Source organism: Myodes glareolus, chromosome 2, assembly GCF_982192425.1.
Source record: "Myodes glareolus chromosome 2, mMyoGla1.1, whole genome shotgun sequence".
NCBI lineage: Eukaryota > Metazoa > Chordata > Mammalia > Rodentia > Cricetidae > Myodes > Myodes glareolus.
In genome coordinates this window covers 107,365,915-107,510,093 of record NC_142027.1, presented here as the reverse complement: position 1 = coordinate 107,510,093, position 144,179 = coordinate 107,365,915, and the positions used below count along the sequence as shown (strand labels likewise).

The window sequence follows — 144,179 nt, the reverse complement described above, 5'->3', positions numbered from 1 at the left end:
ACCGGCCTTGGCCCACAACCATACTGATGAATATTTTGCATGTCACCATAGAACCCTCATCTGGAGATGGATGGAGATGGAGGCTGAGAACCACGTTGGAACACTGGACCTAGCTCCCTAGGTCCAAATAAGAGGCAGAAGGAAAGAGAACGTGAGCAAAGAAGGCAAGGGCAGAGGAAACCTTCATCCGACGTTGGATGGCGATACAGATGGAGACCCATATTGGAACACCGAACTGAGCACTCCACGGTCCAAATGAGGAACAGAAAGATGAAGAAAATAAAAAAAGTAATCAGGACTGCTAGGGATGCGATCACCCACTGATACAAGGGAACTGATATAATGAGAGTTCACCAAGGTTTGTTGGACTGGGACTGAACGAGGTCGTGATCCAACGAGATTCTCTGAATGTGGCTGGCCCGGAGCCTTTTTGAAAAGCCATTGACAATGACACTGGGACTTGCTTCCTCTGCATATACTGGATTTTGGCGCTCCAGTCTGTTTATACTCTCACCTTTCCTGGACCTGGAGGGAGGGGGGAGGAACTTGAACTTCCCACAGGGCAGGAAACCCTGACTGCTCTAGGGGATGGAGAGGGAGGAGGAGAGGGAGTGGGGGGAGTGAAATGGAAACTTTTATAATTTAATAAAAAAAAAGAAATACCCTGGGGAAAAAAAAAAAGAACAGAGAAGTTGACCTATGGAATCGAATAGAAGACCCGGATACTAACCCACAAACCTATGAACACCTAATTTTTGACAAGGGAGCTAAAGGTATACAATGGAAGAAGGAAAGCATCTTAAACAAATGGTGCTGGCATAACTGGATGTCAACCTGTAGAAGAATGAAAGTAGATCCATATCTATCACCATGCACAAAACTCAGGTCCAAATGGATTAAAGACATCAACATTAATCTGTCCACTTTGAACCTGATAGAAGAGAAAGTGGGAAGTAGTCTACAAGATATAGGCACAGGAGACCACTTCCTAAGTAAGACCCCAGTAGCACAGACAATAAGAGAAACAATGAATAAATGGGACCTGCTGAAACTGAGAAGCTTCTGTAAAGCAAAGGACACTGTCAGTAAGACAAAAAGGCTGACTTCTGACTGAAAGAAGATCTTCACCAACCCCTCATCAGACAAAGGTCTGATCTCCAAAATGTACAAAGAACTCAAGAAACTAGACACTAAAACTCTAATTAACCCAATTAAAAAATGGAGTACTGATCTGAACAGAGAATTCACAACAGATGAACTTTGAATGGCCAGAAGACACTTAAGGTCATGCTCAACCTCCTTAGCAATCAGGGAAATGCAAATCAAAACCACTTTGAGATACCATCTTACACCTGTCAGAATAGCTAAAGTCAAAAACACCAATGATAGCCTATGCTGGAGAGGATGTGGAATGAGGGGAACACTCATCCATTGTTGCTGGGAATGCAAACTAGTGCAGCCACTGTGGAAATCAGTGTGGTGGTTTCTCAGGAAACTGGGAGTCAACCTCCCTCAGGACCCAACAATTCCACTCTTGGGAATATACCCAAGAGATGCCCTATCATACTACAAAAGTATTTCTTCAACTATATTCATAGCTGCACTATTTGTAATAGTCAGAACCTGGAAACAACCTAGGTGCCCCTCAACAGAAGAATGGTTAAAGAAGGTGTGGAATATATATATATATAGATATATACATTAGAGTTTTACTCAGCGGTAAAGAACAATGACATCTTGAATTTTGCATGCAAATGGATAGAAATAGAAAACGCTTTACTGAGTGAGGCAACCCAGACCCGAAAAAAAGAATATGGTATGTACTCACTCATAAGTGGATTCTAGCCATAGTTAAAGGTCTTTGAGTCTATAATTTGTGATCCTAGAGAAACTAAATAAGAAGGTGAACCTGAAGAAAATTTATATAGTTATCCTCCTGGATAATAGAACTAGGCAAGATTGCCAAGCAAACTCGGGTGCATGGGGGGTGAGGGGGTAGAAGTAAGGGAAGATGGTTAGGGAGAGGGGAGAGGGTGAAAATTGGGGATGGCTTGGGGGAATGGGAGGGGGGAGGGAAGAAGGATGGTTATGGGAGCAGGGAAGTTTATATCGCAACTAAGGGAGCCATTCTAGGGTTTGCAAGAGACTTGATTCTGGAGGGGTTCCCAGTAAAAATTAAATAAAAAAAACAAATAAATAAAAACAAAAATAAAAAAAAGAAAAAGAAGACGCTTTACTGAGTCAGGTAAGCCAGACCCAAAAAGAGGAATAAGGTATGTATTCACTCATAAGTGGATTCTAGCCATAATTAAAGGTCTTTGAGCCTATTATTCGTGATCCTAGAGAATCTAAATAAGAAGGTGACTCTGAAGAAAATTCAGGTAGTTTTCCTTCTGGAGATTGGAAATAGACAAGAGTCCCAGGTAACCACGGGTGCATGGAGGGGGTGGGAAGGTAGTTGGAAGGGGAGAGGGTTAGAGAGAAGGGAGCAGGGGAGGAATGGGGAATGCTCAGGGGACTGGGAGGGGGGAGGGAGGAAGGATAGATATGGGTTCAGGGAAGAATATATCTCAACTATGGAAGTCAGTTTAGGGTTTACTAGAGACTTGATTGTAAATGGGATCCCAGGTCCAAGGAGAGATCACCAGATTGTTCTCTGGACAGAGGAGAGGGTGCCTGAACTGGCCTTGGCCCATAACCATACTGGTGAATATTTTGCTTATCATCACAGATCCTTCATCTGGCAATGGATGGAGATAGAGATGGGGACCCACGTTGGAACACTGGACTTAACTCCCTAGGTCCAAACGAGAAGCAGAAGGAAGGAGAACGTGAGCAGGGAGGGCAAGATCAGAGGGAACCTTCATCCAGCGATGGATGGCAATGCAGACGGAGACCCACATTGGAGCACCGGACTGAGCCCCCCAAGGTCCAAAGGAGGAGCAGAAGGAGGAAGAACATGAAAAAGGAAATCAGGACCGCAAGGGGAGCGATCACCCACTGATACAAGGGGACTGATCTAATGAGAGTTCACCAAGGCCAGTTAGACTAGGACTGAACAAGCACGTGATCCAACCAGATTCTCTGAATGTGGCCGGATTCTCTGAATGTGGCTGGCCCGGAGTCTTTCTGAAAAGCCATTGACAATGACTCTGGGACTTGTTTCCTCTGCATATACTGGATTTTTGGGGATCCAGTCTGTTTGGATACTCACCTTCCTGGACCTGGAGGGAGCAGGGAGGAACTTGAACTACCCAGAGGGCAGGAAACCCTGACTGCTCTTAGGGATGGAGAGGAAAGAGGAGAGGGAGTGGGGGGAGTGGGAGGGTGTTGGGAGGAGGGGCGAAAATGGAAACTTTCATATTTTAATGAAAAAAAAGAAAAAAAAGAAAATGCTTTACTGAGTGAGGTAAGCCAGACCTAAAAAGAGGAATATGGTATGTACTCACTCATAAGTGGATTCTAGCCTTAATTTAAGGTCTTTGAGCCTACAATTCGTGATCCTAGAGAAGCTAAATAAGAAGGTGAACCTGAAGAAAATCATATAGTTATCCTCCTGGGTATAGGAAGTAGTCAAGATTGCAAGGCAAACTTGGCTGCACGGGAGGTGGGGGAGTAAGGGGAGATGGTTAGAGAGAAGGGAGTGGGGGAGGATTGGGGATGGCGTGGGGGAATGAGATGGGGGGAAGAAGGATGGATATGGGAACAGGCAAGTATATATCTCAACTAAGGGAGCCATTTTAGGGTTGGAAAGAGACTTGTTTCTGGAGGGGTTCTCAGGCCCAAGGAGAGGTCCCCAGATTCTTCCCTGGGCAGCAGGGGAGAGGGTGCCTGAACTGGCCTTGGCCCATAACTATACTGATGAATATTTTGCATATCACCATAGAACCTTCATCTGGCGATGGATGGAGATAGAGACAGACACATATTGGAACACTGGACTTAACTCCCTAGATCCAAATGAGAAGCAGAAGAAGGAAAAATGTGAGCAAGCTGAGCAGGACCAGAGGGAACCAACATCCGACGATGGATGGCGATATAGACGGAGACCCACATTGGAGCACCGGACTGAGCCCCCAAGGTCCAAATGAGGAGCAGAAGGAGGAAGAACATGAAAAAGGAAATCAGGACCGTGAGGGGTGCATTCACCCACTGATACAAGGGGACCGATCAAATGAGAGCTCACCAAGGCCAGCTGGACTGGGACTCAACGAGCATGTGATCAAACAGGATTCTCTGAATGTGGCTGACATGGGGGCTGACTGAGGAGCCATTGACAATGGCACTGGGTCTTGTTTCGTCTGCATGTACTGGCTGTTTGGGATCCTAGTCTGTTTGGATGCTCACCTTCCTAGGCCTGGAGGGAGAGGGGAGGAACTTGAACTTCCCACAGGGCAGGAAACCCTGACTGCTCTTTGGACTAGAGAGGGAGGAGGAGAGGGAGTAGGGGTGGGAGGAGAGGGAGTGGGGGAAATGGAAGGGTATGGGGAGGAGGGGAGGAAGTGGAAATTTTTATAAACAAACAAATAAAAAAAGAAATCTGGAACATGGAGAATGGTAACAGATCTAAGAACTGTCAAAAAGGTAATTCAACCTATGGGCCCTCTACAATCTGGAATTACTTTGCCTTCCCTATCAGCAAGGAACTGCCCATACCTCGTTCACTAACAAAAATCATGGTGTCTACACAGGGTGAGCAGGATAAGAGAAAAAAAGACTGTCAAACCTTACCAAGACAAGGTAAGATGTTTTTGAAAATTTTCATGCCTCTGAAAATGGTCTCTCGGTTACTCTAAGCCTTAATGAAAGTTTGTTGATTCAATGTTGCAAATGAGACTTTGGGTGATTGCACAGGTAGCCAGTTGTCTCTGTCATTTATTGGACATTTTAGAAGTTGTTTCATTGCACTTACTGTTTACTCAAGTAATATTGTTTCCCTTCTCAGGTCTTTGATGGAATTGAAGACTAGATAGTTGTAGCTATTTTCCACTTATGACTTGGCGAAGTTATTTCTTAACCACTGAGCCATCTCTCCAGCCATTGGTCAAGCTATTTCTAACCTAAGACTTAGACTCCTTAGGACAGAATTAAAGCATTTAAATTATGTGTCTTGATTGATAATGCTTATGCTGGTTGTAATTCTAATTTTTAAACTTGATATTTGTTCTTATTGTATATAGTTTGTGTTACGCTTAGAACTCCCTTATTTAGACAAAAGGGGGAGGTGCTGTGGGAATTACTTCAGCCAATAAGCTTTAAGAAACCAACCTACCTAGGTGTGGTCTCTTATACTATAAATGCAGCTGTAAATTTTGCACGCTCACTCTCTCCCAGTACTGGATTCGGTTCCTGTTCCCCATTCATGCATAGGACTGTGATCTGTAAGTCTACCTCTAAATATATAACCCTTTATTATATTCACAATTCTGAGCTAGTGTTGGATTACTTCACAGCATCCATCTTCACTTATCTGTCTTACTTACGGTTTCTATTGCTGTGACAAAGCGTCATGACCAAATGCAACTTGGGGAGGAAAGGATATATTCACCTCTCAGCTTGCAGTCAGTACAACATCCAGAAAACTCGGAAGAATACAAGGCAGAAATCTGGAGGCAGGAAATGAAACAGAGGCCTTGAAGAAATAATACTCATTTTCTTGCTCCTCATGGTTTGCTCAACCTGATTTCTTATACAACTCAGGACTACCTTATCTGCAGTAGCAACTCTCACAGTAAACTGGGCCCTCATACATAATTCATTAAGAAAATGCGCTACAGACTTGCCTTTAGGCCAATCCTTCACAGCAGTTTTCCCCAATGTCCCTAGCTTTTGTCAAATTGACATTAGGAGATAAGTCACTGAGTAAGTGCTTGCTGTACAAGGATAAAAACATGAATCTTTTCCCCAGCACCCATGTAAAAAGAGATTGGAAGATCCTTGGGTTTGCTATTTATCCAGTGTAGCCAATTGGTGAAAGACCCTTCCTCAAAACTAAGGTGGAGAGCAATAGCCAAAGACACTTCGTGTTGTCCTGCAACCTACATGCATTAGGAAAGGTATGAGCACCCACACAAACATGCAGACAATACACTCACATCATCTCAAAGGTAGTGTTAGCAGACTTATTGTCCATGAACCCCTTTGTCTGTTCTTCTCATCATAGCTTCATTGGTCAAATCTCCTCTCTTTGTCCTTCACCTCTCTCTATTCATCTCTTTTATTAGCATATACAGATGGGTGGTTCAGCCTATGCTGTTGGTATTCTCAGAGCCTCGACTTTTGCACTAACACTGCTATCAAATCGATAGCAAGACTCTACTTATTTCTATGTCTAATGCTTTCTTCACTGTTATCTATAATTGTACTTTGACTCATTAGGGACACAGAAAAGAGCAAGTACATGTGGCTGGCCGGAGTCTTTCTGAAAAGCCATTGACAATGGCACTGGGACTTGTTTCCTCTGCATATACTGGATTTGCGGATCCAGTCCGTCTGGACACTCACCTTCCTGGACCTGGAGGGAGGCGGGAGGAACTTGAACTTCCCACTGGGCAGGAAACCCTGACTGCTCTTAGGGATGGAGAGGGAGGAGGAGAGGGAGTCGGGGGAGTGGGAGGGTGGTGGGAGGAGGGGCTGAAATGGAAACTTTTATAATTTAATAAAATTACAAAAAAAAATACTGACAAATCTGTGTGCTTCAAACATCTTTATGATTAATTTTACTTAAATGTGATGTAAGCATCACCTCATCTCAGACTGAAACCAGAATAACTACCAGCTGCAGCTTACATCTGTCCTCTGTCTGATCATGAGTCATCTGTGTAGTCTAAGTACTCATATAAAGCTGTTAAGACATGCAGTAAAGGGTTCAATAAATGTGTATAAGAATAACAGCACTGGGGTAATCTGGATGTATTTCCAGACATAGTCAGTCTTTAATCCACAGCTAAAGCTGTCATTTAAAATAGAATACAGTTCAGAAAAAGCATACCTCTCTTTATGGCCCTTTGAAGACCAAGATTTTGCACTGGATTGTCCATAGTGCTAGCTGTATTTTAGTCTTAAGAAATGATTAGGCTGTCCTAACCTGTTAGACTATAGACCCTAGGTGGGTAGGACCCAGACAAAGATCATATTGCCCTATTGCAAGATCCTCTTAAACAAATTAAGTTTTCAGAGGAAATTGTGTTAGCCCCAAAAGAGTTTTGTATTTTATGTGTATGTTTGTATATCAGGTGTGTGTGTGTGTGTGTGTGTGTGTGTGTGTGTGTGTGTGTGCATCAATTGTCTTACTGAATCACTCTCCACCTCACTTTTTGACACAGGGCTTCTCACTGAATTGGGGATTGATGATTTGGCTACACTGACTAGTCAACAAGCCCCACCAGCAAGTCCCAGGGATCCTCCTGTCTCTGTCTTCCCATCACTGGGGTCATATAAGACTTTATGACTTGGATTCTGGAAGTTCCAAGTTCCAGGTCCTCAGAGTTATGTGAATAAGACGTTTCGTTTGTCTTGGTTTGTCATTCTTTAAAAGTATAAAGGATCCTGTACACTGACCCCTTCATCACCAACACCACCCCACCACCCACTCCCCTCCCAACCAATCCCCATGGCATCAGAGATCCCTGAGACATAGACAAATGAAGCAGAAGAAAAATATAACAGATCTTAAAATTTGGGCAAACTCATTAAGTAAACAGCAGTTAGAACACAGTGACCTCTCCTTGTTTTCAAGTACTCTGTGTACTTTGGTTGGGATTTCCACACAGCACTCTTTACATTGGCTTGACTTGACTTTGGTTTGTCGCTGAGGAGATGAGACCAAGTGTTAGTTCTAGAAGTAACAGTGCAGGATCTGCTGGGGAAGAAATCAGAGACAAGATCTTCACAAACCCCTCATCAGACAAAGGTCTGATATCAAAAATATACAAAGAACTCAAGAAACTAGACACTAAAACTCTAATTAGCCCAATTAAATATGGGGTACTGAACTGAACAGAGAATTCACAACAGATGAACATCGAATGGCCAAAAGACACTTAAGGTCATGCTCAACCTCCTTAGCGATCAGGGAAATGCAAATCAAAACCACTTTGAGATACCATCTTACACCTGTCAGAATAGCTAAAGTCAAAAACACCAATGATAGCCTATGCTGGAGAGGATGTGGAATGAGGGAAACACTCATCCATTGGTGGGAATGCAAACTTGTGCAGCCACTGTGGAAATCAGTGTGGCGGTTTCTCAGGAAACTGGGAGTCAACCTCCCTCAGGACCCAGCAATTCCACTCTTGGGAATATACCCAAGAGATGCCCTAACATACTACAAAAGCATTTGTTCAACTATGTTCATAGCAACACTATTTGTAATAGCCAGAACCTGGAAACAACCTAGATGCCCCTCAATAGAAGAATGGTTAAAGAAGGTGTGGAACATATATACATTAGAGTTTTACTCAGCAGTAAAAAACAATGACATCTTGAATTTTGCATGCAAATGGATGGAAATAGAAAACGCTTTACTGAGTGAGGTAAGCCAGACCCAAAAAGAGGAATATGGTATGTATTCACTCATAAGTGGATTCTAACCATAATTAAAGGTCTTTGAGCCTATTATTCGTGATCCTAGAGAAGCTAAATAAGAAGGTGAACCTGATGAAAATCATGTAGCTATCCTCCTGGAGATTGGAAATAGACAAGAGTCCCAGGTAACCACGGGTGCATGGGGGGGGTTGTTGGAAGGGGAGAGGGTTGGAGAGAAGGGAGTAGGGGAGGAATGGGGAAAGCTCGGTGGACTGGGATGGGGGTGAGAGAGGAAGGATGAATATGGTATCAGGGAAGAATATATTTCAACTAAGGGAGTCATTTTAGGGTTTACAGGAGACTTGATTATATATGGGATCCCAGGTCCAAGGAGAGATCCCCAGATTGTTCTCTGAACAGAGGAGAGGGTGCCTGAAACGGCCTTTACTGATGAACATCCATACTGATGTTCATATCCATACTGATGAATATTTTGCTTATCACCATAGAACCTTCATCTGGCGATGGATGGAGATTGAGACAGAGACCCACATTGGAACACTGGCCTTAACTCCCTAGGTCCAAACGAGAAGCAGAAGGAAAGAGAACGTGAGCAAAGAAGGCAAGACCAGAGGGAACCTTCATCCGGCGATGGATGGCGATACAGACGGAGACCCACATTGGAGCACCGGACTGAGCCCCCAAGGTCCAAATGAGGAGCAGAAGGAGGAAGAACATGAAAAAGGAAATCAGGACTGCAAGGGATGCGATCACCCACTGATACAAGGGGACGGATCTAATGAGAGTTTACCAAGGCCAGTTGGACTGGGATTGAACAAGGACACGATCCAACCAGATTCTCTGAATGTGGCCGGATTCTCTGAATGTGGCTGGCCCGGATCTTTCTGAAAAGCCATTGACAATGACACTGGGACTTGTTTCCTCTGCATATACTGGATTTTTGGGGATCCAGTCTGTTTGGATACTCACCTTCCTGGCGTTGGAGGGAGGGGGGAGGAACTTGAACTTCCCACAGGGCCGGAAACCCTGACTGCTCTTAGGGATGGAGAGGGAGGAGGAGAAGGAGTGGGGGGAGTGGGAGGGTGTTCGGAGGAGGGGCGGAAACAGAAACTTTTATAATTTTATAAAATTACTTTCTCATAAAAAAAAGAGTCTGAATCTCAACAAAATTTGTTGTTACAGTCTTGAATCTCATGTTTCCTACAGTAACCCTCATGAGGGAATGTAATATTCTGACTGTTAGCCTACCACAAATCCATATTTTTAAATATATGTTTTATTTATATTTTGAGAATTCCATGTATGTGGAAAATAGAAATGTGGTACATATACACTATGTAATACTGTTCAGCTATAAAGAAAAATGAAATTTGCAAGTAAGTGGGTGCAACCAGAAAATACTAAGTTGAGTGAGATAGCCCAGACCCAGAGTAACAGACAGCACATGTTCTCACTCACCTGCAGTTCATAGAAACATGCCCATGCAGGCAAGACTGAAGGGAGTCAGTGATTGTCGTTACATGCTGATTCATTTACATATATATATATACATTTGTAGCAACAATGACTAAAGAAGGTGGGGCCTTGAATTTGGATGGAGGGAGAGAGAAGAAATTATGCATTTCTATTTTAGGATAGATAGACAGACAGATAGATGACAGATGAAAAGGAATAAAATAGCAATAACAAACCCACTCCAGTCAAAACTCCATCTGGAAGAGTCCTTCCTCAGAAATCTCATCAAACAGAACTGCTCAAGTCCCTGAACAACTTTTATTATGCCCAGTGCAAAATTCTACTTTTCTCTCTACATCCAAAAAGCATTATCAATTTTTATGCCTTCAAAGAGCTTTATAGATTTTTGTGCATGTTTTTATGGTGAGATTATAAGTTTGGATATTATTTTTAGCTGGATCCATGTTTCCCAGTGGAGTATTTTGGAAGAGCTGATGGTCTAAAACTTTGGTTGAAGTTGGTCATCTGATTGTTCTTTTCCTGTGAACCTTTGGTGATCACTTCATAACCCTGAGTTATTAATACAAGTAGGTTTAACTAGACCTCAATCACCTTTTCAACATATTCAGGCTGATCTGTGTAGCATGAGGGACCTGTTTGTTGGGGTTTCTGTCTTCCCAGTTCCCAAGCCTGGGAAGCCCCAAAGAAAATCACACAGACATCTCCATAAATTATAAATTGATTGTCCCATTAGCTCAGGCTTTATATTAGCTCTTATAACTTATATTAACCTATTATTCTCATCTATGTTAGCCACATGGCTCAGTATCTTTTTTTGGCCAGGCAGGTCACATCTTGCTTCTTCCGTGATCTGGGCAGGAATGTGGAAGGAGCTTTCTTCTTCCCAGAATACTCCTGTTCTCATTGCCCCACCTCTACTTCCTGTTTGGTTGTCCCGCCTATACTTCCTGCCTGGCTACTGACAAATCAGCATTTATTTAAAACATAATTGACAGAATACAGACAATTCTCCTGCACCAGGTCTGCATAGAGCTAATGACTACACCAACCAATATCCATTTATGTTCCTTAGGATGCATCCAATGAGAGAATACCCTGGAAGAAAAAGCTAGACAAGTTATGACTTTAATTGAAAGAATGTAGGTGTGTTTGTGTTTGTGTGTACGTGTGTGTGTGTGTGTGTGTGTGTGCTCACAAATGTTTGTATACATTATTGAGGCAGGGTCTCTCATTTGTACCTAGAACTTACCAACTCTGGTACTTATACTAGTCAGCTTACTCTGGAATACACCTTTCTCTATATCTCACATGCAGGGGGATTACAAGCAGGCCACCACATCTGCCTGGTTTGTGTGCAGTGGATCTGAATGCAGCCCTCACACTTACTCTACAAACACTTTACATTGAGCCATCTTCCCAGTTCACAAATTAGCCAAATTCCTAAGTAAAGGACATCCTTGTGTCTGAAAAGACCTCATGTCCAAGATCAATGCACATGGAATGACAAAAGAAAACAGTAGCCTGAAAGAACAGGTGGACCACAGACACTTTAACCAGTAATCTATGACAGGTCACCACAGACAACACGTGGTACACCCAGGACTCCAAAATAAAGTGCAATAAAAATGAGTCCAGCTCTAGTCTTGGGGAAAGGACTGTCAAAGAAAATATCCTCCTGCTTTATAATAGATGTGTGATTACATCATGAGCACAGAGCAAGTTTAGAAATTCCTCCCATAACTTTTACAGTTGGAGTCCTGACTTTGAAGGGTGTATTTTCTTTCATCAGATCCTTTAAGTTTCTTAGCTTCCCCCTCTTCTTTCCCTCATCACCTTCACAGTTACCACTGGGTAAATGGTTTTTCACAACCATATACTCCCCACTATGATTTTCCATTCAATCTTGCCACACACCCACAGAAATGAAGTCAATCACCAGAGACAAAATCTTTTTTAACATATTTTTTGGTTTGAGGAAATTAATACATACATACAATAAAATTTGATCATATATTACCCCCGATTCTCTCGTCCAGATTCTTCGTAATTCCCCAACATGTCTTCAAGCCAATTTCATGTCTTATTTTTGTAATGCCCACTAACTCCATTTAGTACTGTACACAATTGAATGCATGTGGAGCCATCTTGTGGAGCATGGAATCCTAACAGTGAGCACATCTTCAAAAGAAGTACCCTTGAAAACATCACTACCAGCGTTCCTTGGTATGGAAGGAGGCCTGAAGGTTATCTACCATATTTATGCCAAAATTTTGAGTGACTTAATCTTCAGCAGGTAACCATAGCTGAGAGCTCATGACATTGGCATCCGTGTCATGTCCATAAAACAGCATTTCTCAGCTCGCTTTCCCATCATTGGTTCCAACATTCTTTCAACCTCCCTTTCCACAGAATCAAGGAAATATTTTAATATAAATGTCCCATTTAGGCTGTTCAAATTTTGATAATTGTAATGATGTGTGAACATTTGATTTTCACATTTCTTATTATATTTTTGAAGATGAATGGTAACCAGGACTACACAGTGAGACCCCATCTCAATATGTACACATTTAGACAAAAATTACTACCTCCATTCAATATTTCAAAACAAAAATTTCCAGGAAAATGGAAGGAACTAGAAATTAACACATTAAGTGAAACAATCTGACTCAGAAAGATAAATCTTCCCTGCTCTCATTCAGAAGAATCTACACTTATATAAAGAATATGAAAGTAGAAGGAGACAATGAGAAAAGGTAGGGATCTAAGATAAAGGGGTGTGGGGGAACAAGGGAAGAGAAAGGAGAAAAATATAGAGAAATAGATGATAGATAGATAGATAGATAGATAGATAGATAGATAGATAGATAGATACATACATACATACATACATACATACATACATACATACATACATACTGCATGTTTTCACTCATGGGAACTGTCTATGTACCTGCCATCCATCTATAATCTATCATCTATCATGTATCTATCTGTGTATACATGAACATGTACACATGTATGACACAAAAACAGAAGAGTGACAGTGGAGGGAGAGTAGGAGGACCAGTGAGAGGGATGAAGGAGGAAAGACCGTGTTGGAAGGACAAGTACAAGCAAACTACTTTGATTTGTACATGTGAAAAAAATTATTTTACTGATATCACCATTTTCCCCAGGTTTTAGACTGGCAAAAAAAAATCTTTCCAGTTCCCAGCTTCCAAGTTAGGTATGCTGAGGCAGGAACTATGGTGTGAGTTCAAGATTTGCCTGGGATATGTAATGAGACAATACTGAAACAATTTCAACCCTTAAACCTTTTATTTGCACATTCCACAAGGCTAGTGTGCATTAAATTAGAGTTTGCCTTCATGCAGCTTCATGTCCAGCAAAGGGTGGCTGCAGGTCAGTGAGGCAGGATTGGATATTTGGGTACCACTGAATATTGGATAACATCCGTTGATGGTGCAGTATTTCAAGATATGAAAACAAAAGTTGGCAATGATTTGAAAATGTGAAGAAATAAATGTGTGCCCACTGAACAAGAATTAGGATAAAATGGGGCTTGGGGGAAGGCTCAATGGCCCAAGCATGAGGACTTGAGTCTGAATCCCTGCACCTAGATAAAAATCTGGGTACTGTGATGTGTGACTGAAACCTTGGCACTGTAAGGAGCAGAGAAAGGAGGATGGCTGAGTCTTGCTCACTTCAGGTTTGGTGAGAGACCGACCCTGTCTCAAGGGAATGAAACAGAGACTAATAACACAGGGCACTCTGGCCTCCCCACATTTGGGCACGCACACCAGAGAGACAAAGACAGGCAGAGGCAGAGAGAATATTAAGGTGGCACAACAGGAATAGAGGGTAGCTCTTTGAGTAATCATGTCAGCTGAAGGGTCACGTGGCTTTCTGAAGAATCAAGCAAGCAGTTATCTAGCCAGGAGTGTGAGTCCAGAAGCAGTTGGAATGAGAGCTCAGTTTCCCCTCTGGAAACTTCTGTAGTCCTACGGCATGTGAGTAGCTTTGTACACCTGCATGCGCTGCTAGGCTTGAAGCAAGCTTACTCTGAAAAGTGAGTCAAATACGACATTCTGGATTTCCTCTGACTTCAGATCACCTTCTGACATTTAAAATTTCCTTTCTGCTTACATCACCAAGTGTGTTTTCTTCAACTGATGATGAACTCCCAGAATTTCAAAGATGGGAAGTCCCATATAGTAATCAACGGGGTTTCACAAGCCCTCTCCTGGGGCAACTTTAAGGAAGGGGAAATAATTCTGGGAATTAGAAAGTTTCCCAGGAATCAGTATGGCAGCTTCTCAGACAATGGGGAATCAACCTCCCTCAGAACCCAGCAATACCACTCTTGGGCATATACCCAAAGGAAGCTCAATCATACTACAAGGACATTTGTTCATCTATATTCACAGCAGCATTATTTGTAATAGCCATAACCTGGAAACAACCTAGATGCCCCTCAACCAAAGAATGGATAAAGAAAATGTGGTACGTTTACACAATACAGTACTACTTAGTGGCGGGGGGGAACAATGACATCTGGAAATTTGCATTCAAATGGATGGAACTAGGAAAAAAATACATCCTGAGTGAGCTACACCAGACCCAGAAAGATGAACATGGTATGTACTCACTCATAGATGGATACTAGATGTAAAGAATAGATAATGAGTCAATAGTACATGATCCCAGAGAAGCTAAGAAACAAGGTGAACCCTAAGAAGAACATACATAGATCCACCTCAAAAAGGAAAATAGATAAAATCTTCTGACAAAATTGGGAGCATGGAGGTGGGAGGAGAAGGGAGTGTGGAAAGGGAGAGGAGGAGAAAAGTGAGGAGGAGAACTTGAGGAAACAGGATAGATGTGATGGAGGAAGGTCAAAGATGAGAGTAAGGAAAGAGATGGATTTTTTTTTAATTATTAGATTTTTTTAAAAAATACCAATCCAAATTCACACTCCCTCCCCTCTTCCCACAAGCCCTCCAGCCTCACCCCTATCTAATCCTAAAAGAAGGTAAGGCACATTGCTTTGTGGAAGGTCCAAGGCCCTCCCTACTACATCTAGGCTGAGCAAGATATACATCCATAGAAAATAGAATCCCAAAAACCCAGTACATGCAGTAGAGATAAATCCCGGTGCCACAGCCAGTGGCCCCTCAGTCTGCCCCAGCCACACAACTGTCAACCACATTCAGAGTGACTATTTTAGTCCTATGCTTTCTCCTTCCCAGTCCATCTGGAGTTGGTGAGCTCCCATTAGTTCAGGAAAACTGTTTCAGTAGATGAACCCTTCATGGTCTTGACCTCTTTGCTCATATTCTCATTCCTTCCTCAGGAGCTCATTCCAGTACTCCAGTGTGGGTCTCTGCCTCTGTTTCCATCTCTTCTTGGATGAAGGTCCTATGGTGATATTTAAGATAATCATCAGTCTGACTACAGGGCAAGGCCACTTCAGGCACACTCACCTCTATTGCTTAGGGTCTTAGCTGGGATCATACTTGTAGATTCCTGGGAATTTTTCTAGAGCCAGGTTTCTGATAACCTTATAATGTCTCTCTCAATCAAGATATCTCTTTCCTTGCTCTCATATCTGTCTTTCCCCCATCTTGACTATCCCATTCCCTCAAGTTCTCCTCAACCCTCCCCTTCTTTCTTCCTCTTCCTTTCTACCCTTCCTTCTCCCCTACCCTCATGCCCCCATTTTTGTCAGGCAATCTTGTCTGTTTCCATTTTGGACTTGAGTTTGGTGCATGGTGATAGATATGGATCTATTTTCGTTCTTCTACATGTTGACATCCAGTTATGCCAATACCATTTGCCAGTACTTTACTGAGTATTTTTGCATCCTTATTCATGAGTTAGATTGGTCTGTAATTCTGTTTCTTGTGTTGAGTCACTGTATGGTTTTGGTATCAGGGTAACTATAGCCTCATAAAAAGAGTCTGGTAATGACCCTTTTGTTTCTATTATGTGGGACACTTTGAGGAGTATAGGTATTAGCTCTTCTTGGAAGTTCTGGTAGAATTCTGCCCTAAAACCATCTGGCCCTGGGCTTTTTTTTCTGGGAGGTTTTTCAAGACAGTTTCTATTTCCTTACAGTTTATAAGTCTATTTAAATTGCTCACCTGGTCTTGATTTAATTTTGGTATATGGTTTCTATCTAAAAAAAATGTCATTTTCTTTTACATTTTCCACTTTTGTGGAGTACATGTTTTTGTAGTATGACCTAATGATTCTCTGTATTTCTTCAGTGTCTTTTGTTATCCCTTCCCCTTTACATTTTTTATTTTGTTAATTTGGATGTTCTCTCTCTCTCTCTGCTTTTTTGTTCTAGAGCTTTCAGATGTGCTGTAAAGTCACTAATGTGAGCTTTCTCTGTTTTCTTTATGTGGGCACTTAATGCTATGAACTTTCCTCTTAGCATTGCTTTCATAGTGTCCTATAGGTTTGGATATGTTTTGCCTTCATTTTCATTGAATTCAAGAAAGATTTTAATTTCTTTATTTCTCCTTCACCCAGGGGTGGTTCAATAGTTCACTGTTCAAGTTCCATAAGTTTGTAGGCTTACTGAGAGTAGTATTGTTAAATTCTAACTTTAACCCCTGATGATCAAATAAGACACAGGGGGTTACTCTAATTTTTTGTATCTATGGAGGTTTGCTTTGTTACCAAGTATGTGATCAATTTTTGAGAAGGTTCCATGAGGTGCTGAGAGGGTGTATTCTTTTGTGTTTGAGTGGCATGTTCTATAGAAGTTTGTTAAGTCCATTTGATTCATGACATCTGTCAGTTCTCTTATTTCTCTGTTAAGTTTATGTCTGCTTGACCTGTCCATTAGTGAGAGAACAGTGTTGTAATCTCCTACTATTAGTTTGTGAGGTTTGATGTGTGATTTAAGTTTTAGTAATGCTTCTTTTACATATATGGCTGTTCTTGTATTAGGGGCATAGATGTTCAGGATTGAGACTACATCTCGATGAATTTTTCCTGTTATGAGTATAAAGTGCCCTTCTCCATCTCTTCTGATTGATTTTAGTTTGAAATTTAGCACTAGAAAGGAATATAAGCTGGGATGAGACAAGCACTCTTTCTTTTCCAGTCTGAGGATTTCTTAGAGGTAAAAGTTCTCTAGTGGCTTGGCTGCTTTGCTTTTCTGATCTTCAGGTTGAGCCCCAATATCTATCCTTGAGGTTTTATTATTCATGGTACACAAAGAGATTGTAGTGATTGGGGGGGGGATTAACAACAAATATCCCAAAGGCAACAGAATTCCACTTATAAAAAGAACTAGCTGGACTCTTCTTTGCCCTATATGGGAAACACCAATAACTGAAGCTCCTCCTAAATTCTATACTGATGCAAATAAATCAGGAAAGGCAGGTTACAAACCTGGTCTACAAGAGCTGATTCCAGGACAGGCTCCAAATCTACAAAGAAACCCTGTCTTGAAAAACCAAAAAGAAAAAGAATGCCCAACATTTTGTACAATAAAGATATGGTGTAGAAACTAAAGATAAAACTGTTTTCCAACTAAGAAGAAAATAAAACTAGTTAGGTATTTTGCCTTTAGCTAAACCTCTCTGCCAACACAAATAATTCCAATCAAACCAAATTAGACCAAATAAAAGATGCCCATGTTTAATAAAATGCTTCTGGGTGGCCCCAGGAAAGCATGGAGAGGGGAAGAGAGAAAAGGGGAGACCACATGAAACCTGGAGACCACATGTTCATTCTCTGGATGGCAGTTTAAATAGCCTATGGGAGTGGTCTCAACCTTCCCTGAGGAGGAGTCACCATTTGGTGGGTTTTCTTGGAGGTGGAGTTTGGAATAAGGCAACTCCCAGGGAAGGGAGCTTATGCCAGGAGCTGAGGAGAAGCCCCCTCAGCCAAACACAAGTTATGTGTGGCAACACTATAGACTACAATATGGAAAACTTGTGGTGAAGGAACAATTCTCTATCTCAACTGCTGGTTATACATAGGTGTATAACTAAATGCATGGAGTTACGTACTTGTGTGCACACACACTATGAAATAAGGACATGTAAAATTAGTATTGAATGAAATATATGGGTTGTACAATTTTTTGTCAAAGAAACATACTAAGTTTACAGTTATGTAAAACATTGAGACAAACAAGATGAAGAACACATGGACCACTGTGGTGAGTCCACAACTATTATAGTAAGTGTACAGCTGACAGATCAGTTTGGACCAATTCACGGGAGTATGAACACTCCACATGGAGAAACCTATTTTCCAGAGTTGCAGGAACACCTGTCTTTTTACATAACTCACTGTCAATTCTGCAGAAGTCTTGTGAAATCATGATATTTCTCCCTATTATTATAGATAATATTCCAGTAGTATATAAACCTGACTTTTCCTGTAGGGCAACCGGATACCTTCATCTCACAGTGAAGCCCTGGTGTGAAAGCATTCATTCAGTAAAACCTTTGTTCTCATAGCCAAAATCTACATGCCCCCACAACTTTCTTTATTGACAGCAGCACTCACTGATAAGAAAGGAGTTCCAAAGACTGAGGGGCCACTGGCAGAGGCACTGGGATTTAACCCTACTGCATGCACTAGCTTTTTGGGAACCTATTCTCTTTGGATGATACCTTGCTCAGCCTAGACATAGTAGGAAGGGCCTTGGACCTTCCCCAAAGCAATGTGCCTTACCCTCTCTAAGGAGTGGATGGGGGTGGGTGGGAGGGTATATAGATGGAATGGGAGGAGGGGAGGGAGTGGTAACTTGGTTTGGTATGTATAATAACAAAGATAGTTTGTTTTCTTTATAAATAAATAAATAAATAAGTGGGAAAGAAAGAAAGAAAGAAAGAAAGAAAGAAAGAAAGAAAGAAAGAAAGAAAGAAAGAAAGAAAGAAAGCCATATGTCTGCTCTAACAGCAGACTCAGGAAGGTGTAAACTGGGCTTCTGCTTCAACTTAACAAATTACTAATATTCTGTATTTACCCTTTACCTTGGTTTCATTTAACATAATCTCATAGCCCAAGAAATTAACTGTTTATACAGGGAAAAGGCATGAGATGTTAAAACTAGCTTCAGAGAAAAAAACCTTCCACTTGGGTATCCTGCTGGAGTCAAAGCAAAGTCCCAAAAAGAGATTTCTTTTAACTCAACCAACTACAGGAACCTTGCCTTCCTCCTAGGCCCTTAATATAGCAACCAACCCTGTGTTCCCAGCCACCAGGGAGCTTCACAGGCACACCCCCTCTGAGACATAAAGCAGATCCTTGTCAGACCCACTGGGTTTTTGTTTGTTTTTCTATGAAAATGCATGCTTGATACTATTGTTACTGCCTAGGAATACTGCCTTGCTAAATTGTCTGTTTGCTATATAAACTAAAAGCTTTGTAACTTGAGGGGCCAGGCTTGTTTGTGTTTCTGTCCCACCCAGTACCCCACAGCTGTTTAGCCCCAAAAGAAAATCACACAGAAATCTCTATAAATTGTAAGCTGATTGGCCCATTAGCTCTAGCCTCTCACTGGCTAACTCTCACATCTTGATTAACCCATTTTTCTGATCTATGTTAGCTATGTGGCTCAGTACCTTTTTTAGCTGGCAGATCACATCCTGCTGCTGCGGTGATTTGGGCAGGAGTGGGATGAATCAGCTTCCTCCTTCCCAGAATACTCCTGCTCTCCTTGTATCATTTCCATTTCTTGTCTGGTTTTCCCACCTACACCTCCTGCCTGGCCAATCAGCGTTTATTTAAAATATGATTGACAGAATACAGACAATTCTCCTGCACCACTTCCCCCTCTTTAAAAAAAAAAAAAGAAAAGAAAAGAAAAGAAAATATCCATAGTCCATTTTTGGGGAATGTGGGCATAGTATTTCAGGCTACTTCCTGCTGGTTGGGGGCACTGATAATCTTATGGGGACCTAAAGAAAATTTAGAATTATGATCAAGTCCTAACTGAAGTATCCTGTGAGTCTTGATCATCTCAGGCAGCAGTCTTGAACCTGTTCTAGATGAAGAACTCAGACATCTGGGCCATCTATTCCTGCTGGAGATTTCTCATGTGGTCTCCCTTGGTCAAATTGGATTTTTATTAACTCAGAATAAATCCAGAGCCTCTCGTTTCCTGTGGAAACAAGAGCAAAATCTCTTCTCCAAAGTAACATATCTTTTGACTTCAATTTTGAAGCCAAGGTATTTTCAAAATACCTATCTTGGATTAATTCTGTAGCATTTATAAGCAAATATCTTTTAACAGCTATTGCTCCTTCCTCAGCATGTACAATGTCTGTTACTTTAAGAGAACAATGTGAAGTTTTCTGCATTACAAAAAAAAAACCCTCAAAAATTTTTTTTATTCTCCAGGATGTAAAAATGAAAATGTTAACAAATTCCATTTACCAAATTAGTGTTCATGTTCTCTTTACACTTGGTTCTCAAATGCTAAAATCCAGCCATGGCCTTGTTCTATGATGGATGTTTATTGTACATCTGTTCACACCAGGCCCTTTGCTCATCACAAAATGAAAGCAGATAATAATCGTACTCTTCAAATATTTTCTGAATAAAAAGCATGCCCTTAATTTATTGAATTTTTCATAATACATTCTTGGCATAATAGTCAGATCATTACAAAATACCTCTCGGAATAATTTGTCTACAACAAAGTGTTTTGGTTTATTAATTGATATCACTGTGATAAACACAGACATTGTTCCTGTGGCACTGCAGAAAGGGTATCCTCAGGAATTTGTCTTCTCTTAGATGTGTGTTGTTTGATTTCATCTTGATATTAAAATATAATTATAACTACCTTCCCTTTCCCTCCTCTAAAGCCAAAAACTACTCTTCGTTCTCTTTAGATTCATGAATTGCTTTGTTGTTGTTAATCATTGTTATTAATGAATAGATAGACAGATATACTGGGAGAGACACAGACTGATACAAGATAGAAAGATACATAATGGTACTTAGAACCTGCTTCTATTTTGTCCCTGAACCACATCTAAGCAGGCATTATAATCTAATTCATAAAGTTGCTGAATAAAGTGATACTGGATAATATGATTTTTCTTATGAAGTACTTATTGTCCTTGTTAGGTTGCAAGGAGTACACAGGACAAAAAGTAAGCAGCCTGTGTCTGCTTCATTTGTAACAATTTTAGCTCGTTTGTTTGGAACAAGATGTTACTACGTTTTCCAGGAAAGTTTTAAAATTTTTCTACTCTCTGCCTCAGAATTCCATGTTCTGGAAATACAGGCATGAGCCAAAACACCTGGCTGATTTTGGTTTTTGTATTATTGACACAATTTTAAGTCTAGTCAACAGGAAAATAGGTATAGAGAAAAAGCACAGACTGCAATCATATTGATTAAATAGCATGCATTAATTTGTTAAGATCTTTTCTTGATATTAAGGTTTGTAACAGCTTCATGCCACAGATCTCCAGAGAAATCCTAAAAACCTTTCATCCGTGGTGACACGTTAGCAGCCATTTTTAGCTACATTTACCCAAACACCCTCAGTTCTCAAGTGTGCATCAGCTGCTGATTGCCCTGCAGGACAAGTTACTGTTACTGTGTGTTGCGTGAGGAGTGGGCTGCATCCCTCTGCCCAGCTAGCTTAACACCCAAAATGACCACACAAAAGTTGTATTAATTAAATTACTGCCTGGCCCATTATATTTAGCCTCTTCTGGGCTAACTCTCACATCTTGATCTAATCCATTTCTATTAATCTGTTTCACCATGAGGTCGTGGCTTACCGGGAAAGATCCTAACCAGCGTCTGTCTCAGACTAGAGTTTCATGACATCTACCACACTGCCCTTCTTCCCAGCATCTGTTCTGTCTACTTCGCCTACCTGATTTCTGCCCTATCAAAAGGCCAAGGCAGTTTCTTTATTCACCAAGGAAAGCAGCACAAATACTGAAGAACCTCCTACACCAACTGTGTTTATTCTACAGATACCTGTGCCCTAAACATTGAGTGCTGCTGTAATATTTGACCCAAATGTAACACTGCAAACGGAAGGAAAGGCAAGAGTTCATAGGGAAAGCAAGGATGGAGGAGAAATTGATGAATGAGGGTTTCACTCAATTCGTAAAAACGGAAATCTATATTTTAGTATAGCGTCTTGGAGAGTTGTTTGTAGAAGGAGCAAAAATGTACAAACCAAATATTGTAAACTGGGTTGCAGAAAGGATATTAGACAACACAAATATTGAGAATCACTGCCTTCAAACCTAACAATATTAAATCAAATGTGTGTTTCCCGTGTGCCCTTGGGTAGAAGTGGTTGCCTGCAACATGGTCCAACTCTACTACAGGACACACCCTTATTGAAAACAGAATCTCAACATTGTGGCAGTTATCAATGGCCTACACAGCCTCAGTTAGGCCTGGGACTTTCTGTCTGCCTCCATCAGTGACTGGGAAGGGCCCATCAATGGATATAATGTAACAGCTGTTCAGAGTTCATAGCTTCAACTGCTGTATTGTGTATAGAAAATGTGTTGTTGACTTCGTACCAAATATGTTATGCCTTTGACCATCATTCTGCCCTCTTTTTATGATGATACTTGAGGCTTGATATGAGAGAAAATAAAATAGACACCATATTTAGGAATCTGCCTGCCAAGAACCAAGCTACTTCGAGAGGAAGATGGGCAACAAAAGGCCTCCTTAGCCATTGAGGCAAGAACTGCTCTTGCCTGGCCTGCTTCACTGGACATACAGGACCCACAGAGAAATGACTGCTGAACTTGCCTAAAGGTGAGATGATCCTGTGGGCTTCCTGCTTCATGAAAGAGTGTGCAAAGCATTCTGCAGGATACAGGAAAAAAGTGACTGAACTGTCTTTGAAATTTCCAGCTTCACGGAAAAGTCTGCTGGATACTATGGGCCTGTAGGCTGAAGATGGATGCCCCAACAGTACAGAAGAACTTTGGGTAAATGACCAGGTAGCAAGATGTCTCTGTCAATTTAGAGTTTTGGAAATTGTTTATAATGCACTTCCTGTTTACTTAGGTAATATATCCTTCTGGAGTCTTTGATGGAGTTGAAAAATTTATAATTATAGTTTTCCTTAGTTATGATAAAAGATAAAGCAGGAAAAGGGGCAGGACAGTGAGCATGTGTGGGTCCCAGGCCTGACAGTCATACTTTACTGGGCCATGTCAGCACCTTACCCTCTTTGGGTGCCTTCCAGATTCTTCCTGTGCTTTCCAGCAGGGATAAAGCATTAGATCTCTATTCACTTGCTTGGGAAGGCAAGTTGTATTTCAAAGTGTTCCCACAGCCAAAGAGAACAGATGCACCAGATAGGATGTATAGGTGCAAGGACCTGAGATCCCTCTGTTATACTCTGGCTACCACCATCTGCTTATTCACCAACCCAGACATGACCACAAGAGCAGGGGAGCCCTTCACACCTGACCAATGGCTCCATCTTCCTGTCAGACTTCTACTCTGTGTCCCAAGGCAGTCAGATGGCTACAGTCCTGCAACCCAAACAATCTCCAAATAGGAGGTTTGCAGTCCTGGCCTGACATAAAGGGGAGCTAGACCTGGGCCTGGGGAGGATAGATAAGGAATTGTCTGCCCTGTTCTCTGAGTGCTTCCCTGAGGCTGTGATTGTCAGGTAGATGGAGACCAAAGTCACACTTATTCCTTTTTTTGTAGAATGGAGGCATGCTGAAGAGGTGGGAAGGAGTCAGACAGAAGGACCCTCGCCTGCTTGGACCAGTATGTGATCCAGCAGTGTGATCCCAATGGTAGAGCCAACTAAGGTCTCTGGAAGTTGAATTGGTCGGCAGACCCTGGGAGGAAACGCATAGACAGGCTGATCCATTTAGAGCCAAGCCAGCCTGTGGTTCTTCACCCCTCCCCCACCCCACCACCCTCCACCGGAAGCACTAGACACACCTCTAACGTCCAATTCCTGATTGGATTCCTGGTCACAGAGTCCTCGTCAGTGACTGTTGATCACATATGGCCTTCAGCATCTGAAAGACACGGAGCAGAGCCACATCAGATTCAGCAAATCCACCATAATCCTGGGGAAACAAAGGCCATACTCAGAGAAACCTGAGAGCCTCAAGGCAGACCAGCTCCATGAGCTGGGCCAGCTGGGCCACCGAGCTGAAATCCCATACAGAGACTCGGGAGTTTTCAGAACAGCAGATGGGGGCCAGAGGGGTCCTGAAGCAGGCTTATCTGGCAGGAGTGTGAGCTCAAACCCTGACCCTCGCCTTCTCACTTGAACACATCGGGGTCGAAGACAGCACCAGCAGCCAGTGCAGCCTTGCACAGCTCCTTTGTTCCCAGCACCTTCTTCCACCAAAGGGCCAGCTTCTGCAGTGTCACTGACTCCAGTCCTGTGGCTGTCCAGACAGAGTCCAACCTCACAGACTGCAACAGTTCCTGCCGCCTGAAAAAAAAAGGTGAGGGATGGGCCCAAGCTGCACAGCGCCTCCTACCGTCCACCTGCTTCCATGCAGGGTCCTTGCGGGTCCCACACAGGCAGTTCCACCATAAGAGTGGGTTCCAGAAGGTTGTTTGAGAGTTGATTGATTGGCTGGTACTGAGCTGCTTAGAGTGCTCAGGACAGTGTGATAGGCGTGGAGATAGTGTGGTGAAAGCGGCACTCAGAGAACCATGCCTGGCATTCTGGGTTCTTAGTAAATGCCTGTTGGGTGAGGGGATTCATGATTGCATGTAATTATCTCCTCTGCCGAGGGTCCCTAAACAACTTTTGCTTTTATGCGCAGACACATCCCTTGGCCCTGGAATGCATAAATTTAGGCCTAAAGGGGAGCTGACCTCATCATTACACGCACGTGCCATTGTGGCCAACTGCTCTTGGTTCCTATGCTCAGTGGGGTTTTGTATTGCACATGTGCATTTCCCTGGTGGTAGAGAGATTTTTCCCACTCGGCAGGGGGTGTGGCATGATGACACAGTTTGATGTTGTAATTTCCAGGTAATGTGGCTGGCTGGATAGTGGCACCTGTTTGTGCAGATGGGTGGACACACACAATGATCAGAGATGAACTCAGCGAGTCACTGAGTTTGTGCTTGTACAAGTATGATTTGGTGTACATGGGTTTGAGTGTAGGGTATGTGCTTGAAAGTAAAATGGAGTGGTGTGTGCCTTTAATCATTTGACATAGAATGAATTCAGATATGTAACATTGCCATGTATATACACAATCACACAGTCATACCTTTACACATTCTTCATACATCATTGCACATACTTACACACTCTGTGCTAGTTGGTTTTTGTCAGCTTACTGCAAACCTAGATGTTAACTGAGAAAAAGAAATCTCAATGGAGGAGCTGTTTCTGTCAGTTTGGACTGTGGGCACATCTGTGAGGCATTTTCTTAGTTACTGTCAGGGAAGGAGGGACCAACCCACTGTGCACAGTGCTGTTCTAAGCACATGGGCTTGGTCTATGTAAGAAAGGTAGCTGAGCACACCAGGAGAAGCGAGCCAGAGGAAGCAAGCCAGTGATCTCCTTTACTCCACGGTTTCTGCTTCTAGGTCCTGCTTTGTGTTCCTCCCTTGGCTTCCCTCACTGGCAAATTAACCTGTGAGCTAAAACAAACATTTCCTTCCCAAGTTGCTTTGGTTATGATGTCTATCACAGCAACAAATTGTGAATTGGTCATGATACTACTCTTATACACTACAAAACACACACTCAATATACATACTGCCACTGACACTCATGTGAACTCAGCCACTCTTGCATACTCTTCTCTCAAGCATAGCACACATTCATACTTCATTCTGGGCTCACAAACACACATTCTTGCACGGGGTCACAAACTCCTTACATTTGGCACAGCTACTGCACTGACATTTTCACTCAGAATACTTATACACTTGTCCATTGTACACTGTCACTTCCATGCAGTATTTCACTAACACACACACAGGCACATGTGCGCACACACACACACACACACACACCACTCTATTATACCTCCAAGCACATACTCAGAGAAAGACAATTCTATACTCAAATCCTTGTACATCAAATCATATTCCCCTCAGGCCTCAGAGAACTGTGCAGGAGAGGAGGCGGAAAGAGTGTAAGAGCCACAGAGGATGGAGGACACTGGGAAACAACAGAGTCTTCTGTACACAGCAGAACCAGTGCACATAGGAACCCATAGAGACTGTGGTATCAAGCAAAGGGCCTGCACAGGTCAGGGCCAGATGGGGTCCCAGGGCTGTGTGTGAGTGACTTCATCTACATGTGCTTCTTTTATTTTTTCTTCTCCTTGTGTGTTTTGTCCTGTTTTGGTTTGTTGGTTTTTACTGTATCTTATTTTGTTTTACTGTATTATTATTTTAAATGCCTGTTTGTAGTGTTATGAGAGAAACACAGATGGATTTGGGTGGATGAGAGGACACATGGGACTTCTCCCCATCTTCCTGTACAGAATGGCAATGATTCCATCCAGAGTTCTTGTCTCAGACTGAGTCTTTAAATCTCATCAGCACTGAAATCTCACAGAATTTTGGCCAAATTGCTGTGAGGCAGAGTTTCTGGCTGGACCCAAAGTGAGTTTGAGCCACTGTTTGTGCTGCCTTCCTTGGCAAGGTCACTACTACGTTTAGATTCACAAAATTTCTGAGGGGAACAATCAACAGCAAAGGGCAGCAAAACCCCAAAACTCTGTGCTGTAAGGATTCTAATTTATTCTCTTTTACTTTTCAGAAGTTTATTGATATTATCAAATATATAATAAGATATTTTCAACCAGTGACCTATAAATTTTTTGAAGTGAGTCTGTGGTCTTATAATTTTCTTTGTGAGGACTGATCTAAAAATACCATGATTATAGACAGTACCTTTCTCGTTTTCTAGGTTAGACCTACTGTTGGCATAAGTAACATTATGAACTCCTACCAGAAAGGCTACAGAGATCCACAAATTTCCCACTGAGCTATTCCTATATTCTAGGGAAAAAATGGAAACAGAGATGGATAAGAAAAATTTATATTTTTTCAGAACATAAATATTAAAAACTTTTAGATTCTTTCTATTAACATAGCAAATCCACTATATATGTCTATGTCTATGTATGTGTTGTGTGTTTATGTATAATTTTAAAGAAAACTTGGTTTTAGAAATGATATATGAACTGAGATGTGTGAACTTTTAAGAGAGCCAGTTAAGTAGTAGTGAGCTACACCCACTTGTCAGATTTTATCTGTAGCATAAGAAAAGATAAATTCTCAAAATCTATCTCATTCCACTAACATCAGCTTAAGAAACAAAGCCATGATTTCTCCCTTTAGAAATCCCTTCTGTGCTTGCTCTGTCTGCATTCCTCATTCCAGGATATGAAAAGATAGGAGGAATTCTGTACAGGCCAGGAAATTAACACCCAAGCCTCACAGACAAGCAACTAATTGGACATTCTTCATTGGTATACTGTAGCACGATTAATAAAAACCCAGTGACAGATATTGGGGAAAGGAGTTCAACCTGAAGGTCAGCAAAGTGAAACAGACAGCCATTGTCTCTTACCCCTGTCTTAGTCCAAAATGGCAATCAGAATGAGACTGTGTGAAAGCTGTCCCCTCCCATCTTACGTTCCTCTCTAAAGCTGGGATTAAAGGTGTGCACCACTACCACCTGGTTTCTATGGCAAACTAGTGTGGCTACTGGGATTAAAGGTGTGTGTCACTACTTCCTCATCTGTAAGACTGACCAGGGTGGCTGTTTTACTCTCTGATCTTCAGGTAAGCTTTATTTATTAAAATACAAATGATTTACAGTGTACAGTCTGTATTTAGGTCTTGGGCATTTTTTCAGTGATCATTAATGTCCCCAATATCTTTATAGTGCTCGCCTAAGAAGTATTTGACAGAACGAGAGATTCCAAAATTTAAGAACAGGGAAATCCAGCTGTAATAATAATGGACCTAAGGGATCTCACAAAGTTACTATGTTTGATCTCATCTCAATGTCATCAATACACCTAGGAATCCAGGGCATCTGGGACACCCCAGACACCTCATGGTCTAGGACCATCACAACCCAAGAAGCTGTCCACCTATGGAAGAGAATGTCTGCCAACTAGCAGTAGCTCCTCTGGCCCATATGAACAAAATTCACATTCAGCTAATGATTATCCTTTCTATACATCACCTGCAATAGGAAGGAAAAAGATGAAGAGGAAAAGGAGAATTTATCCACCATGTGGCAGGCTTTATAAAGATGATTTCAAGAATGTGTTCTGTGAGGCTCAGAGTCTGCTGTACTCTTTGGAGGCTGGTGAGAATAATGTAGCTGGACGAGGGGCACTGGGTAGATTTAGAATCAATGCTCTAAGTAAACGATCCCCTAGAACACTCTGGATGGTGTTAAATAGTGTAGTTGGTTGCTTTTTCAGTCTTTACTCTTTGGGAATCCACCACTCAGCTTCCAAAAGAATACACACGGAAGCTTATGATTACTTATAATTCCCCTCAGGCTTAGCTTGAATTATTTCTAGCCATCTTTTCTTAACCTACCAATCAGGTGTTTTAGATAGGCAAAGTAACACAGCTTCACAGAGTTAAACACATACAATATTAAAGAATGCAGCACATCTTTGTATCATTAAACAAATGTTCCACAGCATAAACAAATGTAGCATACCTTAAATTAATATTTGACAACAAAATAGAGTAATGAGTCTTTAAATGTAATGATGGTAAGAAATAATAAATCAGCAGAAATGGAAGACTAAGACTAGAATCCATGTTCCATTAAGGAAAAAGTCACTAGAATCATTGTCTTAAATATCTCTCCTCCTTTAAATGCTTGTGTTGAAATATAACCCAATAGAGACTTCATCTGAAATCAGAGTCATTTACATGGAAAAATCTTGAATGGTTAGATAGGTGATCTTACAAAAATATCATTGGAGCTCCTGCTCTTGTTTCCTGTGTCAACAGTGAGAAGATACCACTTGTGAGCCAGTGTGGGCCCCCAACAGACTCTGGATCCTCTCAAATTCCCATTTGGTACTTAGCAGGCTCTATAATTATAAAATTTAGAACCTTCCCTTTGTAAGCTTAGAATCTTAGGGTGATGATGTAGGAGAGTCTTATGTATTTCTGTTGCTTTCATTTGCTAATTAATAAAGAAACTGCTTGGCCTGATAGGTCAAAACATAGGTGGGTGGAGTAGACAGAACAGAATGCTGGGAAGAAGGAAAGTGAGGCAGTCGCCATGACTCTCCTCTCCGAGACAGCCACAGGTTAGAGTTCCCCCAGTAAGCCACCACCTCGTGGTGCTACACAGATTATTAGAAATGGGTTAGATCAATATGTAAGAGTTAGCCAATAAGAGACTACAGATAATGGGCCAAGCAGTGTTTAATACACGGAATACAGTTTCCATGTAATTATTTCAGGGGTAAGCTAGCCAGGATCCGGGCTGGAACACAGCCCGCCATTCCTTATTACCACAGGGTGAACTTGAAGGGAATAGGCAGGAACCAGAGATCTCTGCGGGACCATGTGTGAGTTTGGGACCTCAGAAGGAGTAGGCCTGAGTCAGGACCTCTTTGGGTCCAGGTATTGGTATGGGACATTGAAGGGATTGGCAGCAAACTGGAACCTCTGCAGGTCCAAGCATGAGTTTGGGACTTTTGAGGGAGTAAGCCTGAGCTACATCCTCTGTGGTTCTGGGTGCACCCGAGCCTGGGAACTCCAAGGCAACAGGCCAGAGCGAGAAACCTTTGAAGGACCAATTCCAAGCCAGGGACTTCTGCAGTAGGGGATCCAGACCAGGATTTACAGAAACAGGGCAAAGCCAGCAACCTAGGCCAAAGTAGGCCCGAGACAGCAAACTCCAAGAAAGCAGAGCAAAGCACAGGAGTGCTGAGCTATCTCCAGGAACACGGAGTAACCAACGGGGTAACTAGAACTGTGGCACTGACTGTACTATGAGGAACAACCAACTGAGCTATGAATTCACTGGCACCTAGAAGATTATTCAACAGAATCACAGACAGCCCCCAAACACATTTCTTAGAGGAAAAGATGAATAGAATAGGTAAGAACGCACACAACACCACAAAGAATAACACAACACCAGGAAATCCTAAAGTTCTTACAACAGCAAGACCTCAACAACCAAATATGGATGAATCAGAAGAAAATGACCTAAAAGATAACTTCAAGAGAATATTAGAAACTCTTAAAGAGGAAATCAGAAATTCCCTTAAAGAAATGGAGGAAAAGACAAACAAACAATTGGAAGACATCAGCAATTCACTTAAAGTAAACCAAGAAAAAGAAATCAAACATATGAAAGAAATTATTCAGGACTTGAAAACTGAAATAGAGACAATAAATAAAGCATAAGCCAAGGAAATCATAGAAACAGAAATTATGCAAAAAACAATCAGGAACCACAAATGCAAGCATGAACAGCAGAATGCAAGAGATGGAAGAGAGCATCTCAAGCGATGAAGATACAATAAAGGAAATAGACTCATCAGTTAAAGAAAACATTAAATCTAACAAAAGTTTAACCCAAAATATCCAGGAAATATGGTCATGAAAAGGCCAAATCTAAGAATAATAGGTATAGAAGAAGGAGAAGTTCAACTCAAAAGCACAGAAAATATATTTAACAAAATCATAGAAGAACATTTTCCCAACCTAAAGAAAGATATGCCTATGAAAATACAAGAAGCTTACAGAACACCAAATAGACTGGATCCAAAAAAATGTCCTCTCACCACATAATAATCAAAACAGTAAACATACAGAGTAAAGAAAGAATATTAAGAGCTGCGAAGAAAAAGGCCAAGTAACATATAAAGGTAGACCTATCAGAATTACATTTGACTTCTCATTGGAGACAATGAAAGCCAGAAGGTCATGGTCAAGTATTACGAAAACATTAAGAGACCATGGATGCCAGCTTAGACTAATATACCCAGCAAAACTTATAATCACCATAGAAGGAAAAAACAAGATATTCTGTGAAAAAACTAGACTTCATCAATATCTAGCCACAAACCCAACCCTACACAAAATAATAGAAGGAAAACTCCAACCAAAGGAAGTTGGCTACACCAACAAAAACATAGACAATTGATGGTCTCATAACAAAAAAAAATTCCAAAGAAGGGAATTCCAAAGAAGAAAGCACACAAATTAACATCACCAACAATGAAAACTAAATGAACAGGAGATAACAATCACTGGTCATTAATATTCCTTAATATAAAAGACTAAACTCAACTATAAAAAAGGCACAAGGGAACAGATTGGATAAGAAAAAAGAATCCATCCTTCTTCTGCATACAAGAAACACACCTCAAAGACAGACATCGTCTCAGAGTAAAGGATTGAGAAAAACATATACCAATCAAATGGACCTAAGAAACAAGCGGGTGTAGCTATCCTAACATCTAACAAAATAGACATCAAGCTAAAATCAGTCAAAAGAGATATATTAGTCACAGGAGAAATCCATCAAGAGGAAATCTCAATACTGAACTGAATCTATGCCCCCAAATACAAGGGCACCCTCATATGGAAAAGAAACACTTCTAAAGCTTAAATCATACATTAAACCCCACACACTATAGTGGGATACTTCAACACTGTCCTCTCACCACTGGACAGGTCAGTCAGACAAAAAATGAACAGAAAAATAAGGGAACTAATAGATGTTGTGACTCAAATGGACTTGAGATATCTATAGAATATTCCATCCAAGTAGAAAACAATATACCTTCTTCTTAGCACCTCTTGGAAGCTTCTCAAAAATTGACCACATACTCGGTAACCAAACAAACCTCAACAAATACAAAATAATTGGAATAACACAATGTACCTTATCATATCACCATGCTTTCAAATTAGAAGTCAACAGCCTACAAACCACAATCCCAGAGAACTTAGACAACAATGAGGACACTAAGAGAGACATACATGGATATATCTACATGAGAAGTAGAAAAAACCAAGATCTCCTGAGTAAATTGGGAGTAAATTGGGACCTTGGGTGAGGGTAGGAGGGAAAAAGAGAGGCAGGGAGGGGAGCAGAGAAAAATGTAGAGCTCATTAAAAATCAATAAAAAAAATAGTGGGAGAAGTGAGAGCATTAGCCAAGTGTCAAGACCATGATGGGCATACCCACTGAAACAGCTTTCCTGAGCTAATGTGAGCTCACCAACTCTGGCTGGACAGGGAAGGAACCAGCATAGGATCAAACTAGGCCCTCAGAATGTGGGTGACAGTCATATGACTGGGACAGCATGGGGGGCCACTAACAGTGACACCAGGATTTAGCCCTACTGCTTGTACTGGCTTTTTGGAACCTATTCTCTTTGGACAGAGAGATACCTTGCTCAGCCTAGATATAGTAGGGAGAACATTGGTTCTTCCTCAAAATAATGTCCCTCACACTCTCTGAGGAGTAGATAGTTGTGAAATGGTGAGGGAGAAGGAGGGTATGAGAGGAAGGGGGTGTAGGAACTGATTTTGATATGTAAAATGAAAAAAGATAGCTTTTGTTATTTATTAAATAAAATAAAAAGAATATAATGTCTTCTTGATTAACTATTTTCTTGATTGGAATGTTGTGTTCTTCTTTATCTCCTTTGATTTGTCCTAGTTTGAAATAAATTTTGTCACCAATGAGGATAGCAATGCCTGACTGCTTCCAGGTCCTATTTGCTTGGAACATTTTTCATTCTTTCACTTTCATAAGATTCCCATCCTTTAGATCAGTGTTTCTTGTAGACAACAGAATGATATATTTTGTTTCTTAATCCATTCAACTAACCTATATCTTTAGATTGGGAATTCTAGGCCCCTAATATTTAAAGCTGTTGTTGAAAAGTGTGAACTGATTTCAGGCATTTTGTTTTTGTTTGTGTGCCTAGGCAGTTTGTGTTTCAGCAATTATAGCTTTGTTTTCTTTCCACAGTCTCTTGGCTATATTTATTCCTCTTTTCATTTCAAAGTATTGCTTCCAGCATTCTCTGCTGGGCTGGCTTGTTTCGTATGAATTAATGTAGCATTCTGTATCACAGAAGTGTCTTCTCTTGCCCTCAACTATGGCAGGTAGTTTTGCTGAATATAGTAGTCTAGGTTGGCATTGTGTTTTAGAGTTTGAAGTTCACTGCCTCAGGTTCATCTGGCTTCCAAAGTTTTATTTGAGAAACCAGTTGTTTTTCTGATGTGGTTTTTCTCGTGGCTAGTGTTTTTTCTCCTGCAATTTTCTTTTTTATGTTGTGTATATTTAGTCTTATAAATATGAAACAGCTCAGGGAATTTTTTTCATCTTGTCTATATGGTATTCTGTGTATTAGAGTGTCTTTCCTTAATTTGGGGGAAGCTTTCTTCCATGATTTTCTTGAAGATCTGGTCTATGCCATTGACCTGAACTCCTCTCTCAGAAATGTTTATAATTTAAGTATTTCATATTTTGATAATGTCCAAAAATTTCCTGCATACTCCTTTCTAGTATTTTAATTTTTTCATATTTTCTTGTGTGACCCAATTCCTCTACCTTGTAACATGATACTCTATTCTTTACATGTAAGGTGTTTCCTGGAGTTCTATTACTGGGATATTGAGTTTTCAATTCCATCTTCATTTCAGCCTAAACTCTCTTCACTGTTTGGTTTTCAAATCCTGGATTGCCTTTTTTTTCCCCATTCAGACTCATATCTGTTTTCTTGGACATCATTTGGTCTTTTATTCTCTTTATGTTAATTCTCTTTATATGTGTCTTTTTAAAAATTATTAAATAATTTGACTTAGTGTATAATAGTACTTTTAAAGTTCTGTATCCTGGAGTTTTAATTAAGTAATTCTCACTGGAGAACATTTCTGAAGAACTGATAGATTTGGGGTCAGAGACATTTAGTTTCGACCTTTTATCTTGTTTCTGTTTTGTGAAGAGATTCAGTTATGTGTACTTTTTGTTGTTTGTCTAATGTGGACACAGCAAGCTGGGGCAAGAGCAGGGCTCTGCAAACTGTCCTGGGGTGTGGGGTATGGTACTCTGATTCTTTCTAAAGATTGTGGTGAGGGCAGGATTATGACCGTGAACTCAACCAGCTGGGCTAGACTTCAGGCCAGGGTCAGCATGGAGGAAGGGTATGACATGGGGCATGATGTGATAAGATCTGTAGGAGAACAATGAAAATACATATTTCATTTCTAACGGATATTAAATCATCTTTCTAATATCATGGGCAAGGTATTAATGGTAGTTACAAAGGACTCTTTTATTTATGGTAAGAATTAATTAAGTTCATGGTATTTAGTCAGTTGATGAAAATTAGCTAGAGGTAAATTTAATTTAGAATATGCACTCAGTGATACAAAATCCAATTAAACTGCCTGTGCATTGTTTTTATATTTATGTAATTAATTTGTGTTAATTTTGGATCTGAGTACCCATTCATAGTATGTGGTTACTTTATCTATATGTGTACGGTTCTATTTATCTTTATATATACCATTTAGGGAGACAGATAAAGAGAAAAGAAGCCACCACAAAGAGTTTATACATAATTTAATATGAATTAATAATAACTTATATACATATAAACACAATACTTCATTTGGGCTTTATGTGTATATACATATGAGCACATTTTGAAATAGTTCTTCCATTATTCTTATTTTGAAACTTTATTTACCATAAAGCTTAATGAGAAGTAATTTTTGTACCTCTCTTGTACAAGCTTGAACTTACACTTTCTGCTGCTCGCAATGGTGCAGACACACTTTTCCCTGTCTGCTCTTTTCAGTTTGTGAAAACAGTATGTTATGTTGTTAGGATTTCTTTTTTCTGTCAGATCCTTTCTCATTTTAAGGATATCACGAAGATGCAAGTTCACAGTTAGTGTTTTTATATGACGCATTAGCAGTCACTCACATCATCACTTCACATCCTGCAAGGGCTGAGTGCCTTCTTTCTTCTCATCACATAGGACTGACAAAGTTCAAGTGTGTTTTGCTATCTTTGAGTGTGATCAGTGCTGCTTGCCTTGCTGTTGAACTTGGTTTTCCCAGTGTGCTGGAAATCATAAGCCTGATTTAATTCATGTGCTCAGAGCATTTTTCTATGCATGCTTAATTTGTCCAACAGCACTTTGTCCTCTATGGAGGCTCCCAAGGCACAGAATAGGTGCAGAGGCTCCCAGGAATGTCCCAAAGCCATTGAGATCACTGGGTGTCTGACACAGTGTCATCATTTTGTTGGAGGCAGACTCTTTAGCTGTAATTTGCTCCTGTGGATGAGACTGGAGTTATACAGAGTACTCAGACAGATGTGACTGGGAAAATGAGTTCCCACAGGGAAGAGGTGACAGCCCAGCTAATCCTTCTATGTTGTTTTTTACTAACTAGGTAAGTTGAGTTTTCCCATTGGTAGCACCTTCTTCTACATTCCCAGGCCAGGGCTGTTTGATGAAGAGCAGGACTTGACTATCAGTGCAGTGGGAGTGGAGTGGATGGTGCACCCTCTATATAACCCTATCGAGGACCTCCCTTCACTTCATTCACAAAAAATTCTCAGACTGCCTAGTGCTTATTTCTCTACTTCCTTTGCAGTAAGTGCTTAAAGCTGAAGGCCTGGGGGAGATGCTGGGAGCAGTAGGATGCCTTCTCTTGAAACAGCAGAGCTGTATCTGTCCAGGACATGGTCTGTGTGCTCACTGAATCATAAGTAAGTACGATCCACAAATATAACAATTTCACAAAAGGTGCATTTATAGTTTTGGTAAGGACTTTTGTTTTTTATAACTTTCTTGAAAAATTAGATTGGATTTTTATTTTGACCTTTTAAAGATACCTTCACAGTTTATTGTAGCACAAATAATAAAAACCCAGAGACATATATTGGTTTCAATCTGAAAGTCAGCAAAGGAAAACTGTCAGCCACTGGCTGTTACCTCTACCTCAGTCCAAAATTAGGATTGCCATTTCGGACTGAGGTAGGGATAAGTGTCAGTGGCTGACTGGATTGCTTTCCTGACCTTCATGTTGAACCCCAGTATTTGTCTCTGTGTTTTTATTTTTCAGGCTAGTTTGTCTTTTTGTATGTAGGTATTTGCAGTTCTTCTAGTTGAATACACCTCTTCTGAAAGAATGCTGTGTGCTGTAGTCATATTCTGAAAGTCAGGAGATACTTAAAATCATTTTAATAAAATTTTCTTGTGCATATTAATTGATTATATTATGTAATCCTTTCATATTTTAAATCTATTTTATTGCACTATTGTAAAAGGAAGGTGTTCTATTGCTGTACAATAATTAGATGTTGACCTGTGGCCATACAAATCTTTTTATTTTACTACATAATGATAATCAAGGTAACTTTTGATAACTATTAAAAATATGTCTAAATAAGATAATTTGTTATTCAATTTTGTGAAGTTTATATATATTTTTTAAAACTCTAGTTATTTTATCCATCAAATGGAACTTACAATACCGATCAGAATATTAACTTGGGTAAGGATTGTAGAAATGTGGTAAATATAATTTGCAACTTTTAGACAAGATTACATACATTAGAGAAAATGTGATGATATATAAATATCTAGAACTTGATTTTTTTCACCCCAAATATCAAGTTAGGTCCATTTACTAAACATGTATTCACTGAATCATAATTTAAATTCCAGTTTAGTTTCTGAGTTATTATGAGATTGACAATTTCTGAACTTAGTAGTAGTTTTCTAACATTTGTGTGTCTTTAAAATGGAAGGCAGAGAAGTTGATCTCATTTTGTAAAAGTGAAACAAAATGCTGTCTCAGGATTGTCCATTTGATCAGGAATTTGATAATCATGATACTCATTTAAGTTTTAAATATTGCAGATTGTCTTTGCCTTAAATTGTTAATGTGGAAAGTCTGTATTTTGTGCACTTAGAAGGATAATGCATGAAGCCAGGCTGCCCTTGGCAGGGAGCCTGCAATGTGAAGGCTTTAGTGCTCCTTTCCCTCAAGTCAAGCATCTGACACAGACCCTGGAGTCTCCTGTTGTCTCCATGGGGATGTACAGGATGTGTGTCCTCGTTTGTGAGAGCACAGTGTCATGCCCTATTGGTTTCCTGGTGTTCTGAGATTGAAAGGCTTTGAGAGGGGCTTTTTAGAGAGACTCCTACTTCACACCACGGCTGCATTCAGGATCCTGTGCCGGGTTTCTGTGTTCTGTCTCTACCCTGGTGCTTCTGCCACTACTTGTTTTCTCAGAACTAGAGTTGAGAGCGGCCACTCACAAACATTGTTTTCAGCAGTTCTGTGCCTTTTAGACTTGCCTACAGGCTCATTCTATGGAATCATTTTCTCAATTAAGATTTCTTTTTCCAGAATGATGTTGACATAAAATCTTGCTGATATAGAGAGTTTTGTTAGTCTATTTATTAGTGATACTTTTCCCTAATGTACTTTTCCCTAAATGTGTGTGTGTGTGTGTGTGTGTGTGTGTGTATAAAATCTGTATATGATGGGGCATATGTGTGCACATATTTATATATATACACCTTATTTTTAAATTAAATTTACAGAAATTTTTGGGAAATCCAGAATTAGGAAGGCCCACTTGATCTGCCTTACCCATCTCCTAAGAGTCGTGGAGTTTCATTCTGAGATCAGCAATCTATGCTTGTTTCTTTCAACAGTGAATGCCAATTGGTGTGTCATATTTTGATCTACCTAGCATATTAAAAGATACTTAATTTTCTTTTCTTTATGACCAACCTATAGGTGACTTCTTTGAAACTGCATCTAACATATTGCTCACAGGTCATGGCCATATTAATCTAAATATCAAGATGCTTCAATGCTTAGAGCAGAACACAAAGTGAACTTTAAAATCCAGATAATCAGCACACATAAATATGCCTTTAGATGAACAAGCATATTGTTTAAACTGATTCGTTATTAGATCCTGCAGGTGTAGATAAATTTCTAAGAGGAACTATAAGATGATTGCATGGTAGCTGCTGCCTCCGTTTTATAGTAACCATTGTTTTTTCTTGCTCATTTTCAGCAACAACACAATGTGAACATTATAGAGGATGGCATTTGAGGATCCAGCAGTTCAAGCCTTTTCAACACCATTTACAGAAAGGTGCATGTCTGAAAGAGGTGAGTGAAGATTTTGGAATGACAAAGAAACATTATATTTGTTCTTTATGTAGGTATAATTATTTTATCCCAAGGTAGTGGAAACTTGTAAAGTAGTATCTGAATGTGGCTATGTATAATATTTATCATCAGTTTTCCATTTTTTGCTCTAAAACATAATTAGAATAATTGGAAAAAATAATTTGCCTTGGATCCTAGCAATATAACACAATACTGTGCCTGCCATGTTCACAGTGACATTGTCCAAGGCATTTAGACATTTGAAAGACACTGCTAAAACATGAGGGGCATCATCTTTATTTACTGAGGCCTGAGGTATTTTAAAGGTAATAGAAGGGATTGCAGTATTAAGTGGAACCTCAGAAAAGGCTTCTAGGAAATCACTTTGATGTGTACTCATGACAGTCATAAATTGCACATATGAGGATGAGTTTTGGATCTCAGCATAACACTTGATACTCTGAATCTGATGGAAGAGAAAGTAGGTAATATAGCTGTTCTTTTGATGATGCAATTGTCTTTGAGTTATTTCTTCTCCTGCAAGGAACCCCTTACCTGTATGCTTGTAAGTAAACATAATGAAATTCATTGGTTCACCATGTTGGATTTTGGAGTAATTAACCACTTTATGATTGGATTTAAGGCCCAATCTACAAAATAAAGTTGTTGCATAACATTATTGCTAGGGCAACAGGAACAATTGCTTATCACTCTAGACAGTAAACCAATGACAGATAGCACCAAATCATGGGTGACAACTCACAAAATCTGGGAATCTCATGGGTAGAAAAGTGTTCTTTCCAGGCTGTTTGGATAGCCCCATCCTCTTTAAGGGAGGTCACCTTTTCTGATTGTGTGTCTCAGCAGTCATTACTGCTTCTACATGCTTGGGGAGGGAAGGGCCTGGAGAGTTTGGCCAGTTTTAGAAAGTTCCTGAGGCTATTTTGAGTTATTTATTTCCTGAACTTGAGTTTGCAAGCAAGAAGGAATGCTTCAGCTCCCCTTAGAATATTCTGGTGTTTCTCCTCTCTGTAAAAATTCTGTCTTTTTTTTGTTATTTATTAAGAATTTCCACCTCCTCCCCGCCTCCCTTTTTCCTCCCCCTTCCTCTTTAGTCCTAAGAGCATTCAGGGTTCCCTGCCCCGTGGGAAGTCCAAGGTCCTCCCCACCTCCATCCAGGTCTATAAAAGTGAGCATCCAAACAAACCAGGCTCCCACAAAGTCAGCCCATGCAGTAGAATCAAAACATAGTGCCATTGTTCTTGGCTTCTCAGTCAGCCTTCATTGCCAGCCACATTCACAGTGTCAAGTTTGAACACATGCTCCATCACTCCCAGTCCAGCTGGCCTTGGTGAGCTCCCATTAGATCAGTCCCACCGTCTCAGTGGGTGGATGCACCCCTCTCATTCCTGACTTCCTTGCTCATGTTCTCCCTCCTTCTTCTCCACATTAGGACCTTGGGAGCTCAGTCCAGTGCTCCATTGTGGGTCTCTGTCTCTATCTCCATCCATCGCCAGAAGAAGGTTCTATAGTGATATGCAAGATATTCATCAGTGTAGCTATGGGACAAGGCCAGTTCAGACACCCTCTCCTCTGCTGCCCAAAGAACAATCTGGGGACCTCTCCTTGGATCTGGGAACCTCTCTAGAGTCAAGTCTCTTGCAAACCCTAAAATGGCTCCCTTAATTAAGATGTTTACTTCCCTGCTCCCAAATTCACCCTTGTTCTATCCCACCCATCCCAGTTCTCCAAGCTCTTCTGAATCCTCCCCTTCTCCCTTCTCTCTACCCATCTCCCCTTACATCCACCCCCATACCCCTGTGCACCCAAGTTTTGCCTGGCAATCTTGTCTACTTCCAATATCCAGGAGGATAACTCTATGATTTTCGTCAGGTTCACCTTCTTATTTAGCTTCTCTAGGATCACGAATTATAGGCTCAATGTCCTTTAATTATGGCTAGAATCCACTTATGAGTGAGTACATACCATATTCCTCTTTTTGGGTCTGGCTTACCTCACTCAGTAAAGTGTTTTCTATTTCCATCCATTTGCATGCAAAATTCAAGATGTCATTGTTTTTTACCGCTGAGTAAAACTCCAATGTGTATATGTTCCACACCTTCTTTAACCATTCTTCTATTGAGGGGCACCTAGGTTATTTCAAGGTTCTGGCTATTACAAATAGTGTTGCTATGAACATAGTTGAACAAATGCTTTTGTAGTATGATAGGGCATCTCTTGGGTATATTCCCAAGAGTGGAATTGCTGGTTCCTGAGGAACCGCCAGACTGATTTCCACAGTGGCTGCACAAGTTTGCATTCTCACCAACAATGGATTAGTGTTCCCCTTACTCCACATCCTCTCCAGCATAGGCTATCATTGGTGTTTTTGATTTTAGCTATTCTGACAGAAGTAAGATGGTATCTCAAAGTTGTTTTGATTTGCATTTCCCTGATTGCTAAGGAGGTTGAGCATGACCTTAAGTGTCTTTTGGCCATTCAAATTCTTGTGTTTGAGAATTCTCTGTTCAGTTCAGTACCCCATTTTTAATGGGGTTAATTAGAGTTTTAGTGTCTAGTTTCTTGAGTTCTTTGTATATTTTTGAGATCAGACCTTTGTCTGATTTGGGGTTGGTGAAGATCTTCTCACAAACAGTAGGTTGCCTTTTTGTCTTAATGACAGTGTCCTTTGCTTTACAGAAGCTTTACAGAAGTTCCCAAAAGAGCCAGAGCCATTTGAGCCACCAGCACAAACTATGAAGCAGTTTTTTAAAGAAGCTATACAATTTTTCTGCTAAGGCTGAGTCTGGAATCCTTCTCTCAAAGGAGTCATGCCTCTGTTCACTGCCAGCAGAGAGAGCCAATCTGAAAAAAAAAATGTGGCTACCAATAAGCCAACTTCTGTTTTGTGGGTGTAGTTGCCCTTTTTAAAGCTTTCTTTAATGTCAATGTACATTGCTGAACTGAGTGCCATTTTGTAAGTGGAGTTTGCACTTTTGTTTCCCAATCATCCTAACCCAAATAATCGAACAAAAACCATATTAATTACAACATTGTTTTGCCAATGGCTTAGATGTATTCTTAGCTAGCTCTTACATCTTAAATTAACCCAATTTTTTAAATCTCTGTATACTACAAGGCTGTGACCTACCAGTGATGTTCCAGCATCTTTCTCCTTTAGCAGCTACCTGGCATCTCTTTGATTCTTCCTTCTCTCTCTCTCTCTCTCTCTCTCTCTATATATATATATATATATATATATATATATATATATATATATTCAGTTTAATTTTCCCACTTATCTCTGTTCTGTCTGCCATAAGTTAAGCAGTTTCTTTGTCAACCAATGGAAATAAAACATATTACAGCATATGTAGGGGATTCTCACATCATCTTGTGACATTGTGTCTTTTTTACCTTCCTTTCTCTCCCCACATTTATTTCTTTCTAGATACAGAATGTTCACCTCTGACATGAAGATAAATAAGATATACACTCATGTCATCATTAAGAACATTTCTTATTTTCAAATTTGCATTGGAATCTTAGCCAGCACCTTCCTTCTTTTGTTGCATGTCTTCATGGTCCTCCAAGACTGCAGAATTAAGCCCACGGAGTTGATCACGTGTCACTTGGCCCTTGTTCATATTGTGATGCTGCTCACTGCGTTAGATTTTTTGTCTCTAGACATGTTTGAGTCACTGAATTTACAGAATGACTTCAAATGCAAGGCATTGTTTTACCTGAACAGGGTGATGAGAGGCCTCTCCATCTGTATCACCTGCTTCCTGAGTGTGCTACAGGCCACCATCATCAGCCCAAGCTCTGACTGGGTGGTTAAAACCAAACACACACTTACAAATTACATCAAGTATATTTTCTTGTTTTTCTGGTTCCTAAATTTGTCTTTCAGTAGTAATGTCATCTTGTTCACTGTAGCTTATTCCAACACAAGCCAAACAAATCTACTTGTGGTCAGTGAATACTGCTCGATATCTCCAACTTCTCCCATCATGAGGGAACTGTTTTTCATTTTGACATTTTCCAGGGATGTCTTCTTTGTGGGGCTCATGCTGTTCTCTAGTGCATACATGGTGTTTCTGTTGTTCTGGCATCATAGGCGATCACTGCATCTCCACAGAAGCAGCTTCTCTGTAAGACACTCGCCAGAGCAAAGAGCCACCTGGACCATCCTGGCTCTGGTGAGTGTCTTTGTGGTCACATACTGGATGAACCTCATCATTTCATTTTGTTCAACATTGCTCTGGAGTTATGACCCCATCCTTCTGAGTCTTCAGAAACTTTTACTCAATGCCTATGCTACTGTGTGTCCAGTGATACAAATGACTTTCCAGAAGAGAATACACAATATTGTGAGATTTGTGTACTGGAATTATAGTCACTTTATCACAAGATAATGTTGGCTTTTTTTCCTTGAAAACAAATTATCAAACAATCAGTTAACTAACCAAGAAACACAAAATTCTTTTTTTCTGGTTTAAATAAATGTATGGAAGTCATTTTAATAGACATAACTTTTAAGATGATACCATCAACTACTACATAACTTTTTTAGTTTCATGCTCAGCATAATCAATTTTTCTTTTTTCTTGTTTTTTTATTTTAAATGTTTATTCATGTCACATACCAACCACAGTCCCCCTCCCTCCCTTCCTCCCAATACCCTCACCCACCCCTTTTCACTCCACAGAATGAGTAAGACCTTTCATAGGGAGTCAACAATGCCTGGCACATCAAGTTGAGTCAGGACAAAAACCTTCACTTTTGTATCAAGGCTGAGCAAGGTATCCCACCAAAGAGAATTAGCTCCAGAGAGCCAGCTCACACACCAGGGACAGATTCCTGTTCCATTGCCAGGGGTCTCTCAAACAAACAAAGACAGACAGCTGTTGCCCACAGGAAGAAAGCCTAGTTTCATCCTATACAGGTTTCCCAGCTGTCAGTCTAGAGTCTGTGAGCTCTCATGAGCTCAGGTCAGCAGTCTCTATGATCTTTACCCCACCTTGTTCATATAATCCCTCCTCCCTCTCTTTGACTGGAATGCCAGTACTTGGCTGTGGATCTCTGCATTTGCTTCCATCAGTTACTCGATGGGGGGTCCTATGATGACAGTTAGGGTATTCACCAATCTGATTACAGGGGAAGGCCAGTTCACCCTCTCCACTCTTGCTACGAGTCTTAGCTGGGGTCATCCTTTTGGATTCCCCAGAATTTCACTAGCACCAGATTTCTTCCTATCTCTAGCTCCATAATGGCTCACTCTATCTAAGTATCTTTCATTGTTTTCTCAATTCATTCATTCCCCAATTCAACTACCTCCTTACCTCATGTTCTCATCTCCCATCACCTACCTTCTATGGCCTCCACCTCCAGTTTACCCAGGAGATCTCATCTATTTCCCCTTCCCAGGGTGATCCATGCATCCCTCTTAGGGTCCTGCCTGTGACCTAGCTTCTCTGGCGCAGTGGACTGCTGTCTGTTTATTGGTTGCTTTACATCTAGCAGAATCCACTTATGAGTGAGTTCATATTGTGTTTGTATTTCTGGGTCTGGGTTACCTCACACAGGATGATTTCTTTCTAGTTCCATCCATTTGCCTGCAAATTTCAAGATGTCATTGTTTTTTTTCCTTCATCTGAATAACACTCCATTGTGTAAATGTACCACATTTTCTTTATCCATTGTTTGGTTGAGGGGCATCTAGATTGTTTCCAGGTTCTGGCTATTATGAATAAATAATATTGCTGTGAATATAGTTGACAAAATGTCCATGTAGCATAATTGATCATCCTTTGGGTATATGCCCAAGAGTGGTAATGCTGGGTCCTTAATTAGGCTGATTCTCAATTTTCTGAGAAACTACCATAATGATAAGTCCTGGACCCACTTCCCGGGGCCCCCAACAGGTCAAGCCATATAAGTGTCACCCGCTTTCAGAGGGCCTAGTTTCATCCCTTGAAGGCTCCCCAACTGTCAATCCAGTGTCCGTGATCTCCCACTAGCTTGGGTCAACTGTCTCTGTGGTTTTCCCAATCATGATCTTGATCCCCCCTTGCTCACATGATCCCTCTTCCCTCTCTTCAGCTAAGCTCCAGGAGCTCAGCACAGTGCTTGGCTCTGGATCAATGCATCTGCTTCCATCAGTTACTAGATATAGGTCCTACGATGACAATTAGGGTAGTCACTAATCTGATTATAGGGAAATGCCAGTTCAGACACCCTCTCCAGTGTTGGTAGAAGTCTTAGCTGGTGTCATCCTTGTAGATTCTAGGGAATTTTCCTAGCACCTGGTTTCTCCCTAACCCCATAATGTCTCCTTCTATCAAGATATCTCTTTCATTGCTCTCCCTCTCTATCCTTTCCCCAACTTGGCCATCTGGAGCCCTCATGTTTCCATCCCCCATCACTTCCCTTCTACTCCCTTCCTCAGTTTACCCTGAAGATCTTAACTATTTCCCTTCATGTATGTCCCTCTTAAGGTCCCCCTCTTTACCTAGCTGTGCTGGGGTTGTGGATTGTAAACTGACTATCCTGCACTTTACATCTTTATTCACTTATGAGTACATATTGTGTTTGTCTTTCTGGATCTGGGTTACCTCACTTAGGATTGTTTCTTCTAGTTCCATCCATTTGATGCAAATTTCAAAATGTAATTTCAAGATGTAATTCAAGAGTAATACTTACTTATGTAAAGGTACCACATTTTCTTTATTCATTCTTTGGTTGAGAGACATTTGGGTTGTTTTTAGGTTCTGGTTATTATGAACAATGTTGCACCTGGTTCCATCAGTTACTGGATGAAGGCTCTTTGATAACCGTTGGGGTATTCACCAATCAGATTACAGGAGAAGGCCAGCTGAGGCTCCCTCTCCACTCTTGCTAGGAGTCTTAGCTGGGGTCATCCTTGTGGATTCTTGGGAATTTCTCTATCAGCATGTTTCTCCTTAAACACACAATGTCTCTCTATATCACGATATCTCTTTCATTGCTCTCCCACTCTGTCCCTCCCCCAACTCAACCATCCCATTCCCTCGTGTTCTCATGCCCCATCCTCTCTCCTTTACCACCCCCTTGCCTCCAGGAGATCTCATCTATTTCATTTTCCCAGGGTGATCCATGCATCCCTCGTAGGGTTCTCCTTGTCACCTAGCTTCTCTGGAGCTTTGGATTGTGGTCTGGTTCTCCTATACTTTACATCTAGCATCCCCCTTTGAGTGAGTAATACTGTGTTTGTCTTTCTGAACCTGGGTTACCTCAGTCAGGTTTTTTTCTACTTCCATTCATTTGCCATCCTGTGATTGACAGCATCAGATGCAGAAATCCACGACCAAACACCAGGCTGAGCTCTAGGAAGCCAGTCCAGAGAGGGAGGATGGAATATATGAGAAAGGAGTCAGGGTCATAAAGAGAACATCTACAGAGACAGCTGAACTGAGAATTTTGGAACACATGAGCTCTAGACACAGCAGTGGAGCCTCCAAGAGACCAAACTAGGCCCCTGCATGTGGGAGACAGTTGTGTAGTGTGGTCTATCTGAGGAGTCCCTGAATGCAGGAGCAGGATCTATCCCTGGAGAATGAGCTAGTTTGTCGCAGCCCATTCTCTATGGTGGGATGCCATGCTCAACCTTAATGCGGGGGAGGGGTGTCTTGGTACTCCCTCGACTTAATGGGCAATGCTTTGTTGACTCCCCCTGGGATCCCTTACCCTTTGGAAGAGTCCATATGGGCTGGGTTTGGGGGAGTTGAGGGGGCCAGGAGAATGTGTGGGAAGGAGAAATGTGGTTGGAATATAAAATGAAATTTTAAAAAATAAAAATGATAAAAACCACAAATATTGCTGCTATGAACATAGTTGAGCTAATGTCTTTGTTGTATGACTGTGTTTCCTTTGGCTATATGCCCAGGAGTGGTAATGCTGGGTCTTGCAGTAGATTGATTCTCAGTTTTCTGAGAAACTACAATGGTTTCCAAAGTGGTTGTACAAACTTGCACTCCCACAAGAAATGAAGGAGTGTCCCTCTTACTACACATCCTCTCCAATGTAAGCTGCCATCGGTGTTTTGGATCTTAGCCATTCTGACAGGTGTAAAATGGTATTTCAGAGTCGTTTAGGTTTGCATTTCCCTGATGACAGAGGAGGCTGAACATTTCCTTAAATGTCTTTTTACCATTTGAGATTCTTCTGTTGAGAATTCTCTGTTTAGAATCTGTACCCCATTTTTAAACTGGATAATTTGGTATTTTGATGTCTAGTTTCTTGAGTTCTTTATACATTTTGGAGATCATCCCTCTGTTGGGTGTAGGGTTGGTCAAGATCTTTTCCCATCCTGTAGTCTGCATTTTATCTTACTTACTATATCCTTTTCCTTATAGAAGCTTCTCAGTTCCAGGAGGTCCTATTTATTGATTGTTGCTCTCAGTATCTGTGCTACTGGTGTTTTATCTAGGAAGTGATATCCTGTGCCCATGTGTTCAAGGCTACTTCCCGATTTCTCTTCATTTAAGTTCCATGTAACTAGATTTATGCTGAGGTCTTTGAGTCATGTGGACTTGAGTACTGTGCATGGCAATAGATAAGGTTCTATTTGCATTCTTCTACTTGTTGACATCCAGTTATGCCAGCACCATTTGTTGAAGATGCATCCTTTTTCCATTGTACAATTTTGTCTTCTTTGTCACAAATCAGATTTTCATAGGTATGTGCATTAATATCATGGTTTTTGCATGATCTGTCCCTGGCACATGAGCTTGTTCATTGGAGCCTATTTCCTATGATGGGTGCCATTGTCAGCCTTAATGCAAGGGGGAAGCAAATGGTCCTGCCCCATCTGAATGTACCAGACTTTGTTGACTCCTCATGGGATTCCTTACTCGTTGGGAGTAGAGAATGGGGAGTGGGCTGGAGGAGATGGGGGGGCAGGAAGAGGGTTGGGGAAGAGAATGTAAGAGTCTGTATTTTTTAATGGATACCCACAACCGATTTAGGCTGTGTGTTTTTTTGAACTTGAGCCCACGAGAATGGACGATTGTCCTGAGGGTTGAAAAAAGACATGACATACACACATAAAGAGACCGGGCTCATCTGCCAAGGAGCAAGTGGCAAATGGCAACTTTATTAAACTCAAATCGGGTATTTATACCAGTGGGCTACCGGGATCAAAAAGGGCAAAGCCTCCTCCCATCCAGGAACAGGGAGGAGGGGATCACAGGCCCTAGTAAAGGAAAACTCCTCTCACTCAGAGGGGGCTGGGGAAACTGGCCTCTGTGGGAGTTTTTCCCCAGGCAGGTGTTAGAGGGTTTAAGGCAATGTCAGACAGGTTAGATGGGCCTTGGCGCCTGAGCTTCTTTGAGGCAGGTTGAGAAATTACCATTTTAAAGTAAAATAGATCCCTCAGGCTAATGTACCAGGCTGTAGCAGAACCAAGGACGGAACTAGCAGGAAGCTTAGCTGGTTAGTGTAAACATTATTTGCATCCTGTGTTTTGGCCTCAAGGATCAGGAAGGACAGGTTCCCACAAGTCCCCCTTTTATATAAAATATGATGACTAGCAGCTGTCTTAGGTGGCATGGCATTAGACATGACTCCTTACCCGTCTCTGGAGAGTGTGCTCAGGTCCAACACAACCCCTGTCTTAGGTTGGAGAAAGTCTGCCAGAGACCTTACCCGTCATAGACTTATTAGTCATACATTGAGTCCAGCCAGATTATGCTGAAAGATATTTTGAGGCGAATGTCAAAAGGACTTGACCTGAGTAGTCCTGACTCTGGCTTTATGAGATCATGAATGTCATGCTCCAGCATATATAAGCATTTTTAAAGGAGATTGTGCTTTGGCACAATCCTGAAAACTCTGCTCAGAATAGAGCCCCTTTAAGTAAGGTCTCAATAGCACTGGTGTAAGGTCCCTGGGAAGCTAACTAGAATAAATGACAGCCAATTAGTAAATTTTGTATTTTAGGGACCATGAAAAACAGTAAAAATCCTATTCTGTGACCAGCAAAGGTCAAAAAATCATGTCCAATCTGTTAAAATTTATCTCAGTATCCAAATTTTTAATTTGAACAGCTATGGCATTTTGTAACCTGTCTTGAAGATACCCATAGTGCTCAGCAGAAATAGCTGACAAGATAAGAAAAACTGATAGTAAGCAATAACTGACAAATCAAGGGGAAATCCAGCAGTACAGCAATTGTATAGCAATAACAATATAGTAATGTACAGCATTAACAGTACAGCAATAACTGATAGAACAAGGGTAGGAGCTGGATTATTTTTTAGGAACCTGTCAGCTCCGCAGCAATCAGGTCAGACAGCTCCATAGCAGAGGCTTTGTCCTCAGGCCTCTGGACAGATGAATCCATGGTCCACACCAGACGTTTAGGAACGAGGTGCTTTGCATCCTGTGAAAACACACAAAAACCGCTTCTCTTCCCCAAATTAAAACCCAGTCCGGACCATGTATATCAGTACATGACCTGGACCTTGTCAGACGCTAGCTGAGGCAAATCCTGTCTGCGTGCGCCATTGAAATTGGCTCCCCTTGTCAGTCTCTGGGAGCAATGTGCTTAGCTGTTTAGGATCTAAACTATAACCAAGCAGATCTTGGACATACAGAGATCTGTAGGTCTCTGTCTCCAAGGAGTAAATTTTATTGGCCTGTGCCATTGTAACCGGCCTAAATATTGGCCTGAATTAGCCAACCTCAAAACATTATTTTTTATTGGCCTGTACCATCATAGCAGGTTTTGAACTGGGCTGAATTGTCAGCTCCAAAACATCTTTTAGAATCAGCTCGGCCTGGAACTTTTTTAGGGGCAGAAAATTATTATCTGATCTAGTACATGAACACTTACACAACTGGACAGAATTATAAAAATTGTTACCTTTATGGGGGCACATTGCCTCCCACCAACATTAGAGAAATAATTAATAGGATCGACATATCTGGCTATAGATATGGAAATCTTTGTCAGTCATCAATCTATATAAAAATACAAGGACTCTATAAATTAGTTCTCCAAAGAGCAATTAATAAAATTAAAATACATGTAATAAACCTAAACTGAAAACTCTCAATAGACAAACTTAAAAATGACTGAAAGACATTTGAAAAATCCTCAATTGTAACATCTTTAATCATAGGAGAAGTGTGAATCAAAATAACTCTTGACTCTACCTTATCCCTTTAACATGATTAAACATTGCTCATAACTTGTACTTAAGAGAAACTCCTCCACCATTGGTGGAAATGCAAACTAGCACAGTTTGAATTTACAGAAAATTAGGCAACAAACCATCCTAAGATTTAACTAACCTTTTTGGGTCTGTAAAACCTTTGAATCTATCAGTCTCCACTTAAAATTGCTGAAGCTGCTCTGCACAGCGGGGGGCGGGACACAGACCCGCTCCCTCCGGCTGCAAACTGTCACCTGAGATTTGGCGGACGGATTTTAACTATCCTTTGTACCATCAAGGCCTGGCTATAGTTGCTTTTTGTGTGTTGTCTCTGTAGTCCAGGCAAGCCCTCCAAGCCAGCCCAGGTGCCCACCAATAAGCTGTGAGCCCCGCGGAAAGGCCGGGCGCCGTGCCCTGTGTGCCCTGCGCCTATCTCCCGTAGCTCCCGCCCGGGAGGTGCCGGAGATCGCCAGGCGCCTAGCACTCTCTTTTTTTTATCTGTTTGTTTGGCGCCGCCACAACCAGCATAGCGCCCTGTCCTAGGTCCCTGCGGCCCGCCGCTCACTGGCTGCCTTGGGCGAGGGAGCCGTGCAACTGTCTTTTGCGTCACCTTTTTGTGTCTGGTCAGCGCGGCTGTGCCTCCCGACGAGTTTGTACCCGCGACTGAGTGTACTGGCACACCGCTGTGTTTACCCTCCTCGGCCTGTCTGTAATGGCCCCGATGCTCATAGGCAGGGCCTGGCGGCTGCCTGTGCTTTTCCCTGCGCTCCCTGGGCCGTCTCTCTGTTCCAACCAGCAGCCTGTTTTTTTGTTCCTAAGTGCACCTTGCAGAACCTCAGCCACAGCGAGTGACCCAGTGCGGTCCTGTTGCCTTGGGAACGGATTCCCGCTGACAGTTAACTGCCCCAGCCTGTGCTCTAGGGCAAAAATTAAAGTTCCCTGCATGAGAGAGCCATGGACTGAGTATTAAATTTTAAGCGATCTCTAGTGTAGTGTCATCTTATCCTGGTGCCTAGTCTCTTTAAGAAATTTAGCAGCTGATTTGCCCACTGGCCTTCAGCTCTGGATCAGACCTTTCAGCACCCATATTTCTAAAAATCAAACTGTTTAACCTATTTACCCCCTTATCATCTGTGCACAACTGCACATTACAAAACTGCAAAATCTGGCCAGATTCCGGATCGTGGAATCCCTCACCTCTATTTGGTTTTCTCGTGAGGATCCCTCACCTCTATTTGGGTTTCTCGTGGTGGATCCACTGACAGCAGGACGCGACTCTTTAATTTTTCTTTAAAGCCAAGCCCACCCAGGGACGCCATCTGTAAGAGTCTGTATTTTTCTTTCTTTTTTTTTATTTTTTAGTAAATTTTATTGAATTATAAACGTTTCCATTTCCACCCCCCCTCCCAACACCCTCCCACTCCCCCCACTCTCCCCCTCCTTCCCCTCCGTCCCCCAGGGCAGTCAGGGTTTCCTGCCCTGTGGGAAGCTCCAGCTCCCTCCCCCGATACCCACACCCGATTTAGGCTGCGCGTTTTTTCGAACTTGAGCCCACGAGAATGGACGATTGTCCTGAGGGTTGAAAAAAGACATGATACACACACATAAAGAGACCGGGCTCATCTGCCAAGGAGCAAGTGGCAAATGGCAACTTTATTAAACTCAAATCGGGTATTTATACCAGTGGGCTACCGGGATCAAAAAGGGCAAAGCCTCCTCCCATCCAGGAACAGGGAGGAGGGGATCACACGCCCCAGTAAAGGAAAACTCCTCTCACTCAGAGGGGGCTGGGGAAACTGGCCTCTGTGGGAGTTTTTCCCCAGGCAGGTGTTAGAGGGTTTAAGGCAATGTCAGACAGGTTAGATGGGCCTTGGCGCCTGAGCTTCTTTGAGGCAGGTTGAGAAATTACCATTTTAAAGTAAAATAGATCCCTCAGGCTAATGTACCAGGCTGTAGCAGAACCAAGGATGGAACTAGCAGGAAGCTTAGCTGGTTAGCGTAAACATTATTTGCATCCTGTGTTTTGGCCTCAAGGATCAGGAAGGACAGGTTCCCACAAGAGAACTGTGATTGGAATGTAAAATAAAGAGAAAAGAAAAAAATGAAAAGAAAATGTGAAAGAATAAAAATAATATCAGGGTCTTTGATTCTAATTTTTTATTGATTTCTTGTTGGTTGAGCACTCTATTTTTCTCTCCTCCTCTCCCTGCCTCTCAACCCCTTTTCAACCTTCACCAAGGTCCCCATGCTCCCATTTTACTCAGGAGATCTTGTATTTTTCTACTTCTCATGTAGATTAGATCTATGCATGTCTCTCTTAAGGTCCTCATTGCTGTCTAGGTTCTCTAGGATTGTGACTTGTGGGATGGTTTTCTTTGCTTTATGTTTAAGGAGCACTTATGAGTGAGTACATATGATAATTGTCTTTCTAGGTCTGGGTTACCTCACTCAAAATGTTTTCTAGCTCCATCCATTTTCCTGCAAAATTCAAGATGTAATTATTTTTTTCTGTTGTGTAGTACTCCATTGTGTAAATGTACCACATTTTCCTTATCCATTCTTCAGTTAAAGGGCATTTAGGTTGTTTCCAGGTTCTGGCTATGACAAACAATGCTCCTATGAACAGAGTTGAGTTCATGTCCTTGTGGCACAACTGAGCATCCTTTGGATATATATACAAAAGTGGTATTACTGGGTATTGAGGAAGGTTGTTTCCTAATTTTTGAGAAATCGCCATACTGACATCCAAAGGGGTTGTAGCAGCTTGCATTCCCACCAGCAATGCAGGAGTGTTCCCTTTACCCCACAACCTCTGCAGCATAAGTTGTCATCAGTGTTTTTGATCTTGGCCATTCTTACAGGTGTAGGATGGAGTCTCAGAGTTGTTTTGATTTGCATTTCTCTGATGACTAAGGATGTTGAACGTTTCCTTAAGTGTCTTTCAGCCACTTTAGATTCCTCTGTTGAGAGTTCTCTGTTTAGGTCTGTATTCCCTTTTTGAATTGGATTGTGTGTTCTTTTGATGACAAATTTCTTGAGTTCTTTGTATATTTTGGAGATCAGACCTCTGATGTGGGGTTAGTGAAGATTTTTCCCCATTCTGTTTTGTCTTGTTGACCATGTCCTTTGTTTTACAGAAGCTTTTCAGTTTCAGGAGGTCCCATTTATTAATTGTTTCTCTCAGTGTCTGTGCTGCTGGGGTCATATTTAGGAAGTGGTTCTCTGTGCCAATGCGTTCAAGTTTACTTCCCATTTTCTCTTCTATAAGGTTCAGTGTGGCTGGCTTTATTTTGAGGTCTTTGATCCATTTAGACTTGAGTTTTATGTGTGGTGATAGATATGGGTCTACTTTCATTCTTCTACATGTTGATATCCAGTTATGCCAGCATCATTTGTTAAATATGCTTTTTTCCCTTTTTATATTTTTTGCTTCTTTGTCAAAAATCAGATGTTCAAAGGTGTGTGGATTAATACCCAGGTCTTTGATTTGGTTCCATTGGTCCTCCTGTCGGTTTTTATGCCACTACCAGACTGTTTTCATTGCTGCAGCTTTGTAGTAGAGTTTGAAGTTAGGAAGTGTGATTCCTCCAGAAATTCTGTAATTCCTTCAGCTTGTGTTTTCTTTATTGTCTCTATTTCAGTTTTCAAATCTTTAATAGTTTCTTTAATAGTCTGATTTCTTTTTCTTGGTTTTCTTTAAAGGATTTGCTGATATCTTCCAATTTTTTCTTTGTCTTTTCTTCTGGTTCTTTGAGGGAATTTCTCATCTCCTCTTTAAGAGTTTCAAACATTCTCCTGAAGTTATTCTTTTAACTCATTTTCTTCTGCTTCATTTTTGGTTGTTCAAGTCTTGCTGTTGTAGGATCTTTAGGTTTTACTGGTGTCGGGCTGCTCTTTGTGGTGTTGCATGCATTTTTACTTATTTACTAATCTTTTTTCTCTAATAGGTGGAGTTGGGGCTGTCTGTGATTCTGTTGATTAATCTTCTGGGTGCCAGTGAATCCAGATGGTTGTTCCTCATGGTACAGTCACTGCCACAGTTCTAGTCACACCGTTGGTCACTCTGTGTTCCTGGAGGTCACTCGACGCTCCTGAGCTTTGCTCTACTCCTTTGAAGTTTGTTTCTCAGGGCTTCTCTAGCCTAGGTTGTTGGCTGTTTCTGTAAATGTCCCTGGTCTGGATCCATTCCTGAAGAGGTCCCTAGATTAGGGTTGTTCCTGTAAAGGACTCTGGTTCCAGTCTGATCTCTTGGGAGTTTCCATGCTTGGGTGCACCCAGACCCAAAGAGTACCTGGCTTACGCTTATTCCCTCAGAAGCCTCAGACTCACGATTAGACTGGCAGAGGTTTCTGGTTCCTGCCTATTCCCTTTGACATCCCAGACCAATGCCCAGACCCACAGAGGTCCTGGCTCAGGCCTAGTTCCTTGGAGGTCCCACACTCATACTTGGATCAGCAGGGGTCCTGGGTAAGGTATACTCCCTTGAAGGTCCCAGATTCATGCCCAGACCTGCAGAGGTCTCTGGCCCTGGTCCACTCATTCAGTAGTTGCTACCCTATACTTGCTCTAGTGGAGTTCGCTGTCCCAGGTGTACTCCAGCCCAGGTTGCTGGCTCAGTCCTGCTCTCCACAAACTGATTCTAAATTATCTGTATCACCAGGTCAGGCTTGGCTTTTCCAACAGCTCCAACTCCCAAGAGTTTCTATTCAGTGATTTGGAGCTGGCCTCTCTCTGCTCCTCCATGCTTCGGCTCCCACCATCACCTTTGGGCCCATGTGGATCCTTCAGGTCCTGAAATTCTGAGGGAGCAGGCCCACACCTAGCCACCAAGGCTTTCCTCAGTCACCTCAGCTGACACCAATTCTTTCTTTTATGAGTTACCTTGGTCTTATCACAGCAATAGAAAAGTAACTAAAGCCAAAGTTGGTACCAGAGAGTGGGAGTATTAATAGCTGCTGACAGACCTAAGCTTGTAATCTTAGTTTGGTTTGGCCTGGTTGTTTGTTTTTTTCCTTTTTTATGTGGAAGACTTTGGGACTTTTGAAAATTGCTGTATGTAGTGCTTAATAAGCCAAACTAGGATAGAGAACAAAGATGGTAGTTTCAAGAACTAAATACACATCCACTGCTGTTGGATTCTAAATGGGTTTGGTCACTTGGAAATTACTGAGGAGAATCCTCACAAAACAAAAAAAAATATCTACCAGATGACCCAGCTATACTACTCCATGACATGTACCTAAAAAACTCAACCATCCACTCTGCAAATGCTTTCTCAGGCATGCTCATTGCTGCCCTATTCATAGAGCTAGAAAATGACAACAACCAAGGGTCCTACAACTGACAAATGGATAAAAAATGTGATACATGTGCTCTATGGAATACTACTCAGCTATAAAGAAAACTGATATCATACACTTTGCAGGTAAATGGATGGAACTAGAAAAGATCCTATTGAGTGTGGTAACCCAGACACAGAAAGAAATACATTGCATGTTTTCTCTTATTGGAGGCTCCTAGGTTCAAATTTTCACATGAGAGTACATATTCTGTTAAATAAAATAGAGCTAATTACCAGGATCGGGTAGTTGTCTCCTTCACAAGAATGTGGTTGAGGAATCAAAGAGAGGGTAATGTCAGGGTAAGAGTGACCATAAAGGATACAGTGAAAGGATTGCTGATTAGAGAGGGAAATAAATACAGAGAGGAGGGCAAAGGAAAATAGAATATTAGCTATCTGATAGCAGAAATGTGAAACATGGGGATTCTTAGAGAAGGGGAGGAGAGGAGATGGAGGGAGGTTGGTTAATCAATTATAAGAATGTTCCAAAATCCACAAAGAATCATACTATTAACTATTTACCTAAACACACACACACACACACAAATATAAATGTTAGTCAATATATATAGAAATAGTGTTAATGAGATTTTATCATATGCAAAGGCAGTGCTCCCCTAAGAACCAAAGGTCACCTAACTAAGGTGCCAGTGCCAGATATGAGAAGCCCTCTTTTGAGTTGTTGGTCAGAGTTCTCAAGAGACTCTTAAAACATACAGCCTAGTGATGTTATCCTTTGTTCCCACCCAGAATGGTAATTCCCTATTGGTGAAGACACCAAACACTTCAGAAAAAGATCCCTGAGACCTGTTAACTGAACTGACTTGAACATTCTCTTTCTGCAGTCTAACTTCCATGGTCCCAGACGAAGTCATGCAAGATTCAAAGGAAGGCGACAGCCTACACAATCTCAACCCAGCTTGATACCTATGAATCCACAACAAAAACCAGCAGGGTATGATAACCCCAAATATGCACTATTGACAAACATACCTTAGTGCTAGCCACCAGCTCTCCAATTGTTTTTAAGACCCATACATCAAAAGGAATACCATACCTTGTAGAGGAAAACTACCTAACTACTCAATCCTAGAGAAATTATGGTTATTATAGGAGAATGTACAGCCACTAAACGAAAATAATCTGTAACAACAATCTATAAACATGTCTTTATACTCACTGATAAGTGTAGTCATCACCCTTCATAAATGAACTTCCTTTTGCAACAGATGGAGACCACTACACAAAACCACAATCAATCAAATGACAGGGTTGTGTCGTCCACACTCCCACACCCCAGTGAAAATTGAGTAAGAGGAGGTGGAAAGATTGTAAGGGCCAGAGAATCAGGGAATTTGCTGTGAGATTGTACCTTCGTGTAAAACCAGAAGCATTTCCCAAAGTGTCTCGCCAACATGTATGGACTAGCTAAAACACAAGGACTCAAACCTAAATCAAAACACCTCAACCAAAGAATGTTGAGTGTAGGAGAAACAGTCTTCCTCATGAGGAACATACACTTATTATTGGCTACCCAAAAACATGCATACAAGAAAGATTATGTATATAGTCTGACCAGGTTGTGTTTATGTACATAGGAATATATATGTATATAAATGAATGTTTGTAAGAGTGAGAAAAGAGGCCACAGTTTGAAAGAGAACCAGGCAGAATACATGGGAGGGACTGAGGTGAATAAAGGGTAAGGGCATATGATGTAAGTATAATCTCGAGAAATAATTTTTTAAAAAATCACAAGGTTAAAAAGTTCTGATATCTATGAACCAGTAAACCCTAATAAAGGGGGTAAAATTCTAGATATATCTGGGTCAGAGAAATTAAACCACAAATAGATCCAAAATGTAAACAGACCTTTAGAAAAAATTTGAGAACTAATTAACTGATGACATAAGCCTTCCTTTAAATTCCATTTTATAGAAAATAGCACATATCTGCTTCCTTCCCAAGCAGCTTAGAGGTGTTGTAATTGAGAAATTTTATTTATTTTAATTGTGAAAAATATGGTGTCTCCCTTTATAAGTAGACTGGTAGCATGGACGTTATCTGAGGTAATAGAGTTGGTTGCTAATTCCTGGATTCTTAATATGGTTAAGTTCTAAAACTTTAGATTGCAAAATTACTTACCCAGAAAAAAAATAAATACTATAACTTGAAGGATAAGAAAACTTACTACACCCTTTAAAACTTCTGCAGAGCAGCAGCGTGGAGCTCATGGGGACCAGCAGGGCTGTAGCTTGAATGACTGATCTCTACCTCTAAGGAGCTTGACCACCACAGAACATATTCTGTCCCTGAGAAGCTCACCACAAAACAACTCTGTGTCCAATCAGAAATCAAACAAGAAAGCACTCTCATCTGCAGGATTCAGGAAGTGACCACCACTCCTCTGGCATGCCATGGCAACAGTGGACACAGAGGAAGGGATACAGGTTACTGATACCAGGCTGTCTGTCCCACTGGAGCCCTCTACAAGGAACCAGAGACAAGGACGGCAGCAGGGTGCTGCAGCAGGACTTGTGCTTTATTGTGGGCGATGTGAGGAACATGGGTGGCCAGCAGAAGCTGGGCTTTGTTCTTGGTCCCAACCATACAGCCCTAAACCTTCCTACATAAATAGGGACAGACTCTGCACAGGTGGTCCCTCCAGCCCCAGAACAGGAACCTAATCTGTAAAGGACCTCATGCCCAGCCTGGCACTGAATCCATCCCAGTGGTGCTGGTCACGGACATCTCCATGCTGACCAGGCAGCTTCCATGCAGGCTGATGAGGCTTCTGTCATCCTAGCACTCGTCCCCGTCCTCCTGCTCTGAGGAGTCCATGAGGCCGCTCAGCTTGTTCCCAGGTTGCCCTCTCTGGAGGAAGTCTGCTTTGGCAGCTGCCCTGTCCAGGTACACTTTGTACATGGGGTTCCCATGTAGGGAAGCAGGTAGTACTCACTGAACACAGTCAGCTTGTCTACAGCCAGCAGCAGAAACCAGATGAAATTGAGCAGGGATTGAAAGAATGTGGCTCATCCTCGATGTACAGGACCTTCTGTGTGTACCTTGTAAATACCACCTGTGCACCTTTCTTGTTTTTCAAACAGAAAAACAGTTGTACACAGCCTGGGCCATGAATTCACCCACCCACTTCAGAAGTCATGTGTAGTGGAGTACCTGTCTGTCATGTTGGTACAGTCCTTGCCCTCAATGGAGGGCAGGAAGTAATACTGAGACTTACAGTAGTATTGCAGACCCCACAGCTTGAGGGGCTGGTGGAACCTAGGATGGCCCAGTTTCCCAGATCCTCCACTGGACCACTTCAGAGCTCTGGCCACCAACACTACTTGCTCATGGGAATTTAGATCCATCAAACTGAACACTGTAGCTGGCTCTACAGTTCTCTAACAGTTCATCAGCTATATACACTGTTACCTTCTCCGGGGACTCGAGGACTGTCAGTCTGCACTGCTCTGCTGGCCATGACCGAAGAAGAGAAATACTCCTGAGTACTTGAGATCTCAGGATTCTCAATGCTTGTTTCTGGACATTTATCTGAAGAAGAGCATCCGGTACATCTCGTGTGCCTCATGGTAGTCGCCCTTCTGGATGCTTGCATGCAGTTTGCCCTCCATGTGGTGCAGGCATCTTTCTAGGTGATCAACACCAATACCATGGGCCTCTGCACTGTTCAGAACTGGTGCTGCGGCAGGCGATGTTGGTGGAGCCTCCTTGCTCCCTTCCTGTGGCTGCTACATGCACTCTACCAGAACTGATTTGCTTTTTTTTTTTTTTCATTCAGAAGCTACTATTGATGGCTACTTCTCCATCTGCCTGTTTCACTGTGGGAAACACTATTTTCCCAGATGAAACACCAGTGCTGAGCCTCATTCTTCATCTATAGTTCAGAGATATGCAAATTTGCAACATTTTTTGAGGCTTCTCTGGATCCAATATAATATATTGGATTATATATATATAATATATATAGAATATAATGGAGATTCTAGGCCCCAGTGACTTGTTTGAGTATCTGCAGCAGCACAGGTAAACCCTGGGAGGGCTCCCCTGCATCTGCTGGTACCAGTAAATGTTGTTGTCGCCAATGCCGATGCCACTCCTCAGGGTGCAGGTGAGTCTGGCTGTTGGTCCAAGAGACACAGAGAATGAGGGTGTTTCTGTCAATATAGCCCGAGAAAAGGAACCTGCCAAAGCAGAAACCACAGTGAACAGTGGAGTTGAGGTACAGCATTTTGGGAATTTGAACCAGAAGGGACTGACTCAGTTTAGAAGTTCTCCCCACTCTTAGGTTTGTCCGTACCTGTACATTGAGATGGAAAAATGAAGATGAGGGGAGTCCAAGCCACGGCACGCACAGCACACCTTCTTCTTAGACCAGGGTCTTCTGTCTGGGCTGTCTCTTTATCTCATCATCTGGACCTCACAGAAGAAGAGGTGCTAGTCAAGCAAATGAGTTCTCATTAACTCCTCCTAGTGGCTGATTCAGTGTGGGCTCCTGAAAGAGCAAGCCAGGTGAAGTGAATTACTTTCTCCCATGGAATATAAAGTATATGGTAACCATAAACACCCAGGCCTGTGTGCAAAGACCTCTTACAGATCCGCAGGAGAGTGAGCTGCTTCTGATTCCTCACAAATTGGAGGACTCAGCCAGACACTGGGCCCCATGTCTGTTAGGGTTACCGCATGTGGGCACCTGTCCTGCAGAAACTCCAGAGAGAGACTCAGCACACTCCTGTGAGTCCCAGAGCAGCCGTCACTTCCACAGTTGTTCACTATACCAGTGCTGCTGTGGGTTTCAGACTTACATTTCAGACTCATGAAAGGAAAACTACAGGGAACATGGCCATGTGTCCTAGTGGAGCCATCGCTGATGCATTTCCTGATGAATGTGAACAGGGACAATACACGGGCAGTCAACACAGGAGAGCTTGGGACCCACCCAGGAGCTGAGGATGAAAAACCCTGAACAGAGACAAATGAGTCTGACATTATGGACAATTCTGTGTAGGGAACACCGTTGCCTTTAATGGATCAAGGATGAGTAGATCTGTCTTTATTTTAGAGGAGGAGGCACTTGTTCAGGATGCCGTGTGTGAAAGGGGGTTCATGTAGTAAAGCAGGCCTTGATAAAAGTCACAGGAGACAACACAGCATAGCCTAGAATGCAGATCAAATACCAACACAGGGACTGCAGCTGGCAGGCAGAGTGCAGAACCAGGCAATATGCCAAGACGTCATGTGTGGCTTTCAGGCAAACGTGTCAATGTGTTCAAGAGATATGTAACCAAAATTCTGCCTATTGTTTTTTCTGACATTAGACACCCTACTCTGATAGATGTTATGATCTGAACTTGCTCAGAAGGAGCCTTGAAGAATGCATTTGCCTGAGGCTGATACAGTCCAACAGCTGAGAACCAGGGAAAGGCTGAAATGGGACAGATTGGAGGTGAAGCAGTGATGCAGTAAACAGGAGTTGTGAAAGGAGGTGATGGTGCAGGGTACAAGATGGGTCGTGGACCGTGACTTAGGAAATGAAGCAGGTCTGAGGGCCTGCTTAGGGGTTAGTTATATATTAACCACATGAGACATGATAATGAGGAAACAGAAATCTATTCAGGCATAGAGCTTTCCAGAATCATTTTCTGTTAGTAAAATGCACCAAGAACAGGTGATATTTCTATATTTAAGAGAACAATGCCAACTCCATAGGATTCCCTTTAAATAATAGGTTCAAGGAGAAGTACTTGGATTAGTAAACCAATTATAGCCTTAATGCCTGTTTTATTTGCATTTTATGATCATTTAGAATCATTGAATGTGAACGAATGAAAGATAATGTAAGCAGAAGTGTGTCCAAAGGCAGCAGTGTAGACAAAAACTGTTGCAGGTGTGGAGACGGATCAAGGCCCAGGAGGCTGAGTATCCTGCACTGCTTCTTTTGTCTCTGTCATCTTGAGAAACTCACCTGTGCCAGACTCGAATGTAATATCCAGGTCCACCATCAGGCCACAACTCAAAGGTAGGCGTGGTGCCTATATTACCTGATGCATAGTTAGGTTTATAGAAAGAGCTGGAGTCTGTTAGAAATGGTCTTGAGAACACAAAGAAAGAAACCACCACTCCCACTAAAACATCTTAGCAATGCAACTTCTAATCAGGAGAGTAGATGCTCACAGAAGTGGCAGAGCAAGCATACCTGGACAGTAAGCTGTACTTTTTATCCCTTTTAACACTATTATCCATGACCAGAGGAAGGAAAATGGTTGTTTGCAAGATCTGAGGTCTAACTTCACAGTGTATGCACATTTGGCTAGTTTGGGAAAGAATTGTGAACAGTGAAGAAGGCAAGGGGGAGAGGAATGCATTCTTGATATATAGATATTAAGGGTTTTTTTTTTGATCAAGGAAAGGAAATTGGTTCCATCTGTCTGGAAGAACATGTCTAACACTTGAAGAGAAGTGGGCATTTAGAATGGGACATCCAGGAATGGAGGAAGAAAGTCTAAAAGGCACAGGGGTATTCAGGGTTGAAGGAAAGACAGGATTTGTTTTATAGTATTTGACAAGAAAAATGATCATTTAATATTTTGTAGAATGAATAGCGGGCCGCTTCCGGCTGCCTGCCTGGCTAGCTTTACCCGAAATAATTACATGGAAACTGTATTCTTTTAAACATTGCCTGGCCCATTATCTGTAACCTCTTATTGGCTAACTCTTACATATTGATCTAACCCATTTCTAATAATCTGTATAGCACCACGAGGTGGTGGCTTACCAGGAGGATTCTAACCTGCAGCTGTCTCAGAGAGGAGAGTCATGGTGACTGCCTGCCTCTGCTTTCTTTCTCCCACAATTCTGTTCTGTCTACTCCACCCACTTAAGGGCTGGTCTATCAAAAAGGCCAAGGCAGTCTCTTTATTAACCAATGAAAGTAACAATAGACAGATAACCCTCCTCCATCATTATTTCTTACAGGACTGGTTATTATTGGCTCATAGGGGTATCTAAGGAGATCTGATGATAGATATCTGACTTTTTCCATCATTGTACACTAGAGACTATGGAACTAATTTTCATGATCAGGGTGCAGGCAATGTTAGCCAAGAAGCAGAGGGCGGGATGGACTGGGAAAGGATCCTTGCAGTAATAGAGACTAACAGATGGTAGATGAGATGCTGTGGGAAAGTGTAGTAATGATCTGTGTTTATGACACAGATATGGCCAGGGTGACAGCAGAGCTCTTAGGCCTGTCACTGCCCTGCAGTGAGAAAGAAGCAGTTCAAGACCAAAGATCTCCTCAGGGAGACTAGGTTGTCTCAGGCCTCCTTTCCCACCCCTGCAGAGAAGTGGCTCTTCCTTTGTGTATGTTTCCGCTGAGGCTGCCAAGACTCTTGTAAGCCCTGCTGCTGAAGCTCAGCTTCCATGGTAGCCTGAGGAGGAGCTAGGTAAGCTTTCAGTTTGGGGGAGTCCTAGCAGTAATCACTAGCTATGGCTGACTCCTTTCACCCTGGGCTCTGACAGGACAGAAGGAAAGCACTGCTGAGTCTCCTCAGTGAGCACAGGGTGAGCTCTAACAGGGTCATCAGTCAGCACAGCACACAGCCCTCAGAATCCAGCTGGATTCTACTAGATCATATCCTTTGATCTTCCTTAAAGATTGCCACATCCAGAAGAAATCTTTAACACTCTTACAAAAATAAAAGGAAATAATACATTGTTAACTCTCCCACAGAGAATGGCATCAGATTATTTTGTTGGTATGTGATTTACCACAAAGATATATATTTGGGGTTCCTCACAGCATTCGTTATTAAGGGAATAGATTCCAGTAACTATCAAATGATTTTACTGCACTACAGGCTCCACTTTTTGCCTATACAGTAGTCTGCCTCGTACATGATCAGACACTGATTTATGAGATTCCTGCACTCACTTCCAGTGTCTGCATGTTTCACTAGTCGATGTATAAATTTCAAATCCATCATTCTTCTCCTACACCACTGTGCCCAATTCCTACCACTTTGTCTCAGCCAGCAACACCAGAGACACTATGTCCCTGGACACACTTGTCGTGCTGAGCAGGAAATCAGGTGGGTGAACTTCAATCTCCTTCCCATCATCCAATCCCAGTTCCCCAGTCTTATTCTCAGCTTTGGAGCAGGCCAACTGTTCTGGACTCTCTTTTTTTCTGTTTCCATTCCTGGGAAAGTAAACAAATCCTCTTTCTCAGCCTTCTCTTCATCCCATCCCTTTGTCTTCGTCACCTTCACTGGAGACCGTTTGTCATTGCAGCACTTCTGGCCATGCTGACCATGGAAGAAAATGGGCAATCTTCCCTCTCCTTTCTGTCCTCCATTTTCAAACACCCAGTCACATTCCTAACCCTGTACCAGACCACGTGCTGGATAGGGACGTGATTTCACCCTCTTTCTCCAGCTCCCTGGTACTTTAGAGATCAAGATGGCTGACCAAACTATTCTCCCTCCTTGTGTATCTTCTGAGACACTTGCCAAGAATAGGATCTAGCTCATCCTATTCTTTCCTTCAAGCTCCCAATACTTAGAAACACTGCCCACCTGGAACCACCAGTGGCCACACCTGGGAGAGACTCAGAGCACTCCCTTTAGGTAACCCACAACCACTACACCCCCTCCAAAAATCCTGTGAGGGCAACAGAAACTAAGGAAGGAAAAACCTACCCAACAGACAGGCAAGACCAGATATCAACTACTGGAAGTGAAATTCTTCTAAGCCCAGATGTCTGGATGATCAGCATGAGGACAGAATCAAAACAGCCTCAACAGTGTGTCTCCACTAGAGCTCACCAATAGAACTTCAGTAGTTCCTGAGCAAGGCAATACAGCTGACGTACAGAATAAGGACTTCAAAATAGCTATTATGAAAGTGGTCAAGGACCTTAGGAGGACATGAATGAATGTGTTAATGAAATATTTGGAACACAAACAATGGATTTGAATGAAGAAAACAGGTCAAGGGTACACGTGTAAAAAAAGACAAGTGGAACCAAGGGAGAACTGGAAACAGAAGTGTAAGAGCCTGGAACAAGAATCCCAGAGGTAAGACTTACTGACAGAATATAAGAGAGGGAAGAAAAATCTCAGACATTGAAGTCAAGATAAAAGGAAATGGATTTCCCAGTCAATGAAAATGTTAAATTTAATAAAATTTCAAACACAAGGCACCAGAAAAATTGGGAGATTATGTAAAGGCCAAATTCATGACTTAGGGGATAAGAAGGAGAAGAAAGCAAGGTCAAAGACACAGGAACCATTTCCAATAAAATCATAGAAGAAAACTTCCCTAACCTAAAGATTGAACTTCCCATCAAGGTAAAAGAAGCATACAGAACTCCAAATGGACTTGATCATTGAACAAGTCATACTTGGCACAATATAATCAAAACAATAAAACAAAGAATGTTCAAAGATATAATAAAAAACATCAAGTAACATATAATGGCAGGAATTATTAGAATAAAATGATGACTGACTATACTAATACTGACTATCATTATGACTAGGGTGAGCAAGGCACCATATAGGACTCGGTCAAGATTCCATTTACATGATGTAGCCAATGAAGTGGATTCTGGACAATTGATAAGCTGTCACAAAGAACCAGACACCCATTGACCAGGACAGGACCATCATCCTCAGCAGAGAAGAGTGCTCAATTGGGATGGTTGGTGTACATCAAGACCACGATACAGAAACTCGTCATCTACCACAAGGAGATGCACATTGAACACAAATTCACTACACCTGACTGATCTCAAGATTAGACCACTGAAAACCTTGTCAGCTGGCTTGCCCATGGTGACCCAGAAAGATGCTCCCTATATGTATGGTGGGCAGGAGAAGACTGCAGGCAGCTCGCTCATCAAGGCTGCACACAATACCACTGGCCATCATCTGCAGCTCCTTGGCAATCAGGTTTCCTTCTAAACTAAAACCTGATGATGGTCCTGGGCTCAAAGATGTTCCAAGTTTGTTGACTTTTTCTGGGCAGTGATGTTCCCCAGTCCTATTAAGCACCGTTTACCCATTTTCAGTACAAACATCTATCTTGCTGTTTACTCAAAGTCAAGGAATCCCCCATGGGGACATCAAATTTATCTGTCTGAATAATCATTAGATGGAACAAAAGCACCTTGGAGCATGAAAGATGAAGACTGTGAACATAAGCAGTTGTTACCAGATCAATCCAAGACTCAGTCAAGCAGAAAGAGGAAGAGGCTCCTGAAAACATGTGATTTCTCTTCTCTGCAGTCACACCCTGTCTGAGCACCTCAGGATGAGTGCAGATTTCTCAGACAGCACTCATCTGCTGCAGCTGGGAGCAAGCTGGAACCCATGAGGAAGATAGGGTCTTCTTCTCGGGGTACCCAAGCATTACTCGCTCCTAATCTCCTCTTCAGAGGAATTTTGTTCCTCTCCTTCTTGCTTGTGGACCCTGTCACCATCCACACATTCATCCCTTACTTTTCTGCTGCCAGAATGGAATTTCCTCTGGAGAAATCATCTCCTCCCCACCCAGATGCAAGCCCTTTCTTCTGCCCTCTCTCACTGCTTTTATCCCTTGACAAGTCCCACTTGCCCCACTCTTCCTTCCCCCCTCCTCTTCCTGTGCCTCCTTACCACCTAAGAGGAAAGTGTGCAAGCATTTCTTTACATGTGCTCATTGATTCTGTTGATGGAAACGAGGGGAGAAGGAGATGGGGACCCAGAGTCATCTGGGACACTTAACTTTTCTCATGTGGACTTGGAGCGGGATGGATGCCTCGTCATCGCCCATGATGATGTGACTGGCTTCTCTGTCCAGCTTCTTCTTCTGGGGACAAATGAAGTTCACCCTTGCACCCAGGAGGAGAGGAGGGGTACAGAGCTCATGCCCTGGTGGCTGGAGCTGTCTAACAGGTAGAGGTTTGGGGCACACCTCGTTTCATGTTCTGGCCTGGCTTGCTCCAGAAGCTGTTATGCCCCAGCCAGGCTGAACACAGACCCGGGGTTTAGGAACCCCAAATCAGGGCCGCATCTACAGCCCATGAAAGGAGAGAAACAAAGGACTGTTTTAGTGACATTGACATAGAAAGACAGCAAAAAGCTGATCTGAGAAACCAGAGCTCTCCACAGACTTCTTCCTTCCTAATTGTTGTCCCTTTAAAAGCCCTCCTAACTCCTGTCTCCCAGCATCCCCAAGCCCTGCCAGTAACCTCTGCTGTCTGCTTCTGTCTCAACTACACTATCTCTTTGTGAATAGAATTCAGTGTGAAAGCTCCTTTTGGGATTCCAAACATCTTAATGTTTGGGTCCAGTAAATGACTGAAGCCTGCCCATGGCAAAGTGCCTTCAAAAAGACAGCTCAAATCATATGTGGATTAACTGGCCTCACCCGGTCCATATCCCTAAAACTGCATTTTCTATTCTTTGTTATTCATTACCTGGATGTTGTATCTTTAGTCCTTGGCATGCAGAGGCAGCAGAAAAACCTTTGAAAAAGGTTTCTGTTGTCCTCCATCTTAGCCTCCTCCTGTGTTTCCTCAGATGCTTTATTTGCAGCATTTTCTGCTTCCTTGTGTGTCTTTAGTGATTTCATATCAGCACCCTGTGAGGCAGAATTCACAGGTGAGTTAAGATCTGATATATAAATCAGGGGAGTTGTACTGAGAGAAGGCCTTGCTAGTTTTTTCATTTACCTCCTGCCCGTTCTTTACTTCGGTTTCTGTCATGAATGTTGGCAGAGCCAGCTCACTCCATCTCCTCTGCAAAGGAAACCTAGGGAGCATGAGATGGTATGCACGCCTCCTGGAGTAGCAGACCTATGGACGATGTTTGCTTTTCCTCCTGTAGATATGATTTTTTTGGTACAGTAAGTAGTTTTGTGCCAAGGTGTCATGATATCAGTTTGGCACAGTTGTTTCCAAGTTCTCCTCAGCCAGAATGTGAATGAGGGAATAGGTTGTATTTACTAAAGTGGAAATGGAGTATTCTGATGTCAACTCCCTGGATGGTAGGAAACTGTAATCATTGAGATTGATCCAGGAGAGTTCATATGTATGTCCTCCACCTTTTCTGGTGGGGAATGGTTCTGCCACAGGATGCTAGAAAGAAAAAAAAAGCAAAATAAGTACTAGGAGACAAAGTAATGACTATCAGTTTGTATGTCAAGAAATCAAAAGTCTCACAAGCATGCTAATGCTTTGGTGGTCAAAGATGCAAAAACAAACAAAGCACAACATTCCAACCACAAAGCTGTTATGAGAAAGTGTAAGAAAGAACAGAGCTAGAAATAACTTTGCAGTTGAAACAAAGAGCTGGTCCTTTGAAAGAATGAACAAATATGACAACCCTTGATATGAACACCCCAAAGGAAGTCACACACTATTGAAATGTGAGCGAGAAAAGAGATGAGTAAGATCCATGGGAACTCTAGGACCTGCGAAATAAACCTTGTACTCCAAAGTGTTACAATCATCAAAGAAAGAGATTGCTAAATTCACAAAATTGACACAAACAGAGATATAACAGATTACCAAATATACACCACCAGCTGCCTTCCCACTGCTCCACCAGGATATGATGATGAATTCAGGATCTTATAAAATGTGCCAAGATCTATATGAATACAAGATTGAAAGATAATATACCTATAAGGACAGCCCAGGATCAAAGATTTCATGAAGGATCATACCTGCTGTCTTTAAATACAATGGAGATCAATGATCCTCAAGTTGCTTCACCAGAGAAAATAAAGATCGTTCTAAACATTCTAAGATGACAGTAGTACCCTGAAGCCAAAACAGTGAATTCACACACACACACACCACACACACACACACATACACACTTGAACATTTATGTTGCATACACACACGCTGACACTCACATACACTAATACACACACTCACTAAATGCATAATATAATGTTCTTTATGCCAATTATCTGAAATGAGATTCCCTGTTCAACACTGTTTAAGAACACATAAGAGATATCTCATGTTCTTCCACGAAGAATGATATGCTGTAGTTTTCTGACATACACATGGACACAGCCTCAGATGTACTGTGCAAGTTCCAGAGATATCCTTAGCCTAACTAGAGCCGTGGATGTGTTTGTGCATTCTTAAAAGGTGAGTGCAGTAAGCACATGCCAGGGTTTTTTGCAATATAACACAGCAGATGAAAATGATCCTTGCTCACTATATGTATGGATACAAGTCTCAAGGCATATTTTCTACTATTCATGGTTAAGGTTTGAAATAAAACAACAAACCCCAAAAGAAATAGTACCACATGGCCAAATAAAATTATAGAAAAGGGATCAAATTTATTAAAAAAAATCAAATGGGCACAAGCACAAATCAATGTCTCAGACACCAGCAGTGACTCTGTAAATTAAAAGATTGTGCAAAACATGAACTTCATGGCAATAGGGAAGAAAACTCCCAATGTCAAGGTCCATAAGACTGGGAAATTCCAAATGTATCAGAACCAATGCTAGATCCAAATGTTTTCCATCCAACATGACTTTCTCTGCACCTTCAGAATAAAGTCCAGTCCACTAAACGTCATTTAGGAAAAATTTCCTACCATTTCTCACAAAGAATAAGTGATGTCACTTCCAAGGTTGAACCAGTAACAGCAAGGAGTAACCCAAGGTAGTTTCTCTATCTAATAACAGGGACTGCATTATTTTTATCACGGCAGTGAATATTTCCGTATCAGAAAGCAGCTTAAGGGACAACAGGACTCCCTTGTCTCATGCCCTCTGAGAACAGGGGAGGCATGGCAGATGGAGGAACTGGGGAAGTTGGCCTGGGGAAGATGAGGCTGAAGCAGCTGGTTCCATGGCTTTGGCAGGCCCTTGCTGCATCCAGTCACCTAATTCCTCCTGCTGCTCTCCAGTGCTTTAAGGTTTTCTGTCTTCCCAAACCAATCAGCACTCCATACTAGAGACCAAGCATTCAGGCACATATGAAGTGTTAGGCATTTCACATCAAACCTTGAGGACGTTTTCCCCCAGTCTTGGGTAAGCATCATAGTCAGAAGAAGGTAGAATCAGAAACTCTGCATTGACCTAGACTAGTGACTTGTGTCTGGACTACTTGAGGTCAAAACATCTTCAGTGGCCTTTTCATTGTGCCTAAAAGTTCTCTAAGAATTCTCTAGGATAGACATCATCACTTCTACACACCTGATATTCGTTTTTTTTTCTTAAAATCATATGGATAGATCTAAAAGGTGGTAGGCCTCATTGAACATGGCAGTGTGGTGGGTTGTCCCTAATTGAGATGGCATGGTTTTGTTTTCTGGTGGATGGGACATGATAATTCAGGAAGGTCATCAAGAGAATAGGTGACATTTGGGGCTCAAAAAAGCTTGGAGGATGGAATCAAACTGGAGGTGTTCACAGTGCACACAATTTTGAAGCTTACTTTCTGCGAATATCTCCTATTAGCAAAGACTTAAAATTAGAAAAGGATATTGTAAACATGTCAAAGAATCATGCTCATCTAAGAGGAGAATTAGGCTGGTTAAAAACAAGTAAATAATTTGAAAGCACAAATTAATTCAAACACCATTCAAAAGACATAGATATAAACCAACAATCCAGGAAAGAAACACAAACTCTTAGGTCAAATCAAGCCAACATGTCTGTTTCCAAGTGATCAATGATAACCATGTGAAGGTGACCCAAATTCTGAGTACAAATTCCCTGAAAGCAAAAGGCAACACATTCTCTGCAGTGTGAGGATGAGACTCAGACTGGCCAGTGCCTTCAATGGGCGGGGTCTGCAAGAGTGCACAGTGTGTCCAGTGAAGTCATTGCAAGGATGCAATTATGTTACTCAGGACCAAAAGAATTTTTCCTCCTTGTGTCTCCCAGAACTGCATTCATTTAATCCTGAAGTGACCCAATCCCTGAGAAGAAGCAATAGGTTCCGTAAGTCCTACATTCATACTCTAGCTCACAATGCACAGGAAAGGCATGAATGGAGACTTGGGAAGGTGGATCTCAAGCATGCTTGCATGGCTTTCTGGGTTCCACTGCCTGTGTTGACCCAGTTTCTCCTTCTATGTTCTACTACATGTTCTACTACGTGGGTGTTTCACAACCTCCCCAGATAGCACCCCCTGTAGTGACCAGGAATTCAGAGATAATGAGATGGTATTAGACTTCTATCATTATAACTTTTAGGAGACCATTTTGACTATAAAACAAGCAGCAGTAACAACAAGAATGCACTCTGAGCTCTCTGATGACCTGAGTGAGAGAAGTGTAATTCAGTGGAGAGTGAACACATGGGCTTCTTCAATATTGCTCTCACCTAGACCCTCAAATTCTTTAGTGTCTCTGACTGCTGCAGACCTCCTAGTTTCTATACTCATGATACTCAGTCCCTTTTTATTGAACTCCCAATTATGGGAATCATAAGGAGGGTAGCCTGTCCTGGACACTGCGATGCCATTAGAAAATGTGTTGTCCCTCAAGATTCCGTGCCATATTTTGTCTCATGAGTAGCATGGTGGTATGTGATGAGTTTGAAAATGAAAAGGGAATTGATCAGACCAGAAAAATTCTGTGGGAAGAAACAAAGCTGGTGAGCTATCGAATGCTTTAATTTTTCAGCTAATATGTACTGACAACAGCTTTAAGGTTTAGAAATAAACCAATGTACAAAATGGCAAAGATAAATATATAGATAGGAGAAAATGCTTGATAAAAAAAGTTGAAGCAAATGTAGAAGTAAAAAAATGAAGATATGAAAAAGAAAAGAGAAAAATCTGCTCTGTGGTACCAGAGCTCTCCACAAGATTCTTCTTTCTAAACTGTTGTCCCTTGCACAAAGTCCTAGCATTACAGCCGAGGACAACTCCCTGTTCCGTCTACTTTTGTCTCCACTTTCCCAGTGTCTTCATGAGCAGGAATCAGTGTGAAAAAATCTTCTAGGTTGCCAGATACCTTAATGTTCGTATCCAAAAATGGCTGAAGCCTGCCTGTGGCAAAGTGCCTTGCAAAGAACATATCAAATACAAATGCTAATTTGGTGATCCAAGTGCATCATATCCTTGAAATCTCATTTCCCGGTCCTTGTTATCCCTTACCTGGATGTTGTATATTCCCTGTAGGGAGGCTGCAAGAAAGCCTTTCAAACAGCTTCTTGATCTTCCCCCTCACACCTTTGGAGCTCCTTCTAGTGTGCTTGTTGGCAGCTATGGGTACTTTCTGGAGCTGCTCATCTGGAGATTCAGATGCTACCTCCTTCCTCATAATGTCCTCAACTATTTCATACTGGTTTTCATGCTAGGAAAGGGATGGAATGGACACAGCATAAAGGATATCCCATGTGTTCAGACTGGTAATGTAAGAACTGGTGGAGTTGTTGTGTCTGTTGTCAGGAACATCTCCCTCAAGATCTTTTTCTTCAGAGGTTTATCCACGATCTCTAACACAACTAAATTTGTGTTAGTGAAAGTGATGTCCTCCACCCTAACCTCCTCCTGTGTCCCCTCAGATGTTTTATTTGCAGCATTTTCTGCTTCCTTGTGTGTCTTTAATGATTTCATATCAGCACCCTGTGGGGCAGAATTCGCAGGTCAGTAAAGATCTGAGGTATAAATGAGGGGAGCTAGACTTAGAGAAGCCCTTGCCAGTTTTTTTCATTTACCTCCTGCCCGTTCTTTACTTCAGTTTCTGTCATGAATATTGGCAGAGCCAGCTCACTCCATCTCCTCTGCAAAGGAAACCGAGGGAGGGTGAGATGATATTCACGCCTCCTTGAGTAGCAGACCTGAGGATGATGTTTTCTTTTCCTCCTGTAGATATAATTTTTTGGTACAGTAAGTCGTTTTGTTCCAAGGTGTCATGAAATCAGTTTGGCACAGTTGTTTCCAAGTTCTCCTCAGCCAGAATGTGAGTGAGGGAACAGGTTGTATTTACTAAAGTGGAAATGGAGTACTCTGATGCTAGTTCTCTGGATGCTTGTAAACTGTCATCATTGAGATTGATACAGGAGAGTTCATCTGCCATGTCCTCCTTATTTTCTGGTGGGGAATAGCTCTGCCACAAGATGCTAGAAAGAAAAAAAAGCAAAATCAACACTAGGAGACAAAGTAATGACTATCAGTTTGTATGTCAAGAAATCGAAAGTCTCATATGCATGCTAATGATGCATCTTGGTGGTCAAAACTGCAAAAACAAACAAAGCACAACATTCCAAACACAAAACTGTTATGAGAAAGTGTAAAAAAGAACAGAGCTAGAGATAACTTGGCAGCTGAAACAAAGTGCAGGTTTTTTGAAAAAAACGAACAAATCTGACAACCCTAGACATGAACCCCCAAAGGAAGACACATATTATTGAAATGTGAGACAGGAAAGAGATGAGTAAGATCCATGGGAACTCTAGGACCTGTGAGAAAACCTTGTACTCCAAAGTTTTGCAATCCTCAAAGAAAGAGATTGCTACATCACAAACAGGACCCAATCAGAGAGATAAGAGGTTACCAAACATGCACCACAAGCTGCTTTCCCACTGCTGCACCTCGGTATAATGATAAATTGAGAAACTTATGAAATGTGCTAAGATCCATATGAATACAAGATTGAATGAGAATAATTCCCTCCCTATAAGGAAACCCTAAGGCCAAAGTTTGGATAAAGGAATATACCTGCCTACTTTAAACACAATGGAAAATATGATTTTCAAGCTGCTTCACCAGACAACAAAAAATCATTCTAAACATTCTAAGATGGCAGTAGTACCCTGAAGCCAAAACAATGAATGCACACACACACACACACACACACACACACACTGACAGAGACATACATACACAACAAACTAATACACACACTCACAAAATGTATACTATAATATTCTTGATACCCATCATCTAAAATGAGATTCCCTGTTCAACACTGTTTAAGAACACATAAGAGATATGTCATGTCCACAGGGCTTCTGCAAGTAGTACTAGGGATTAGTCCACACAAAAACTGATCATCAGTTTACAGACAAGTTTAGAGGGAAGTGTTCATGCCTCTCCAGGAAGAATGAAATGTTGAAATTTCTAAAATATACATGGACACAGTGTCTCAAGCATTGGGAAAATTCCAGAAATACCTTGAGCCTAACTAGAGCCGTGGGTGTGTTTATGGATTCCTAAGAAGTGAGCACATGACAGGGGCTTTTGCAATATAACACAGCAGATGAAAATGATCCTTGCTCACTATATGTATGGATACATGTCTCAAGACATAGTTTCTACTTTTCATAGTTAAGGTTTAAAATAACACAACAAACCCCAAAAGAAATTATAGTACCACATGGCCAAACTAAACTATAGAAAATGGATCAAATTTAGAAAAAAGTCAAATGGGCACAAGCACAAATCAATGTCTCAGACACCAGCAGTGACTCTGTGAATCCAACGATTACACAGAACATGAATCTCATGGCAACAGAAAGGAAAGCTCCCAGTGTCAAGGTCCGTGAGACTGGGAAATCCCAAATGTTTCAGAACCAATGCTAGATCCAAATGCTCTCCATCCAACATGACTTTCTCTGCAGCTTCAGAATAAAGCCCAGTCCACTAAATGTCGTTTAGGAACAATTTCCTATCATTTCTCACAAAGAACAATTGATGTCACTTCCAAGATCGGAGGAGTAACAGCAAGGAGTAACCCAAGGTAGTTTCTCTGTCTAATAACAGAGACTGTATTATTTTTATCACAGCAGTGAACATTTCCTTATCAGAGAGCACCTTAAGGGACAACAGGACTCCCTAGTCTCATGCCTTCTGAGAACAGGGGAGGCATGGCAGATGGAGGAGTTGGGGAAGTTGGCCTGGGGAAGATGAGGCTGAAGCAGCTGGTTCCATGGCTTTTTCAGACCCTTACTGCATCCAGTCACCTAATTCCTCCTGCTGCTCTCCAGTGCTTTAAGGTTTTCTGTCTTCCCAAACTAATCAGCACTCCATATTAAAGACCAAGCATTCAGGTACATATGGAAGTGTCAGTCCTTTCACATCAAACCTTGAGAACTGTTTTTCCCAGTCTTGGGTGAGCACCATAGTCAGAAAAAGGACATAATCAGAAAGCCTAGGTTGACCTAGACTAGGGACTTGTGTCTGGACTACTTGAGGTTAGAACTGCTTCAGTGTCCTTTTCACTGTGCCCATAAGTTCTCAAAGAACTAACTCTATAGCGTAGACATCCTCACCTCCCCACTCCTGATATTCAAGTTTTTTCTTAAACTCATATAGATGGATCTAAAAGGTGGTAGGCCTCATTGAACATAGCACTGTGGTGGATTGTCTCTGATTGAAATACATGGTTTTGTTTTGTGGTGCACAGAACCTGGCTAATCAGGAGGGCCATCAAGAGAATAGGTGACATTTGGGGGTCAAAAAAGCTTGGAGGATGGAATCGTACTGGGCGTGTTCACAGTGTAAACCATTGTGAAGCTTATTTTCTGCAATTATCTCCTACTAGCGAAGACCTAAAATCAGAAAAGAGTATTTTTCAAATGTGAAAGAATCATGCTCATTTAAGAGAAAAAATTAAGGGTGGTTTAAAGCAAGAAACTAACTTGAAAGCAGAAATTAATTCAAACACCCTTGTAGAGATAGATAAAAACCAGAATCTAGGAAGGAAACACAAACTCTTCTGGTCAAATCAGATCAGCATGTCTGTTTCCAAGTGATCAACAATATCCATGAGAACGTGACCCAAATTCTGAGTCCAAGTTCCCTGAAGTCAACAAGTCAACACCTTCTCTGCAGTGTGAGAATAAGACTTAGACTGGCTAGTGCTTTCAGTGCCCGGGGTCTGTAAGATCTCCCTATGTGCCCAGTGAGGTCACTGCATAAAGGTCATTTTACTATTGAGGACCAAAAGAATTTTTCCTCGTGGTGTCTCCCAGAACTACATTTCTTTCTTTGGACTATAAAGCAAACAGCAGTAACACCAAGAAGGCACTCAGTGAGCTTTGTGCTGACCTGAGTGAGAGATGTGTTATTCACTGGAGAGTGAACACATGGGCTCCGTCAATATTGCTTTCACCTAAACCCTCAAATTCTCTAGTGTTTCTGACTGCTGAAGACCTCCTGGTTTCTATACTCGTGATACTCAAACCCTGTTTATTAAACTCCCAACTATGGGAATCATAGGGGGGGGTACCCTGTCCTGGACACAGCGACACCATTAGAAAATGTGTTGTCCCTCTATATACCAGCCATATTTTGTCTCATGAGTGGCATGGTGGCAGGTGAAGAGTCATACAATGATGAGGGAATTGATAAAACAAGGAAATGCTGTGGGAAGTAACAAAGCTGGTGAGTTGTTGAATGCTTTAATTTTACAACAAATATGTACTGACAACAGCTTTAAAGTTTAGAAATAAACCAATGTACAAAATGGCAAAGAAAAATATGTAGATAGAAGAAAATGCTTGGTAATAAAAAGAGAAAAGTTGAAGCAAATGTAGAAAGTAAAAAAAAAAGAAATAGAAAAGAAAAAGAAAAAGAAAAAAAGAAAAATATGCTCTGTGGTACCAGAGCTCGCCACAAGATGCTTCCTTCCTAAAGTGCTGTCCCTTGCACAAAGTCTCCTTCCTCCTGTCTTCCTACACCTCAGTATCTGCCAACACTGTCTTCTGTCTGCTTCTGTCTCAACCACCCCAGTCTCTTCATGAGCAGGAATAGGTGTGAAAAATTCTTCTAGGTTGCCAGATACCTTAATGTTCGTATCCAAAAATGGCTGAAGCCTGCCTGTGGCAAAGTGCCTTGCAAAGAACATATCAAATACAAATGCTAATTTGGTGATCCAAGTGCATCATATCCTTGAAATTTCATTTCCCGGTCCTTGTTATCCCTTACCTGGATGTTGTATATTCCCTGTAGGGAGGCTGCAAGAAAGCCTTTCAAACAGCTTCTTGATCTTCCCCCTCACACCTTTGGAGCTCCTTCTAGTGTGCTTGTTGGCAGCTATGGGTGCTTTCTGGAGCTGCTCATCTGGAGATTCAGATGCTACCTCCTTCCTCATAATGTCTTCAACTATTTCATACTGGTTTTCATGCTAGGAAAGGGATGGAATGGACACAGCATAAAGGATATCCCATGTGTTCAGACTGGTAATGTAAGAACTGGTGGAGTTGTTGTGTCTGTTGTCAGGAACATCTCCCTCAAGATCTTTTTCTTCAGATGTTTATCCACGATCTCTAACACATCTAAATTTGTGTTAGTAAAAGTGATGTCCTCCATCCTAGCCTCCTCCTGTGTGCCCTGAGAGGTTTTTTTGCCACATTTTCTGCCTCCTTCCGTGTCTTTAATTCCTTGATCTCAGCACCCTGTGGGGCAGAATTCAAAATGAATTATGATCTGATGTAAAAATCAGGGGAGCTGGACTTAGAGAAGCCCTTGCTAGTTTCTTCATTTACCTCCTGCCCATTCTTTACTTCGGTTTCTGTCATGAATATTGGCAGAGCCAGCTCACTCCATCTCCTCTGCAAAGGAAACTGAGGGAGGGTGAGATGACATGCACGTCTCCTGGAGTAGCAGACCTGTGGGTGATGTCTGCTTTTCCTCCGGTAGATATGATTTTTTTGGTACAGTAAGTCGTTTTGTTCTTAGTTGTCATGAAATCTCTTTGGCACAGTTGTTTCCAAGTTCTCCTCAGCCAGAATGTGAGTGAGGGAACAGGTTGTATTTACTAAAGTGGAAATGGAGCACTCTGATGATAATTCCCTGGATGCTTGGAAACTGTCATCATTGAGATTGATAGAGGAGAGTTATCTGCCATGTCCTCCACCTTTTCTGGAGAGAAATGGCTCTGCCACATGATGCTAGAAAGAAAACAAAAGCAAAATCAGCAGTAAATGACAAAGTTAGTTTGTACGTCAAAAAAATCAAAAGTCTCACAAGCATGTTAATGATGCATGTTGGTGGTCAAAGATGCAAAAACAAACAAAGCACAACATTCCAGCCTCAAAACTTTTATGAGAAAGTGTAAGAAACAAGAGAGATAGAGATAACTTGGCAGTTGAAACAAAGAGCAGGTTCAATGAAAGAATGAACAAATCTGATACCCTTCACATGAACCCCCCAAAGAAGACACATATTATTGAAATGCGAGACAGGAAAGAGATGAGTAAGATTCATCGGAACTCTAGGACCTGTGAGAAAATCTTGTACTCCAAAGTGTTACAATCCTCAAAGAAAGAGATTGCTACATCACAAACGGGACCCAATCAAAGAGATAAGAGGTTACCAAACATGCACCACAAGCTGCTTTCCCACTGTTGTACCTTGGAATGATGATGAATTCATAAACTTATGAAATATACTAAGAACAATATGAATACAAGATTGAATGATAATAATTCTCTCCCTATAAGGACAGCCTAGGACCAAAGATTGCATAAAGGAATATACCTGCCTTCTTAAAACACAATGGAAAACATGATTCTCAAGCTGCTTCACCAGAGAAAAAAATCATTCTAAACATTCTAAGATGGCAGTAGTACCCTGAAGCCAAAACAATGAATGCACACACACACACACACACACACACACACACACACACACACACTGATAGAGACATACATACACAACAAACTAATACACACACTCACAAAATGTATATATAATGTTCTTGATGCCAATCATCTAAAATGAGATTCCCTGTTCAACACTGTTTAAGAACACATAAGAGATATGTCATGTCCACAGGGCTTCTGCAAGTAGTACTAGGGATTAGTCCACACAAAAACTGATCAATTTACAGACAAGTTTAGAGGGAAGGGTCCATGCCTCCAGGAAGAATGAAATATTGTAGTTTTCTGAAATATACATGGACACAGTATCTCATGTACTGTGCAAATTCCAGAAATACCCTGAGCCTAACTAGAGCCGTGGATGTGTTTATGGAATTTTAAAAAGTGAGTGCAGTGAGCACATGCCAGAGGCTTTTGCAATATAACACAGCAGATGAAAATGATCCTTGCTCACTATATGTATGGATACATGTCTCAAGACATAGTTTCTACTTTTCATAGTTAAGGTTTAAAATAACACAACAAACCCCAAAAGAAATTATAGTACCACATGGCCAAACTAAACTATAGAAAATGGATCAAATTTAGAAAAAAGTCAAATGGGCACAAGCACAAATCAATGTCTCAGACACCAGCAGTGACTCTGTGAATCCAACGATTACACAGAACATGAATCTCATGGCAACAGAAAGGAAAGCTCCCAGTGTCAAGGTCCGTGAGACTGGGAAATCCCAAATGTTTCAGAACCAATGCTAGATCCAAATGCTCTCCATCCAACATGACTTTCTCTGCAGCTTCAGAATAAAGCCCAGTCCACTAAATGTCGTTTAGGAACAATTTCCTATCATTTCTCACAAAGAACAATTGATGTCACTTCCAAGATCGGAGGAGTAACAGCAAGGAGTAACCCAAGGTAGTTTCTCTGTCTAATAACAGAGACTGTATTATTTTTATCACAGCAGTGAACATTTCCTTATCAGAGAGCACCTTAAGGGACAACAGGACTCCCTAGTCTCATGCCTTCTGAGAACAGGGGAGGCATGGCAGATGGAGGAGTTGGGGAAGTTGGCCTGGGGAAGATGAGGCTGAAGCAGCTGGTTCCATGGCTTTTTCAGACCCTTACTGCATCCAGTCACCTAATTCCTCCTGCTGCTCTCCAGTGCTTTAAGGTTTTCTGTCTTCCCAAACTAATCAGCACTCCATATTAAAGACCAAGCATTCAGGTACATATGGAAGTGTCAGTCCTTTCACATCAAACCTTGAGAACTGTTTTTCCCAGTCTTGGGTGAGCACCATAGTCAGAAAAAGGACATAATCAGAAAGCCTAGGTTGACCTAGACTAGGGACTTGTGTCTGGACTACTTGAGGTTAGAACTGCTTCAGTGTCCTTTTCACTGTGCCCATAAGTTCTCAAAGAACTAACTCTATAGCGTAGACATCCTCACCTCCCCACTCCTGATATTCAAGTTTTTTCTTAAACTCATATAGATGGATCTAAAAGGTGGTAGGCCTCATTGAACATAGCACTGTGGTGGATTGTCTCTGATTGAAATACATGGTTTTGTTTTGTGGTGCACAGAACCTGGCTAATCAGGAGGGCCATCAAGAGAATAGGTGACATTTGGGGGTCAAAAAAGCTTGGAGGATGGAATCGTACTGGGCGTGTTCACAGTGTAAACCATTGTGAAGCTTATTTTCTGCAATTATCTCCTACTAGCGAAGACCTAAAATCAGAAAAGAGTATTTTTCAAATGTGAAAGAATCATGCTCATTTAAGAGAAAAAATTAAGGGTGGTTTAAAGCAAGAAACTAACTTGAAAGCAGAAATTAATTCAAACACCCTTGTAGAGATAGATAAAAACCAGAATCTAGGAAGGAAACACAAACTCTTCTGGTCAAATCAGATCAGCATGTCTGTTTCCAAGTGATCAACAATATCCATGAGAACGTGACCCAAATTCTGAGTCCAAGTTCCCTGAAGTCAACAAGTCAACACCTTCTCTGCAGTGTGAGAATAAGACTTAGACTGGCTAGTGCTTTCAGTGCCCGGGGTCTGTAAGATCTCCCTATGTGCCCAGTGAGGTCACTGCATAAAGGTCATTTTACTATTGAGGACCAAAAGAATTTTTCCTCGTGGTGTCTCCCAGAACTACATTTCTTTCTTTGGACTATAAAGCAAACAGCAGTAACACCAAGAAGGCACTCAGTGAGCTTTGTGCTGACCTGAGTGAGAGATGTGTTATTCACTGGAGAGTGAACACATGGGCTCCGTCAATATTGCTTTCACCTAAACCCTCAAATTCTCTAGTGTTTCTGACTGCTGAAGACCTCCTGGTTTCTATACTCGTGATACTCAAACCCTGTTTATTAAACTCCCAACTATGGGAATCATAGGGGGGGGTACCTTGTCCTGGACACAGCGACACCATTAGAAAATGTGTTGTCCCTCTATATACCAGCCATATTTTGTCTCATGAGTGGCATGGTGGCAGGTGAAGAGTCATACAATGATGAGGGAATTGATAAAACAAGGAAATGCTGTGGGAAGTAACAAAGCTGGTGAGTTGTTGAATGCTTTAATTTTACAACAAATATGTACTGACAACAGCTTTAAAGTTTAGAAATAAACCAATGTACAAAATGGCAAAGAAAAATATGTAGATAGAAGAAAATGCTTGGTAATAAAAAGAGAAAAGTTGAAGCAAATGTAGAAAGTAAAAAAAAAAAGAAATAGAAAAGAAAAAGAAAAAGAAAAAGAAAAAAAGAAAAATATGCTCTGTGGTACCAGAGCTCGCCACAAGATGCTTCCTTCCTAAAGTGCTGTCCCTTGCACAAAGTCTCCTTCCTCCTGTCTTCCTACACCTCAGTATCTGCCAACACTGTCTTCTGTCTGCTTCTGTCTCAACCACCCCAGTCTCTTCATGAGCAGGAATAGGTGTGAAAAATTCTTCTAGGTTGCCAGATACCTTAATGTTCGTATCCAAAAATGGCTGAAGCCTGCCTGTGGCAAAGTGCCTTGCAAAGAACATATCAAATACAAATGCTAATTTGGTGATCCAAGTGCATCATATCCTTGAAATTTCATTTCCCGGTCCTTGTTATCCCTTACCTGGATGTTGTATATTCCCTGTAGGGAGGCTGCAAGAAAGCCTTTCAAACAGCTTCTTGATCTTCCCCCTCACACCTTTGGAGCTCCTTCTAGTGTGCTTGTTGGCAGCTATGGGTGCTTTCTGGAGCTGCTCATCTGGAGATTCAGATGCTACCTCCTTCCTCATAATGTCTTCAACTATTTCATACTGGTTTTCATGCTAGGAAAGGGATGGAATGGACACAGCATAAAGGATATCCCATGTGTTCAGACTGGTAATGTAAGAACTGGTGGAGTTGTTGTGTCTGTTGTCAGGAACATCTCCCTCAAGATCTTTTTCTTCAGATGTTTATCCACGATCTCTAACACATCTAAATTTGTGTTAGTAAAAGTGATGTCCTCCATCCTAGCCTCCTCCTGTGTGCCCTGAGAGGTTTTTTTGCCACATTTTCTGCCTCCTTCCGTGTCTTTAATTCCTTGATCTCAGCACCCTGTGGGGCAGAATTCAAAATGAATTATGATCTGATGTAAAAATCAGGGGAGCTGGACTTAGAGAAGCCCTTGCTAGTTTCTTCATTTACCTCCTGCCCATTCTTTACTTCGGTTTCTGTCATGAATATTGGCAGAGCCAGCTCACTCCATCTCCTCTGCAAAGGAAACTGAGGGAGGGTGAGATGACATGCACGTCTCCTGGAGTAGCAGACCTGTGGGTGATGTCTGCTTTTCCTCCGGTAGATATGATTTTTTTGGTACAGTAAGTCGTTTTGTTCTTAGTTGTCATGAAATCTCTTTGGCACAGTTGTTTCCAAGTTCTCCTCAGCCAGAATGTGAGTGAGGGAACAGGTTGTATTTACTAAAGTGGAAATGGAGCACTCTGATGATAATTCCCTGGATGCTTGGAAACTGTCATCATTGAGATTGATAGAGGAGAGTTATCTGCCATGTCCTCCACCTTTTCTGGAGAGAAATGGCTCTGCCACATGATGCTAGAAAGAAAACAAAAGCAAAATCAGCAGTAAATGACAAAGTTAGTTTGTACGTCAAAAAAATCAAAAGTCTCACAAGCATGTTAATGATGCATGTTGGTGGTCAAAGATGCAAAAACAAACAAAGCACAACATTCCAGCCTCAAAACTTTTATGAGAAAGTGTAAGAAACAAGAGAGATAGAGATAACTTGGCAGTTGAAACAAAGAGCAGGTTCAATGAAAGAATGAACAAATCTGATACCCTTCACATGAACCCCCCAAAGAAGACACATATTATTGAAATGCGAGACAGGAAAGAGATGAGTAAGATTCATCGGAACTCTAGGACCTGTGAGAAAATCTTGTACTCCAAAGTGTTACAATCCTCAAAGAAAGAGATTGCTACATCACAAACGGGACCCAATCAGAGAGATAAGAGGTTACCAAACATGCACCACAAGCTGCTTTCCCACTGTTGTACCTTGGAATGATGATGAATTCATAAACTTATGAAATATACTAAGAACAATATGAATACAAGATTGAATGATAATAATTCTCTCCCTATAAGGACAGCCTAGGACCAAAGATTGCATAAAGGAATATACCTGCCTTCTTAAAACACAATGGAAAACATGATTCTCAAGCTGCTTCACCAGAGAAAAAAATCATTCTAAACATTCTAAGATGGCAGTAGTACCCTGAAGCCAAAACAATGAATGCACACACACACACACACACACACACACACACACACACACACACTGATAGAGACATACATACACAACAAACTAATACACACACTCACAAAATGTATATATAATGTTCTTGATGCCAATCATCTAAAATGAGATTCCCTGTTCAACACTGTTTAAGAACACATAAGAGATATGTCATGTCCACAGGGCTTCTGCAAGTAGTACTAGGGATTAGTCCACACAAAAACTGATCAATTTACAGACAAGTTTAGAGGGAAGGGTCCATGCCTCCAGGAAGAATGAAATATTGTAGTTTTCTGAAATATACATGGACACAGTATCTCATGTACTGTGCAAATTCCAGAAATACCCTGAGCCTAACTAGAGCCGTGGATGTGTTTATGGAATTTTAAAAAGTGAGTGCAGTGAGCACATGCCAGAGGCTTTTGCAATATAACACAGCAGATGAAAATGATCCTTGCTAACTATATGTATGGATACATGTCTCAAGACATAGTTTCTACTTTTCATAGTTAAGGTTTAAAATAACACAACAAACCCCAAAAGAAATTATAGTACCACATGGCCAAACTAAACTATAGAAAATGGATCAAATTTAGAAAAAAGTCAAATGGGCACAAGCACAAATCAATGTCTCAGACACCAGCAGTGACTCTGTGAATCCAACGATTACACAGAACATGAATCTCATGGCAACAGAAAGGAAAGCTCCCAGTGTCAAGGTCCGTGAGACTGGGAAATCCCAAATGTTTCAGAACCAATGCTAGATCCAAATGCTCTCCATCCAACATGACTTTCTCTGCAGCTTCAGAATAAAGCCCAGTCCACTAAATGTCGTTTAGGAACAATTTCCTATCATTTCTCACAAAGAACAATTGATGTCACTTCCAAGATCGGAGGAGTAACAGCAAGGAGTAACCCAAGGTAGTTTCTCTGTCTAATAACAGAGACTGTATTATTTTTATCACAGCAGTGAACATTTCCTTATCAGAGAGCACCTTAAGGGACAACAGGACTCCCTAGTCTCATGCCTTCTGAGAACAGGGGAGGCATGGCAGATGGAGGAACTGGGGAAGTTGGCCTGGGGAAGATGAGGCTGAAGCAGCTGGTTCCATGGCTTTTTCAGACCCTTACTGCATCCAGTCACCTAATTCCTCCTGCTGCTCTCCAGTGCTTTAAGGTTTTCTGTCTTCCCAAACTAATCAGCACTCCATATTAAAGACCAAGCATTCAGGTACATATGGAAGTGTCAGTCCTTTCACATCAAACCTTGAGAACTGTTTTTCCCAGTCTTGGGTGAGCACCATAGTCAGAAAAAGGACATAATCAGAAAGCCTAGGTTGACCTAGACTAGGGACTTGTGTCTGGACTACTTGAGGTTAGAACTGCTTCAGTGTCCTTTTCACTGTGCCCATAAGTTCTCAAAGAACTAACTCTATAGGGTAGACATCCTCACCTCCCCACTCCTGATATTCAAGTTTTTTCTTAAACTCATATAGATGGATCTAAAAGGTGGTAGGCCTCATTGAACATAGCACTGTGGTGGATTGTCTCTGATTGAAATACATGGTTTTGTTTTGTGGTGCACAGAACCTGGCTAATCAGGAGGGCCATCAAGAGAATAGGTGACATTTGGGGGTCAAAAAAGCTTGGAGGATGGAATCGTACTGGGCGTGTTCACAGTGTAAACCATTGTGAAGCTTATTTTCTGCAATTATCTCCTACTAGCGAAGACCTAAAATCAGAAAAGAGTATTTTTCAAATGTGAAAGAATCATGCTCATTTAAGAGAAAAAATTAAGGGTGGTTTAAAGCAAGAAACTAACTTGAAAGCAGAAATTAATTCAAACACCCTTGTAGAGATAGATAAAAACCAGAATCTAGGAAGAAAACACAAACTCTTCTGGTCAAATCAGATCAGCATGTCTGTTTCCAAGTGATCAATAATAGCCATGAGAACGTGACCCAAATTCTGAGTCCAAGTTCCCTGAAGCCAACAAGTCAACACCTTCTCTGTAGTGTCAGGATAAGACTTAGACTGGCTAGTGCTTTCAGTGGGCAGGGACTGCAAGACCTCCCAATATGCCCAGTGAGGTCATTGCATAAAGGCATTTATACTATTGAGGACCAAAAGAATTTTTCCTCCTGGTGTCTTCCAGAACTGTGACCAGGAATTCAAAGATAATGAGATGGAGTTAGACCTCTACCACTAGAACTTTTAAGAGAACATTTTGACTATAAAGCAAGCAGCAGTAATACCAAAAATGCACTCTGAGCTTTTTGCTGACCTTAGTGAGAGATGTGTTATTCACTGGAGAGTGAACACATGGGCTTCGTCAATATTACTTTCACCTAGAACCTCAAATTCTCTAGTGTTTCTGACTGCTGCAGACCTTCTGCTTTCTATACTCGTGATACTCAGCCCCTTTTTATTAAACTCCCAATTATGGGAATCATAGGGAGGGTAGCCTGTCCTGGACACTGCGATGCCATTAGAAAATGTGTTGTCCCTCAAAATTCCCAGCCATATTTTGTCTCATGTGTGAAATGGTGGCAGGTTGAAGAGTCTTACAATTAGAAGGGAATTGATCTGACCAGGGAAATTCTGTGGGAACTAAAATAGCTGGTGAGTTGTCGAAAACTTTAATTTTTCAGCTAATATGTACTGACAACAGCTTTAAGGTTTAGAAATAAACCAATGTACAAAATGGCAAAGATAAATATATAGATCATAGAAAATGCTTGGTAATAAATGGAGAAAAGTTGAGGCAAATGTAGGAAGTATAAAAAAAGAAAAGAAAGAGGAAAAAAAGAAAAATCTGCTCTGTGGTACCAGAGCTCGCCACAAGATTCTTCCTTCCTAAATTGCTGTCCCTTTCACAAAGTCTTTTTCCTCCTGTCTTCCTGCACCCCAGTCCCTGCCAACACCGTCTTCTGTCTGCTTCTGTCTCAATCACCCCAGACTCCTCATCAGCAGGAATCAGTGTTAAAAATCCTTTTAGGTTGCCAGATACCTTAACATTCATATCCTATAAATGGCTGAAGCCTGCCTGTGGCAAAGTACCTTGCAAAGAACATATCAAATACAAATACTAATTTTGTGGTACAGGTGCATCATTTCCTTGAAACTTCATTTCCCAGTCCTTGTTATCTCTTACCTAGATGTTGTATATTCCCTGCTTGGGTAGGGAGACAGCAAGAAAGCCTTTCAAACAGCTTCTTGATCTTTCCCATCACACCTTTAGAGCCCCTTCTAGTGTGCTGTTGGCAGCTATGGGTGCTTTCTGGAGCTGTTGTTCATCTGGAGATTTTGATGATAACTCCCTCCTCATAATGTCTTTGACTGTTTCATAGTCATTTTCATGCTGGGAAGGGGATCGAGGGGACACAGCATAAAGGATATCCCATGTGTTCAGGCTGGTGATGTCAGAACTGGTGGAGTGGTTCTGTCTGATGTCATCTCATCCGACAGAAACAGATCTCCCTCAAAATCTTTTTCGTCATTGGTGTTATCCACAATCTCTAACACATCTAAATTTGTGTTAGTAAAAGTGATGTCCTCCTTCCTTACCTCCTCCTGTGTCCCCTCAGATGTTTTTTGGCAGCATTTTCTGCCTCCTTGCGTATCTTTAATTCGTTGATATCAGCATCCTGTGGGGTAGAATTCACAGGTGAGTTAAGATCTGATGTATAAATCAGGGGAGCTGGACTTAGAGAAGCCCTTGCTAGTTTCTTCATTTACCTCTTGCCTGTTGTTTACTTTGGTTTCTGTCATGAATGCTGACAGAGCCAGCTCACTCCATCTCCTCCGCAAAGGAAACCGAGGGAGGGTGAGAGATGCGTATGCTCCTGGAGTAGCAGACCTGTGGATGATGTTTACTTTTCCTCCTGTTGATATGATTTTTCTGGTACAGTAAATCATTTTGTGCTAAGGTGTCATGAAATCAGTTTGGCACAGTTGTTTCCAAGTTCTCCTCAGCCAGAATGTGAGTGAGGGAATAGGTTGTATTTACTAAAGTGGATATTGAGTACTCCGATGTTAATTCTTTGGATCCTTGTAATCTGTCATCAATGAGGTTGATCCAGGAAAGTTCATCTGCCGTGTCCTCCAACTTTTCTAGTGGGGAATGGCTCTGCCACAAGATGCTAGAAAGGGAAAAAAAGGCAAAATCAGCACTAGGAGACAAAGTTATGACTATCAGTTTGTACGTCAAGAAATCAAAAGTCTCACAAGCATGCTAATGATGTATCTTGGTGGTCAAAGATGCAAAAACAAACAAAGCACAACATTCCAGCCTCAAAACTGTTATGAGAAAGTGTAAGAAAGAAGAGAGATAGAGATAACTTGGCAGTTGAAACAGAGAGCAGGTCCTTTGAAAGAATGAACAAATCTGACAACCCTTGACATGAACCCCCCAAAGGAAGACACATATCATTGAAATGTGAGACAGGAAAGAAATGAGTATGATCCATGGGAACTCTAGGACCTTTGAGAAAACCTTGTACTCCAAAGTGTTGACATTCCTTAAAGAAAGAGATTCCTAAATTCACAATGCAGACACAAACAGAAGTATAAGAGGTTACCAAACATGCACCACCAGCTGCTGCATCTCGGTATGATGATGAATTCAGGATCTTATGAAATGTGCTAAGATCCATATGAGTACAAGATTGAAAGATAATAAGTCTCTTCCTATAAGGACAGCCCAGGACCAAAGATTGCATAAGGATTATACCTGCTGTCTTTAAATACAATGGAGTTCAATGATTCTCAAGCTGCTTCACCAGAGACAAAAAAAGATCATTCTAAACATTCTAAGATGGCAGTAGTACCTGATGCCAAAACAATGAATGCACACACATACATACACACACACACACACACACACACACACACACACACAAACTCGTGCATATTTATGGGTTTACACACACACAAACACATACCCCAACACAGACACACTTACACACACACTCTAATACACTCAAAGTATGTAATATATTGTCCTTGTTGCCCATTATCTGAAATGAGATTCCCTATTCAACACTGTTCAATAACAAATTAGAGATACCTCACATTCTCAGTATGTTCAGCAAGGAGTACTAGGGATTAGTCCACACAAAAACTGATCATCAGTTGACAGATAAGTTTAGCGGGAAGGATCCATGTTCATCCACAAAGAATGAAATGTTGTATTTTTCTGAAATACACATGGACACAGCATCTAATGTACTGTGCCAGTTCCAGAGATATCCTGAGCCTAACTAGAGACATGGATGTTTTTGTGGATTCTTAATAGGGGGGTGCAGTAAGCAGATGCCAGGAGCTTTTTCAAAGTAATACAGCAGATAAAAATGATCCATGCTCACTATATGTACCCATACATGTCTAAAAGTAGGATATTTCCTACTTTTCATAGTTGAGGTTTTAAATTAAACAAAAAACTAAAGAAATGACAGTATCTCATAGCCAAACAAAATTATTGAAAAGGGACCAATTAAAAAAAAAGTCAAATGGGCATGTGTAGAAATCAATGTCTCAGACACCAGCAGTGACTCTGTGAATCAAATGATTACACAGAACATGAAACTTATGGAAACAGAAAGGAAAACACCCAATGTCAAGGTCCATGAAACTGGGAAATCCCAAGTGTATCAGTACCAATGCTAGATTCAAATGCTCTCCATCTAACAGGAGTTTCTCTGCAGCTTCAGGATGAAGCCCAGCCACTGAATGTCATTTAGGAAAAAATTCCTATCATTTCTCACAAAGAACAATTGATGTAACTGACAAGGTTGGACCAGTAACAGCATGGAGTAACTGTAGGTAGTTTCTCTGTCTAAAATTAGGGACTGTATTATTTTTATCATGGCAGTGAACATTGTGTTAACAGGATGCAACTTAAGGGACAAAAGGACTGTCTTGTCTTATGCCCTCTGAGGACAGAGAGAACAGTTAGAGGAGATGGGGAAGTTGGCCTGGGGAAGATGAGGCTGAAACATCTGGTTCCATGGCTTTGGCAGGCCCTTGCTGCATCCAGTCACCTAATTCCTCCTGCTGCTTTCCAATGATTTATGATTTTCTATCTTCCCAAACCAATCAGCACTCCACACTAGAGACCAAGCATTCAGGCACATGAGGAATTGTAAGGCCTTTTACATCAAACCTTGAGGACTTTTTTCAACTATTAGGTTAGCCCCTAGTTACAAAAATGACGGACTCAAGAACTCTGAGTTGACTTAGACTAGGGACTTGGGTCTGTGATGTAGGAGGATCATCTGTCTATGTGTTACTTTCATTGGTTAATAAAGAAACTGCCTTGGCTTTTGATAGGACAGCAGCTTAGATTGGCAAACTAGACAGAAAAAAATGCTGGGAGAAAGAAGTAGAGTCAGGCAGATGCCATGTTGGCTAGACTCATACCAGTAAGCCATGATCTCGTGGTGACATACAGGTTATTAGATATGGGTTAGTCAAGATTTGAGACTTAGCCAATAAAAGGCTGGAGATAATGGGCCATGCAGTGTTTAAATGAATACAGTGTCCATGTAATTATTTCGGGTAAAGCTAGCCAGGAGCCGGACTGCGGCCCGGCACTCCTATCACTACATTTGGTTGCCCAACGTGGTAACTAACTGCATGTAAAAGTTCAGAGGACTTAAAAAAGAATTCTAGACATAAATATAGAGTTTAACACACCTTTTTGCTGTTTGTTAGGGCATGCTATAGAGTGATTTCCTGATTCAGCCACAGCAGCAGAAAAAAAGCTGCACCATTTTAAAATTTTAAATTGCAGCGCAAACACCAGATATAAAGCATTTTGGTGACTTTTATGGGACTGGATATTTTGTCTGCTCAAAATTGGGAAGTACTCTGAGACCATGCCAATGGCTCAGTGCTTCCTTCCTGCACCTGGGCAGATTGTGGAATCAGGCTTAGGCAGTGGGAGAGCATGGCGGATTCCTGCCACCATACAGAGAGATGTTTCCAGGCTGTGTCAGATTTGGATGTAACTTGAATGAAAAGAGTTTCTGTGCTGCACGCTCAGTCTCAGAGTTAAACTGCTGAGTATGGCTCCTACCTGGCAGCCCCAGAGCTAGCAGAAATGGTACATTCACCATTTTTAAATTGAAGAGAGGTGGAGCCAACATCCAGAGCAGCCCACAGCTCTGCAGCTTAGAGGCACAACTGGTTCAGAGTCACCAGTGGCTCTGCCATGTTGAACTGGGCAGGGCAAGTCTGCAGTACCTGTTTTTGACCTAGGAATGTTACAGCTTAGAATCTTAAGTGCTTAAACTGCAAAACAGAAATGCTCTTGGATAGTAAAAAAAAAATACAGGTTCACAATAGGACAGATTCAAACATAGAAGACCTCTAAATGGGTCACATTGTTGGATGACTGTACGTAGGCTTGGGAGAGAGAAGAAAAAGAATATAGAGAATAAAGTTAATGCCTTAAAAAAGGGGTAAAGTCTTTAAAGAGACAGAGTACAGATTAAAAGAAATAAAGAAAATAAGCCATGTAAAATGGAAAATTCACAGAGAGTTTGAATTCTGTATATTGTGTTTTCTTTAAAATTTTTGACTGTAAAGAAGCTAAGCACAGAAAGACATTTTATTATATGGGCTGCCAAGCTAGCCAGAATGGATATCATAAGGGTACTATGACTTCAGAATTTGAGTCTAAGAATATAATGTTTGGAAAGGAGGTCCTTCTTTTGTTTTCACAGAGGATGAGACCCTGTGGATTGCTTCTGTCCCAATATGGTATGATAGACCACGTCTTCCTGAAAGGTTGCTGTGAACACCCTCAAAAAACTACTTTACTCAACTGCTGACTGAGAGGAACCTAGCACACAGGTTATACCATGAAAGACCTGATTAACAGCATCCCTATACAGCAGGAAGAAGTTTGGAGAGAAATAACTACATCCATATTCCCAGATATTGTTTATAAATGTTCTTTTATATTTAATGGGGGATATGATATAGATATGAATAATTTGCATTGGTATGGATTTTAATGTCAATTTTGTTAAATGTATATGTATTTCTGATCTTGATTAAGGTATTGTGATTGTGTAGTTCATTTAAAAATATAATATATAATTAAGAAATATAGGTTGTTAATGGATAATCATCTATAATAATCAAGCTTGTAGTCATTTTAGTTAAATTTTCTAGATATATAGAGATATATTTCAGTTAGATAGGCATTCTTCATATCTTTCAAAGACTACAGAATATGACATTTTAAATGTTTTAATAACTTAGGGCTTTTCATGACAATGAGACACATCTGCTCCTGGCAGCACCAATGTACATCAAGAGGAAGATGGGCATTGAAGAGGCTCCTGATGGAGTTTGATAGCCATTTGGGCAAGAAACTGATCTTGCCTGGACTGTTGCATAAACTGGACACTGAGAACCAACAGAGAGAGGACAGCTGAACTTGCCAAAAGGTTAGATGGTCTTTTGGGGTTCCTGAATCATCAAAGAGTCTGTGAGACATTCTGCGGGACACAGCAGATAGTGACTGAACTGCCGTTGAAATGTCCTGCTTCATGGAAAAGTCTCCTGGATACTATGGGCCCGAAAGGCTGAAGATGGATGCCCCAACGGTACAAAAGAACTTTGGGTGACTGTCCAGGCAGCGAGATGTCTCTGTAATTTCTAGAATTTGGAAGTTGCTTATTTTTTGTTTGCTTAGGTAATATTATATCCTTCTGGAGTCCTTGATGGAGTTGAAGAATAGATAGTTATAGTTTTCCTTAGTTCTGATAAAAGATAACGTAGATATAAATATTGTAACTGTAATTCTTGCTTGATAACTGTTTTGTTTTATGTATTTTTACTATGTTAAAGTTAAAGCCTTCCTTTTTGTTTAAACAGAAAAGGGGGAAATGATGAAGGAGGGTCATCTGTCTATGTGTTACTTTCATTGGTTAATAAAGAAACTGCCTTGGCTTTTGATAGGACAACAGCTTAGATAGGTGGAGTAGACAGAACAGGATGCTGGAAGAAAGAAGCAGAGTCAGGCAGATGCCATGAGTCCCCTTCCCGAGATGGTTGTTGACTAGACTCAGTAAGTAAACCATGACCTCGTGGTGGCATACAGATTATTAGATATGGGTTAGTCGATATGTGAGAGTTAGCCAATAAGAGGCTAGAACTAATGGGCCAGGCAGTGTTTAAATGAATACAGTTTCTGTGTAATTATTTCAGATAAAGCTAGCCGCAAGCCGGGCAGGAATGCAGCCCACTGCTCCTTCTACAGGTCTGGACTACTTGAGGTTGGAACTGCTTCAGTGACTTTTTCACTATGCCTATAAGTTCTCTAAGAACTCTCTAGGATAGACATCATCTCCTCTACACACCTAATATTCAATTTTTTTCTTAAACTCATATGGATGGATCTAAAAGATGGTAGGCCTCATTTAATGTAGCAGTGCACTGGGCTGTCCATAATTGAGATTGCATGGTTTTGTTTTGTGGTGGATGGGACATAGTAATTCAGGAAGGTCATCAAGAGAACAGGTGACATTTGGGGCTCAAAAAAGTTTGGAGATGTAATCAAACTGGGGATGTTTACAGTGTACACCATTGTGAAACTTACTTTCTGCAATTATCTCCTACTAGCTAAGACTTAAAATTAGAAAAGAATATTTTAAAAATGTCAAAATAACATGCTCATTCAAGACAAGAATTAAGGGTGGTTAAAAACAATGAACTAATTTGAAAGCACAAATTAATTCAAACACCATTCAAAAGATATAGATCAAAACAACAATCCAGGAAAGAAACACAAACTCTTTTGGTCAAATTAGATCAACAAGTCTGCTTCCAAGTGATCAATAATAATCATGTGAACATGACCCAAATTCTGAGTCCAAATTCCCTGAAGCCAACAAGTCAACACCTTTTCTCAGTGTGAGGGCAAGACTCAAACTGGCTAGTACCTTCAATGGGCAGGGACTGCAAGACCTCACAATGTGTCCAGTGATGTCATTACAACAAGGCACTCATACTATTCAGAACCAAAAGAATTTTTCCTCCTGGTGTCCCCCAGACTGCATTTCTTTCTCCCTAGTCATGACCAGTTTTTGAGAAGAAGCAACATCCATAAGTCCTACATGCATATTCTGGATCACAATGCACAGGAAAGGCATGAATGGAGTCTTGGGAAGGTCGATCTCAAGCATGCTTGCATGGCTTTTCAGAGTTTCATTGCCTGTAATGACCCAATTTCTCCTTTGGGTTCTACCACCCAGCTGTTTCACAACCTTCCCAGATATCACGCCCTTGTAGAGACCAGGGATTCAGAGATATGAGATGGTGTTAGATCTCTGTCATACAAACGTTAATGAGAACATTTTGAGTATAAAGAGAATAGCAGTAACACCAAGAATGGACTCAATGAGCTGCCTGATGACCCAAGTGAGAGATGTGGTTATTCACTGGATAGTGATCACAAGGGCTTTGTCAATATTGCTTTTACCTAGACTGTCAAATTCTCTAGTGACTCTGACTGTTGCAGACCTCCTTATTTCTTTATTCATGATACTCAGTTTTTTTTATTAAATTCCACTTATGGGAATCATGTGGTACACTGTCCAGAACACTGTGATGCCATTAGGAAATGTGTTGTTCTTCAAGATGTCCTAACTCATATTTTATTTTATGAGTGGGATGGTGTCAGAGGATGAGTCTTACAATGATAAGGGAATTCATAAGGCCAATGAAATGCTGTGGTAAGTAGCAAAGCTAATGAGTTGGGTCCAAGTGCATGGTATAGTCAAACTATTTTCTAAAGCTAATATGTACTGACAAAAGCTTTAGGTTTAGAAATAAACCAATGTACAAAATGGCTAAGATAAATGGGTAGATATTAGAAAATAGTTGGTAATAAAAAGAGAAAATCTGAAATAAATGCACAAAGCAAATCCAAAACTACAAACTATAAACCAAAGTCTAAACCAACTGCTCCCTAACCCCAGTGCCCTGGGTAAAAAACTCACTGTGTTCAGGTCAGTGGCGATCACCGATGTTCAATTTCAAAGAGGATCCTAATAAAGTAATGCTCTCAGAACAAAATTCTGAGTCCCACTGCTTTGTAGCCTACTAACAGCTTCACTTACATGGGCTGGGGACTGTCTTTGCACACAATGGCTCCCTGTGAGGTCATACAAGCTGTGGACCAATCACAGCTAGCCAAAATCCTTCACCATTTTCTAGTTCTTTTCATGGCTCCTCCCAAATCTATGTCAAAATACAACTTCAAGAGGCAGAGGTTGTCTTGTATTATGCTTTCTGAATACCAGGCTCGGCTTAGTGTTGGGTTCAGCTTCTGGCCCTGACAGGAGAGTGTGAGGCAACTGTTATCACTGCATTGATAGTTTTCCAGGGGTTTTAAAGATCAACCACCTCCAGCCTGGCCACACATCCCTGAGTTCCCTAATTACTCAAACAGGACTGCCTAAGGGGCACAAGGGATCAAGCATATGAGACCGTAGAGGATATATCAAATTCAATCCATGACAAAGACCTTTTACCCTTAACGGTAATGATAAATAAGGGCAAAGAAAATGATAGACTCAGGAAGATTTCTGGTTCCTTGGATTATGGAGACTGGTTTTGATTGGTTATGTAGGGTTCTTTAATGGCCTTTAGTATTGTGACCTATAATTCTGTATCAACATTTGGTTTTTCCAATCCTCATCATCTCTGTACTCAAGAGTATTCAATTCTTTTTGCTTTCAACTTAGACTGATGGATTTAAAAGATGTGGTCCCTCACTGGCACTGAGATGCTGTAACAAGATGCTCTGTTTCCAATGCAACCAAGGCCATGTGAGGAACCTCTGTGGGCCTCAGAGAATGAGGCTTCATCATAATTATATCATAAGAACCAATATAATGATATAATATTTGTATTTTAATAAATAAATCTTGCCTGAAGACAAGAGGCATAGCTAAAGCACTAAAGTTCAGGTAATGTTGAAACACACCTTTTTTTCCAGGATTAGGGTTTCAGAGGACAAAACATCTCTGAGAGTTCAATGCTACCCTGGACTACACAAGACCAATGCACAAGCAATTCCAGGAAGTGGAACCTCACACCTTTAATTCGAGTACTAGGGAGTCACATATTTAATCCCAGTAGTATAGGTCATAAAAATGAGAGGAGAGAGAGGCTTAGTCTCTTAGTCTGTGGCTGCCAAGCCTTGGTAGAGGTAAGACTTCTTTAGTGGCTAGGCTACTTTTCTGCTTTTCAGATTGAATCCCAATTTCTGTCTCTGGGTTTTTATTATTAGTGCTACAACCCTGATCTGATTTCCCATCACAATACATAGATTTCATAAAATAGTGATTGATTATTACAATATTAATGAGAAAGTTTAGTCATTCCAGAGTACTGTATGTTGTAAGGGGGGAGGGCGCTTGTTCATCCCAGCAACTGGCTATCTTAGGCCTGAAATAGTCACACAGAAATTGTATTAATTAAATCATTGCTTGGCCCATTATCACTAGCCTCTTATTGACTATCTCTCACACTTTGATTTAACCCATTTCTATTAATCTGTATATCCCCACGTAGCAGTGACTTACCATAAAGATGCTAACCAGCAGCATCTGTCTCAGGTGGAGGATCCATGGCTTCTCTCTGACTCTGCTTTTTTCCTCCCAGTGTTCAGTTCTGTCTTCTCTGCCTACCTAAGTTCTGCCCTATCAGGCCAAAGCAGTTTTCTTTATTCATTAACCAATGAAAGCAACACACAAACAGAAGGAACTCCTGCACCAACTCTACACAAAAATTTTATTTCTAGTGTCATGGTGATGAAGTCATGCCATCCTTTCCTCTGATTAAATTCTTTGTTTCCATCATTACTATACTTTGGTAATTAATTTCTTGATTTTTTTTTTGGCAATAATGAAGTCAGGACGAACCTCTCAAGAGATAAAGGGTAGAAGTTATCTGTTTTTTCCCTTTGTAATTCTGTTTTGTCTCCTGCTTACTCAACAGAAGGAATGAACTCAGTCCTTTATTTATTTGGCTTACAATCTGCTTACTTTGTTGGTGGTGTTTTCTTTTGTATTTCTGCTGCTGTGAAGAGACACCATGACCACAGCAACTCTTATAAAGGAAAACATATTTTTGAGGTAACAGGTTACAGTTCAGAGCTTCAGTTCATTATCATTATGGTGATGAACTTGGAAGCAGGCAGGCAGGCATGGTGCTGTCTATGTCTTGATCACAAGGAAACAAGAAGTAGACTTAGCAACTGGGCATGGCATGTGCATATGGGGGACCACATACTCACACCCACAGTGAAATACTTCTCCAACAAGATCATACCTATTCTAACAGAACTACACCTCGGAATAGTGCCCCACTTATGAGTTTATTACCACCACATTCTGATCCCTGACCCCCAAAAGCTTATGACAACACCATAATACAACATGGATTTTGTCTAACTTCATAAGTGCCCACAGTTTATCACAGTCTCCAAAATGTTTAAGGTCTAAAGTTCCTCTGAGATTCATTCTCTCTCTCTCTCTCTCTCTCTCTCTCTCTCTCTCTCTCTCTCTCTCTGTCAGGGTTTCTCTGTGTAACAGCCCTAGCATCCTGGAACTAGCTCTTGTAGACCAGGCTGCCCTCATACTCACAAAGATCTGCCTGCCTCTGCCTCCCAAGTGCTGGGATTAAAGGTGTGCACCACCACCGCTCGGCAATTCATGCAATCTCTTAACTGTAATCCCCAGTAAAATCAAAACCACAAAGCAGATAACCAATTCCAATAAATAAAGGCACAGTACATATATTACCATTCAAAAACATAGGTAAGTGAGCAAGCATAGTGAGGAAATACTGAATGAAAATAAGTCCAAACCCTGCTGGGCAACTTCCAAACTCTACATCTCCATGTCTGATGTCAAAACTTTCTTCATATTTCCAATTCCATTCAGTTTTGTTTATACCATACTTCTTTTTTCTGGGCTGTTTCTGCTCCCTGTTAGCAGCTCTCCCCAGCAGATATCCTTTGGCTCTGACATCTCTAACATCTTGGAGTCTCCAAGGCTGTTCAGGCTTCAACTTTGTTGCTTTACCCAATGGTCTATCTTGGCCTCCATCAGGAATACTCTTGACACGTGCCTGGCTTAGTAGATTCATTTCATAACTCCTTTCTTCTTTCTGACCTTACCTCTCAACCAAGAACCATGTGACCAAACTGCCAAGTTCTGCTGCTTGCTGGGCCTGGAACCCACCATCCCCTTATTAATTACATCTTCACCAACTTTTTTTTCTAATGGTTACTTTCATTACATATGCTTTGCTGTCCTGAGCTTACTCTGTAGAACAGACCAGCCTCAAAATGAGAGATCTGCCAGCCTCTGCCTTCCAAGTGCTGGGATTAAAATTGTGTGGCACTATACCCAGCTCTAAGCTTCTCTTCAGTTCCCTTTCACAAGTTGGAAAGTTAGCTGGATGGAATCTTCCATTGATTACCACATCCTTTGTTTCATTTTTAATCTGTTTATCTCCTTGAAAACAGGACTTAGTTTCATTCCCCTTTCTGTGTTCCTTTTCCCTTCAAATTTTACATTTTATAATTTTCCCTCCTGAGCCTGCCCCTTTTTACTATAAATCTTCATTAGAGTTACCACTAACAGTCACAGGACCGAGCCTGTACTAGTAAGTTTTGGACTTTCTTCTGCCAGTGGAATTAATTCAAACTCTTCACTTTAGACTCAGGCAGATGCTTCAGACAATGGTAAAATGCAGCTGCATTCTTTATCAAAATATCAAAGGAACAATCTCTAGACATCATTCTAAATAAACTCCCCTGAATCCTCTCAGGACAGTCCCTGACAGTTCAAATAACACATAGCACCACTGCCTTCTATGCTCTTACTACTATGTCCCATTAAGCAGTGCTTAAAGTGTTCTATTGCTTTCTTAACCCAAAGCACCAAAGCCCACATTGCTCCAAACAAAAACATGGCCAGCCCTGTCAGAGCAATACTCCAGTTCATGGTACCAACTTCTGTCTTAGTTAGGATTTTCTATTGTTGTGAAGAGATGCCATGACTATGGCAACTCTTATAAAAAGAAAACATTTTATTGAGGTGTCTGCTTATAACTCAGAGGTTCAGTTAATTTTCAACATGGCAGGGCACTTGGAGGAGTACAGGCAGACATGTTGAAAGCTCCATCTTGATCAGAAGGCAAACTGAGACACTGGGTGTTATTTGGGCATATATAAAACCTCAAAGCCTACCCAACAGTGACATAATTTGTCCAAAAAGGTCATGCCTTCTGTAAGAAAGCCACACCTTCTAATAGTGCCACTCCATGTGAGCTTGTAGGGGCCAATTACCTTCAAATGACCAACATGGGTTTCTCTAGGCATTGGACATGATCTGCCTCTCTGTCCTGCATGGACACAAAACTGTCTAAGTTGAAGGAAGATCATAAAAGTATCATCTAACAGATTTTGTACAAAACTTCCAGTTGGTCACCCTGTGTATTTCTCGAGGATTGATAGATGGAGAACTCATAACTGTCCCTAGAATTTCAGCTTGGGTGGTCCCTCCCATTGATATAGCTTAATCCACTGCCATTTTCTTGTATTTCCACATGTAGAACCTAATGTCCATCTGTCTGGTTAGTCCTTAATTGGCCCTTGCCTGTTTTCTTTCCTTTGCAGCTGGAGTCAAGTCTGTAACTCTGATCTTACTCCTAGCTCCACTGAGGCTTGATTTCCATTCTTCCCTTTTCACTGCAGACTGTTTTCATTCTGTATCCTGCTTCTGAAGCTGAAGTCTGCTGAAATCTGACTTTGAGCCTTTAAAATCACTGTGTAACCTATGTACAACTAGCATCCAACCCAAAATGCAGAGAGAAAGATAGGGTAAAAGGAAAAACAAAGAAAGAAAGATAATGGGACAGAGAGACAGATAGATTGCCTTTGTAATATGTGATCAATTCCTGGTAATCTTATTTAATGTTGATATAATCAAAGCTGTTCTCTTCAGCATAGAAAATTGCATATGTCTTATAGAATCATATCCTGGAACATGGTTTTTGGGAATTGAACTCAGGACCTTTGGAAGAGCAGACAGTGCTCTTAACCACTGAGCCAGTTCTCCAACAGTGGGAGATTTAAGATGAATTTAAGCTATAGTAGTGCATCTTTTACAAACTTGGGTAATTGAGCCCTTGGGTCCAATGTATAGCTGTTAATGTTTGCAATGTCCTCTTGGTAGATTTTTCATTTGATGAGAACGTTGTCTTTGCCTTTCTTCTGATTAGTTTTCATTTGATGTTTATTTTTTTTAAAAGTAAATTTTATTAAATTATAAAAGTTTCCATTTCTGCCCCTCTTCCCAACACCCTCCCACTCCCCCCACTCCCTCTCCTCCTCCCTCTTCGTCCCTTAGGGCAGTCAGGGTTTCCTGCCCTGTGGGAAGTTCCAGTTCCTTCCCCCTCCCTCCAGGTTCAGGAAGGTGAGTGTCCAAACAGACTGGATCCCCAAAATCCAGTATATGCAGAGGAAACAGGTCCCAGTATCATAGTCAATGGCTTTTCAGAAAGACTTCGGGCCAGCCACAGTCAGAGAATCCAGCCAAATTCCGAGAATCTGGTTAGATCACCTCCTCGTTCAGTCCCAGTCCAACTGGCCTTGGTAAACTCTCATTAGATCCGTTCCCTTGTATCAGTGGGTGATAGCATCCCTCGCAGTACTGATTTCGATTTTCATGTTCTTCCTCCTTCTGCTCCTCATTTGGACCTCGGGGAGCTCAATCCGGTGCTCCAATGTGGGTCTCCGACTGTATCGCTGTCCTTCGCCAGATGAAGGATCTATGGTGATAAGCAAAATATACATCAGTATGGTTATGGGCCACGGCCGATTCAGGCACCCTCTCCTCTGTCCAGAGAACAATCTGGGGGATCTCTCCTTGGACCTGGGATCCCATATATAATCAAGTCTCCTGTAAACCCTAAAATGACTCCCTTAGTTGAAATATATTCTTCCCTGATCCCATATTCATCCTTCCTCCCTCCCCCCCCCCATCCCAGGCCACCGAGCTTTCCCCATTCCTCCCCTACTCCCTTCTCTCTAACCCTCTCCCCTTCCATCGACCCTCCCATCCCCCCATGCACCCGAGGTTACCTGGGATACCATCTTACACCTGTCAGAATAGCTAAAGTCAAAAACACCAAGGATAGCCTATGCTGGAGAGGATGTGGGGTGAGGGGAACACTCATCCATTGTTGGTGGGAATGCAAACTCGTGCAGCCACTGTGGAAATCAGTGTGGCGGTTCCTCAGGAAACTGGGAGTCAACCTCCCTCAGGACCCAGCAATTCCACTCTTGGGAATATACCCAAGAGATGCCCTACCATACTACAAAAGCGTTTGTTCAACTATGTTCATAGCAGCACTATTTGTAATAGCCAGAACCTGGAAACAGCCTAGGTGCCCCTCAATAGAAGAATGGTTAAAAAAGGTGTGGAACATATACACATTAGAGTTTTACTCAGCGGTAAAAAATAATGACATCTTGAATTTTGCATGCAAATGGATGGACATAGAAAACGCTTTACTGAGTGAGGTAAGCCAGACCCAAAAAGAGGAACACGGTATGTATTCACTCATAAGTGGATTCTAACCATAATTAAAGGTCTTTGAGCCTATTATTCGTGATCCTAGAGAAGCTAAATAAGAAGACGAACCTGATGAAGATTATTTAGCTATCCGCCAGGAGGTAGGAAATAGTCAAGAGTCCCAGGTAACCTTGGGTGCATGGGGGAGGGGTGGGAGGGTTGTTGGAAGGGGAGAGGGTTAGAGAGAAGGGAGTAGGGGAGGAATGGAGAAAGCTCGGTTGACCGGGATGGGGGGAAGGGAGGAAGGATGAATGTGGGATCAGGGAAGAATATATTTCAACTAAGGGAGTCATATTAGAGTTTACAGGAAACTTAATTATAAATGGGATCCCAGGTCCAAGGAGAGATCCCCAGATTGTTCTCTGGACAGAGGAGGGGGTGCCTGAACCGGCCTTGGTCCGTGACCATACTGATGTATATTTTGCTTATCACCATAGATCCTTCATCTGGCGTTGGATGACGATACAGATGGAGGCCCGCGTTGGAGCACCGAACTGAGCCCCCCAAGATCCAAATGAGGAGCAGAAGGACGAAGAAAATGACGAAGGACTGCGAGGGATACTATCACCCACTGATACAAGGGGTCGGATCTAATGAGAGTTTACCAAGGCCAGATGGACCGTGACTGAACGAGCATGTGATCCAACCAGATTCTCTGAATGTGGCCGAATTTTCTGAATGTGGCTGGCCTGCAGTCTTTCTGAGAAGCCATTGACAATGACACTGGGACTGGTTTCCTCTGCATATACTGGATTTTTGGGATCCAGTCTGTTTGGATGCTCACCTTCCTGGACCTGGAGGGAGGGGGGAGGAACTTGGACTTCCCACAGGGCAGGAGACCCTGACTGCCCTTGGGGACAAAGAGGGAGGAGGAGAGGGAGGGGGGGAGTGGGAGGGCGTTGGAAGGAGGGGTGTAAATGGAAACTTTTTATAATAAAAAAAATAATAAAAAAAATAAAAAAAATTTAAAAAACAAAGCATTTGTTCTACTATGTTCATAGCAGCACTATTTGTAATAGCCAGAACCTGGAAACAGCCTAGGTGCCCCTCAATAGAAGAATGGTTAAAAAAGGTGTGGAACATATACACATTAGAGTTTTACTCAGCGGTAAAAAACAATGACATCTTGAATTTTGCATGCAAATGGATGGAAATAGAAAACGCTTTACTGAGTGAGGTAAGCCAGACCCAAAAAGAGGAACACGGTATGTATTCACTCATAAGTGGATTCTAACCATAATTAAAGGTCTTTGAGCCTATTATTTGTGATCCTAGAGAAGCTAAATAAGAAGACGAACCTAATGAAGATTATTTAGCTATCCACCAGGAGGTAGGAAATAGACAAGAGTCTCATTTGATGTTTATTTCATGAGATATTAAAATGGCTTCACTAGACTGCTTCTTAGGTCTCTTTTCTTGGAATAACTTTTTCTATACTTTTACTCAGAGGGGATGTCTATCACTGATTTTAAAGTGTGTTTCGTAGATGCAGCAGAAGGATGTATCTTTTTTCACATCCATTCTTAAGTCTATGTTCTTTTATTGGATAATACAGAACATTGATGTTGAGAATTATCAACGAGCCCCGGTTGTTGATTCTTGCTATTATGTTGTGGTAGTGTAGATTTTTCTCCCTTCTTTTGATTTGCTTTGGATGTGCTATTATTTTTTCCTGTTGGTACTTGTGAGTATTATTAATTTTTTTGAGTCAATATTTTCTTTTAGCTCATTCTGTTTGGCTGAATTTGCGGATAGATTTTGCTCAAATTTTGTTTTATCATGAGTTTTTTTTTTCCATCTCTTATTATTGAATGTTTGACTGAGTAGATATGTGTGGTCTCTTAGAGTTTTTAGAACATATGTTCAGGCCTTTTTGACTTTTAGAATCCCCATTGAAAAAAATCAAAGGCTGTTCTAAAAGGTTTAGGATTTATGTTTCATGTTATTTTAACTTTTCTTTGCTGTTTCTAATATTCTTTCTTTGTTCTTGAGTTTAATATTTTGATTATTAAGTGATGAAAAAATTTCATCTCTATTTCAGTCTATTTGCTGTTCTGCATGTTTTTTGTACCATGATAGGTACCTCCACTTTTAGGTTTGGAATATTTTCTTCTATGAATTTGTTTAAAATATTTTTTGTGCCCTTGATCTGGGTTTCTTCTCTGTTTTCTATTTCTCCCATTTATACATTTGTTCTTTCCTTGGTGTACCAGATTTTCTGTATTTTTTGGCCTGAGTTTTTGCAGATGTAACATTTTCTTATACTGAAAGACCAGGATAAAGCCAGACCCCCTAGCAGGAAGAGTAGAGCCAAAAATCTAGGTTAGCCAGTTCTGTGACTCTGTTCCAGGAACTGGATGACCGCAAAGTTAAATTATAATCTTGAGAACAATCTTGAAAAACTGAGAATTACCCCCTTATGATTATCACTGGTATTTTCAGAATTTTCCAATGATGCCCTCCCTATTCCCTCTGGGTTGTGGTTTCTTCCCTTAAATACCCCTTCTCCCAGTTACTCAGGGTCGAACTCCTCTACCCCTGCGTGGGATATGAGTCTCGGCCCCAGCTTGTTCCTGTCAATAAACCTCATGTAGTTACAGAAAAGATGGTCTCTCATAAGTTCTTGGGGGGGTTGTCTTATCCTGAGACTTGAGTGAGAGTCTCCCAACTCTGGGGATCTTTCAATATCAACATTATCTCATTCCTCTATCTTGACAACAATGACTGAGATTTTTACTTCAATCTCTTTAATACTGTTGAAAAAGATTTGCGCCTGAGGTTCCTGTTCTAGTTTCTAAATATTTCATTTTCAACTTTTCCTACTTTGTTTTTTCTTTACTGATTCTATTTCCATCTGCAAGTCTTAAACTGTTCTTTTCCTTCAATTCTAGTTTTTGTATTTTCATAGATTTCATATAAGAATTTATACATTTCCTCTTTAATTATCTCTAACATATTAGTAATGGCTATTTTCAAGTCCATATCTTTTACTTCAATCAAATTACATTTCTCGGGACTTCCTTTAATAGGATTACTGGTGTTGGTTGACATATATTGTCCTAGCAATTACTAATTGTGTTTTACACTCTAGATTTAGGATTATTCTATTTTTAGGTGCGGAGATCTGGTCTTGTGTTTGTTTGTTGGGTAGTTCGTTCCTTGGTTTCTGATTCCCTCTCTAGTTTAAGGAGAATGTGGTGGTTTTGGGGTGGCCTGATAGGAATTAGGTTGACATCCTTGTAGGTGTGGATACTGCTTCTCTGTCCTATCTGCTTCTCTGTCCATCAAAGCCTATGGTTCCCAATGAATGCCTGTGAGTGCTGGAGGCTGAGACAAAGGGAAGTGGTGGTGATCAAGGTGATAACAAAAAAGATGGTCTGCTATCATGGCCAGCATGATATGAACAGGGTCCCTGAAAAACCTGGAGGAGAGGAATGGAAGGAACCAGAGACACAAGAAGCGATGACAAGACCAGATTTCTGATCAAGCCACCAATTTTCTTATTCCTCAGAAGCTGTTATATAGCAAATGGGCAAGGGGGAGAGGAGGTGTGTCAAGACTGCAGGAATTCAGGCCTGGAGATGTCCCTAGCTAAGAAGGAAATACTGAGGGTCTGTGATTGTTAACTAACAAAGGAAATGCTAAATGCATCTAAAGCCTGGAGTCTGCAAGTCTCACTAAGCTAATTTTCTAGGTCCTTGCCCTGCAAAGGTGAATATCTTACTTGTGAACTTAAGAAGGCATAAACAAAATACAGATCTCTATGTGGGCACTTAGTGCTATGAACTTTACTCTTAGCACTGCTTTCATAGTGTCCCATAGGATTGGGTATGTTGTCTCTTTATTGTCGTTGAATTCAAAGAAGACTTTAATTTCTTTCTTTATTTCTTCCTTGACCCAGGGATGGTTCAGTACTTGACTGTTCAGTTTCCATGAGTTTGTAGGCTTTCTGGGGTTAGAATTGTTGTTGAATTCTAACTTTATTCCATGGTGATCCGATAGTACACAGGTGGTTATTACAATTTCTTTGTATCTATGGATGTTTGCTTTGTTACTAATTATGTGATCAATTTTTGAAAAGGTTCCATGAGATGCTGAGTGATTTCTGTTTGGGTGGAATGTTCTATAGCTGTCCCTTAGGTACATTTGGTTTATTACATCTGATAGTTCTCTTATTTCTCTGTTAAGTTTCTGTCAGGTTGACCTGTCTATTGGTGAAAGAGGAGTGTTGAAAGCACCCACTATTAGAGTGTGGGGTTTGATGTATGCTCTGAGTTCTAGTAATGTTTCTTTTACATATGTGGGTGCTTTTATATTAGGGGCGTAGACATTCAGGATTGAGACGTCCTCCTGATGAATTGTTCCTGTTAGGAGTATAAAGTGTCCATCTCCATCTCTTCTGATTGATTTTAGTTTGAAATCAATTTTGTTAGATATTAGTATAGTCACACCCGCTTATTTCTTTGGTCCATTTGATTGGAAAACCTTTTCCCAACCCTTTACTCTGAGGTAGTATCTGTCTTTGTGTTTCAGGTGTGTTTCTTGTAGGCAGCAGAATGTTGGATCCTGATTTCGTATGCATTCTCTTAACCTGTGCCTTTTTATAGGTGAATTGAGTCCATTGATATTAAGTGATATTAATGACCAGTGGTTGTTAACTCTGGTTATTTTTTTTCTGGTGGTAGAGTTTGTGTGTTTCCCTTCTTTGAGTTGTGCTGGTGGAGGATTGTCAGATGCTTGTGTTATTATGGGTGTTGTTGGCTACCTTGGTTTGTGATTTTACTTCTAGTATGTTCTGTAAGGCTGGATTTGTGACTATGTATTGTTTAAATCTGTTTTTGTCCTGGAGTATCTTATTTTCTCCATCGATGGTGAATGCAAGTTTTGCTGGATATAGGAGACTGGGATTGCATCCATGGTATCTTAGTGTCTGCAGTACATCTACCCAAGACCTTCTGACTCTCATGGTTTCCATTGAGAAGTCAGGTGTAATTCTGATAGGTTTCGCTTTACATGTTACTTGACCTTTTTCCCTTGCAGATCTTAATATTCATTCTTTATTATGTATGTTTTGTGTTTTGATTATTATATGGTGAGGGGATGCTTTTTGTTTGATCCTGTCTACTTGGTGTTCCGTATGCTTCTTGTACCTTCATAGGAATATCTTTCTTTAGGTTGGGAAAGTTTTCTTCTATAATTTTATTGAATATTTTTTCAGGGCCTTTGAGTTGTAACTCTTCTCCTTCTTCTACCCCTATTATTCTTAGGTTTGGTCTTTTCACAGTGTCCCAGATTTCCTGGATGTTTTGTGTTAAGAATTTGTTGGATTTGTTTTGTTCTTTAATCAGTGAGTTTATTTCCTCTGTAGTATCTTCAGTGTCTCAGATTCTTTTTTCTATCTCTTGTATTCTGTTGGTAATACTTGTCTCTGGAGTTCCTGTTCGTTTACTCAAATTTTCCATATCCAGCCTTCCCTGGGTTTGTGTTTTCTTTATTACATCCATTTCATTTTTCAACTCTTGAACTGTTTCCCTTATCTGTTTGATTGCTTTTTCTTGGTTTTCTTGGTTATCTTCAAGAGATTTACTCATTTCATCTACTTTTTTGTTTGTCATCTTCAATTCTTTCTCTTTTCTCTTTTGGAGAATAAATTTATTTATTTATTTATTTATTTATTTGTTCATAAAAATTTCCACTTCCTCCCCTCCTCCCCATACCCTCCCATTCCCCCCATTCCCTCTCCTCCCCCCCTCTCCTCTTCCCTCTCCAGTCCAAAGAGCAGTCAGGGTTTCCTGCCCTGTGGGAAGTTCAAGTTCCTCCCCCCTCCCTCCAGGTCTAGGAAGGTGAGCATCCAAACAGACTAGGATCCCAAACAGCCAGTACATGCAGACGAAACAAGACCCAGTGCCATTGCAAATGGCTTCTCAGCCAGCCCCCATGTCAGCCACATTCAGCGAATCTGGTTTGATCACATGCTCGTTCAGTCCCAGTCCAGCAGGCCTTGGTGAGCTCTCATTCGATCACTCCCCTTGTATCAGTAGGTGAACGCACCCCTTCTGGTCCTGATTTCCTTTTTCATGGTCTCCCTCCTTCTGCTCCTCATTTGGACCTTGGGGGCTCAGTCCAGTGCTCCAATGTGAGTCTCTGTCTCTATCTCCATCCATCGTCGGATGAAAGTTCCCTCTGGTCCTGCCTAACTTGCTCACATTTTCCCTCCTTCTGCTTCTCATTTGGATCTAGGGAGTTAAGTCCAGTGTTCCAATATGTGTCTCTGTCTCTATCTCCATCCATCACCAGATGAAGGTTCTATAGTGATATGCAAAATATTCATCAGTATGGTTATGGGCCAAGGCCAGTTCAGGCACCCTCCCCTCTGATGCCCAGGGAAGAATCTGGGGACCTCTCCTTGGATCTGGGAACCCCTCCAGAATCAAGTCTCTTGCAAACCCTAAAATGGCTCCCTTAGTTGAGATATATACTTCCCTGCTCCCATATCCATCATTCCTCCCCCATCTCATTCCCCCAAGCCATCCCCAATCCTCCCTCTCTACCTTCTCTCTAACCATCTCCCCTTACTTCCACCCCCAACACCCCCCCCCCGTGCACCCAAGTTTGCCTTGCAATCTTGACTACTTCCAATATCCAGGAGGATAACTTTATGATTTTCTTCAGGTTCACCTTCTTATTTAACTTCTCTAGGATCATGAATTATAGGCTCAAAGACCTTTAACTATGGCTGGAATCCACTTATGAGTGAGTACATACCATATTCCTCTTTTTGGGTCTGGGTTACCTCACTCAGTAAAGCGTTTTCTATTTCCATCAATTTACATGCAAAATTCAAGATGTCATTGTTTTTTACCATTGAGTAAAACTCTAATGTGTATATGTCTACTCCTCCTGGGTGAATCAGCTTCTTTTTTTTTCTAGAGCTTTCAAGTGTGCTGTTAAGTACCCAATATGCACTTTCTCCATTTTCTTTAATTGGGCACTTAGTGCTATGAACTTTCCTCTTAGCACTGCTTTCAGAGTGTCCCATAGGTTTGAGTATGTTGTGTCTTTATTTTCATTAAATTCAAGGAAGACTTTAATTTCTTTCTTTATTTCTTCCTTGACCCAGGGGTGATTTAATTTCAACTTCCATGAGTTTGTTGGCTTCCTGGGGGTAGCATTGTTGTTGAATTCTAACTTTAATCCATGGTGATCTGACAAGACACAGGTGGTTACTGATATTTTTTTGTATCTGTGGAAGTTTGCTTTGTTACCGAGTATGTGGTCAATTTTTGAGAAGGTTCCATGAGCTGCGGAGAAGAAGGTATATTCCTTCCTATTTGGGTGGAATGTTCTATAGATATCTGTTAAGTCCATTTGATTCAATACCTCCAATAATTCTCTTATTTCTCAGTTGGGTTTCTGTCTGATTGACCTGTCCATTGGTGAGAGAGGAGTGTTGAAGTCTCCTACTATTAGTGTGTGTGGTTTGATGACTGCCTTGAGTTCTAGAAGTGTTTCTTTTACATAAGTGGGTGCCTTTATATTAGGGGCACAGATATTCAGGAGTGAGACTTCTTCCTGATGAATTGTTCCTGTTATGAGTATGAAATGTCCATCTCCATCTCTTCTGATAGATGTCAGTTTGAAGTCAATTTTGTTAGATATTAGAAAGGACACACCCACTTGTTTCTTAGGTCCATTTGCTTGGAAAACCTTTTCCCAACCCTTTACCCTGAGTAGGTGTCTGTCTCTGTGGTTGAGGTGTGTTTCTTGTAAACAGCAGAATGTTGGATCCTGTTTTCGTATCCAATCTCTAAGTCTGTGCCCTTTTATAGGTGAATTGAGTCCATTGACATTAAGTGATATTAATGACCAGTGGTTGTTGACTCTGGTTATTTTGGGGGGGTGGGTAGTAGAGTGTATGTATTTTGCTTCTTTGAGTTGTGCTTGTGAAGGGTCGCTAGATGTCTGAGTTATTGTACGCGGTGTTGGGAATGATGGATTCCTTGGGTTGTGATTTTCCTTCTAATACTTTCTGTAAGGCTGGATTTGTAGCTACGTATTGTTTAAATTTGTTTTTATCCTGGAATATTTTGTTTTCTCCATTGATAGTGAACGATAGCTTGGCTGGGTATAGTAGTCTGGGCTTGCATCCATGGTCTCTTAGTTTCTGCAGTACCTCTATCCAGGACCTTCTGGCTTTCATGGTTTCCATAGAGAAGTCTGGTGTAAGTCTGATAGGTTTACCTTTATAAGTTACTTGATCTTTTTCCTTTGCAGCTCTTAATATTCTTTCTTTAATCTGAATGTTTTGTGTTTTGATTATTATATGGCGAGGAGATTTTTTTTTTGATCCAGTCTATTCGGTGTTCTGTATGCTTCTTGAACCTTCATAGGGATATCGTTCTTTAGGTTGGGGAAGTTTTCTTCTATAAAATGTTGAATATATTTTCTGGACCTTTGATCTGCAATTCTTCTCCTTTTTCTACCCCTATTATTCTTAGATTTGATTTTTTTTTATTGTGTTCCATATTTCCTGAAAATTTTGTGATCAGAATTTGTTAGATTTGCTGTTTTCTTTGGTCAGAGCATTTATTTTCTCTATGGCATCTTCAGAGTCTGAGATTCTTTTTTCTATCTCTTGTATTCTGTTGGTTATGCTTGTTTCTGAAGTCTCTGTTCATTTACCTAGATTTTCCATAGCCAGCCAGTCCTCGGTTTGTGTTTTCTTAATTGCCTCCATTTCAGTTTTCAAATCTTGAACTGTTTCCATTACCTGTTTGATTGTTTTTTCTTGGTTTCCCAGAATTTCATTTATGGATTTACTCATTTCTTCAAACTTTTTGGTATAATTCTCTTCCATTTCTTTACTCATTTCCTCAATCTTTTTATTATACTTATCCTCCATTTCTTTACGGCAGATTTTCACCTCCTGTTTAACTTCTTCTATTATTTTCGTAAAGATCCACTTAGAGTCGATTTCTTCTATTTCTTCTGGAGTAGGATGTTCAATTCTTCTAGTTTTGTGATCCCTGGATTCTGGTGATGTCATGTTGCCTTTCAGGTTGTTGGAGGAATTCTTGCATTGGTGCCTGCCCATCTCCTCCTCTCTGGATGAAACTCCTCAGCACTCTCTGGATAGAATTCCTCAGCACTCTCTGGATAGAACTCCTCAGCACTGAAACAGGGCCAGCTGGTATTCCAAGGACCCAGGAGACAAAAGGGCGGTGGCAGTGGGGGCAGGGAGGAGTCCCTTGGAACACCAAAGACCCTGCCGCAGAAGCTGTTGGGGGAGGGGTTGTGCTCTCTTCCGGCCCCTGTGAGCACACACTCACCTCTCTGGACTGAACTCCTCAGCACTGTAACAGGGGACATCTCCATTTCTTTACAGCAGTTTTTCACGTCCTGTTTAAGTTCCTCTATCATTTCCACAAATTTCCATTTAAAGTCGATTTCTTCTATTTCTTTTGGAGTAGGATGTTCAATTCTTGTTGTTGCATGATCCCTGGATTCTGATGATGTCATGTTGCCTTTCATGTTGTTGGAGGAATTCTTGCATTGACGCCTGCCCATCTCTTCCTTCAAACGAAGCCAAGAGAGTCTTGGTGTCTTGGTCCAATCTTTGCTGTGACTGACTCTGGGTGGATTTCCTTAGTACAGGAGCAGTACCTGTTTCCCGGTCGGTCTGAAAGATTGTCCTCAGCACAGGGACAAGACTCTTGGAGGTCGAAGGACCCCACAGACAAAAGGGCAAACTTGGGGGGGGGCAGAGGAGAATTATGACATTTTGAAATTTGCAAGCAAATGGATGGAAATAAAAAAATGCTTTACTGGGTGAGATAACCCAGACCCAAAAAGAGCTTATGGTTATCCCATCAAAGACAAATCCCAGAGAGTGTATGGTCTCTCCGACAATTTGTAAAAATTCTCCAGGGCTTCTTGCTTCTCTGGGAGAACCCAGATGAACTGCAGAAAGGCCACTTCATAAATTCTCTCCTTACATCTCTATTCTGTGTCTGCCTCATCTTCTACACCCGCCCACGTTGCTGTGTCTTTGCCCATCCGCCCTGTTCTTTTACTATCTACAGATTCAGCAACCTGCTCTTCTCAGGCCCTTCCAGTCAGTCAGTTAGGGAAAAAAGAAAAAAAAAAGACATGCTGCCTCTTGGTCTTTAAGTTTAAATCCTACAGTCTTCATTTAACTCTAAAAAGCTTTCATCCTAACACTAGGGGCATTTCTTCAGCCATCTAATTATCTTCTTAATAAATGCCATCTACCTTACAGGTATATATAGAAATATAGCCACAAAATATCTGTCTTTATTAACTTATTTTAAAAAATATCTGAGCTCACATGTCTTCTCTATGATCCTGTTACTCTCATAACAGTTTAAAATATACTTGTCCTTTTTCTTCACTCATAAAGCAGTTGTTTTGGTCTCTTTACAGTGCCTAAATTGTCTCATGATACATTATAAAGGATTCATAATCACCAATCTCCTTATATATTATATTTCTGATTAAGAGTCCCCTTATAAATTATATTTCTGGTTGAGAACTTTCATTTCCATATTAGAGAATGATGCCTAAGAAAAATATGTAGGTCAAGAAAAATAAATGATTAAAGGTTCAAAATTTTTAAGATAGGTCTAAAGTTATGCTCAAAAGATTAAAAACTTCAGTATGCCCTGAGATTTCAGTAAGTGCTATTTTGTGTCTAAAAGAGTAGTTTGAGATATAAAATGCAAAAGTTTAGGTTTGAGTATCAGTAACGATTTATAAAGGCTACATATAAAGGTTTTTTTAAGTATGGGGATATGGAAAACAAAACAAAAACAATGTTTTGGAAAGAAAAAGGGTAACCTAAGATATGTAAGATACAAGTTATTGGGATATGTAAAAACAAGATCTGGAGAGTAAAAGACTTGAATAATGATAAAAAAAATGACTTAAATGTGAAACACATATTTCACATTTCCTTCTCCATGATATTGCTATATTAAGCTTTCAAAAGTTCAAATTGTAACAATAATATTCTGATAAAGTTATAGCAATAATTGCTTATTGTTTTAGTCACAATTCTAATTTTTAGTCACAGGATTCTAATTTTTCTTTGGTCATTTATCAACTTAAAAATACTCCTGAGTACCTCCACAGGGGCAGGCCTGAGCCAGCAACCTCAGCTGAAGCAGGCCCAAGGCAGTGTCTTCCACAGGAACAGGTACAAGGGAATGATCACTGAGGAATCAGGCCTAAGCCAGACACCTCTGCTGACCAAGACCAGGTGCAAGTCAGGGATTTCTGAGAGAGCAGGCCTGAGCCAGAGACCTCCGCAGAATTGGGCCCAAGGCAGAGACCTCCTTGGGAACAGGCCCAACCCAGGGACATCTGTGGGAATAGGTCTGAGCCAGTGAACTCAGCCAGAGCAGGTCCAAGGCAACAACACCCACAGGAACAGGTACGAGGATGCCATCACTAAGTGGGCAGGCCCAAGCCAGAGACCTCTATGGGACCAGGCACAAATCAGTGACCCCTGAAAAAGTAGGCCTGAGCAAACAAGCTCCACCATAGCAGGCCTGAGTCAGCAAATTCTCAGGCAAGAGCAGCCCCAAGCAAGCAACCTCCATGGATGCAGCTCTGAATTATACCCGGGATTGCAGAGCAAACCCCAGGAGCACTGAGTGACCTCCTGGAACACTGAGTGACTTCCAAAGGGACTGGAAGCATGGTCCTGACTGCACCACAAGGAATAACCATCTGAGCCTTGTATCCACTGGAACCTGAAGATTAATCACCAGAGACACAGCCCCAACTACTCCAATCAAAGGAAAAGATAGATAGACACGGTAAGAACACATTCAACATCATAAAGAACAACATGACACCAACAAATCTAGTGGCCCTAAAACAGGAAGTCTTGAACACCCAAATATAGATGAAGCAGAAGAAAATGACCTAAAAGATAACTTTAGGAGAATGTTAGAGGCCCTTAAAGAGGAAATGAAAATTTTGCTCAAAGAAATGAAGGAAAAGACAAACAAAAAATGGAAGAAATCAACAATCCCTCAAAGAAAACCAAGAAAGAGCAATAAAACAGATGAGAGAAACAATTCAAGACTTGAAAACCAAAATAGAGACAATAAAGAAAACACAAACTGAGGGAATTACAGAAATGGAAATTATGAGAAAACAATCAGAAACCACAAATGCAAGCATAAACAGGAGAATACAAGAGATGGAAGAGAGAATCTCAAGCAATGAAGACACAATAGAGGAAATAGACAAACATTAAATCTAACAAAAGATTAACACAAAATATCCAGGAAATATGGGACACCATGAAAAGACCAAACCTAAGAATAACAGGGTTAGAAGAAGAAGTTCAACTCAAAAGCACAGAAAATATATTCAACAAAATCATAGAAGAAAACTTTCCCAACCTAAAGAAAGATATGCATATGAGGATAAAATAAGCTTACAAAACACCAAATAGAATGAATCAAAAAAGTGCCCTTACCACATAATAATCAAAATACTAAATATACAGAATAAATAAAGAATATTAAGAACTGCAAAGGAAAAAGGCAAGTAACATATAAAGGCAGACCTATTAGAATTACACATGACTTCTCAATTGAAACAATGAAAGCCAGAAGGCCGTGGTCAAGTTTTATACAAACATTAAGAGACCACAGATGCCAACCCAGACTACTATACCCAGCAAAACTTTCAATCACCATAGACAGACAAAACAAGATATTCCATGACAGAACCAGATTTAACCAATACCTAGCCAAAAACCCAGCCCTACACACAGTACTAGAAGGAAAATTCAAACCAAAGGAAGTTAGCTGTATCCACAAAAACACAGACAGTAGATGAACTCACGGCAGCAAATCCTAAAGAAGGGGAAGGGGGGAACACACAATAACATCACCAACAACAAAAACTAACATAACAGGAACTAGCAATCACTGGTCATTAATATCCCTTAATATAAATGGATTCAACTTACCTATAAAAAGACACAGGTTAATGAATTGGATAAGAAAACAAAATCCATCTTTCTGCTGCATACAAGAAACACACCTCGACACCAAAGACAGACATCACTTCAGAGTAAACAGTTGAGGAAAGTTTTTCCAATCAAATAGACCAGAAATAAGCTGGTGTAGCTAACCTAATATCTAACAGAATAGATTTCAAATTAAAATCAATCAAAAGAGACAAAGAAGGACCTTCATATTGTCACAGAAAAATTCTATCCAGAAGAAATCTCAATACTAAACATCTATGCTCCAAATACAAGGGCACCCTCATATGTAAAAGAAACAGTTCTAAAGCTTAAATCACTCATTAAACCCCACACACTAAGAGTGGGAGACTTCAACATCCCACTCTCACCACTAAACAGGTCTACAGGCAGAAAATTAACAGAGAAATAAGGGAACTAACAGATGTTATGAATCAAATGGACTTAATAGACATCTATAGAACATTCCATTCAAACATAAAAGAATATACCTTCTTCTTGGAACCTCATGGAACCTTCTCAAAAATTGGCCACATACTCGGGAACAACAACAAAAAAAAAAAACTCCACAGATACAAAGAAAAAATGGAATAACCCCATGTATCTTATCAGATTACCATGAATTAAAAACAGAAATCAACAACAACACTAACTTCAGAAAGCCCACAAACTCATGGAAATTAAACAATACTTATTTGAATCATTAATGGGTCAAAGAACAAATAAAGAAATCAAAGACTTTCTAAAATTCAATGAAAATGACCACACAACATACTCAAATCTCCATTAATCTGTGCAGCACCACAAGGTTGTGGCCTACCAGCAAAGTTTCAGCATGTCTGAAACTTTCTTCAGGGAGAAAGGAGGCAGAGTCAGCATTCCGTTTAGTTTTCCCTGCCTACCTCTATTTCCAGTGTAGGCCCAAGACAGTTTCTTTATTAACCAATGGTATTCAGAGCATACAGAGGGAATTCCACATCAAAAAACAGTTTAAAAGAAAAAGAAAGAAAATGGCTATCAAAAAACATACTCCTGATTTTTCACGGAGGCATCTTCTTAATTTATGTATATTCGTTATTCTAAAAAGAAAACAAAAAATGAAATGTCGCTGCATTAACTAAAATTATTTTTAGGTTTCCAAAAACTTGTATTATAACTCAAATGAATCTCCTTTCTTCTTCCACAACATGGATTTCAATATAGACCACAAGTAATAATAACCTTATATATTTAACATCTTTTGCCTCTTAAGAAAAGTTCTTATGAGCTTCAAGAGATCAATTTAGATTCACCAACATTACCACAGGTAAAAAAAAAAAATAAACTCAGATAAATATTATTTGTCTACAGTTTGTTTTCTCACCTGCCTAATTTGGGAGGAACTTTTCCCCTCCCCCGGCCTAAAATGCCTTTTTCTCATCTGTCAAAACTGTGCACTCAAAAAGTCCAAATGTGTGCCTAAGAGATAAAGTTTCCTCTCTAAGATTCCTTAACCTCATGTTCTTCCATTAACACATATTTGTTCCACCAGATTTATAAACATTTAAAGTGTTACAGATTGTTCTTCCTCTGACCATGGCAGCCATGCAACTCCACACCCTGCACCCCAACTCTCACTCCAAGAGGTCCTATTGCTCTCCCCAAACACAGACTGCTCCAAAGCTGCCCAAGAACCTCATAGAGTCTGAGACAATCTATACTTACACAAATTTCCAGTGTTCCAGCCTTCAAGACCTACAACTTTGCCTCATATTCAACAGGAAGCAACCATGAGAGAGAACACTACACCCTATGTCATCTTTTTTACCATGTTGAACAAGGACTGGAGTGCCTTTTAAAAATGTTTTATTACTAATTACTTAGATTCTACCCATGATTCTGTAATGTATGTGTTATCAGACAAATCTCCTTGTGTATTTCTGAAAATTGTTCTGCCATAAAAAGCTTGCTATGTATATACTGAGACAACTAATACTGCCCTCTTAAAGCTAAAATGGTTTATTATTGCCTTGATTACAAAATATATCAGGTCTACTTCAACTGCAGCCTTCATCCTACAGACACATCACTAACCAGGTAAACTAACAATCCTTCATCAATATAAAGCCTATTAATGAAGGACTAATAGATAAAACTAACATTCCTTTCTTTTAATAACTCATGCCTGTTTGGGTGGAAGCTTTACCTCAGTCACTGGTGTCCATATTAAAATGTCCTACGGAGACGGGAGAGAGCACGAGACACATGTATAATTTTATTAAGCAGATCTGTGCAGACGGGCCCGTGGGAAGACAGTGAGGGGATGGAAGAAGAGGGAGAGAGAGAGAGAGCGTGAAAGGCGCCCTTAACTTTTAAAGGGTTTCCTGCGCATGTGCGTGAGGGAAAAGACTTATCTCCGTCAGACACTGGTGACGGGCGACGCTATGCTCTGCGCCTGCCTAAGCATAGGGGCTTCTAGGGAGACGGGATGACACGCTACATCAGACGTTGGTCATGTAGGTGGCGTGCGACCCGTGCAGTCTCCCCGTGGCCAGGGAATAATAATACATATATCCAAAGAGTCTGAAATGTTTAGAAGTTCCATTCCCAGACCCTCTTCTGGGAGTTGCCTCAGTTCAGACTCCACCCCTGAGAAAGCCCGCTAAATGAATTCCCTCCCCAGAGATGGTCAAGACCACTCCTACTAGGTATTTAAATTGTACCCCAGAGAACAAACACTTGGTTTTCCAGTCTTCCTTCCCCGGCTCCTCTCTGGGGGACGGAAAGCCATCCAGGAGCCTTGATATCCATTAAACCTGAGCTTCTTATAATTCGGTTTGAATTGGTCTGATTCGGATTATTACGTTGTGACAACAACGAGGGGGGTGCAAAAACTTTTCAGTACCTACAACTTTTAGGCACACTTAGCCACATCATGTCATAATAACTATTATAGCTTTTATATTACTCCTGTGTCTTACTGTGGATAAGAGATAGACTAAAATCATACAACTCATCTACAAGATGGCCAAACCAGTTCTTGCCATCAAAATAGATTATTGATTGTTAATTTTAAAATTATTATTCTTCCAGTCATCCTCAAACCTTTAATTACCCATATTATTCATTGCCCAGAGAAATATACACATGGTGCGCTTATTATACCAAAGAAGTGGAATTGTGATGAGCCCAAGAGTATAATACAGCAAATGTACAGGTGACAGATCTATTGGACTAATCCACAGGCATATGGACACTCCATATGGAGAAACCCATTTCAGCAGAGCTGTGGGAACACTTGTCTTTTGGATAAGTCACTATCAGTTCTGTAGAAATCTTGTGAAACCATGATATCTCTCCCTTCTGTAGTGTCAAACCTGACTTTTCCTGTAGGGCAACCAGATACCTTCCCTGATGAAGCCCTGGTGTGAAAGCATTCACTCAGTAAAACCTTTGTTCTCATTGCCAAGGTCTACATGAAACTAGGCCCCCACAACTTTCTTTATTGACAGCACTCACTGATAAGAAAGGGGCCCCAAACTGGAGCCCATATGTCTGCTCCAACAGCAGACTCAGGAAGGTGTAAACTACTGGGCTTCTGCTCCAATTTAACAAATTACTAATATTCTGTATTTATCCTTCACCTTGGTTTCGATTAACGTAAGTTCATAGCCCAGGAAATTAACTGTTTATACAGGGAAAAGGCCTGAGGTGCTAAAACTAGCTTCAGAGAGAAAACCTCTCACTTGGGCACCCTGCTGGAGTGGAAAGCAAAGTCCCCAAAAAGAGATTCCCTTTAATTCACCAGCTCCATACTAATGCAAATCAAGCCCATGGGTCACTATGGCTACCAAAGCTGTGTTTTCAGCATCCAGTCACGCCCCCACTGAGAATGTAAGGTGACTCCTTGTCAGAGCCACCAGTTCTTTTGTGACTCTGTGAAAAGGCATGCTTGATAATATTGTCACTGCCTATGGAATGGCAACTTGTCTGTATGCCTCTATAAAGAGAAAGCTTTGTGGAGAATGGCCCTTGTTTTCCCCCACTTCTTCCCTTCCTTCCAAAAGGAATAAAGAAAAATGTAGGAGGCATGTGCTCCAGTCAGTCATTTGTTCACCCCTCAGATCCCTTGCCCCAGTCAATTTTTGCCTGACATAGAGAATCTTAGTAGGATCCTGTGGGGGTACTGAGGCTGGTATTCAAGGTCCCTGATATATTTTGTTGCTACATCGTAACTGTAATTTTGCTATGGTTGTGAATCATAATGTAAATATCTGATAACAAGATACCAGATATTCAACCACTGAGAAAGGGTTGTTCAACCTCAAAGAGGGTCGCAACCCACAGGTTGAGAACAATTACAATATAATGTTCTGGGGATGGTGGCCACATATGCTTTGAGTTCTGGAACTCAGGGTAACCTCTCTCCTGTCCTCACAGGTATCCCTTCATTGAAAAGAAATCCTGACATGGATGTTCTTGCTGATGCTCCCAGTAGAACCTAGAGGGAAAATATTTACCATCCTAATTGTTTCAGAGTGTCTGCTGTTTGAGGAGGCGAGTAGATCTCATAGCCAGGAAGGAGTAACTTCTTATACTGATTCTATACACTGAAGAGAAATGGTGAAGGGAAAAAAACCAAAGTCAGGTCTCCTTTGCTCTAAAGACTCATTATTATGGGGACTAGAGATGGTTCCGTGATTAAGAGCAATTGTTGCTGGAGCAGAGGATCCGGGTTCAATTCCAGAATCTACACAATAGCCATCTTGTATGCAACTCCAGGTCTGAGGAATAAGATGTCCTCTTCCAACCTCCACGGGCAACAAATACACATGTATGTGCACATACATACATGCAGGCTAAACATTGACATAAAATAAAATGACCTAATGTAATATAAAAAAGACTCATCTTATATTATAGGTAGAAAGACTGAGTTTGGAGAAGACAGAGAGCTCCAGGGAAGGGTAGCAAAACAAGGAATAATCTGAGCCTACTATATGGCCTGGGTACACTAGGGGTACTGTGTAAATGGTCCTAGAGGGGAGACACAGGAGTAGAAACTAGCCAATTGCGCACAAGACAGCACTATACATCTCCTGCATCAGAGAATGTTGTCTGAAGATGACAAAAAAGCTCCTCCCATCCCCGCAATCCTGAGACCTTGCAGAAGAGGCTTCTCATCATGCACAGAGACCAGTTATTTGTAATCTGCTTCTGCTGAGCTCCAGTTGGTTAATCTGGAGAAAAGCTGAGACCCAATCAGAGGATACCCAAATCTAACTGAGGCCTCTTAATTCTCTATCCACAGAACGGGGAGTTGAGTAGAAGAGCAATGTACATTTATCCCCTTGGAGGTATTTGCTTAAGACCAACTGTAACTGTAATGATCTGTCACTTTTAAGAGACAAGCCACGCCCACTCCCTCACTGCTTGCAGCCTTGGTCTTTATTCTCCATCTTCCTCTTGAAGAAGCAGCTTCTGCCTCTCCCCACTTCTTCCCCCCTTCTCTCTCTATCTCCCTCCCCTCTTCTGCCTTTTTCCCATCCCCTCCATAACCCACCTAATAAATGTCCAACTTCACAATGCATGGTGTGCCTATCTGTCTCTCACCCGCTGCGGCCACATGGCTTGCAGGCCGGGGATGCCGCCGAGAACCAGTCACCTTCGAAGATCTGTCACGTGGTCTCCCGCAGCAACTTTTAATAATCATTACAGTGACACCTTAGGTCTTCGTAGAATCCCACACCCAAGAAAGGTCCCCTTCACTTTCTCCTTGTTATAAAACAGGGAGAGGAAAGAATTATCCAATTCACATCCCCAAGTCCTGATCACTAAGGAGAGGAGCCTTGGTGGTTTACATAAAGGTACAGGAGCACCAGACTGGTAGACAGGAGCACCAAAGTTTCCATGGAAAAGTTTGGGATCAGGTCCGTTGCACTTTCTTTAAACAAGACTGTTTCGTGGTTTATTCGCAGCTGTGTGTGATGCACCTTGCAGGGCTAAGCCTGATGAGCTCTTTTCCCCCACCCAGTTGGGATTCAAAAGGCCACCCTGTGGTGCTTAAGTACTGGGAAAGGGTTTTGAGTTATCTTGCCAGTCAATGAAAACATGATGGTGCCCCATCCACAGTCCCAAGAGTCAAATGCACTCTCTAACTTAGCGATCGGCATGGTACCATGTATGTGCCCATTTTGATCTTTGAGTTCATTTGGTAAGAAACATTAAGCAAGAAAAATTTGTAACCAGTGATTTAATTATCACTGAGGGCAAAGGCAAAGACTATTTGTCAGAAATTCAAGTGAGGTCTTCCATTCGACCCTGCCCTGCCCCCACATCTGCCCTTGTGCCTGAAGTGTCCTTGGATATCAGGTATCCCAGTTTCAGTGCTGAGGAGTTTCATCCAGACGGGTGAGTGTGTGCTATCCCAGGGCAGACTGTCCCAGAAGAGAGCACAACCCCCCTCTACCCCAGCTCCTGCTGCAGGGGCTCCTGTGTTTCACTCAACCCTGCCCTGCCCACCATGTCCTCCCTTGTGTCTGAGGTGTCCTTGGAATATCAGGTATCCCTATTTCAGTGCTGAGGAGTTTCATCCAGATGGGTGAGTGTGGGCTATCCCTGGGCAGACTGTCCCGGAAGAGAGCACATCCCCCTACCCCAACTTCTGCTGAAGGGGCTTCTTTGTTACACAAGACCCTGCCTTCTCCAAGCCTGCCCTGGTGTTTGCAGGTCCTTGGCCCAGGAACAGTTACTGCTCCTGCACTAAGGCTATCCACCCAAAGCGGTGAGTGTCTGCAGGTCAGGCAGGCCAGAAGTTCCCCACAAGGGAGTGCAGGGCACTTCAGCTTCTGCTGCAGGGTCTTCTGTGTTCCACTCGACACTGCCCTGCCCCCAAATTCACCTTTTGTCTGCGGTATCCTAGGACTACCAAGAAACCCTGTGTCTGTGCTGAGGAGTTCCATCCAGACAGGAACAGTTCCTGCTCCTGCACTGAGGGGATCCACCCAGAGAGTCAGTCACAGCAGACTGGATCAAGACACCAAGACTCTCCTGGCTCCATCTGAAGGAAGAGATGGGCAGGCGTCAATTCAAGAATTCCTCCAACAACCTGAAAGGCAATATGACATCACCAGAAACCAGGGATCACGAAACAAGAAGAATTGAACACCCTACTCCAGAAGAAATAGAAGAAATCGACTTTAAACGGAACATTATGAAAATATTAGAGGACCTTAAACAGGAGGTGAAAAACTGCCATAAAGAAATAGAGATGACAAACAAAAAGATAGAGGAAATGGATAAATCTCTCAAAGATACCCAAGAAAAACAAGAAAAAGCAATCAAGCAGGTAAGGGAAACAGTTCAAGACTTGAAAAATAAAATGGAGGTAATGAAGAAAACACAAACTGAGGGAAGGCTGGATATGGAAAATCTGGGTAAACGAACAGGAACTGCAAAGACAAATATTACCAACAGAATACAAGAGATAGAAGAAAGAATCTCAGACACTGAAGATACTACAGAGGAAATAAACTTACTGATTAAAGAACAAAACAAATCCAACAAATTCTTAACACAAAACATCCAGGAAATCTGGGACACCATAAAAGACCAAACCTAAGAATAATAGGGGTAGAAGAAGGAGAAGAATTACAGCTCAAAGGCCCAGAAAATATATTCAACAAAATTATAGAAGAAAACTTTCCCAACCTAAAGAAAGATATTCCTATGAAGATACAAGAAGCATACAGAACACCAAATAGACTGGATCAAAAAATATCCCCTCGCCATATAATAATCAAAACACAAAACATACAGAATAAAGAAAGAATATTAAGAGCTGCAAAGAAAAAGGTTAAGTAACTTATGAAGGTAAACCTATCAGAATTACGCCTGACTTCTCTATAGAAACCATGAAAACCAGAAGGCCTTGAATAGATTTGCTGCAGAAACTAAAAGACCATGGATGCAAGCCCAGACTACTATACCCAGCCAAGCTTTCTTTCACCATCAATGGAGAAAACAAGATATTCCAGGATAAAAACAAATTCAAACAATATGTAGCCACAAATCCAGCCTTACAGAAAGTAATAGAAGGAAAATCACAACCCAAGAAAGGCAACAACACCCATAATAACTCAGACATCTAACAACCCTTGACCAGCACAACAACTCAAAGAAGGGAAACACACAAACTCTACCACTGAAAAAAAAATAGCCGGAGTTAACAACCACTGGTCCTTAATATCACTTAATATCAATGGACTCAATTCACCTATAAAAAGGCACAGATTGAGAGATTGGATGCGAAAACAGGATCCAACACTCTGCTGTTTACAAGAAACACACCTCAACCACAAAGACAGACATTACCTCAGAGTAAAGGGATGGGAAAAAGTCTTTCAATCAAACAGACCTAAGAAACAAGTGGGTGTGGCTATACTAATAACTAACAAAATTGACTTCAAACTAAACTCAATCAGAAGAGATGGAGATGGACACTTTATACTCATAACAGTAACTCAAAGCACACCTCTGTAGTAGGAGGGCCTTGTTCATTCGGGCTGCTCAGACCCAAAATAACCACACAAAAACTGTATTAGGTACCAGAAGATCTATTCAGATGTCCCGCCCTTTTGTCTTTGTGGTCCTTGGAGCAAGAGGTCCTGTGCCTCTGCCAGGAGATACATCCAGAGGGGTAAGTGTGTACCTAACCGGCCGGCCAGAGGCCCTAGAAACAGAGTACAGGCAATCTCGAATTCCCTAAACTTTCTGGCCATTCAGTGGAGCTTCTCCCTGACTATTGACTTTCTCCATCTATCCCATCCCAGCCTGCCCCCAAGCACTCCCTTTCATTGTTGGGGTCCTAAGATCCCCCAGCTCAGCTTGCTTTGGAGCTGAGGAACTGGGGTGAGTGCTGCAGCTACAGGGGTTTCTTTGTTACGCACGACCCTGCAACTACCAAGCCCGCCCTTTTGTCTGTGAGGTCCTTGGGCAGCAAGAGGCCCTGCTCCTGTAACAGAAGATCGATCTGAAAAGGATGTCTCTCCGGCTACTGGCTTTCATTATTTACCCCATCCCAACTGGCCACCAAGCACTCTTGTTTATCTGCATGGTCCTACAGCCTACTTCAGGGTGGAGGGGATCAGAGAGCCAACTTCAGTGCTGAGGGGACCTGAGAGAGTGCAGATCAAGAAAAACCCCCAAGTACACATTTAGACACAGCAAAGATTGACCAAGACTCTGCTACCACATTTGAAGGAAGAGATGGGCAGGAACCAATGCAAGAATTCCTCCAAAAACCTGAAAAACAACATGGTAACACCAGAATCCAGCAAACATGCAACAGGAAGACTTGAATCCCCTAATCCAAAAGAAGTAGAAGAAATCGACTTTAAACGTAACATTATGAAAGTGATAGAGACCCTTAAACACGATGTGAAAAACTCCCTTAACGAAATGGACGAGAAGACTAACAAAAACTGAGAAGAAATGAATAAATCCCTCAAAGATACCCAAGAAAACCAAGAAAAAGCAATCAAACAGGTAAATGAAACAGTGCAAGACTTCAGAAATGAAATGGAGGTATTGAAGAAAACACAACCCGAGAGATGTCAGGATATGGAAAATCCTGGTAACAGAAGAGACTACAGAGACCAACAGAATACAAGAGATAGAAGAAAGAATCTCAGACGCTGAAGATACTATAGAGGAAATAAACTCATTGATCAAAGAAAATAGCAAATCCAACTATTTCATAACACAAAACAGCCAGGAAATCTGGGACACCACAAAAAGATCAAACCTAAGAATAATAGGGGTAGAAGAAGGAGAAGAATTACAGCTCAAAGGCCCAGAAAATATATTTAACAAAATTATAGAAGAAAACTTTCCCAACCTAAAGAAGTATATTCCTATAAAGGTACAAGAAGCATGCAAAACACTAAATAAACTGGATCAAAAAAAAAACTTCCCCTCGCCATATAATAATCAAAACACAAAACATACAGAATAAAAAAAGAATGTTAAGAGATGCAAAGAAAAAAAAAGTCAAGTAACATATAAAGGGAAACCTATCAGAATTACACCTGGCTTTTCTATGGAAACCATGAAAGCCAGAAGGCCTTGAATAGATGTGCTGCAGAAACAAAGAGACCAAGCATGGATGCAAGCCCAGACTAGTACACCCAGCCAAGCTTTCTTTCACCATCGATGGAGAAAACAAAGTAATTCAGAAAAAAATAAATTTAAATCGTCTGTAGCCACAATACCAGCCTTACAAAAAGTAATAGAAAGAAAACTACAACCCAAGGAAGACAACAGCACCCATAATAACACAGACATCTAACAACCCTTGACCAGCACAACTCAAAGAAGGGAAACACACAAACTGTACCACCAAAAAAATAAACAAATAACCAGAGTTAACAAACACTGGTCATTAATATTACTTAATATCACAAATATTTGAATATTGGACTCAATTCACCTATAAAAAAGCACAGGTTAAAAGAATGGATACAGAAACAGGATCTAACATTCTGCTGTTTAAACACCTCAACCACAAAGACAGACATTACCTCAGAGTAAAGTGTTGGGAAAAGGTTTTTCAATCAAACAAACCTAAGAAACAAGTGGGTGTGGCTATATTAATATCTAACAAAATTGACTTCAAAGTAAAATCAATCAGAAAGGATGGAGAAGGACACATTATACTCATAGCAGGAACACTTCGTCAGGATGAAGTCTCAATCCTGAATATCTATACCCCTAATATAAAAGCATCCACATATGTAAAAGAAACATTACTAGAACTAAAAGCACATATCAAACCACACACACTAATCGTAGGAGATTTCAACACTCCTCTCTCACCAATAGACAGGTCAACCAGATAGAAACTTAATAAGGAAATAAGAGAACTAACAGATGTAATGAAATAAATTGACTTAACAGGCATCTACCAAATAGGAACATTCCACCCAAATAGGAAAGAGTATACCTTCTTCTCAGCATCTCATTGAACCTCCTCGAAAATTGATCAGTAACAAAGCAAACATACACAGATACAAAAAAAAAATTAGTAACCACCTGTGTCTTAACAGATCACAATGAATTACAGTTAGAATTCAATAACAAATGTACCCACAGAAAGCCTACAACCTCATGGAGACTGAACAGTCCACTACTGTTGAACTACTACTGAACCACCCCTGGGTCAAGTAAAAAAATAAAGAAATTAAAGTCTTCCCTGAAGTCAATGAAAATAAAGACACAGCATTCCCAAACCTATGGGACACTATGAAAGCAGTGCTGAGGAAAGTTCATAGCACTAAGTGCCCACATTAAAAAAAACAATAGAGAAAGCTCACATTTGAGACTTAACAGCACAGCTGAAAGCTCTAAAGAAAAAGAAGCAGACTTAGCCAGGAGGAGTAGAAGATTGGAAATAATCAAGCTGAGGGCTAAAATCAACAAAATATAAACACAGAGAGCAATCCAAAGAATCAAAGAAACAAAGAAACTGGTTCTTTGAGAAAATCAACAAGATTGACCAGCCCCTATCCAAACTAAGCAAAGGCAGAGAGAGAAAATGCAAATTAACAAGATCAGAAATGAAAAGGGGGATATAACAACAGACACTGGGGAAATTCAGAGAATCATTAGGTCATACTACAAAACCCTGTATGCCACAAAGTTGGAAAATGTAAAAGAAATGAACCTGTTTTTAGATAAGTACCATATACCAAAATTAAATCAAGACCGGGGGAACAATTTAAATAGACCTGTAAGTCGCAAGGGGGGGGGAAAGCCGTTATAAAAAAAACTCCCAACTAAAAAAAAAGCCCAGGACCAGATGGTTTTAATGCAGAATTCTACCAGAACATCCAAGAAAAGCTGATACCTATACTCCTTTATGTGTTTCACATAACAGAAATAGAAAATTCATTGATATAGTTACCCTGATAACAAAACCACACAAAGACTCAACCAAGAAAGAGAATTATAGACCAATCTCGCACATTTACATTGATGTAAAAATTCTCAATAAAATACTGACAAACCAAATCCAAGAACACATCAAAAAATTACCCATTATGATTAAGTAGGCTTCATTCCAGAGATGCAGGGCTGGTTCAACATACAAAAATCTATCAACATAATCCACCATATAAATAAACTGAAAGAAAAAAACCATCTGATCATTTCATAAGATGCTGAAAAAGCATTTGATAAAATTCAACACCCCTTTATGATAAAGGTCTTGGAGAGATTAGGGATAAAAAGGATCATACCTAAATATAATAAAAGCAGTATACAACAAGCCAACAGCTAACATCAAATTAAATGGAAAGAAACTAAAAGCCATTCCACTAAAACCAAGAACAAGACAAGGCTGTCCACTGTCTCCATATCTCTTCAACATAGTGCTTGAAGTTTTAGTAGTAGCATTAAGACAACATTTAAAGATCAAGGGGATCCTAATTGGAAAAGAAGAAGTCAAACTTTCATTATTTGCAGATGATATGATAGTGTACATCAATAACCCCAAAAATTCTACCAAAGAACTCCTACAGCTGATGTGGGAGGATATAAGATCAACTCAAAAAAATCAGTAGCCCTCCTACACACAAAGAATAGAGAAGCAGAGAGGGAAATCAGAGAAACTTCACTTTTCACGATAGCCACAAATAGCATAAAGTATCTTGGGGTGACACTAAAAAGGAAAGATCTATTTGACAAGAACTTTAAGGCTTTGAAGAAAGAAATTGAAGAGGACACCAGAAAATGGAAGGATCTCCCATGCTCTTGGATTGGGAGGATCAACATAGTAAAAAAAGGCAATTCTACCAAAGGCAATCTATAAATTCAATGCAATCCCCATGAAAATCCCAACAAAATTCTTCACAGACCTTGAGAGAACAATAATCAACATTAAATTGAAAAACAAAAAACCCAGGATAGCCAAAACAATCCTATACAATAAAGGAACTTCCGGAGGCATTACCATCCCTGACTTCAAACTCTATTACAGCTACAGTAATGAAAACAGCTTGGTATTGCCATAAAAACAGAGACATTGACCAGTGGAACTGAATCGAAGATCCAGATATTAGATATTGTGAATCCACAAACCTATGAACATCTGATTTTCGACAAAGGAACTAAAATTATACAATGAAAGAAAGAAAGCATCTTGAACAAATGGTGCTGTCATAACTTTATGTCAACCTGTAGAAGAATGAAAATAGATCCATATCTATCACCATGCACAAAACTCAAGTCCAAATGGATTAAAGACCTCAAGATAAATCTGACCACACTGAACCTGATAGAAGAGAAAGTGGAAAATAGACTGCAACACATGGGCACAAGAGATCACTTTCTACATATAACCCCAGTAGCACAGATAATAAGAGCAACAATGAATAAATGGGACCTCCTGAAACTGAGAAGCTTCTGTAAAGCAAAGGACACTGTCATTAAGACAAAAAGGCAACATACTGACTGGGAGAAGATCTTCACCAACACCACATCAGACAAAGGTCTGATCTCCAAAATATATAAAGAACTCAAGAAACTAGACATTATACTCAATTAAAAAAATGGGATACTGATCTGAACAGAGAATTCTCAACAGAAGTTCAAATGGCCAAAAGATACTTCAGGTCATATTCAACCTCCTTAGCAATCAGGAAAATGCAAATCAAAACAATTTTGAGATACCATTTTACACCTGTCAGAATAGCTAAAATTAAAAACACCAGTGATAGCCTATTCTGGAGAAGATGTGAAGTAAGGGGAACACTCATCCATTGCTGGTGGAAGTGCAAACTTGTGCAGCCACTGTGGAAATCAGTGTGGCGGTTTCTCAGGAAACTGGGAGTCAACCTCCCTCAGAACCCAGCAATTCCTCTCTTGGGAATATACCCTAGAGATTCCCGAACATACTACAAAAGCGTTTGTTCAACTATGTTCATAGCAGCACTATTTGTAATAGCCAGAACCTGGACACAACCTAGATGTCCCTCAATGGAAGAATGGATAAAGAAAGTGTGAAACATATACACATTAGAGTACTACTCAGCAGTAAAATAAACAATAACATCTTGAATTTTGCATGCAAATGGATAAAAACAGAAAACACTATCCTGAGTGAGATAACCCAGACCCAAAATGATAAATATGGTATGTGGTCACTCATTAGTGGACTCTAGCCATAAATAAAGGACATTGAGCCTATAGTTCACAAGTCTAGAGAAGCCAAATAATAAGGTGAACTAAAAGAAAAACAGATATACATCCTCCTGGAAATTGGAAGCAGAAAAGATCGCTGGGCAAAAGTGGGGACAGGGTACGGTGAAGGGGAGAGGGGGAGAGAGAAAGGAGAAGGGAAGTATTGGGGAGAGCTTGGGGGAGGGGGAGGTTTGAGATGGAGGAAGGGTGAATATAGGAGCAGGGAAGAAGATATCTTAATTAAGGAACCCATTTTAGGGTTGGCAAGAGACTAGGCTCTTGAGGAGATCCCAGATGTTCACGGGGATGTCCCCAGCTAGGTCCTTGGGAAGCAGAGGAGAGGGTACCTGAACTGGCCTTGTCCCATAGCTACACTGATGAATATCTCGAATATCACCAAAGAACCTTCTTCTTCTTGCTATGGATGGAGATAGAGACAGAGACCACAGCAGAGCATTGGAGTGAGCTCCCAAGGTCCAGTTGAAGGGCAGAAGGAGGGAGAAGATGAGCAATGAAGTCAGGACTGCAAGGGATTGGTCCACCCAGTGAGACAGTGTGCCTGATCTAAGGAGAGCTCACCAAATCCAACTAGATTGGGACTGAACCAGCATGGGACCAGACTGGACTCTCTGAATATGGCTGACAATGGGGGCTGACTGAGAAGTAAATGATAATGGCACTGGGATTTGTTATTATTGCATATACTGGCTTTTTGGGATCATAGTCTATTTCGATACACACCTTACTAAGTCTGGATGAAGCGGGGAGGGCCTTAGACTTCCCACAGGAAAAATATCCTGCCCCCTCTAAAGACTAGAGGGCGTGGGAGGAGGCTGAGTGGGGAACTGGGAGGGTAATGGTAAAAGTGGGGGAGTGGACATTTTTGAATGGATAAATAAAAAAAAAGATTCCACCTCAAACCCCTCTTTCCCACTCTACTGGAAACTGAAGAGAGAAAGTGCCACACAGGTCAAACCTTGGGAAATGGGGATAAGCTGGTGCCTAAGAGGTCCCTCTGCCTGAACCTCGAGAGTCTTCCTAAGGTATTTCAACCTTGGGAGCTTCCAAGCAGGCAGTGAAGCTCTCAAGGCCCTTGCTGTAATCCAAGCAAACCACTACATTTGTCCTCAGGATATTTGTTTTTTTATAACCTTGTTTATAACTTAAACTACATTTACAAAATTAAAGATAAATATAGTGACTTGCTTTTCTAAAGAGACAATACCACAAATGGCATAAAATCTGCAAATTACACAAGAAACTATAGAAACAATAGCATTGATCTTCCCCATCTCCCACGCTCCTCATGATGCTTAGACTCATGAGCACTTCCAAAGCTGTCCGGAGCATAGACAACAGTAGACTGCAGAATGCGTATGTAAAAATTGTATACAGCAAACTTTTCCTGTTGTGAACTTCAAGAATGAAGGAACTGTGTCTCCTCTGCCTTGATGTAGTTCTCTGCACCAGTGTGAGGCTGTGGTACCATTTAACCTTGCTACACTTCTCTCATCACTTCTCTGAATGCAACATTTTCCTAGCTAGTTTATTCTTCCATGTAAATGTCAGCACCAAATTCTTGGCCATGTGACCCTTTATTGTGTAATACTATGTACTGAGTGTCTATGTGTATAAGGCTGTTCATTTTTGCATCTAACCAACCCTATGCTCCTCTCTTGCTTATAGTGCTGGCAATGCTCTTCCAATTAGTTCTCTGGAATCTTCTAAGCACAGTTATTTTATATATGCTTCTTTTTACATCTTCTTTTCCTATTTGTTCACTTATCTGAAAGAGGTCAGCACCTCAAATCATGCTGGGTTTTTCTTAGTTAGCTATGAATGTTTTCATTGTTTACCCCATCTGCATGAGCTACTTTGGACGTAATACAAAATATTTTTTAATGATAAAAATGCAAAATCAGTCTGGTTTATGGGCTGTTCTTTTTTTTCCTTAACAAGTAGTAGACTTTAAGCTTCTAATAAACCGTTTCTGGAAAAAAAAACTGTATTAATAAATCACTTCTTGGCCCATTAGCTCTAGCTTCTTACTGACTATCTCTTACTTCTTAATTTAACCCATTTATATTAATCAATGTATCATCATGGGGCTTTTGTTTACTGGCAAGGTTCCAGATGGCAGCTTGCATCTTTCCCCTCTGGCAGCTCCATGGCTTCTCAGTGACTCTGCCTTTTTTTCCCAAGCATTCAGTTTAGTTTCCCCCACCTAGCTCTCTTCTGCCCTGTGCAGGCCTAAGACAGTTTCTTTATTCATTAACCAATAAAAGCAACACATATACAGAAGTACTTCCTGCATCATTTCCCATTTTCTGTTTAAATAAAAAGGAAGGTTTTAACTTTAACATAGTAAAATTACATATAAAAAAGTTATCAAGTAAGAATTATAGTTACAATATTTATATCTATTTTTATCATAACTAGGAAAAACTATAACTATCTATTCTTCAACTTTATCAAAGACTCCAGAAGGATATAGTATTACCTAAGTAAGCATGAAGTGTATTGTAAGCAACTTCCAAAATGTTAGAATTAACAGAGACATCTCCTTGCCAAGACTGTCACCCAACAAGAAGACTTTTCCACAAAGCAGGAAATTTAAAAGACAGCTCTGCCCATATTAGCAGTGTGTCAGTCACTTTCTTCTGTGTCCTGTAGAATGTCTGGCAGACCCTTTAATGAAGCAGGAACTTTGAAGGATAGTCTCACCTTTAGGCAAGTTCTGCAGTCATTTCTCTGCAGGTCCTGCATGTCCAGTTCATACAGCATAACATCAAGCAGTCCATGCAAAAGCAGTTTCTTGCCCAAATGGCTAGCAAACTCCATATGGAGCCTTCTCGGTACCTATCTTCCTCTTGAATTAGATTGGTGCTGCCAGGATTATATGTGTCTCATTGTCCTGAAAAGTCCTACGTTCTTAAAACATTTAAATGCCATATTCTGTAAGACTTTGAAAGATTTGAAGAATACCTATCTAACTGAAATATATCTCTATATATCTAGAAAACCTAACTAACATGACTACAAGATTGACTATCATAGATTTTTATCCATTAACCTATATTTCTTAATTATGCATTACATTTTAAGTGATCTGCACAAACACAATACCTTAATCAAGAGCAGAAATATACATATAGTAAAATTGACTTAAAATTTGTATCAATAAACCAAGATCCATACCAATGCAAATCTCTACAGAATATCCCCCCATAAATGTAAACAAACATTTATAAACAATATTTGGGATATTGGGCATAGTTCTCTCCAAACTACTTCCTGCTTTTTGTTGGGTGAAGTAATTTTTAGGGGTGATCACAATAACCTTTCAGGGGGAATTAATCCATCAAACTACATTAGTCTGGAAGGATTCCACAGGTTCTCATTCTCTGTGGAAACAAAAGAAGAACCTCTTTTCGAAAATAACATATCCTTAGACTCAAATTTTGAAATCAAGAAACCTTTAAAACATATATGTTGGTTTAGCTTAGCAGTCCCCAGAATCAAATCTCTCAGCAGTTAAAAAATTCAAAGACAGAGTTCCATCCAGAGGGCCATCGGAGGGGTGAGTTTGCTTAGGGCCTGCGGCAGGGGCCCTGCGAGGAGGAGCTCAGACTTTCCCCGACCCCATAGACTCCCAGGTCACCCTGCTCTGCTGGCTCCACCCTGCTAGCTCCCCCGCCAGCCATCCCAGCTTCCAGCCAGGGGGCCATCGGAGGGGTGAGTTTGCTTCGGGCCCACTGCAGGGGCCCGGCGAAGAGGAGCTCGGACTTTCCCCAACCCCATAGACTCCCAGGTCAGCCTGCTCTGCTGGCTCCACCCTGCTAGCGCCCCCGCCAGCCATCCCAGCGTCCATCCAGAGGGCCATCGGAGGGGTGAGTTTGCTTCAGGCCCACGCCAGGGGCCCAGCGAGGAGGAGCTCGGACTTTCCCCGACCCCATAGACTCCCAGGTCAGCCTGCTCTGCTGGTTCCACTCTGCTAAGCTCTCCCACCTGCCATCCCAGCTTCCATCCAAGTATAAATTCCTATATTTCTCCATTCCCACTGGGGCCATAAAATTTCCCCAGCTCAGCTGCCTTCCTTGCACGCTGGGCCTGCTCTGTAGGCGCATCCCGGAAAGAGGGAGTGCCTGTGCTTCAATAGCCTGCCTGAGGAAAGGTAGGCATTCTATCTGTGAATTCCCTGCCAAACAAGGGAACCTGACCCGCTACCAGAAGTTCCAATAGAGAGCATTTGAATGAAGAGAGATGGGCAGACGCCAAGGCAAGACCTCCTCCAACAATCTGAAAAGCAACATGAAAACACCAGATCCCAACGACCCTAGAACAGAAGAACTTGAACACTCTAACCCAGAAGAAGTGGGAAAAAGTGCCATTATGAAAGCAATAGAGTCCCTTAAACAGGATATGAATAACTCCCTTAAAGAACTGGATGAGAAGTATAACAAAAAGTTTGAAAAAATGAGTATAGAAATGGATGAGAAATATAACAAAAAGTTTGAAGAACTAAGTAAATCCGTGAATGACACCATGAGAAACCAAGAAAAAACAATCAAACAAGTAAAGGAAACAGTCCAAGAATTGAAAACTGAAATGTAGGCAATGAAGAAAACACAAAACGAGAACCGGCTGGATATGGAAAACCTAGGTAAATGAACGGAGACTACAGAATCAAGCATAACCAATAGAATACAAGAGATAGAAGAACGAATCTCAGATTCTGAAGATACTATAGAGAAAATAAATGCTCTGGTCAAAGAAAACGGCAAATCCAACAAATTCTCTTCACAAAACATTCAGGAAATCTGGGACACAATAAAAAAACCAAATCTAAGAATAATAGGGATTGAAGAAGGAGAAGAACTGCAGATCAAAGGCCCAGAAAATATATTTAACAAAATTATAGAAGAAAACTTTCCAATCTAAAGAACGATATTCCTATGAAGGTTCAAGAATCATACAGAATGCCAAATAGACTGGATCAAAAAAAAACCGTCCCCTCGCCATATAATAATCAAAACACAAAACATTCAGATTAAAGAAAGAATATTAAGAGCTGCAAAGGAAAAAGGTCAAGTGACTTATAAAGGTAAACCTATCAGGCTTACACCAGACTTCTCTATGGAAACCATGAAAGCCAGAAGAACCTGGATAGAGGTACTGCAGAAATTAAGAGACCATGGATGCAAACCCAGACTACTATACCCAGCCAAGCTATCGTTCACTATCAACGGAGAAAACAAAATATTCCAGGATAAAAATAAATTTAAACAATTCGTAGCCACAAATCCATCCCTACAGAAAGTAATAGAAGGAAAATCGCAACCCAAGGAATCCAACATTGCCATCACTGCCTACAATAACCCAGACATCTAGCGACCCTTCACAACCACAACTCAAAGAAGAGAAACACACAAACTCTACTACACACACACACACACACACACACACACATACACACACAAATAATAAACGGAATCAACAACCACTGGTCATTAATATCACTTAATATTAATGGACTCAACTCCCTATAAAAAGGCACAGACTTAGAGACTGGATAAGAAAACAGGATCCAAAAAAAAAAATATTAGTAATCACCTGTGTCTTATCAGATCACCATGGAATGAAGTTAGAATTCAATAACAATTCGAATACCAGAAAGCCTACAAATGCGTGGAAGTTGAACAGTCAACTACTGAATCATCCTTGGGTCAAGGAAGAAATAAAGAAAGAAATTAAAGTCTTCCTTGAATTTAATGAAAATAAAGACACAACATACTCAAACCTATGGGACACAATGAAAGTAGTGCTAAGAGGAAAGTTCATAGCACTAAGTGCCCAATTAAAGAAAATGGAGAAAGCATATATTGGAGACTTAACAGCACACCTAAAAACTCTGGAAAAAAAAAAGAAGCAGACTCTCCCAGAAGGAGTAGAAGATTGGAAATAATCAAACTGAGGGCTGAAATCAACAAAATAGAAACACAGAAAGCAATTCAAAAAATCAATGAAACAAAAAGTTGGTTCTTGGAGAAAATCAACAAGATTGACAAACCCCTAGCCAAACTAATCAAACGGCAGAGAGAGAACATGCAAATTAATAAGATCAGAAATGAAAAGGGGGGCATAACAACAGACACAGTGGAAATTCAGAGAATCATTAGATCTTACTACGAGAGTTTATATGCCACAAAGTTGGAAAATGTACAAGAAATGGATTGGTTTTTAGATAAATACCATTTACCAAAGTTAAATCAAGATCAAGTGAACAATCTAAATAGACCTGTTAGTCGTGAAGAATTAGAAGCTGTTATCAAAAACCTCCCCACCAAAAAAAAGCCCAGGACCAGATGGTTTCAAAGCAGAATTCTACCAGAACTTCCAAGAAGAGCTAATACCTATACTCCTTAATGTATTTTGCAATATAGAAACAGAAGAGTCAATGCCAAACTCTTTTTATGAAGCTACAGTTACCCTGATACCAAAACCACACAAAGACACAACCAAGAAAGAAAATTACAGACCAATCTCACTCATGAACATTGACGCTAAAATGCTCAATAAAATACTGGCAAACCGAATCCAAGAATACGTTAGAAAAATTATCCATTATGATCAAGTGGGCTTCATCCCAGAGATGCAGGGCTGGGTAAACATACGCAAATCTATCAATGTAATCCATCATATAAATAAACTGAAAGAAAAAAACCATATGATCATCTCATTGGATGCTGAAAAAGCATTTGACAAAATTCAACACCCCTTTATGATAAAGGTGTTGGAGAGATTGGGTATACGAGGATCATACCTAAATATAATAAAAGCAATATATAGTAAGCCGACAGCTAACATCAAATTGAACGGAGAGAAACTCAAAGCCATTCCACTAAAATCAGGAACACGACAAGGCTGTCCACTCTCTCCATACCTCTTCAATATAGTGCTTGAAGTTCTAGCAATAGCAATAAGACAACATAAGGGGATAAAGGGGATTCGAATTGGAAATGATGAAGTTAAACTTTCGTTATTTGCAGATGATATGATAGTGTACATAAGCGACCCCAAAAACTCTACCAAAGAACTTCTACAACTGATAAACACCTTTAGTAATGTGGCAGGATACAAGATCAACTCCAAAAAATCAGTTGCCCTCCTATACACAAAGGATAAAGAAGAAGAGAGGGAAATCAGAGAAACATCACCTTTCATGATAGCCACAAATAGCATAAAATATCTTGGGGTAACTCTAACCAAGGAAGTGAAAGACCTATTTGACAAGAACTTTAAGTCCTTGAAGAAAGAAATTGAGGAGGATACCAGAAAATGGAAAAACCGCCCCTGCTCTTTGATTGGGAGAATCAACATAGTAAAAATGGCAATTCTACCAAAAGCAATCTATAGATTCAACGCAATTCCCATCAAAATCCCATCAAACTTCTTCACAGACCTTGAGAGAACAATAATCAAGTTTATATGGAAAAACAAAAAACCCAGGATAGCCAAAACAATCTTATACACTAAAGGAACTTCTGGAGGCATTACCATCCCTGACTTCAAACTCTATTACAGAGCTACAGTATTGAAAACAGCTTGGTATTAGCATAAGGACAGAGAAGTCGACCTATGGAATCGAATAGAAGACCCAGATACTAACCCACAAACCTATGAACACCTAATTTTCGACAAAGGAGCTAAAGGTATACAATGGAAGAAGGAAAGCATCTTTAACAAATGGTGTTGGCATAACTAGATGTCAACCTGTAGAAGAATGAAAATAGATCCATATCTATCACCATGCACAAAACTCAGGTCCAAATGGATTAAAGACATCAACATCAATCTGTCCACTTTGAACCTGATAGAAGAGAAAGTGGGAAGTAGTCTACAAGATATAGGCACAGGAGACCAGTTCCTAAGCAGAACCCCAGGAGCTCAGACAATAAGAGAAGCAATGAATAAATGGGACCTCCTGAAACTGAGAAGCTTCTGTAAGGCAAAGGACACTGTCAGTAAGACCAAAAGGCTACCTTCCGACTGGGAGAAGATCTTCACAAACCCCTCATCAGACAAAGGTCTGATCTCCAAAATATACAAAGAACTCAAGAAACTAGACACTAAAACTCTAATTAACCCAATTAAAAAATGGGGTACTGAACTGAACAGAGAATTCACAACAGATGAACTCCGAATGGCCAAAAGGCACTTCAGGTCATGCTCAACCTCCTTAGCGATCAGGGAAATGCAAATCAAAACAACTTTGAGATATCATCTTACACCTGTCAGAATAGCCAAACTCAAAAACACCAATGATAGCCTATTCTGGAGAGGATGTGGAAGGAGGGGAACATTCATCCATTGTTGGTGGGAATGCAAACTTGTGCAGCCACTGTGGAAATCAGTGTGGCGGTTTCTCAGGAAACTGGGAGTCAACCTCCCTCAGGACCCAGCAATTCCACTCTTGGGAATATAGCCAAGAGATGCCCTATCATACTACAAAAGCATTTGTTCAACTATGTTCATAGCAGCACTATTTGTAATAGCCAGAACGTGGAAACAACCTAGGTGCCCCTCAATAGAAGAATGGTTAAAAAAGGTGTGGAACATATACACATTAGAGTTCTACTCAGCGGTAAAAAACAATGACATCTTGAATTTTGCATGCAAATGGATGGAAATAGAAAATGCTTTACTGAGTGAGGTAAGCCAGACCCAAAAAGAGGAATATGGTATGTATTCACTCATATGTGGATTCTAACCATAATTAAAGGTCTTTGAGCCTATTATTCGTGATCCTAAATAAGAAGATGAACCTGATGAAAATCATGTAGCTATCTGCCTGGAGATTGGAAATAGACAAGAGTCTCAGGTAACCTGGAGTGCATGGGGTGGGAGGGTTGTTGGAAGGGGAGAGGGTTGGAGAGAAGGGAGTAGGGGAGGAATGGGGAAAGCTAGGTGGACTGGGATGGGGGGAGGGAGGAAGGATGGATATGAGATCAGGGAAGAATATATTTCAACTAAGGGAGTCATTTTAGGGTTTACAGGAGACTTGATTATAAATGGGATCCCAGGTCCAAGGAGATCCCCAGATTGTTCTCTGGACAGAAGAGAGGGTGCCTGTAACGGCCTAGGCCCATAACCATACTGATGAATATTTTGCTTATCACCATAGAACCTTCATCTGGCGATAGATGGAGATAGAGACAGAGACCCACATCGGAACACTGGACTTAACTCCCTAGGTCCAAACGAGAAGCAGAAGGAAAGAGAACGTGAGCAAAGAAGGCAAGATCAGAGGGAACCTTCATCCCACGATGGATGACGATACAGACGGAGACCCACATTGGAGCACCGAATTGATCCCCCCAAGGTCCAAATGAGGAGCAGAAGGACGAAGAAAATGAAAAAGGAAATAAGGACTGCGAGGGATGCGATCACCCACTGATACAAGGGGACGGATCTAATGAGAGTTTACCAAGGCCAGTTGGACTGGGACTGAACGAGGACACAATCCAACCAGATTCCCTGAATGTGGCCGGATTCTCTGAATGTGGCTGGCCCGGAGTCTTTCTGAAAAGCCATTGACAATGGCACTGGGACTTGTTTCCTCTGCATATACTGGATTTTGTGGATCCAATCCGTCTGGACACTCACCTTCCTGGACCTGGAGGGAGCAGGGAGGAACTTGAACTTCCCACTGGGCAGGAAACCCTGACTGCTCTTAGGGATGGAGAGGGAGGAGGAGAGGGAGTGGAGGGAGTGGGAGGGTGGTGGGAGGAGGGGCAGAAATAGAAACTTTTATAATTTAATAAAATTACTAAGAAAAAAAACATTAAAAGCCAGAATAACTAACATAATCCAGACTCTCTGTGCATTTTCCATCCTTTCATGGCTTATTTTTCTTTCCTCCTTTTATTCTATGACTGTCTGTACTCTGCACCATTACTTCATTTATAACTCTCTATATACTTTTTCTTTTCTCTCCCATGCCAACATCCATTTATCCAATACTGTGGCCCATTTAGAGATCTTTTTTCAAAATCTGAATCTGTCTTTATTGTGTTATCTGTAATTATTTTCTGACCAGAAGCACTTCTTAAAATGCTAAGATACAACCTGACTAGTACTAAGGCTGCCTTGCCTTTTGACTCCACCCAGTCTGAAATGACAGGCCAGAGGTCTGTTTAGTGCAAGCTATGCTCACAGCCCCATTTTCAGGCACATGGTGGGTCTGTGTTGCCATTGAGCAAGTTATAGGACTCTGCTCACAAACACCATTTAAATGCTCAGTAGCTGGACTTCCTGAAAGAGTCAGAACCATTTGGGCTGGTGAACAAGAAGCCACCTTTTATAAAGAAGTCATTCAGTTTTAATTGCACCTCTTTTAAAGTAGCCACAGCAACTCTGCTTGCCACAAGCCCATCTAGAAAAAAAAATTTGACTGCCAAAGGCTATGTTTAACTCTGTTCTTTTCTGTCTAGAATTCCTTTTTAAGCTTTCTCACATTTTTGTATGGATGTAATTACCCACATTGGTGTGCCAATTTGTAATAGAAGGCCGCTTGTTCCTTCCCTCCTCTCCTCACATTTCCTCCATCTTCCCCCAATGCCACCAACCCAACTATTTCTTAGAAAGTGTAAGACTTCCATGGGAAGTCAATAAAGTCTGACACTTCATTTGGAGGAAAGATCAAAACCCTCCCCATTACTCAAGTCTGAGCAAGGAAACCTCCAAAACAAAATATGCTCCTAAATCCCAGTTCAAGCACTAGGGACAAATCCTGGTCCCCCTGTCAGTGGCCCACAGACTATCCAAGTTTTACAACTGTCCCCCACATTCAATGGCCTTAATTTGGTTCTATGCAGGTTCTCCAGAGTCATTGAGTTCTCGCTAGCTCAGGTCAGCTATTTTTGTGAGTATCACCATCATGTTCTTTACCCCTTTGCTCATATTATTTGTCTTCCCTCTCTTGAACTGCTCTCAAGTAGCTCATACCAGTGCTTCATTGTGGTTCTCTGTATCTGTTTCCATCAGTTTCTGGCTAAAGGTTCTATGATGACAATTAAGGTAGTCATCATTCTGATTACAGGGAAAGGCCTATTTAGGCATCCTCTCCACTATTGCTTTGAGTCTTAGCCAGGGTCATCCTTGAGGATTCCTGGGAATTTCCCAAGTGTTATGTATCTCAAAAGTCCTTTAATGGTAGCCTCAATAAAAATATCTCTTTCCATTCTCTACCTCACTGTCCTTATATCTCCTTGAGCAATTGAATCCCTCATATTCTCTTCCTCTCTTTCCTTATCTCCTCCATGTCCCCTTCCACCCTTGTTTCTCCCTGCCTCTTAATTTTCTCAGAAAGTCTTATCTGTTTTCCCTTCCCAGGGAGATCAATGTATGTCTCTCCTAGGACCCTCTTTGTTACCTAGCTTCTCTGGGATCATGGACTATAGGCTGGATATCCTTTGCTTTACATCTAATACCCACTTCTAAGTGAGTACATACCATGTTTGTCTATCTGAGAATGACTTAACCTCACTCAACATATTTTTTCTCTAGTTCCATTCATTTGCATGCAAATTTCAAGATGCCATTGCTTTTTCCACTGAATAGTATTCCATTGTGTAAATGTACCACATTTTATCTATCCACTCTTTGATTGAGGGGCATCTAGGTTGTTTCTATGCTCTGGTTATTAGGAGTAATGCTGCTATGAACACAGTTGAGCAAATGTCCTTGCGGTACAAGTGTGCATTCTTTGTGTATATGCCCAAGAGCGATATTGCTGGGACCTGTGGTAGACTGATTCCTAATTTTCTGAGAAACCACCATACTAATCTCCAATGTGGATATACAAGCTTTTAAGATAACAGCCCACTTGGGCATGGTCTCTTTTGCTTTAAAAAGCAGCGGTATCCAAATGTTCTCTCACTTGCTTCAGACTCTGCTTCCAGCTATTAGACCCCTTTTCTTGGATGTGCAGAGTGCTGTTGTCGAGGATGGTGATCTGTAAGTTTTTACTTTAAATAAATAACTTTTTACTAATCATAATTCCAAATTGATGTGGGATTGTTTTGTGATTTATGCCTTCATCTGGCACCTAATGTTTTGTTTTAGAACCTCCCTGACTCTACTCCCCACCCCTGGCACAGCTGCATGCGTCCAGCTAAGCTCAGCACAAGCCCTCCCTCAGTCACGGCCTGTGCATGGGGCCAGCAGTTCAATATAGAATCTCACTCAGTGGCTTTTCTTGCCACAATACTTTAAAAACACTGTTCTTTTTTTTTAAGATCGATTTATTTATTATGTACATAGTATTCAGCCTCCATGTATGCCTGCAGGCCAGAAGAGGGCACCAGATCTCATTACAAATTATTGTGAGCCACCATGTAGTTTCTGGGAATTGAACTCAGAACCTCCAGAAGAACAGGCTGTGCTCTTAACCTCTGATCCATCCCTCCAGCCCCCTTGCTGCAATTCTTTACACACCTCAAATTGGCTTCAAGTCTCCATGTACCCTATCATTTGCCTTCCGATGTGGATTTAAACTGCATGCCTCCCGGGATCCATGAGCCTGGACAATCTCTGCCTGCTTGGTTTGATCTTTTCTGAGTGGTTTTTAAATCTCCCTTGCAGCACAGTGCTTATGCAGCACAAGTTAGAACACAAGCAGTTGCCAAAAGCTGCAACTCCTCGGGGTGTGGCTTCTGAATTGCTGTTCTCTACCCCTAGATTCTGGGTTTCTGGTTCCATGTATGGAACTGTTTTAGTTGCATTTACTTTATTGAGCAACTCAAATTTCTCCATCTTTAACATATCAAAGCAGACACTGAAACAGGACCGTTTCTGTCACCTTTTCATTAATTCTGGCCGCGATTCTGAAACAGTGCCTTCAGATGGCTAACAGGTAAAATGGCAGGTTTCATTTTTAATGGGACTATTGCCACGCTTTGTGCTGCCACTAGGGAAGAAATCACAAGAGGCCTATATGCCTGTGGAGGTACCTCAATTTACTGTTATTAGATTTCAGTTTTCTTCTCCATATTATATCATTATGGAAGTATATGGCATTAATTGATAGGACTGATACCATGATAGGCAAAATTGACTCCATATTTAAGGGTACTAGGAACTTACCTGAGAGTGTCCAGGCTGTTAAATTTGACATTCAGAAGTTATCACGGAGTTTTGATAAGGTAACAGAATATACCTCAAGGATGGCAATTTACCCGGTATCAAGGACCAGTTCAAGGAAGAGATGTTATCTTTGAAAGAAAACATCAAAACCTTGGGATCACAGGTGCAGAATGGGGACCAAAAAATTGATACCATAGGGAAATGACTGGAAACATTTGCAGGTCAAGAGATTCAGGCTTTATGAGAGATTATGAATAAGAGATTTGAAATGATTGAGAAAATTATTGGAGCTAATGAGCAGGATGAGAAGTCACAAGGGCAGGATACACTGTCACCACCAGCTGTCAGAACTGGTTTACCCAGGATTTTAGCAATATACTCTGTAATTTACTCTGACAAAGCGTCAACTTCTAAAGGCTCAAAGAGAGCCAAAGTAGGTAGATGGATTCCAATGGGAATGAATGATCTAAAGGAAACTAAACACACTGTCATTACTTATGGTTTGAACTCTACCTTGGCTAAGGAAATGATAAGAACTTTGGCTTCTAATGTGAGGGCTACATTCCATGATTTCTCCCAGTTAGCATTAGTGGTATTAGAGGATGGACCTTCCTTGATGTTTGGAATTTATTTCAGAGAAGAATCCAAACATATGGAACAGGAAGGAAGAGCAAAGGTGTGGAGGTTTCACAGGAACAAATTCTTGGCATAGGAGCTTATGCTGATCCACAGGTCCAAGCTCTTTATGACAAAGAAGTATTGTCCCTACACTGCAAAACAGCCTTGAATGCTTAGGATAGATTACCAGAACCAAGGAGAAGGTTCAAGTCATATACTAGGGTTAGGCACGAAAAGGGAAAACCCTGTACTGAATTTTTGCAAAGATTAATTAAGGCTCTGCACATAGGACTAAGAGACACAGAAGCTAGATTAATAATTCTTGAATCGCTGGCTTTTGAAAATGCAAACTTAGAAAGCAAAAAGATAATTGGGTCTTTAAGGTCTAGATCAACACCTATGGATGAATGGATTCAGTACACCATGATTTTTCAGACATTTAACTACGATGATGAATCCTGAGTAGGAGAAGTAATTTCCAAAGCAATGAGGTGACATCAGCCTGTCAAATGTTTTAATTGTGGTAAATTAAGACATCGGAAAAGGGATTTCAGGCAAGGAATTTCTAGGAATACTGCTTCATCTAGGAATGGCAATAATAGGAAACCTCAGCCTTCAGGTATATGTAGGAGGTGTGGTTAGGGTAAACATTGGACCAATGATTGTAGATCAACAACAGACAGACAAGACAACCTGATACCATTGGGAAACCCTTTGAGGGGCCTCTTGCAGGCCCCCAAGCCAAAAGTGGCCCAGTTGTTCCCAGTAACTTTGGAGGACATGTCACACCAGGAAAATTAAAAACTCTAGAAGCTTCTGTGCAAGACCATAAGGTTCTAAATGATGGCTCAAACTTGGACAATAACTCAAAAATTCAATTAGGAAATAAGAAGTGTATATTTTGGCAAACTTCTATAACTGATCAGAGACCAAAGCTGAGAGTATGTATAAATGGAATTATGATTGTTGGTTTGATAGACACAGGAGCAGATGTGAGTATCATTACTCCAGAATCTTGACATCCAAATTGGCCTCTTAAAGAGGCAGATGTTCAATTATTAGGAATTGGAACCATATCTCAAGTTAAACAAAGCATGAGATGGGTTGACTGTATTGGGCCAGAAGGTCAAAGAGGAAAGCTAAGGTCATATGTAGCTGATATTGCAATGAATTTATGGGGCTGTGATCTGCTACAGCAATGGGATACCCAGATTAACATTCCTGCAGTCCCATGAAATCATAATTCTGGGAAGGATGTAATAAGGTACTATTCACAAAGATCACCAGCCATTCAGTCTGTACAAGAACATAAAGCAACTAACAAACTTTTAAAGGTACCAACAGTCCTACCTTTAAAATGGCTAGCTGAGAAGCCAATATGGGTTAAGCAATGGCCTCTAGCTGAAGATAAATTGCAGACTTTAGAACGATTGGTACAGGAACAATTAGATTCTCGACATATTGAGGAGTCAACTAGCCCTTGGAATACTCCTATGTTTGCTGTAAAAAGGAAATCTGGTAAATGGAGAATGGTGACACATCTATGGGCTGTCAACAATGTAATTCAACCTATGGGCCCTCTACAATCTGGAATTCCTCTGCCTTCCCTTTTACCAAAATGATGGCCGCTTATTGATTTGAAGGATTGCTTCTTCACTATACCGTTACAAGAAAAGGATAGAGAAAAATTTGTCTTCACAGAGCTTACTTATAATAATTCTCAGTGGACTTTCCTCAAACAGAGGATGTTCAATAGACCAACCCTGTGTCAATACTTTGTGAGTCATCTGTAGGAAATAATAAGTAGGCAATTTGCTAAATCTATAATTTACCATTACATAGATAACATTTTGCTATCTGACTCAAACATGGATACTTTAGAAAGAATGTTTGAGGAAATAAAGATAGTTTTGCCAAAATGGGGATTACAAATTGCTCCTGGAAAACTTCAAAGAAGAGATTCTGTTAATTACCTAGGTTACAGAATAGGTTTACAGAAAATTAGAACACAGAAGGCACAAATTAGGGGCGACAAATTACGTACTCTTATTGACTTTCAAAGATTGTTAGGAGACATTTCCAGTCTACTACTGGTGTTGGGATAACACCTGATCTAATAATTCATTTAAACAAAACCTTAGATGGTGATAAAGATTTGAATAGTCCCAGAGAATTAACAGTTGAAGCAGAAAAGAAACTGACAATAGTTAAGGAAAAATTACAGAAGGCAAAAGTGGAAAGGGTAAATTCAAATCCTAGTTGTATTCTAGTCATATTGCCTTTCAAAATTTCTCCTATGAGAATTTTAATGCACAGGGAAGATATTATTTTAGAATGGTTCTTTTCACGACACAAACCAAGTAAAAAATTAAAAACTTATATGGAAAACATCTCTGAATTAATTATAAAAGGTAAACCGAGACTTCATCAACTAGCAGGTATAGACCCAGCAGAAATTATAGTGCCTTTCACTACTGATGAAATAAAAAAAGTTATGGGAAGACAATGAACCATGGCAAAGGGCTTGTGCTAATTTTTTGGAAGAAATTAATAGCAACTATCCCAAAAGCTATAGACTTAACCTTATAAAGAGAACTTCTTGGATTCTTCCTCAAGTTGTATGTGATGCTCCTATAACTGGAGCCCATACATTTTATACTGATGCTCATAAATCAGGGAAGGCAGGTTACAAATCAGATGGATTGAGTTAGGAGGAACAAAGCCCTTATAATTCTGTCCAGAAGGCAGAATTATATGCCATTCTTATGGTGCTAAGGGATTTTAAAGAACCTCTTAATATAGTTACTGATTCACAATATGCAGAAAGAGTTATCATGCATATTGAAACTGCTGAATTTATACCAGATGATACAGAATTGATTCCATTGCTTATACAGATACAAGACATAATCAGGAATAGGCTTTGTCTTATGTACATAACACACCTACAATTCCATATGGGTCTGCCAGGTCCTCTAGCACAAGATAATGCAGAAATTGATCAATTATTGATTGGAAGCATGTTTCAGGCATCAGAATTTCATAAAAAAAACATCACATCAATAGCAAAGGTTTGAAGAAAGAGTTTTCTATTACATGACAACAAGCTAAGGAGATTATATAGAGATGCCCTACTTGCTCTTTATATACCCAAACACCACTACCTGCAGGGACTAACCCAAAAGGTACTCAAAGGAATGAAATCTGGCAGATGGATGTGTTCCACTTTGCAGAATTTGGAAAACTAAAATCTGTACATCACATCATTGACATTGATACTTATTCAGACTTTCAATGGGCAACTGCTTTAAGCTCAGAAAAAGCTGATTCAGTAATCACACATTTATTAGAAGTAATGGCCATCATGTGTATACCTGCACAAATAAAAGCAGATGATGG

At 40.9% G+C, this 144,179-nt stretch overlaps 2 long non-coding RNA genes and 1 pseudogene across 3 annotated transcripts; 1 reads left to right on the top strand and 2 right to left on the bottom strand.

Annotated features, from left to right (window-relative positions):
* Positions 1 to 35,647: 35,647 nt before the first annotated feature.
* Positions 35,648 to 55,678, top strand: LOC148123118 (uncharacterized). Its single transcript, XR_015737277.1, has 3 exons — positions 35,648 to 35,758; positions 38,090 to 38,187; positions 55,572 to 55,678. It is a non-coding gene; the product is annotated as an uncharacterized LOC148123118 (long non-coding RNA).
* LOC125407546 (Golgi to ER traffic protein 4 homolog pseudogene) lies at positions 51,526 to 71,838 on the bottom strand (annotated as a pseudogene). The gene is made up of 5 exons (XR_014999662.2): positions 71,438 to 71,838; positions 66,464 to 66,868; positions 66,209 to 66,372; positions 59,048 to 65,598; positions 51,526 to 58,931 (listed from the first exon to the last, which is right to left on the bottom strand). The product of XR_014999662.2 is annotated as a Golgi to ER traffic protein 4 homolog pseudogene (transcript).
* A 13,831-nt stretch (positions 71,839 to 85,669) lies between these two features.
* On the bottom strand, positions 85,670 to 93,219 carry LOC125396824 (uncharacterized). Its single transcript, XR_014999663.2, has 3 exons — positions 93,119 to 93,219; positions 85,842 to 86,245; positions 85,670 to 85,750 (listed from the first exon to the last, which is right to left on the bottom strand). It is a non-coding gene; the product is annotated as an uncharacterized LOC125396824 (long non-coding RNA).
* Positions 93,220 to 144,179: the final 50,960 nt, after the last annotated feature.